General features: G+C 38.9%; 1 protein-coding gene and 1 long non-coding RNA gene across 4 annotated transcripts; one reads left to right on the top strand and one right to left on the bottom strand.

Annotated features, from left to right (window-relative positions):
* Window positions 1-80,482: 80,482 nt before the first annotated feature.
* Window positions 80,483-112,225, top strand: LOC149807389 (uncharacterized). Of its 2 annotated transcripts, none has more exons than XM_089938137.1 (3): window positions 80,483-80,712; window positions 85,148-85,346; window positions 111,149-112,225. In XM_089938137.1, the coding sequence occupies exons 2-3, from the start codon at window positions 85,328-85,330 to the stop codon at window positions 111,448-111,450; spliced, it is 321 nt and encodes a 106-aa protein (XP_089794263.1). In that variant the 5' UTR covers window positions 80,483-80,712; window positions 85,148-85,327; the 3' UTR covers window positions 111,451-112,225. The 2 variants fall into 2 exon arrangements, with proteins under 2 accessions (XP_089794263.1, XP_089794330.1); XM_089938204.1 differs by having other exon boundaries at window positions 80,483-80,716; window positions 85,169-85,346.
* A 7,121-nt stretch (window positions 112,226-119,346) lies between these two features.
* LOC149807388 (uncharacterized) lies at window positions 119,347-123,831 on the bottom strand. 2 transcript variants are annotated; one of them, XR_016415160.1, is made up of 4 exons: window positions 123,753-123,831; window positions 122,222-122,313; window positions 120,667-120,820; window positions 119,347-119,565 (listed from the first exon to the last, which is right to left on the bottom strand). It is a non-coding gene; the product is annotated as an uncharacterized LOC149807388 (long non-coding RNA). The 2 variants fall into 2 exon arrangements; XR_016415162.1 differs by lacking the exons at window positions 119,347-119,565; window positions 120,667-120,820 and adding an exon at window positions 121,034-121,381.
* Window positions 123,832-144,179: the final 20,348 nt, after the last annotated feature.

The raw sequence follows: 144,179 nt of genomic DNA, 5'->3' as shown, positions 1-144,179 counted from the left end.
GGAGATAACTGCGCAGCGGACGTTGTTTCGCAAGAGTGACGTGCGTCAATTGCATTTATATATCTTCAATTCGGTCAGCCATATCCGATCACGGATTTTGGATTGGTTTCTGGTCGCGGTTTAAAAACACGTTGGCTGGACTCGTCTCGATAGCTACGAGATCGAACGTGTGAGATATACTTCTGAATTTCTGCTTTCTCGGATTTCCCGAACGAAACGTATGCTAAGTGGTGCGTATCTGTCTTGTTGTCGTTGATGCGAATATTTAACTTCTTAACACCATTCGCCATGGTAACACGCACGAGAGACTGGAATTTTGAAATAGTGAGATTGCTATATACGGCCGGTCGGTGGGCGTTGTTCAGAGTTAGAAGAGACTTGAAATATGCATTGATACACTTCAGCTCACACTGAGTCAGTCGCTTTTTAGCATCTAACAGATGGATGGATGTGGAATACGTTGATCTCTCACCACGGAATGGGCAGTACGAGTAGTGAAGAGGGACGATATAGCGACAAGATGACTTCTATATTAGAAAAAGGCGAGTTGGAATATAGCGACAAGGAGAATTTAACATGGTGGGACTGTATTGCGACAAGGGGATTTTAACATGGTGTGTCTATCGAGGGACAAGGGGAAAAGAAACAGGGTGGGACTGTATAGGGACAAGGGAACTTGAACATGGGTGTGCCTGTCGAGGGGCAAGCGTGTATAGGTCAAAATATACAAATAAATAATCAAACAAAACAACCAACCAACAAACATATATACAATAGAAAGACAAGATTTTTGGCAATAGAGAAGAGATCTTTTCGAGGCAATGGAGTGGCCCTGAAAAAGGTCTGTTGAGAATTTGTTAACACAACTGAATTAACATAGGAACATTGCACATGTCTTCTTCTCTTACCCAAACTTCGTCTGACATCCGTTCCGTAGATGAGGATTCGATTCAGACTGCCTTAACTCTCCACTTAGGTCCTTCGTTTCCTAATAGCCGGATATGTGATCTTCGTGATAGCCCATACTGATTTCACATACATGGGATAGTCTGGGTTGAATGTCATCGAAGATATGAGGGTAGTCAACTCTACGTTAGCCCACATCTTGTCACGAGAACAGGTGAATGGATAGAGGCCAGTGGCGCAGTGGCGGATATTTATAGTTTAAGAGCGGATCGAAACGAATTGACGTCTTTTAGCAATTCCAACCCGCATTACAAAATTCAGGCAGAGCACGGAGTCTGTTTTCCAATCAGAAGAGAGCTACCTGTATCGTCACATTCCCTATATATGTGCGCTAGCGTCTGTGCGCAGTAAGTCGATGCGACAGAGTTGGAACATGACTGAAACTACGAAGATGACGTATTGGGGTGCTCCTGCTGTGGAGACACGTAGTGATGCAAGACAGCTACCAAAGCAAAATCAGTCACACCTCCAGAAGAGATTGATTTTAATTGGGATTTACTGGATTTTATTTCCTCTTCTCAAGAATTTGTAACGGTACTAGTACCTTCACCGCCTTCTCCACCTTTACCTAAAGTCGAGGATTATGGACAGAGGCAGAAAGAAGAATTGGAGAATATTTTACAACAGCAGAAAGAAGCAGAACAAACCTTTCTCATTTAACAGCGAGAAGAAGAGGCAAGAAGAAAACGAGAGGAAGATGAAGCAGAGAAGAAACAATGTCTATGTGAGAAGAAGGACTGTGAAAGTCAAACGGTTTCAGTACTACTAGACATTTTGGAAGAGTGAAGGAGTCTGAAACAAATGTATCAGACTTAATTAACCCGCCCCAAGAGAAAAATACCTTCTAGAGCCAAACATTCCAACCCAGTCAACACTCCCACTACTCCTGAGATACCAGCAGTAGTGTTCTCTACGATATCATCGACAGTATCAGCTGAAGAAGTGGGCCTTGGCCGTGGTGAAGGTATAAGTTAGTTCAAAGACATTATCTACCGTTCCTGAGTTTGTTACAAAAAACACACTCAACGGTCCTTTTCAGGGCCACCTCGCTCGAAAAGAGTGACTACTAAAAGTTAGCCAAATCAATTAAAACTTAAATCTCTTTTTCCCCCAGGATGTATGTGTGTGAGTGCCTGAGTATAGGTCCTTATTATTAAAAAGAATCAAAACCAACTGAAATTTACATTTTTCTTTCTAGACTATTCTCATAGAAGATACAATTAAATTTACACATCACTAAAAATGTTTATTGGCTTCTTTGCTTTAACTCTCTCTCTCTCTCTCTCTCTCCATTTTAATTTCTTCACTTTCACAGGTTTTTCCTCTTCCTCGCGTTTTTCTTGTCTTCTTTACTTCTCTCTTTGGACTGGTATGGGTTCTTTCCCCTTTTCGCAGGGTAGATCTTCATGTTCGGAACCCCTCTCCCCCTTATCCTCTTGTTTCTTTGTTCGGTTCTCTTTTTCTTAGAGCAGTCTGAAGTTCAATGTCCTTCCTTCTGGCAATGATAACAGGAATCTTGACCTTTGTCTCTCTTGACGCTTGTCTTACTTTGACGTTGTGGACATTCTGAAGACCAATATCGTTTCTTCTGACAGATATAGCAAGTGTCTCTACTTTTATCTCGAAAGAAGGAGTAGTACGTCGGCTTCTCTGAAGAAAACCTTTGTATGACGCCTTCCAAAGCTGTTATCAGAGCTTCGATTTGTGTTGCCTCTTCCATCTTCTAGAATGATTGAGAGTGAAATGAATACTCTGAGGGAAGACTATGATCAGATATATAAGGAAGACACTCACTATATATATATATATATATATATATATATATATATATATATATATATATATATATATATATATATATATATATATATATATATATATATATATATATATATATATATATATATATATATATATATATATATATATATATATATATTGCCTCGCACACGAGCTGCAGTCTTGGCACAAATTTTGAAGCCAACATGATCGAGCCTGAAAACACACTTTCTACATCTGCATCCAGATCTAGAGAGTCTACGCCAAACCAAAGTCCACCACCAATATTGCCCGAAACGTATTACCGTATTCGAAAGACGGAAAAGCGTTCCTCCAGAAAATTTAACACCATCACCTACACGTACATGGTGAAGTTTAAATATTTAATGTCTGACGTACCACTGGAGAACTGAGAAGGGTTCATCACCGATTTGCGGGATTCTTTGTTAACCATACTGAAACGACAATGTGAAGCCAAAGCAGACGATGTCTTGAGGCTCTCTATTTATCACCACAGTTTGAAGGCACCTGTTTGAATCGAGTTGAGCAGCCAAGCAGAACTGACACCTTCCAAAATCGTCAACAAGATTCAACACGTTTAACAGTCCAATGGAAAAGGACACTGTACATGACGCACGTTTTTCTTCCCAGAGGGACCGGAGAACGCAAAAAACGTGTTATTGGTGGACGAACTTCGTAGCATCAAGCTTAGTATCGTTCAAATTAACAACGCTTAAGACAAGATGTGTTTAGTTCGTGTGATCTTCGTGGCACGAGCGTATGCCGACAAGAACGACACAGAAGAATAGAAAAGAGCCTGGGAAATTATTCAAAGATCGGACCGAGCCAAACAATGAGTAGAAGCATAATTCCTGTTACATGAAGCCAGCCTGTCAAGAGGCACCACTTGTGACATTCCTGAAATGCAAAAATTGCAAGACGTCGTATTTCCACTCTAAAGGTTGAAAATGCACCCTCATGAAGTGCGTGGAGATCAGTTGTTTCGTTGCGACAATTTCAATGACGGACAAAATTCGCGTCTATCATCACGATGACCATTTCAATGCTATTACCAGTATCACCATATTCCTCGGATACGGTTAGTATTGTTAGAAATATGACTATCGATATAACAGTCGAGAGAAAAACAAGCATTGCGGATCGAAATGTCCAGGATGTTTGGCCTCTAAAGGACAAGAGGGATTGCATTACTCTGCTTGCCAGCTAACTTTTTTCAACCCAACCTGTTACCAACAACATCTCGTGATGCAAGGTTCACAACCAAAAAGTGGAAGCCAACTCCAGAGATTGTGCTCTACTTGTGGACAAGTTATATATAGCAATAATGCCAAGGCACACGTTCGTAAAGGAAAGAAACGATGTCACTTTTTTCACCAAATCGTGGACTTAGAACACAATTGCTACATCAAAAAATACCAGTCAAAACATGAGAAGGATGAAGATGACAAGAAAAAAGAGAATGTCATCTTTTTCGATTTCGAAAGCATGCAAGAGAACGTAATTAACATTTCTAATTTCTGCGTGGCTTATAGAGCGTGACAGAAATGCATCCAGGAACCTATCTTGAGCTATTGCCCCCACTGTAGCAAGATTCCTGTAGGACGTGAAAAAAATCTTTCGCGGACTTTACACTTTAGCCGATTTTGGCCATTTGATATTAAGCGCTATCGACACCACGAGGCGTCAAGAAGGCACAGAACGTTACGGAGATTGCCATTGCTATTCTACGGTGAAGGCTCAATTTCTGCTAAAATACTATACGGAACAAAGTGCCAAACACCCTAAAGTTACTTTGAACGGAGTCAAACTTATTTCCGGGCAAGTGGGACAAGTACAGTGTAATGATTCGATGCGTTAGTTAGCCATGCCGTTGAGCTTAATGCCTAAAACGTTTGGCATGACAGAAATGGCCAAATGATATTGTCCGCGGTTTTTCAATACCGAAGCAAATCAATACGCCGTTCTGTGACATGTGCGTGATGCTCACTACTACGAACTCGACGTCATGCGCACGGAACAACAAAAAGTTTTCTACGGTTGTTACATAACTCAATCCTCGAACTCCTTCGACTTTCAGGAAGAATTGTTTAAGTACTGTCGTTCTGACGTGGGCATTTTACGAGGTTGCTGTGGAAAATTTGGAGAATTGTTTATCGAGCACGGAAGGATCAACCCCTTGAAAGAAGCCTTCACCATGGCCAAAGCGTGCTTCTACTGAGTCTGTTATTTGTTTTAAAAATGGATACCTTATGAACATGTGCTCTTTCACTTCTTTGTATCCTCTGGGTTACGTTAAATATAGCGTTCATACAAAAAACCGGAAGAGATGGGGTTTTTATTATATCGCGTCCGTGTTTGAGACATCTAAATCGGGGCGGTCGCCAGTCTGGCCATCTTTTGTTGACTCGCCAACCAGTACAGATGACATCCAAATTAGCCACGCTGAACAATGCTCACGCACGTGAATATACGTGTCAGGTAAGAGCTGATGCGAAAGCCGTGTACACCAACGAGTTCTCCTTTGCCTTCCGAAGAAGCAGACCATGTTCCGTGGGAAAACCTGTAGCGAGACGGGGACGTAATCCTAGGCGTTAAAAGATTGCCAAAAGCCCTAAAACAGAACAGCCCTTTTCAGGACTACCCCCCCCCCATTGAAAAAAATATATTACTCTATAGTCATATTAGTGTATTTCTATGTTTGTATATTAGCGTGATTGTAGGTAAAGGGATAGAGGTGTGTCTATTAACATTTCGTAATCTTGCTTTTATGATAGTGTGTGTTTGATGTAGAATGGTATGTATTGGTAGTGATAGAGTGTGTTTGTAGTTTTTAAAAAGTTGCAGTGGGTGTTTTATTTTAGGTTCGCGCGGTCCATGCTTCGGATGTATTGTTACTTTTATGATAGGGCTGTTTTCCTTCACGTCAATGCTTCAGGAATATAAAGTGGTGCGTTCGTCAGTCTGGATACCCGTTGTTGACGCGTGAACAAGAAATGTGATAAGCGAAAGGAGAATCAAAATGCTAGAGATTCATGGGTGTCTAAACCGAGTTAGACAACTGATGGAAGAATTAGTCCTAATTACCTTGAAGGAAAAGGAAGAAAAGACTGAAGAGGAGAAGAAGAAGAAGAAGAAGAAGAAGAAGAAGAATGAAGAAAAGATACTTCCACACCTTATGATGCGTCATGATTGTGTTGTGGCTCCCATGGTCAGGACACAACAACAACTGCATTGGCCACCATTTACTATTCCCCAAACTGAGGACTGGGATCAGGAGTTAGAGAGACACTGCATAGAATGGGAGCCTGTACACAGTGACATCCACAATCACATCGTCTGCGTAAAAGGGAAATATACTTCAGAGTTCCTGAAATAGAGGTTTGTAACTCTGAAGACACCCAATCTCCCTCTGCACTGCCCGATTTTACTGTGAATTGGGTGAACGACTGAAGCTGACGATGTGTGTGTGATGCTCGGCCTGGGAGGTGTGAACATTAGTTGTGATGAAGATATAAAAACGGTCCTTACCAGGGCCAACCAGATTTCTAGAGAAAAGAGACACTACTCAATTGACAAATGTATTTTTGTTCTATTGTAGTGTATAGGTGTGTATGTCTTTTATCCCTACAAAAAATCCCCAAATCACCGTACCATAATGGATGTTTGTTTTCTGTGAGAGTTTCAAAATGTGACTATAAACGTTAACTCACTTTGCTTGTGTTATAGTGTGCGATTGGTCGGACTGGTGATTGTATGTGACGGTTTGAGCGGGGTTTTTTTTAAAAAAAAAGCTTTCCGTCGCCATTATGTGATGGTGGGGAGGATAGTGTCTTTTATTGGTATTAGTGTAGTAGTTTGTATAAATATGTAAAACAGTATTGTAGGTCTGCATTCTCATCATTTGTGAATCTTTAGTACGTGATATGTATAGTTTGTATAAGTGGATGTTTTTGTTCTCGTCAAGAGTAAGAGAATGAAAAGATGTAAAAAGAGGAGGAGAAGGATGAGAAACAGCAGACAATGAAGCAAATATTTCATGGAGAAGATAAGGAGTTGGTGTATAAGAAGAAGGGAGGAGAGAAATTGCCTCGAAAAGATCTCTAAACTATCGCCAAATATTTCTGTGTCTTTCCATTGAATATGTGTTTGTTTGTTGATTTGTTTGTTTGTAACTTTTGACCCATGCACACTTATCCATAGACTGTCCAATCAATGTTCAAGTCCTCTTGTCCCTAGACAGTCCCACTCTGTTCCATTTCCCCTTGTCCCTCGATAGATCCACCCTGTTAAAATCCCCTTGTCACTGGCCAGTCCCACAATGTCGTTATATTCCAACTCCCCTTTTTAACATAGAAGTCTTCTTGCCGCTATATCGTCCCCCTTTACTAATGACACGTGCATCGACCCTCCTTCTTCTGGGTTTTAGTGAGTTAGATTCGAGCAAAAGCGACTGCGGTCTGGATGGCATCTAACTTTTCTTTACTTCTATAGGTTTAACGTTTCCGTGCCCGGCGATATGTCCAAGAAATGTAACAAAAATCTCAGTTAATTCAATTGCACGTTGGACAAGTTGAACCAAAAAACTGATAAGGGAACATCATCTGGAGCAAATCTTGGAGCTCGCGCAGTACAGTATACTAAGTTCATCAATACAACCATGGTTTATGGAAGGTTTTATAGCAAATTTGACATGGAAGCGTACCCGATCCTCATTAATTTGATGATCATCTGGTAAGTACATTATGTGTAGATCGCTCTCATTGCGGAAGACTAATCATCGCCAACGTGGACCGAACATTGTACAATCTTCAATTTAAAGGCAAAAATGAGGAAGCACTCGCCAATCCACAATGTCTAAAATATATTTTGACAAGCACGCATCCGCATTAGCTGTCAGCAGTAAGGTCAACTCTATCAAGCCTCTAAACACGTTCCTGAACTTCTGCGAGCAGACTGACGAAATTACAACAGCTCTGTCTTTATTATGCTGCTTAATTGTTTCATCTGTATCAAACAAAATCAGCGTGCTTTTTTCTCGCAAAAGGTACACGTAGGAGGAGATAAGCATCTCTGATCAGATTTATCAGAAGTTTGATTTGCTTAAAGGTTGTACCAGACTGAGATTTGGAACTATTCGTATGAGACAGATTTTTTAATTTTAAAAAAAAAACAAAAAAAAACTATAAAACGTCTTAGAGCTAGACATATTTTAAAATGTTATCAATGTTCGCACATTTTCATACCAGAATTTCAAAATATAAATACCCAGTTATTATTCAGCAAACAGTGTGTAAATATATACGATCTCCCTCTAAAAAAATAACTAAAAGCTTATAGTGCTAGGGTTTTATTATTGTGGTAGAATTCTTCACTGTTTTGATTCCGAATATTCGTTTTTTTCCGTCAAAATTATCTTCTAGTTTACTTAATGATTCATAACATGTAATCGTTTTGAAGTCGGTACATTTCACATAGGAACTCATACTGTATCTTTTTAGGTTATACCAATTCTACTGGGTTATAATGACATGAAAGACTGCATTTGAGAATGGTCAAAGAGGCAACATGTTCCAACAATACATATCCAATTGTTCTAGGATATATATTTGGGCATAATGATGATATTGCACAGATGTATATTTGAAAGTAGATACAGTTGTACTGCTCATTTGAAAAGGACACATCACTGATTTCCTTGCATGGTAACTGAGCGAAGGGTCTTGAAGCCAAAATACACAGGAAACTAATGTCTATCGTGTTTTGGGACCTAAAGAAAATCCGTGTCGAGACATAAAATGGTATATATTTTGTTGACTGGAATTTTAGCTAAAATAAGCAGTCCGATTCTAGCTTTAAAATCTTCTAGAATTTGAAATTCCATTAAGTGAGAGGAGTATTTCCAGAAAATGGCATTTGCGACCTACGTGAAGCAGAGGGGTCTATACTCTTGTTTACCTACCGTATATACTCGCGTATAAACCGAAAAATTTAGGAAAAAAATAAGGCCTGGAAGAATGGGGGTCGGCTTATCTGCGGGTCAAGGTCCAAGTCTGAAATTTTTAACGCTTTTTTCCCTCAGTTTTTAGTATTTATTGTTTCTGTCGATCGCCGAAGATGAGATCACATGCCTAATGATGCCACATGGCTCATAAGATTTGTGCTGTCGTGAAGTGAAAAAAATATTTTATTTCTAACTTAAGTGGTAGGATAATGAATGAAACACATGTTTTAACGTATTGACGTCTATTTGACAGATGTCCATCCACCAGAAAATGCAGCCATACGTGTTATTTGAGCCACGATGGTGCGTGTATTTTCCAAAAGAACCGCCATATTAGTAATCTCCAGTCAAGTATTTAACCCTCAGCTAATCAGTAATCATTGAACTCTACGGTATCGTACAAATGCACGCTAGCTTATTTCAGTGTAAATATGAAAAGAATCTACGTAAAAAAATAAAAGAATTACGACACTGAAGGTATATACGACAAACATTTTGCTCGAGAGTAGAAATACATGTAAGATAGTCTTAAAGGAGAAATATTGAGAGGCTTCATGGGGGTTTGTTGGCGCACGCTTAGGAAGGGTAAATAACAAGGCAATATACGAGTCAGCGTGAATAATTGTAAAACAATATAATTTGTGGAATTTCTTTGACAGGTGTTTTAGAAGTAACCGGCAGCCACAGTTTATATACTACTGTTGTTTGGTTATTAGTAAAGCAAAGTGGTTTGTTAACGGTTGAGTGTTGTATAATAGCTACCATATGCTTAATCTGTGGTAAATTCCTTGGGGATAATATGCAGAGTTCTCGCTAGGATTTTAAAACTAGGAGTCCATGACTCCCATTTTGGTAAAAATAGGAATCCCACCATCAAAAGTTGCAGTCCCTTCTTTCCTACAGAATCAACATAAACGTACGTGCATCTATTTTTAGAAGGAGAGGTTTTCGTAATGTAATCACTCACTATAATATAGCTTCATTACAAATGGTCCATTGACATGATCGCAAGTTTTTTGGTTTATTTATTTGTCTACGTCTTTGTAGCAATTTTAGGCAATTATTAAATAGTATCTTATTTGCTGTTCCCTCCCCACCCCCCGTATTTTCGCAAATACGTGTCAGGTCGGAAAACAGATTAGACCTTAAAGCGCATCTCGCGAATTCCACAACATAGCATTGTCCCATACGTTTTCTGACCTACATAATTTTCAGTTTAAAGTTAAATCTTTAATAAAATAATACCTTGGCTTTGCTTTCAATGATCTGTATATTTTTCTGAAAATAGTTGCCCGATGGTTTAGAAAACAGACAATCTAATAAACTGATACATCCCAGACTTAGCGAAGTCGCCATTATTTCCCGTTAGGCCTAATGGTTCACTAAGAGTTTCAAACTAATTTTATACGAAATAGTGTACACGAGGCAGTTGATAATCACCGATTCTGATCTTAAAACACAAGTTTGTATGTTTTATCATTAAAGAGTATCATGCAGGAAATTGATAGTTGCTACTTTGCTCGGAAAAGGGTTAATGGTCAATCAGCTATCAAAACATATGCTTGTGAATGGGTAAGAATTTGTTTGTCAACGTAATTGATATCAAAACTAGGCCTAGCTACTGATGGTATTGATGAATACATTTTGCTACAACACTAGAACTAACCCGGCTAAGGCGAGCTGCATTTTTAAAAAAAAGTATGGTCAGTCAGTGTACCTCTTAAACAGCTCTTGTTCGTCCATCAGTTTTACTGAATTTTGTCAATCCAAGTCAGGACTTATTCCAAACACTAAGCTAGGTATCACACACTTTCTTACAACTGGCTACTGTCCTATCCGAACTATCAATGCTAGCAGCTTTAGCACTCTTCTGAATCTCGTTTCAATCTTCGTAAGTTTGCCGTTTAAGCCCAAAATACTTATCCAAATTACGAATGGCATTTTGTCAAGGTCTCAACATGTCTTGATTCTCGTGCACTACTTATTCCGATACATTCGGAAATGAACACAGTAACGAAAGCTAAAGTTGTTTATTTGAAGTACTTTTATAAATAACCACATGTACATCTCTGGGTCTTTCTGACTCTGAATTCAATGACTGTAAATATCAGTACATTTTCGCATCCGGCCGCCAGTCAAACAAAGCCTTTGATCTTGCCGCACAGCTATTGCATCATGTTCTTTTTGATGTACACTTATAATGGCAACATGTATGTACATCAAGGGGTTTTTCAGTCACTGAATTCTGTCATTGTAAATATCAGCATAGCTAATTAATCATCACATTTTCCCACAAAGCAGGTGGCTGAAGCAGGACTGGCAAGTCTTTGAAATTTGCCGCACACCTATAACATGTGTACGGAGGACTCCCGCCTCAGGAATTTTCTGCGTCCCAGATCAAAAATTGGCGTCCAAATACGCGTAATTAAGCGTTTCCGAGATCTCTGATACCTTTGTTTTGTTGCGCAATGCCAATGACTTTACTAATCAGATGTATTGTTTAATGAGATATGGTTGTGGACATGGTTTCTGCTCAAAGTTATAAACTGTCACAATGCTTGAATAATGTCCACGCTGAAACCAATCATATTTTGATCAATTGAATCACACTATCGGATGATCATGATGACAATGACGATGTATATGATGAAAGCACGCCCGTAACAGAAGCCGAGTTTCGTGAACTGTTTGGCGAGTCTGATACAGAACCAGATTTTGAAGGATTCTAAAAGTGATAGAACTTTTATAATTCATGATTTTAGAATGAGGATTAATTAAATTTCCATTAAGACTTAACACTTTAGAATTGTTTTTATTTCAACATATAAATTAGCTTTCTTACTTTCATTTTATTTAATAATGTGATTTGCTGAAATAAACGTATTCAGAACTCACTTTGTGCATCTTGTGATGTACCGGTAGTCTAGAAATTATGGGTCGGCTTATACGCGGGTCATGCACTTTATAACAGTTTTACCACTTGAGTTTGGGGGGTCAGCTTATACGCGAGTATATACGGTACTAATTATTCATTCTTGCCTTAACATCTAAGTGAGAATCATTGTTATTGTTGTGTTCAGGTTTTGATCTGGGTAGGTAATTCATTCAAGTTATTATTATTTCTAATTTCAAAGTGCTCAATAATAATATTTAAATATAACATACTTTGTCGCAAAGAACGTGGCCGACGTCACTGAAAATGGGGCAATATGAAACGCTGGTGTATCATGTGTGTTTGTTAGAAATTATGTTAATGTTACTGAGGCTGCGGTAAAACAAGATATGGATGCAACAATCGCAGAGTTGCTCGTAACACCACACGTAGTAACCTCATCGGTAAAAATTGCAGGGATATTCATCAAATCAGATTAGGAACATATGACGAGGAAGTCGGTAAACGGCCGACTTATTTTCCATTTTCTTGATGAAATTGGTTTTGACAGACCGAAGTCACATCTTAAGTGCCCGAGTCTGGATCAAACTTTTTATCAAGAAAAAAAGAAACATGGAGTTAAACAGCAATATTGATCAATAATAATCACTTTTGATTTTGCATCAGTTCTATCAGGTGCTGACAGCTGATCATTAATGTTGTAAATTATTACAGAGATCCACTGTCAGCATCATTGGAGATGAAATTCAGTTACATGGAGTCCACATCTATCCGGACGGGGACTTAACCAGCTTTAGTGTTTGTATTTAAGATTAGATTTTATCATTATACCGAGGTGATTGAGTTGCGGAATTTTATCGACATAGCGTTGGATCAGCTGGTAGCTGATGATAGCACTGATAACAATTTCGTGCCACTTGCCAATGAACATCTGCCTCAGGATGGTGTTACCAAACCCTCACATACACTAAAATATAATTTTGTTAAGGGTCAGGATGAAACTAGCCGTTGGAATAAACCTGATGTACCACTACGAACTCGAAGTCAGTTTGTAATCACCATACGTGCACGTGAAAACGCTCGAGCGTTGGCGGCACAACCAGGTACGAAAACACTCAGGGACAGTCTTTATAATGGCAAAGTGGTATTCACTAATGAATATTTGACTTAGCTGAGAGAAGAAATATCTCGACTGTTATTTAACAATAACGCACTTGTGCGGGTAATATTATTAGGCAATGACGATCATCAGATTTGAAAGGTGTTTGCGTAATGGTTGTGTTTTTAAATCAAAAGGGCGATAAAATATAGAATGCAAAATTGCCGAAATTTAAATAATCCCCAGTAAGAGATTTTCTATAATTGTATCAGCAAGAAAGGGTCATGGGTAGAATTGTGTCTGCGTACCACTCTTTGGCATGATATCTTCGGACTGGGTCTGCCTGTCGTGTAATTTTACTACGCGATTGTATTATTAATAGTAAAACTATTGTATACATTCAATGCTACCGACGTGAAAAATCGAAGCGGAACAACAGCTGCGAGATGAAATCACCAAGATACCTGCGTTGACAGTGAAAACAATAACAGAATAAAACAAACAAACAAACAAAAAAAAAAAAACAAGAAACACAGCAACAACAAAACCCAAACAAACAAAAAAGAAAAGGCGCTAGTTGTGGTCTTGCCGAGGCCACAAAGGTTGGTTTTGTCTGGCTGGAATCAAAACCACAGCAACCATTGTAATTGCACCAATTATAATTACTTTCCGGCCATAGTGATAGTGACCGGTGTCTCCAGTTGTGTTAGCAAATTAGTTTCGATTCAGTTATATTCATGAGCACGCATTTGTTTAGAACTGTTTGATTATGCGTGATTAGTAAACTGTATTCGGTGGCTACTGAGGATAAAATTATTAGCATAACCGAATTCTAAATTATGCTGGCGGGAATGTATAATCGCGGACAACTTATATCAGAGATAAGGAACTGTGCGGTTGTAGATTTACAGACAATAATATTCGAGTAAAACAATCTTACATTCGTGGATTAATCATCCATTGGTTGCACATTGTGTGTGGCTTGCTTGCCAAATCATGGGGGAGAGAGGCCGTTGATTCACATCAGGGCCGAAAGGTGGAAAGGGGCAAACTACCTATCTGACGTCGAATAAACCATCGCTTGACACACAGTATTGTCAGAGAATCCGTTTTTGTGGCTGATACCGGAATTACATTGCTCAGGAGTGCTGCATCTATGCCTTCATAGAAAAGATCAAATCTCTGTTGAGCTTTATATCAATTCGTCAAAGAGGCGAAAAATGCTGTAAAGAGTTTTAAATATATAATCAGAACCATTTGATAGATGAACAGACGGGTTACAGACTGCGCTGAGGTTAGAACGACGGAACCTCTGTGAATAATACAGCAAATTTCCTGAAAAATGCATTGTATGATGACGTGCAACAAAGCTTAAAGTCATATTAATTTTTTCACCTGTGAGAGTGAATGCCGTTCACGACCTCGAGGACACGGCACAGTCAGAAAAACCATTTAAATAAAGAACGAAATAGTTAAAACAGTAGAGGCGCGAAAGAGACAGAAAACATCAAAGATCTCTATTATATGGAAATACCAACGACACGTATGTGTAGGAACAATTACCTTTTGAACACCATGGAGTATACAAGGCAAATGTAATGTCAGGGTTTATGAAAAGAGATTAAAATGCAAGGACGCAAAAACCTTGGAGTCAATATACAAGCAGTGGAAGACTTTTGAAATCTTGAAAACGGATACCTTTCACGAGATGGTGTAATACTTTATACAGGCCAGCGTGCATTCATCTGACCAAATGTGCCCTTGAAGAAAAATATATTTGAACAGGAAAACTATTTTATAGTTATGCCGGTTTCTGCACCGTGGTGAAAAATATTATCCACTGCAGTATACTCTACAATCATATATCTCATCTCAATAGAATCCGCATATTTATACCAAGTTCGTTGATATTGGAAGGGAATCGATGCAAAAGCAGCCTGAACTTGGCGACAGAACAAGCCATTACGAATAATATAAATCTTTCTTGCCTCTACGTGTTGGTACCGGGTAATAAGCTATGTCGCATAATAAGTTATGTAGGCACTCCGGATACGTAGTCAAGTAATAGAGCGTGTGCCAGCGAAGATTTGCCAACGTGAATCAGTCGAACTAGCAATGTTCTCAAGGGAAAATCCAACGATGCTGCTAACGTCGACGCCGTGGAATGACACAAAAGTCAATGACAATATCCAGGATCGATGCGTTTGCGTTTAACGATCCTGATAAGGTGACAATAGATAGGGTCATTGCCAAATAAACAATTATTATTGAAAGCATTCATCTTGTGAATCAGCTTAATAAAATTTTCCATAGGTACAAGAAGATCAGATTTACTTGACTATCATGGACTTTCTCTGGAATAACCACTTCTGGCTGCGAGACAACTTACTCAGACTAGCTGCGATTGGTTGTGAAGCAAACTGAACTAGCTCATTCGGAAAGCCGATATACTTGCACTAACAGGACTTCTCTATGTTACGTTTTTAGGCTCCAATAAACAGTAACATAAATAACAGAAAAAGTGAACACAAGCTTAGAAAAATATATTCCAACGCCGGTGTGTATTCCGCGGAGAGCAGTAAAACACGTGAAATCTACGATAACTGATATTTCGAATGGGAGATCATCTCCTCATTCATCTTGTGCGCATGCTTCACAACCACAACGTGTGTTGCGTTTAGACGAGATGGGAAGTAAACTATCATGCAACAACTGGACAAAAAACATTTTGACATTTACCGCGGTACAACGGAAGATGATAGTTCTATGGATCATTTAAATCCCTGAACGTTCCTCTGAAAACCTCAATCTCCGCAATTTTGTCAAATTCGACAGAAGTTGATAATCAAGTCCTATGCATGTTTTGTTACAATATTATAAGATGAAACGGAGCAAAGGAACCGCCAATATTATATCGCGGCAATGACACTTTTGAAGTGTTCCTTAAATTGCTTGAATTTTAACCAAAACTGGTCCGACAACAGCTTGCCACCCCTGTAAAATGATCATAACCCACCATGATATTAGTTATTTTTCCTAGGCTATTTACTGTTGGTTATAGACTGGAGCTTTCAGCGAGACGGCTGACAGTTACTGGAAGTCCTGGCTCCAGAGTTTTGCAATCTCTGTCACATAACTGGTGCGTAGAGAAGATTCGCACACAGCATATGTAACCTGCAGTTTCGATTTTGCCACAACACAATAAGAACTTCATTTGTGCTGCATGATGGCCAATTAATCATACAAGGAGTATCAGCGGCATCCAATTCACTAACAAGTGTTTTTACCAATAGCAATGAATAACACAAGCGTTCAAGTTAGGTCCGTTGCAGTTTGTTGTGCAGTTTATCAATTCCAGCCTGGACAAATTGTCAACAACCTCGTGGTGAATATCGGACGATCGTTTTATAATCACTCGTCGCTACCGCTTTGATGCACCTGAAAAGTTCAGCTTGCTTACAAGCAAAGTAATCCACCATTCAAGGAGATGAGCAAATAGAAGAAGTTTTCTAAAATTCGGTTTCCACCGATTGAGGCTTTCTATCTACTGTTGCCCCACGTAGGCAATTTCACTGGCCATTACGTGCATGTGAACAATGTCTGGTCCTCGTTCGATTTTCGAAATCTTGGAAACTACCAGGATCTATGATTGGGCACGGACGTTCTGCTACTCATGGATGTCTTTGAGGCCTTTAGTAATACAAACATGTGCACACAACATCGACATCGCGCACTACTTTTGAGTGCCGGGCATGCACTGCTTCCGAGAACCCGCGTCAAACTGCGAACGGACATCGATCGACATTTGTTTGGCGAGCATAGTATCCTTGTTGGGGTTTTCGTGGTGAGTCATCGCTACCATCGCGTATGCTCCACGCGAGACGACGGATATGTCCCTGCGTTCCCGAACAGTTAAAAGATGTAACCTGAAACAAACAAGCTGTAAGAGTGGGCGATGAGGCAAACGATGACTCTATGTGAATTTCAGTGGATCGATCCTGTGGGTGTAAACATATACTTGCACATACACGGGTACGACAGTAACAGCAACGGCCAATTTTTTTCGAAGTAGATTTGGAATAACTGGAGTAGCTTCCCCAAGCACACTATGGTTATATATCGGCCTCGGACTGATGCGCTATCAGTGCCCTACGATTGGTTTTCCGCATAATAGTGTGGCATCGTTAAGGATTTGGTAGGCAGGTAGACCGATTGCACTAAACGGGTTTTGAATCTGCTTCCGAAGCTGATGCCTAAGTCTGGAACCTGCAATTTTATATACGGTTGGGGGATGCGTGTGTATGAAATCTATCGGTTACTACAGTTTTGCCAGTGCGCGTGGACGATTCCCTACATCCAGATGAATATGGATCTGCTAATTCATGAACAATATGTCATTTGGGAAAACTCTTGAGAATATGCGGAAAGCACAGCTAACCTGGAACCAGTTAAGTATTTCCAAACTAGGATCGCGTGCTGATCATTTGCCCGGTCGGATCTTGGAAAAAGGAGATTGACGTGGGATCAGTCGTACGTACGTAATTGCACCTTCTGCAAACGATCAACCGTGTTATAGTGTAATAAGGGATTCCGCTAACGCGTTCGTATGTTAGGTATCCGGTGATTCATCGCCTTTCATCCAGTTGTGTTCATGAAGCCTCGACCTTGAACTTGGCGAGAGTAATCTTATTATGCACGTCGATACGATGTTTGATCAGCATGAAAAGCCCCACAGAATATATTCTTGTGGCTGACACAGAAAGGTAGACGTGATTTATGTGACACAGCGATATGCTTCCTTGCCTAATGTGGTCCAGACAATCACAAAATGTTGATATTTCGTGGGGTTCATGCACATGTCCTTATTAAAATTCATTGGAGTTGATGCGCTGTCGAACATACGTAATACCACATTACAAGATCGCATCACGACAGTGATCAGATCGCACAGCAATGTTATTCTGCGAGTCATTGAGTTTAACATGTCCGCGAAGGTCATTTGTGTTAAAGCGGCCACGATTAATCCTCTCAAGATCAATAGGGGTGGTGGCTGAGGTGATGGCACACCTGAGCCTGGACCTAGTCCTGCACCCAAATAATGTACACCAGTCCTGGCAGCGTCAAAGCTACCCAAACAACGCGAGCAAAGCTGAAATAGTGTCGCAAAAATAAATTAACGCGCCTCAGAGATTGGCTGCCCCTAATTTCGTCAAGAGTCGTAGGTTCACTTGTATGAATATGCGGTAGAATAATTCGAAAGCTATTCAAATACGCCTACGCGGAAGTTGGATTCCTCGCCGAGAATACCGTTTTGGCATTAACGATACTGGTCGCCACGGCTGTTTTGTCTGGTAAGTCTACATTAGAGTTATACAAATCGCAATGAACTAAATGGAGACCAGTACATCCTCGTACATCAAACAAATATTGTACAAACATTGTCACAGAACAAGGCTCCGATCAGGCTGTGAACACCATAAATCTTGAGAAAGTGTATAGCCGCGTATGGATTCGTCCAGACATTTATAAAAGCTTAAATTTATCCCGATATCCTGGAAGAATCCAAACACGATCTATAAATTTCCAGGTTTTTAATTACGCATGCATGTGAACGAATTGCTAGTGCACTTACAAACCCACCCTGATGATAAGATATTTTATCATTGCAATGTCGGGATGATCATTTACAATGGGCACTTAAGCCTCATAGTCGTACACGCTTTTAAATTCACTCCATTGTGAACCCAGAAAACGATCAGGTAGAGTCACCTTCGCTTAGTTGAGAAAACTCATGACGGTGTAATACACGTGAGATTTCATCAGCGACGTGACCATGCGCGATGTTTTGCCGTATGGGCGTATAGATTAACTGGAAAGTACGTGCTGAGGTGAAAGTCTTCATCCCATGGTCGCGCACGAAAATGCAACGGTTATCTGTACTGAAAGAAGATCATCATGCGGTGATTTACCTTTGAATGCAACCAATCTTTATATGTCGCAATTAAGTGTGCGGATGTTTGTACGCGGGTGGTGTGTAAATATCATCACCGGCGACAAATATGAAACCATAATCCACTGATAAGCCCCACACGATTTTCAATGAAATCAAACAGTTATGTGGTCGTAAATGACCTGTAAGATGCATTATACACAGTCAAGATTGATAATACCACCGCCACGTTGTTGCAACGCTGGGAATCAGGCCCCGCTTAGCCATGGCGCGCGTGAAAGTATAACTTACCGTTTTCGCGAGACCTGGCGCAAAAATAGCTACTTGTGCACCTGCTCTAGGTTCATTAATGGGAGCATAATATTGACGCTGATCTGCTTCTGAAAGACTTGTCAACGTGGTAATAGATCTATATGTTAGAATCAAGTTCGGATCCGTCGTTGCATTGTTTATCGCGGTAACATTCATGAGTCTGTCTATGCTATCAAGTCCCATGGTGAACGAGTTCATTCTACTGACAAGCATGTTTAACGTAACACTGATCAACCTTACGAATCTGTTTAACTGTACTTACCATTCAATAACACACGCGCGTACCTGGAAATCGCACATGTCTAGGGCGTAAATGTCGTCGGATAGCATAATGTACCCACAAGCAAGTCCGTCAAGTTACAGACGGGATTGTCATAACGATAAATCTTGCCTGTTTTTTAAGATAGATACGCTTACGGCAGAGATAGGGTGTTCAGTTATGGGATTTTACGCAGCTTGTAACGATTATGCCTTTAGTGCGACTCTTACGATACACACTGCCCATACAATTATTTTAGAATTAATCGTCCGTCTGTATGGGCTTGTGGAGACGACGTTTACCGTGTGCGAGTGTACATCGACGCGTCCACTTGAGTTTACAAAGATTTCCGCGCTTCTACGTTTCCTTCGATCCGATAAACAACGTCAACAATGTCATCATTTGTTCTTCTGATAATTGCATACGCGTAATTGATGTCCTCGCGGGACTGTTTGGCGATGAACAATTATTTTTGCGAAAACAACTTCTATAATGTTGATTGAGAGCAGGATACATCACTGAGGTCACTGTGATGTTTAACGATGACGCGAGCAACGAAGTCACTGTGACTAAATCGAAACTTTATTGTGTCACGTGAGAGGTTATAGTCATGACATTGTAAGTACTCCACGGTTAATAAGTATCAGCTGAATAATAAATGAGTCTGCGACTGAACCTTGATACAAAGAGCCAAACACGCTGACTGCCCACCTTAACTTTCTTCACCTTGATGGGATGTCATGCAGTGCCACATTCACAATGGCTATGAAATTTATCACAAACATGGACATGCCCTTGAGTGTGCTATAAAATTGTTTGCTGATCAAAATAAAGCTGAACGTGTTCTCGTGACCGCAATCGACAGAATCACATCTGAGTTTCCCAATGCCAGACTAATACCTGTGGTTCAAAATTTATCGTCGCAGATTGTGATTCATAGAAAGTTGACCAGTGCCATCATGTGACTACGAACTCGTTCGTGAATGCGATCAAACAAACATCGATATGCACAATGTCATACCGCTCTAGTGGCCTAGTGGTTAGAGCGTCCGCCTCGGATGCGGGAGGTCGTGGGTTAGATCCCCGGCCGAGTCATACCAAAGACATACAAAAATGGTACTGACAGCTGCCTCGCTTGCCGCTCAGCATTAAGTGGTTAGTGTTAGGACTGGTCGGCCTGGTGTCAGGATAATGTGAATTGGTGGGACATCATGCTGCGTGTCTGCGGCATGGTGCCCCAGTGCTAGATATCACTTTAAACTGTCAAACTGCAGACATCGTAGCGATATGACTGAAACATTGTTGAAAGCTACGTTAAAATTCCAAATCACACACACACACATACATACACGCGCGCGCACACAATGTCACCATTGACCAATTTGCCTAATTATCGCCTTCTCGCCACTAATCCCAAAGTGACATTCAGTATAGCGGGTAATTACGCATGCAGTTGGTACAACAATACTATTAAAGGATTTCCCCGTCCAGCAGTTGGTAGTGCCACTACCAAGCGCAAGTACGTGGGCACGGAAGTGTTTACACTAAAATTATTATCAATCTTGTCCAAAAAGGGTTCGACATGTCTAAACAAAAGTGTGATCATCGCAAAGACTAATATAACCGTCGACACCTCTGTCGCACGGTAAGTGTGCATCAATCTCGCCCCACAGTTCAAAATATCCACAGGAACGATTCCTTCTGGTAATTCGAGCTTCGATACAACGTTGTTTACATTTTCTGTGGGTAAAACATTTTCGCGGAGAAATCTGATATCGGTTTGGCTCGAGCGTGCTTCCTGTCAATGGTTCACTGTTAAAAATCTACTACGTCACATCGACCCAGACACAGTTGGCAATATTTACGCGCACAAGTATCCCGTCGCTGTTGTTATTTACATTGGCGTTCCCCAGTCAGGATGGACATGCAATTTGTGTCGAGTATATTGAGTGACCTGAAACTATGCGCCATATTTACCTTTGATGTATGGGTAAGATGCATATGAAAATCGTCACAGTACAGTCGAGAACTGCATTCTATACACGCACGAGGCTAAAGAACGCTTGTCTATCGGCGACTCTGTTTGACCAGATTGGGTTGTGTAATAGTCCTGCAAGAGAGCTGAATCAGTCGCCGCCAGAAATCCCAGTGTTGCCACGTATGAACTTGATACGACCAACGATCGCACCGTAGAACCACGCGACTGACTGCGTCATGACACTTAAGCGCGGCACTTAAAGTGTTACAGACTGACCATAATGATCTCAAATTGTTCCCAGCTTATCAATCTAATGTCAAGGGCGTCATAGAAAAAACGAAATAAAAGAAATACAATCGGCGAAAGACAATCGTTGATGGAATTACTTATGTGATATCTGCATCTACAGTTAGTTTATATACGATATTTGCGTCACGTATATCATTAATCTCGTCGCTGGCAAGATCGTTAAAGTCATCGTGGTTGTACTAAGTTTGGTTGCGAAAAAAAAATATCATAATGTGAAGAGAAAGAGAGAGAGAGAGAGAGGGAGGGGGAGGGAGGGAGGGAGGGAAAGAGAAAGGGTGGGGCGAGAGACTTCGCTTCTTTAAAATATGTCTGAATCTCTCAAATGTTGTAATACCAATAAATACAAAATTCTATTGTCTGAGCTAAGGACTTCCAATAGGTAACGCGTGTTGTAAAACAAAGAGGTTTTATGCAAACCTTCTGATTGATTTAATTTGTATACAATCGTTCATCTTTGATCGCCTATTCAGTGGGGAAATGGTCGCACAGGAAGTCGGAGAGATAACAGGTGTATTGTGTGATGTTCGCGCCCTAAATATTGGATTTCGGAATGTCTTCATTACACTCACATTTTCAGTGAAGTACTACGCAGGACGCAACCTCCAGTTAATACAGACTGTCGTGCCTGATGCGACCCTACAGAATTGTCAAGACTGAGAATTTACCATGCAGCAAAAACGCCTCAATAAAGTAATACAAGAGTAGTCTAAGAAGCTTTTGCGTTTTTATTATAAACTTTTCCTCACTGTTATGTACGAGAAGCTTTCAAATTACACTCGGTGAAGAAAATTACATGTCAAAGCATAGCTGCAATATAACAGTAACCGCTGAGGTACGGGATTGTATCTCCTTCAAGAAATATTGCTTTTAATTAAACTATCTCAACTCCTTCCACGTTAGATTGCATATCAGCTCCTGGTGGCCCATATCTTTAAATCAAGCTAACTATCAACCTGACTAGTTACGTGTCGCTATATCTACGTCTCTGTCTGGTTACCGTCTTCTCAATGTCTTTCTCTCGATATTAAAAGGACTTCGATAGTTGTACATTATATGTCATTTATTTCTTTCTTCGAGTCAAATCATATGAGTTAGTAATATGTCTGTGTGTGTATGTATATGTAAACCATTTATTCATCAAAAACGTTTCATTTTAGCGATTTATACTATATCAAAATTTCCTTTTTCTGTCCTTTTACTAAAACAAATATTAGTTTAATGGTTTATGTATAAGCAGTTGTCGTAATAACAATCACACTGGAATGCAATTATACTAAAAGCTGCATATGTGAAATATGGTACACGGAACATGTATATGAGAGAGAGAGAGAGAGAGAGAGAGAGTCACAATGTTATAGGATAACAGTTGAACACAGTAAATTAAGCGTTAGCAGAATCCTCTGTTAAACGATAAATGTTATTGAAAAAATGTCAACCCCTTTTGTGTTTGCCTACATTTTTTTAATCCCGCATATCGTGATCGAACTACTTGCTGCAGTCTTTTGAGTGCCTCTTATCAACTTTTGATCAACTCTTACTGCAAGATTTGGTATTACTCGATACCAAGCAATGTCTGTTTTGTGAAGAAAATAGCATAGAGCAGTGGTCATTGCCAGTAAGATAATTCTCCTCGAAAGAATTTGGATTGTTCATATTTATCGACATCCTGGAGAAAATGAACGTAGTGTGATAAATCTCTTTATCTAAAAGAAGACATAAACATAAGAAAATAAATGAAACGTTTCCCAGAGATTATCGATTAACTTCAACATTTTGGTTCAGCGTTGTGATGAGTGGTCTTCATTACGACCATGGTGTTATGAAATATAAAACATGCAACGAATTATTGGTCAAAAGTACAAAACAGCGCATGATATAGAACATGAGTTGGATGATATTTTCCAAGCATTAGTGTTTAGTAAATATAATATATAATGCTAGATAAACAATAAAGAGAGAAAGAAAGAAAGACAGTTTAATAGTAGATAAGTAGATAGGTAAATTAATAGAGTGGACTAAGAATGACTCAACCCTTTTATTCGTTTAACATTTCACTAGCACACGGACAGCAAACCGTATTGATTAACGACTACGCAAGTTACTGCAGTCAACGTGACTTTGGCCAGTTAGAAGATCATTCATGTGGTCCATTTCATCGTTGGTGAGATGCCAGGGAACAGGAGCTACGTAATCACAGCTGGTGACCAAAAGGGAATTATCTGCGCGTGCCTTTCCTAAAATGCAATATAATATTATATTTATTGTTGTATTGATTGGTGTATCTTTTTATCCGCCTATCTGGCTATCTCTCATTCAAGTTTGCTTTTTAGCTGTATTATCACAGTTCTTTATGTCTTATGTGCATGATTTTCGATATTCCTTGTCAGTATAAATTGTTAGCATAATGTATGTGCAGTTCCTTCCTTCTGGCAAAAAAAAAGCAACTTTGATATTCAGAACATAGTATCCATGCTTCTACTGCGTTTTCGTACTCGAATTTGAAAATAAATAATTTTGGTACAAATTATTCAACATTGTATAAAGATATACCATCTCCATTTGAAAATAAATAAAAGTCATTTGTGTAAGGATATGAAATTGTTCATATTTCTCGACGATAAATAATGAATACTGTAAGAAATTTTTTCTGTTTTTGGATTCATAATATTCGTTTATTTTCTTACTTAGGCGTCTTCTAGCTTACTGAATGATTCATAATTGCTTAATCATGTTAAAGTCGGTAAATTTCACATAAGATTTCAGACGGTATCTATTTAGCTATAACAATCCTTCTGATTGTAATAAAACAAAAGACTGCATTTGAGAAATATAAAATGTGCCAACTTGTATTAACGACACAGAGCAAAAATTCACCATGTGTGTGCGTACTTATCTGTGTGCGCGTGTGTTATAGAATCTATATGTGCATCATGGTATCGTAATATTTAGTACGCTAGGAGCGCTGTTTAATTAATATTTCTTTCGATATTGTACTCGTTTCGAGGTTTTTGATGTCATGTGTAATATGTTGCTAATGCTTCACTTTTGAAGTTATACACTTCACCAGCAATATAATAATTGATGCCTATTTCGAAAGGAACACCACAATCCGATGTTTTCCGTGGTGTAACCAATTCGAAATAATGGCGGTCGTCGCTCATTTTGTTCGGTCCCTCCTGAAAAAGGAAAGGTTAACTGTCCTTTAAAAGAATCAGATAAATTGACTTTCCTGTAATTCTAACAAAATAAAAACTGCGAATCTCATTTCTAGAACATACATTTGTTAGTTAATATTTATTTCATGAGAGGATATAGAAGTATTGGTATCTTCTGACGAGGATTTTAAAAAATTTGTCCCATGAAACCGTGATGATGAATTGCATGTTAATCTATCTTTGAACACGTGGTGTTTGTTTTAACTAATGTTAGAAAGCTTAGTATAAAACCACAATAGTAGGCATCCAGTAACCATGCTGGTTTGCACGTACCATTGTTGGCCCGAGGCTATCAGTGTGATGTAGATGTAGATGTCGCATCATGGCAGTTGGTCAGCAATACGTGTCCTTCATGTTCCATAGTCCAGTGGATGTTTAAACGTTACGAAGCTATTGGTTATCAAATGCCTAAATGTTAGGCTGCTAAAGGTTAGCAATACGTGTCCTTCGTATTCCATTGTCAAGTGGATGCTTTAAAGTTAGGCCGCTAATTGTTATCAAATACGTGTCCTTCGTGTCCCTTAGTCCAATGGATGCTTTAGTGTTAAGCTTCCACACATTATATATATATATATATATATATATATATATATATATATATATATATATATATATATTTATAATGTGGTAGTGTGTGTTTGTGTGTGTGTGATCTATTGGTGATTCAATTTTGGTAGGATGTCAAAAGGAAAGAGAAAAGTCCTGTTTGGTTAGTATTTCGAAAGGAAAAAGATAAGACCTCTTTGGTTGATATAATTGTCTTCTATCAAAGTCACTTAAGAGACTGCATGAACTGAACAGTATCATCCTTTGTACAAATCATTAGGACGTCCAAATGCAAAAAAAGTCAAAAGATTTGAATAGATTGCAATCTTCAGCAAATATGACTGTTTTAAGTTTTGCGCTTGTCCGGTGATTTCAATGAAAATGTACAGGCATATGTACCATATGAGAAAAATAAGAACTGAAGATAACGGAAGATTGAGGAACACATTATTAAAACAAATTCATATTAAGACGCAAAACGATTAGGGTAACAAAAACAAATAACACAATAACATCAAGAACATAATACGATTGATTTTCTTTCTTTAATATGCAGTTCATAAATATCGAGGAAAGAATGTGACAAAATAAGAGATATGTGGAAGACAAAATCACCAAAACCCAGCAGAACGTTTTCAAGCTTTGCACACTATTAGATTCTTTGCTAATGGGACTTGTGGTACAAGCATGATACAGGAAACAAAACTGACATTATTAATAAGCAGTTGCATCACAGTTTTTTTTCCCTTTTTTGTTTGAAATGTTAGGTTGCTCAAAATCATTGGAAGTATTAGCAGATTGGTAAAATAACGAGTTGCCCCTCCATCATCCATACACTGTCCCTCATTACGAAAATTATTATATCGAGAAACACTGCCTAGTTGTTTGGATTCCTCAAAAACAATATCATATGTAGATTTATTTACTTACATGGTACATGGTATCATATACATCTTGTATACACTGTAGTAAGCTAATTTTTTCTCTTCAATCACATTTCCATTTATGTCTGCAAAGTAGTTCCTAGTTGGAGTTGCCATGACCACTTTTAGTACAGAAACATGTTTTTAATATAGTCGTGAACACCGTTGTGAGGATCATACAAACGTGCACGTTTGTACATGTGTCTATGTATGCAATCATGCATGACTGAATGCATGTTACATATCCAGCTGAATGCCTGTATCATTTTCATAGGATTGTTGTGCAAAGCATTACATTCAGTTTTACATTTTTATTGACCTTTACACTTGAGAAAGTAAACAAAGCGTCATATTAATGCCGACTTTATCAACTTTTGTTGTACAGGTTGTTTTATGCCGTTTTCAGAGATAAAGGAGTTTATTTTTGCAATTTTTTGTTTCACCGTAGTTTATTGACAAACATGTTTGTAAATGGGGTCGGGCTACAGTTTGCACAACTTGAAATAAGCCATTCTCCTGCAATCGATCTGAAAGTTGCATGGATAGGGACAGACAATTAATATTATTTCATAGAATTATAAGAAAATAAACACGATTCTGATATTTTAGAGAGAGAGAGAATGAATACAGGAAACTTATGATCAGTAGCAGCAGAGAGACTGAGCCCACCAACTATTTCGTCAAACAGAACCTTCTATCGAAAACACTCTTGATAGAAGTATTGTCTTCACAAAATAAACCCTTCTGGTCAGAAAACACTGATAAATAGGCTTTCTCCGCTGACCAGAAGGGTTATCTCATGAAAAATATCTACCTATATAACTACTTCTCGATACAAGGGTCTACTAGACGAAACATTCGGTGGCTCAGTCTCTCTGCTGCTCGAAATGCTTGCATTTCTAATTCTAGAATTTTTAATGCTTGCATTTTTGGAAAAATCCTTTAGGATTAGAAACGCTAGCGTTTCTAGTTAAAAATTGTATCTAACCCAACTCGATACCGTGTCCGAGGATCATGTAAATTTATTGTTACAAATCCGTGTGGTTTTGCCTGAGCACGACTAAAGAAATTTCTGAATTTATTTATGTCCATGTCACCGCTGCACCAGGTCTGATGACTATTTCGTAACGTGTGTGCGTCAACGCCGTTAAATACCGCGAGAACGTTACAGTTATCTCAGATCACTTTCGGAATTTGTGTATACCGTTGAGTTACATAAATCACATCGGTGTGTTTGTGTCTCCGCGTGAAAATATCCTGGCAGGGTTTGATTGTCGTCGCCATAAATTAAAATTTAAGTTAACAATAATGGCCAACATTGGAGAAGCACATTCTGCTAGACTTGCTCGAGAGCGACTAGAAGCAATCAAAAAATTTATTCCTGTACGAGATAGTGTAAGACAAAAATTACAAGCACGGCAGCAAGCACAAGTTGAATTTGCAACAGGTGCAGAAGAATTATTTAAACCCGTTACAACAGCTACTGAGAAAGCTGCGGTGGTCACTGAAAGAGCTTTACTGGGGGATCCAGGTGATATAACAAAGCCGGGTATTCTTCCAGTGCTAAAACAAACCGCTGAGCAAACTGAAAAGATTGCTAGGAGAACTAAACAAACAAAAAAGATTTTACGAGAGCTTCCAACTGATATAGCTGCGGCAATACCGCCCAAAGAAGAAGAGGAAGAAGATGCTTCAGAAGTAGTACCAGAAACAGCTTCAGCTAAGGCTAAGGTTGATTTGGTTGATAAATTTATAACGGGTGCCGTTGATGGTTTAAAAAAATGCCAGAAAATCTGTTAGGTCCAATGGCTTATGTGCTTTTTAAATAAATTTTTAAAACCCGAGCACGTGAAGAAAATGGGTCGTGAAGAATGGTATAAGGGTATATTTCGTGGGTATTATGATGTTCCTCAGGTTAGACAAGACAATCCTAAATGGGCTGATTTTATTGGCGGTATTAACGATTATCTTGCGAGACCTGTTCAACAGCAAGAAAAACAAGAGCAAGATATTCTCGTGGATCTTGGGCTTATTGATCCTCCTAAAAGTTTAACACCACCAAAAACACAATCGACTAGCATAAAAAAAACATCTGGTAAAGGTTTGGGGGGTGATTTTATTCCCTGTCCTGATAATATCATCAATGATGTATCACGGCTAGAAGTTCTCTTAGGAGGAAAGCGTGCCGGAAATAACTCACCAGAAATAATTAATGAAGCAGCTGATATCTGTCAGCGATTATTTCAAGGCGGCATCATGGATACTCATATCTATCGAGAACTTATTGATTGAAAGTCGCCGCGATTGAAAATCGCCACAACTAGTTAAATAAATAACTAATTAAATAAAATGATCGTACACAATTCTCATCGTAGACCAGTCATGGTCAGGGTGGTAAATTCACGAGTACCCGTATACAGGATGACTTATGGAAACGGATTAGGCGATGTTGTTCAGGGTTTATTTGCGAGAATGGCACCTAAAGCAATACCGATCGCAAAACAATTATCAATGAAAGCCATTGATGTTATTAAAGATAAAGCTACTGGCGCTGTTGGTAGCGCTGCCAGTAAAGCATTCCTGGCAATCAAGGACAGACTAGCACGACTGATACGTAGAAAACCTCCGCCGGTAAAATTACCAGCCACCGCGGACATGCCAGCAAATGTTAGTAAAGTAATAAATGAAGCCGCAAATCAAAAACTAACAGCCTTGATAAATCAAGGGATAAATCCTGAACAAATAAACACAAGTTTGGTGGCGGGAAGTGGTCTTCGTTTTAGACGATAACTTCTATAATAAAATGTTTAAACTGGAATCCGACCCAGCATTCGACATAGACGAACCGGTTCTTAAAAATGAATCAGTGCGTGATTATCAGTATTACTCTTATGACGCACGAGAACCAAATAAACAAGGACGAATTGAACTTCAGGTTCAAGATACAAGTAGATATTTCCTGCCCGCTGAAGCATTTATTGAGGTAGAAGGAGAAATTATAAAAACAGATAATACAGAATACGGACCTGAGGTTAAAATCGGTTTTGTCAATAACGGAATTATGGCCTTGTTTGATAGTGCTATCTACATGATTGATGGAAAAAATATTGAATCGATTCAGAAGGATGTCGATGTTGCTACAACAATAATTGGTCTAGCAAGATATTCTGATGATTATACAAGATCAGCTGGTCCATCAATGATGTTTGCCAAGGACACTTCTGATCATCCTAACAGTGATCAGTACAATATTAGACGACCAAGAAACTTTGGCAACACCGCTGACGCTGATGTGACGCCGGTGGTTCATGGTGCTAATACAGAATTTAATTTAGGTTTCGCTGCACGTAGACAAAAGCTAAAAGGTAATCGTAGAAATTGTTCATGTGCCATTCCGCTGTCGCACATCTTTGGATTTTACAGAGATGTCAGAAAGGTGATTTTTGGAGCAAAACATACGGTCGTGCTTGTTAGAAAAGCCAACGACGATGATGCGCTATGGCGACCTCTAGGTGACGCTGGTAATGTAAACATAACAAAACTATCACTGTGGATGCCGGTAATGACTCCTGCAATTACTGAAGAACAGCGACTGCTTTCTTTTATGGATCAAGGTGGTAAAATGTTGTTTTCGTGGCTTACAACAACCACAGATAGTGCTCAAAGTACCAATAACGGTTTATTCACATGGCATATAGCATCACAGCAGGGGGTTGCCGCGCCGCGACATATTTTCATTGCTCTTCAGGATGCTGCACGGGTGGGTAATGAAACACGTTCGCATATGATATTTGATCAACTTAGTATCACTGACGTTTCTCTGAGAATAAACGGACATCAAGAACCGTCTGAGAACATATTGTTAAATTATGGTAATAATCATGTTGCACGTGCATATCAACGATTGACAAAGTATCTAGCGCGTGATCTAAATATCGACACTGGTTTGCAAATATCACAATTGGATTTTATCTCTCATTATCCAATCTATTACTTCTCGTTAGAGCATCTTGATTTAACCAGACAGTCTGTCGTTGATATTCACTTTCGGGCTACCGTGAATAGAGACGTAGGAGCTATAGCTAATTACAGAGCAATCACGGTCATACTTTCCGATAAAGCAATGTTGCTTGAAGGTGCTGGCGGCCGAATGATTTTCGCTGATGCACCAGTACAAAATATGTAAACAATTAGATCAATCTCGTATTAAATAAAATGTCATACAGTCATGTTAATGTCACTCTGACTCCTGGTCAGGTGAAGAAATTACAATCGAAGAACGCGAGCACATGTGGGACAAAAATAACACTAAAACACTATCAGCTAATGGGCGGTCCAAACAAACTGTCATTAACTAAAACCCAACTAAAACATTTCAATAAAGCAAAGCAAGCAACGACTGGAACTCAACTTGATTTCTCTCCAGCCGCGGTCAAGGACATGATTAAAACCGGTGGTATATTTCCTCTTCTCGCGGCAATAGCAGCGTTGATAGCTGCTGCCGCTCCCGCAGTCGCAAAAGCAGCCGCGTTAGGGGCTGTTGGAACAGCTGCTGGAATGGCATTAAAGAAAGCCACAGGGAAAGGATACAAAAAAGGGGAGATCCGCTCGCGGATCAGGGCTAAGACTTCCAGGAACTCCACCCTCATGGTACCCAAAACGGTTCTGAAAACCGCTAGTTTTCTACCGATGTCAAATTTTGATTTGCTTGATGCTGTTAAACAATTAAATATAAAAAAATTCAGAGGCGTCTTTATGCGAGATCAATTACCAGCACGACCGAATAATCCAGAAACCGGAATTATTAATCTTGATAACAGTGATGGTCCAGGAACTCACTGGGTTGCTTACGCGATCGATCCACGTGGAATTATCTATTTTGATTCGTACGGGCTAGCACCGCCAATTGAGTTTCTGACAAAGTCAGGGTCAAAGACAGGTAAGGTTTGGTATTCAACGTTGCCAACACAAACACTGACCAATCCTCCGATATGTGGCCGTGAAGTATTAAATGTTCTTGATGCGATCTCGAAATCAAAGATTTCTCCTCACAAAATCGTGCACGAGTATACTATGGGTCGATTTAAACAGTTTCCTATCAAATAATGGTTGATATTTACGGAAGATCTCTTCTCGAAACAAAGACAAAAAAAAACGCGCCGATGTGGATTTATCAAAATATGCGACCAAGGATGAAATCGATAATCTTTTAAGTCTAACCGGGATAGACCCAGATGAGGTTGTTATTTTTCAGGACCGGCACGGAAATCTAAAAACCAGCGATATCAAATGGCATGAAATAATTCGTAGGGTTATTGGAGCCACTCCGGTTTAACATCCCTGTGTTCACCGACAGCGGAAAAATCAGAGATTCGCTGATATCAATCGCGGCGCTTCGAGATGACACACAGAAAGCTGCAGGGGAACGTGTAGCGAAGACCGGTGATACAATGACAGTTGAACTCAGCATGAACGGTAACAAAATAGTGGTTTTAAGAGATCCAACATCCCCGGAAGATGCCGCAAACAAACAATATGTAGACACGAGTGTCCACACAAGCACTGGCGCCGTTGACGATAAACTAACCACGTTGCGGGCTGAGTATGATGTTCACGTGGGTGCGTTTACAAATCTCCGTAAAAACTTCCAAAAAACTAATAAGGTCGTGGATAAGTTCTTTGGGACTCCTCCCGTCATCGACATAATACTTTCTGAAATCAAACAAAAACTTACTGGTAACGCCAGCGAAGTCAACGCGATTAATACCCGGTTAGGTGTAGTCAGAACAGATAGAAGTTTTTCAGATCAAATCGCGTTGTTACAAAATAGCATTGACACGATCAAACAAACACAGCAAGATATCGTATTGGGAATTCCTGAGATCGTTAACAAAACCAGTCTGATTAAAGTCCCCACTGAAGTTACCCCCGGGCATATCACCAACATCGTATACACAGTATCATCGGGATTCGCAACATGGTCCAAACAAAATAATACTATCAAATATACAGCAACAGCCACTGGAGTGTATAGACTGTCTGTATTCAGTGCCGCTAAGTTTGAGATCTTCACAACATATCCCTGGAGACATTCCACTGACAAATATTCCGGGGTTGTGACTATCATATTAAACAAGGAAACCGAAGAAACATTTATACTGGAAGCCGCAGACGAGAAATTAACCGCAACATCTTACTGGTGGTGTTTGGAATTTGTAGCTGAAACGCCTCAATTGGTTACCGCATAAAATAATAAAATGGCATCAACGACAACACTAATGACAGAGTCATTAAATGCGCAGCAATATAGATATGATCAAGTACGCGAATGGCAGCCAGAGTTAAAAAACACTACTGACAAATGCGCAACAAAGATAAAAAAATACAAACGGCGTGTAACTGTATTAGACACAATAGTGTATTCGGTATCCGCGGTAGTTGCATCTACTGGGGTACTATTATCAGCGCTGACACCAGTGACAACTGCAATCGCGGTCACAATTACAGTTTTAACATCAACGACAATTGCAGGAGTTGCTAATATTATTGCGAAAAAAATATCCTCGTGTGCGTTAACAAAATTGCACGAGTATGAAAAGTTAAACAGTGCGGCCACGAGCACCTACTCGAAATTGTCGTCGTTGATATCATCCAGCCTTGACAATACAACAATATCAGATTCCGAATTCGCGCAGATGGCAGCCGCGTATAACGATTACGAAAACACAAAGAACTTCGATTTGAAACGACAGCAAACGAATAATGACGGAATTACTTCAGCAGATAGTCGCAAATACAAGCCCGGTGCGAACATCTTTATTAACAGTAACCTCAACTAAGCCAGAATTCAGTATTAATTTTCCAACTGCGATTCCAGTAAGCGAGATCGCGTTAGCACAATTACGAGTATATCACAGTTGGCCCAACATCAGATCAAAATCGTTTGATGGATTGCCAGCAAATAATTCGTTTGTGTTTTCTTATAAAAATAACACCGATGGCACCCCAGACTGGAACGTCATTGGGTTACCAACCGGGTCTTATCAAGTCGAAGAAATCAATGAAGAATTACAACGTCGAATAAAAAGAATCACCGGGAAGGAATCAAAGATAAAAGTTGATGTTCATGAGCCAACGCTGTCTTCTGCGATCGAAATAAGCACCCCAGACTACGCCGTTGATATATATAATAGTTCAATCTGAACAGTATTAGGATGGCCCGAATCAAAACCACCTGAAATACCAGTACCACCTGAACCTAAAAAGTCTGATTATATCACTGACGGCCAGGAATATCATTTCCCAGAATTCATTATAGCAGGTGAAGAAAGATATATTTTCCCGATACTACCAACAGATAATGTTCGTGATCCAGTAGAATATCGTTTTAGTCCTAGTATAACAGGCAAATACTGGGGTGTAACTTACTACATCAACAATTATGAATATTCGCTAGAAGATCTCACTGACGTATTTAATTATTATCGTGAATTGCATAATCAACGACTAAAGAATTTACGTTCGCATTTTCAATCACATATCAGCGATATAACAGGTTCACGTGATAATATCATCAATGAGATCAAAGTATTAAATAAACTCGCAAATAACATGGATATTTTGAACAGCAGAGCAGTTGCTGTTGTAGTCAAAGAGATCGAGGAAGGAAAATCTCTAATAGAGAAATATTCAAAAGAAGAAGAAGACCTAAAGCTTGATTTTAAAGAACGCGATCGTATATCTCCTCTATTAGCAAATACTATTGAAAGAAAAAGATATGAAGAAGCTCGTCTGCATGCTATCCGAGAAGTATTAGATAAACTTAAAATCAAAGAAGATGAACTTGCAAATTATAAATTTCCAGGATACGTTTCTCCAGTCATCTTGAAAAAATCAGTCACTGATCTCATCGATGAATCCTTCGAAGATATACTTGCACGGTACAAGCAAACACTACCACCGCCAACTATCCTCAGACATAACAATAGTACTTCCGCCGATGGTCGACATGTATCTCCGGGCATTGTAAATATCACTGATGTCGTTGCGGTCAATCTTGTGTGTGATGTCATCGACGGCAGTTACAGCACAGACACGACAGTATCAAATCAAGCCCAGCAAGGATTTATTCTTTATTCATTTACTCCGAAAGAACCACCTGGATTTCTGATTGTGCAAGAGCCAATCAATTCGGTCTATCCACGGTGTCATAATCCATGGCTGACCAGAATAAATTTCACACTGACAGACCAGTCTGGGAATCCCCTTGATTTACGGAATGAAACACTACATATTAGCCTGCTAGTGAAATCCTAAAAATCTTCGATTTTCGGGACTTTCATCGTAAAACGATTTTTCAATTAATAATATTATATTATAATAACGTCCCAAAAATCAAAGACTTCCCAGAAATGCAAAACATTTCCGAAAAAATGTGATGATGATTTCATTGATGATAGCAGTGACATTACCGACGATGATAGTACTGATGTCACTGACGATGATAGCACTGATGTAACTGACGATGATAGCAGTGACATCACCGACGACGACGATAGCAGTAATGTCACCGTCAACATAAAAAATATTTCAATAAATTATAAAAAAACACTAGTAAAAATCGTTTACGATTTCACAATTAATCAAGCAAGTATCATATAATGTATCACCACGTGAAATGTTTCATATATGATAAAGTACTTCTTGATAACGCTGTCAGAACCGGAAAAGTTACCACGGTAAAAATAATTGTTGATATATACGGTCATGACGATTTTATACTGACTGATGCACAACTGCAAGTGTTGATAAAAGATCATGTTGTGATCGCGCATTGCGATACACATCAAATCATCGAGTATATACGCTTATTTAGATCGTTAGATTTATATAAATCTCAATGTACCACCACATAAATGTTTTTGTGTATGACAAACAAGCACTCGAGCAAGCAGTCAAGGCTGCATTTGCACAAGAAGAAATTAACGTCAAATTGCTCATTGATGAATACGGAGAAGAAGATTTCTTACTAACACAGCAACAGTTAGATAGTCTCAGACGCGAGCATATTACCGCAATAGTATGTGACAGAGATCAAAGTCTCAATTATGCACACTCCTGCATTGAACCCGACCGACTAATCACCCTGATTTCATCAGGGATTTCATCTCCTTGATTTCATCCTTGACTTTGTCACCTTGATTTCATCCTTGACTCTGTCAAGGGGGGGGGAGGTAAAGAAAAAGTAATATATTTTTTTTACTTTCGATTTCACTTCCAAGTACTTGACTTCGTCAAGGTGACAAAGTCAAGGAGAGGTATTTACTTCCTTGATTTCATCCTTGATGAAATCGTCCTTAATTTCGTCATTGACTTTGTCATCACTGACAAAGTCAGCGGACATACAATGTTTCAATTTTCTAACGCGATTATTTATTATCTTTTTTGTTTCATACTCGGCTGCCAATGCCAGCCTGATCTTTTCAATTGCACGAGACAATGGAACAAATTCATTTATTTGTGCTTCTTCTACGCTAGCCAGCGATTTATACAAATTATTTTGAATCATCTTTATGAATCGATATTGAGCAGGAAGAATATAACGCCCTGCTCATTTAGCTTCATATAACGATTCAAAATCAGACAGAATTGTTTCAGGATTTAGTGATATATTAAATCCTTGTTTTTCTAATTTTTTAATAGCAGCAATCACATTATTGATATTTTCGTAATTCATATTTATATAAATATTATATCTTTAAAATAAAAAAAACATCACATCTCCTTGAGCTTCTAGCTTATCATATGATAGGCTACCAAACTCAGGAGCGGAAACACGACCCCCAATGAGCCCCTAACCTGTCAAATAACAGTCTAGAGAGCCCAGATGGTGTGTTTGCGAACGACGAGACATTCCCCATTTGTGAACCCCTAGCTTACCATTTGATACGCTAGCAAGGTTCATATAGGGACAACACATAACATATAACTTATCCTAGGTACTTAATTCTAACTTATCCTAGGACGGTACAACATATAGTAGTAACTAAGGACAGCACAGACAGATGCGGGGTTATATTCTACGTCCAACAAAGTTGCACTCCCTCCCCGAAATCAATCCCGTTGGGTGGTAAAAGACCACACCTGACGGGGCGATAACGGAGAAAGTTTTGCAACTTCGTTGGGTTTCGAAACCCCGTATATTATTCGGACGATATTGTATATAAACCGACTGATACTTGGGAGTTCAAAAATAGCTCAGCGTGATTTGTTTAAAACGTTTTTTCTTAAATATGATCGTGTGAAAAATACAGATGAACCATAAAACCGAACAAGTGTAATAAAATAGTGATATTGTCTGTAAAAAAAAGATAAATACGCGTTTGTTCCTGATTTTGTTCCTGTCTTTGACAGGGGGATAAAATCAAGGGGAAATAAAGGGAAGTTATTTACTTCCTTGTGCACAAAACCGCTAAGCCGTGCTCGATAAATTTACCTATTGCACAAAGGGAGGGAACTAATTGCATGAGATATGCCTAACGGAGTTATCTCCGTTTGGAAAATCCTCGGATTATAGTAAAGTACCTAACAATAATGAAAAGCAATCTTTTGCTTATTTTTAGACAGAGCAGATTTGGTTATATTTTTCGCCACGGAGTGTATTGAGAATCTGTGAATATCAAAATACTTGCCAGCTGAGTTCATAGATGGAAATATTATTTCTTCATTTGTATCTAAATTTATGGATAAAATTGCTTTGGCTCTTTTATTGTTACAGCCAGTATTACCAGCCCTGCAATTTTGGCTCTGCGTCACAGCTCTCAGATTGGATAAACTGTTGTCGGTTTTGATGCCATTGATGTGATCGATCACAAGACCGTCTTTGATTATCCCAAAGAAACACTCGTACACGGCCCTGTGATTGTAATAATGTTTCTTTCCAGCAGTAAATTTAAGATAACCAGTATTACTAACAACACCAACTGGTTTTTTCGACCTCCAATGTCTCACTATTCCCTCGCGAGATGCTTCATAATTCTTAATGATAGGATGTGGGACAAATTCTTGGCTCATTTATACTTCATGTATTTGTCTAATTTATAATTTGTCTGAGAACTTAGTTATATAATCACTCTCGGATTTCAGCGCATCTCCATTATTTTTTTTATTGTAATATCGCTCGAGTTCACGGTATCGCTTTCCTCCGCACCCCGCACACAACTGTGTTTTACCCCTGACCCCAATGCCACATCGCAGGCATGGTATAGGTCCTGTGCTTCCTCGTTTGATGCTTTGTAGGTGTTCACCGCAGAATTCCTTCCTGCAGGGCTTGTTACAGACTATTACAGATCCAACTTTTAACCACTTGCAGTTATTCATTTGTATATATAATATTTCTTATTTAAATATTTGTCTTAAATATAATATGAAGGAGTTATTTGGCGCCGGGAGATTCGATCTTGACAGACTAAACAGAGACTCACGACGACGGAATCTAACTGATCTATTTAATATTATCAGGGATGCCAAAAAGGAATTCCGCGACGAAGGCGCATCTCATGTATGGTCGTCATTTAAAATTATCCGCGATATTGACGAAATCATCGATGACAGCATCGATGTTGACGAAGTCATCGATGCTACAATGGCTGATGCCCGAGCAAAAACAATTATTGATTATCTTCCCCTTGATAAACATCAACGCGGTAAGAAATATTTTTTCAGAATAAAATTTATTGTGCAAACAGATTCCGATACGTGGATTATCCGTGACAAACTCGACCCTGTTCTTGCTAACGGAAAGACCATTCTGTTAAGTAAAGATTCCAAACCAGGAATGCTGACCGGGATTGATAAACCATATTACGCTCGAGCGTATCCTGTAACCGCAGTCGTTTATGGAATCTATCTGGTAAAAAAAACCAAAAATTGATAAACTCACCCCGATGAAAATGACTTCGTCAACATTGACAAAGTCAATGTCGGGGCTGAATTGTGTAGCCGAGCGAGTAATGGAACATTTTAAAAACGCAAAACGAGGAAACGGTTTAACCGATCTGCGACGTGAAAAAATAACAGCATGGGCTGAGCAAGTCAAGGATACTGGGGCATCAATAAATGATGTTGCTGTGCTATCAAGTAAATTAAAATTTTCAATAACAGTAAAAACACTAACTGGGGAAATATTATATAATTCGAAGCATTATAAAAAGTCAGGATCACCGATTGAAATTATTGATCATAACTCTCATGCCTGGACTGATGCAGTTACAATATTTCCACGAGATCGTGTTGTAAAACTTTACTCGGAAAACATATTTGATGTTATTTACACACTGAGTAAAACCGACCCTGTGTCAGTGTGGTTATTTAAGAGTTCCGAAGATGGCGAATATGATCAATTTGTAAAACCCAACGGCGAATTATACCAGACGGAGTCGTTGCAACAACAAATGAAAAAAACTCGCAGAGAAATATGTGAAAATCAAAGAAAACATTGAGCAGTTATTGGTTAATTGTTTTACAGTTCCAAGTGTTGCCGCTCACGCCGCAAGAGAAAGAAATTTATGGAGACCAACCCGAAGTCAGTTTCTTTCGGATATACAATTAAGTTGTGTCGAGTATGGGCATGGCGGGTTGTGGAATACCCGGTATGAGTACCGGGATATGATTTCCGTGGATATGATTGCTTGCTACCCAGGAAGCTTTCTCGGGATGGGCGAGTGTCGCGAATACTTTAAGCGATTTGGACATCCCACGAACTCGATGACACGAGTTGCTATAAACGGTCCTTTACCCGATTTTGACCTGACAGGATTTGCTCGTGTGACTTCGTTTGAATTCGCCGCGAGACTTCATCCGTGCTGTTATGTTTGGTTTGGCAGACACTTCAGTGAAAAGCGCTGGGTACCAATAGTGTTATTGCGATATATGCTTGACAGCCGAATACTGGTATCGTTGACTGTCAGTGAAGCAATCATATCATATCGACCGCAGACCTCAGTTTGGTTGCCAACACCGGAGCGTGTCAGTGTAGATGAAGTTATTAGCGAGTATGCACGAGAGAGTCCAAATACCCCGATGGATGTCATTATTAAAGAAGCTCCTAAAGTTCTCAAGATCAAACATAGCAATAGTGAAAAAATAGCAAAAGATCTCGGACGAAGAATAATCGGTAAATTTACTCAAGGTGCTGCATATGATCACAAACTATATCACTCGCGACTGATTATCGATGATGCTGAATTGGATTTTATAATTGCTGACGCTGTTGCGAGAAATATATTTTGTAATCGGGAGGATGTGTTCTTGTCCGACGGGAAAAAGTTGGGCACACTTGTAAGTTATATCGACGGAGAATCGACTCAATACACACATCTAAGATCTTCAATGCTGGCTTATGTTTCTATAAATTTGCTATCAATGATAAATCGATTTCCTGACACCGCAGCTAGAGTTGCAACGGATTCATTTGATATCAATAAAAGATATTCAGAATCACTGGCTTTTACAAGCAACGATGAATGGAGTTCGTGGAGAATAAAAGCGGAGATGTTACATGAATATTGTGAATCCGCTGATGTTGCAATTAAGGATGATTATTGTAAATTATCAGAAATGTCGACGACAAAGTCAATGTTGCATGATCCAATCACTAGACACAAAACCGTTTATTTGAACGGGCCGGGTGGGTCTGGTAAGACAACTCGAGCGATTGAATTATTTGGAAAATCGGATATGATTGTGCTAACACCTACACACAGGATCGCCAGGGAGATGAAACAACGAGGAGTAAATTCTTGTACTTATCACAGCTTTTTCAAATACAGCGGCGGTGTGTGGACGTCAGATCGAATGGGAACAAAATATATTCCCGAGAAAATAATTTGGGATGAGATATGTACGGTGCCCTTGGAAACATTAAAAACATTTCTTGATTGGCTGCTAACGAAAAATACTGCAGTGATAATGTGCGGCGATCACGGTCAACCACCTCCGTTTGTCGGCGCATCTCCACATGATTGGTTAAAAGATTTTGTTGATTATTACGAAGAAGTGTCTGATGATCATAGAGCACTTGATGCAACGTTGAAAGAATTTAAAACATTAATCAGGTTACAACCGATTAAAATTCAATGTGAAATTATGCGCGAGATGATTCCTGAAACTTCGATGAGCGACTTTTGGGGTGTGTGGAAACCAGACGATTTGATAGTGGCAAGTAGAAAGAAAGTCAGAGACACACTTCAACAACAGCTATTTCAATTACAACAAGAAAAGTTTCCAATGTTGCCAGTGCCGATATGTTATAGACCAGCTGATACGCCGTTACAAAATATAGATGTTGATATACCAGGGCGCCTGACTGCGTCAGAGTCAAGGAAACAGAATTTAGTATTGAATGATATTGTGTTAGTTGATATTAATGCTGTCAAAGATGCACTAAAAATGAATAAATCCCCGTGGACGCTAGGGTACGCAATGACAATTCATTCATCTCAAGGACTAACTATCAGTGATACAACTGTCTGGATCGTTGATGATCGAATCGAATGGTCAAACTTAGTCTACCTAGCGGTGTCCAGAGTCCGAAGAATATCTCAACTGCGAAGAATTGTCTTGAAAAATCCTTCGGATTTTGAGTCAATAACTGATAAAATTAACAATGAAAACAACAGCATCACCGATGGTGATGTAATAAAAAGACAACTCGCCGGTTACAAACAGAGTGACAAAAAAAAAATAATCGCGACTTTGATCTTGATGTTGAATTTATTATTGAGTTAAAACAACAGCAGAATAATCACTGCGCGAGCTGTAATTGTATAATGCTATGGCAGTATTCGAATAAAAATTCAAGACAATTTACCGTAGACAGAAAAGATAACAATCGCGGTCATACACGTGATAATATCATGTTGACCTGTCTTGAGTGCAATCGACGTCGGGGGGGGGGGGGCTAGCGCTAGTTAAGTGATCGCGGTGGTAATTGTGTGTCCTCGGGAATTACTTGTAATTGCTCACGTGTGAATCCACGTTGAGGAGCAGTTGAATCCAACCTGTAGATTGCTGGTCTACCAGTAGATCTTGTTATGTTAGATATCTTGTGTGTGGTAACACTCCAAATGGGATCAGTTGCTCTTCGTTTACCACCTTCAAGTTCACCCGGTTCATATAAATATCTAACTGTAACATCACCCAGTATCGGCTGTGCTGAAAAATCCCGTCGTTGTGGTATATTTTTTTGAAAAACACCTTGTGTTTTCGTGATCGCGATGGCAGGTTTCATGTTGGTTGTTCGAGTAATCTCATTATTTAGCGCAGCTATCACGCTTGGTAATCTTGCAACCCATTCGCGCGATCTCGTATCCTGAATAAATTCCTTCGCGTATTGATATCCAAATAACCGCTCAGCAAGTGTTCGATTGAATCGCTCAACAACTGCCTGATAGCGATGAATTTCAGTATGTCCTCGTCTGATGGTGACGTTATGTTGTTTCATCAGTGATGATACTGCACCCTGAAATTCTTTGCCAGGATCAACTTGTAATAGATTTGGCCATCGCAGACCACGTTGATAAATTCCTTTAAACGCAGAAGCAACCTCAGATGCTGTTTTAGTCGTTAACGGTTTAGCATCTTTGTATCTACTTGCAACATCAACTACAGTTAACGCGTACTTGTATGTACGTCTTCGGATAGTATCGTGTGGCAGAAATAATATATCAGCCTGATGAACCTCATTTGGCACACTAACATCGAAATGCGCAAAGTGAATTTGTTTAGGGCGCGGTAGATAAATTTGCCATATTGCCTGTCGGGATAACCAATTTTTAGCAGTAACTTTTTTAACTTTTGCTGCTTCAGCGAGTTTACTAATTGCTGCGCTACCTCTCCAATATCCTCTTGGGGAATAATAAATCGACTCCATTATATACCAGTACCTAGCGCTAATTTACCTTTCATTGCGGATTTTATCAACCAGGATGCTAACTTTTCTTTGAAAGATTTATCAGTGATGGCATTTAACGCATGAATTAATTTCACGTCAACGAGATGGCGCTGTTGCAAATCCTTACTTCGGTAAGCTACATCATGCGCATGACACGCCTTATCAATAGCATTTATCGGATACTCACCTGGATTTGGCTGATCCAGAGCATCAAGTCTGATATCAAGTCGGGTTCCAGGACCACAGTAATTATATCCTGGAAGATGTTTTTCTCCTGGGTATTTAGCCCACGGTGTTCCTGGTAACTTGGCTAACTTGGCTGCGATATCACCTCCCTTTTTTTAAAATAAATTTAAACTTTTTTATGCCACATCGTTCACACTTGCCTGTAAGCGCTTGTCGATTATTTTTTGTTGTAATTGTTGTCATATCCGCAGTTGGGGTACGTGCTCGGCATTTCACACAATATAAATCCATATTATTTTTATGATATATCTAATGGGGATTACTGACTTTGCTGCGTCAAAGCGACGAGAGCCAATCAAACATAACTCAGTGCTACCAAATTCTGTTCGAATGATTATTATAGGCCCATCTGGGTCGGGTAAGACACAGTTGTTACTTAATTTAATAATGAAGTGGATGAAGTGGGATACATTATATTTGATAGCCCCATCTGTGGACGATCAGCGATGCTACAGCGTGTTAAAAGATTTTAACGAAAGTGCAAAATCGATAAGTGAAGAAGATATTGTTGATTTTATAACTGATATTGATGAAGCACCGAGTATCGATGATATTGATGGGAGTATTCATAATTTAGTCGTGTACGACGATGTGATGTTGGACAAACAATCAAATCCTGCCAGGATATTTTCACGTGGACGACACAAAAACACCGATGTGATTTATGTAACTCAACGGTATACACAAATACCAAAAGTGATCAGAGATAACTGTAACGTTCTCGCGGTATTTAACGGCGTTGACGCACACACGTTACGAAATAGTCATCAGACTTGGTGCAGCGGTGACATGGACATAAATAAATTCAGAAATTCCTTTAATCATGCTCAGGCAAAACCACACGGATTTGTAACGATAAATTTACATGATCCTCGGACACGGTATCGAGTTGGGTTAGATACAATTTTTAACTAGAAACGCTAGCGTTTCTAATCCTAAAGGATTTTCCAGAAATGCAAGCATTAAAAATTCTAGAATTAGAAATGCAAGCATTTCGAGCAGCAGAGAGACTGAGCCACCGAATGTTTCGTCTAGTAGACCCTTGTATCGAGAAGTAGTTATATAGGTAGATATTTTTCATGAGATAACCCTTCTGGTCAGCGGAGAAAGCCTATTTATCAGTGTTTTCTGACCAGAAGGGTTTATTTTGTGAAGACACTACTTCTATCAAGAGTGTTTTCGATAGAAGGTTCTGTTTGACGAAATAGTTGGTGGGCTCAGTCTCTCTGCTGCTTCAGTTAATGGACGTAGCAAACGGATGAACTAGGAAATTGGTACCTACACCAACAAATTCAGTAGCTAAAATTACGAAAATGTTGTCTTTCTTGAATTGAAATTAAAAATTAGATGTAGTTAATTAAGAAGAGAAATCAAGTTATGGATACTCCGTAATTATGCAAATCGCTTTGTGTCTTTAAAGCCCCAGTGCTGTCTAACTAAAGTTTAGAAGGAAAGAAACTATACATACTTTTAAAATGTCATAAATACACCTTTAAAATGCTACAAATAGCGTAATTTCAACTATTTAAAATAAGTTGTGTCTCAAAGAAAGCAAATCGACTAGAATTCAGAGTTAAACTTTCGAGTAAATTCTTACTGTAGTTCAGATTCAGTATTGTTACCTGGTTATGCTTCTTTTACGTGATGTCAAATCTATTAAAAGAATCTAGTTAAATAATGCTATCGAATAAATCCTTCTCGTTCAAATATCATTCTTTGTGCCTGTGTCTTGTGAAGAATATACTCCTTTGATAGAGATTATATAGACAACATGATTCGTAAACTGAAATATTTAGACATCACTTGCGAGTACGGTGAAATATGAGATAAACGAGTTACAATACTGTAATTAAGATCTCGGTCGTTAACTTCTACAGGTATGAATGTTTTTCACGTGAAACTTGATATAGAGTACAAGTGATTTGGAGCAAATGCTCGTTCAACTGAGCAATTCCTGACTATAGGAATAACATAACTTCTTAAGAATTGGTGGAATTATCAGATTTATTACATTTAAATTACAGAAGTATTATAATGCTAATTGATTCCAGTTGTGAATGACTGAGTATAGGCCACAAAACATTTGTAATGTAACAGTTTCCAGACTTTGACAAACCAATTATATTGTTAAAACGTCATAATGGAGATTATTTTTTTACAACTGTCTGTTAAACGTTGCTTGGTGAACATTATTAAATCACCTCTTAGATTAAACCTCCGGTAGTAGTTAAGTGGGGCACATTAGGGACAATGGGACTTAGCATTAAAAAGACCCCTGGGTCAGATTAGGGACAATGGAAATTTAACATGGAGAGAAATCGTGGGTCACTTTAGGGACAATGGGAATTTAACATAGAGTTTGGGTCTGTCTAGGGACAAGGGAAATTAACATGGGGAATAGAGTTTGGGCTTTTGGGATTTTTTTTTTTTTTTAAATTTTTTTAAATTTAAATTTAAATTTAAATTTAAATTTTAAAAAAAGGGGTAGGCAATGGAAAGGCTATCTCTTTTCGAGAAATATGGCTGGCCCTGAAAAGGGCCTTTGGGTTTTCTTCTTCTTCTTCTAGTTTCTTCTTTTTCTCCACCAAGTTCTTATTTTATCTCCAACACTCTTTCTCTTCTTTTCTTTCTTTTTTTTCTCCTGCTCTTCTTTCTTCTTCTCTTCCTCCTCTTCTTTCTTCCTCTTTTCATTTTCTTCTTCTTTTTCAATTTTTTCATTCCATGCTCTCATCCTTATCCTTTCCTCTTCATCCTCCTTCTCCTCCTTTATTTCTTTCAACAGATCACTGATGATTACCTTCATTTTTCGTAAATTGTTTATCTCCATCTTCACTCGATGGGGACTATAAGAATAGTGATCCTCGTTTAGGTTAACCAACATTTGCTCTATCATTCCTAAATTGTCGAGGACGTTTTGCAATTTTTCCATTTTGTCCATTTGGTTAGAAGCCATCTTCTTTTTTTATTCTTTGCAGAATGGTTTGAACGACGAATACTGTGGGTTCTTATACGAAAAGCGCGGACGTGAAGGAAAACATCCCCCTACTTTTTCATTTCATATAATAAAACCCAAACTATACTTTCTCATTTCATATAATAAAAACCCAAACTATACTCTCCACGTACGCTAAGAAACAATAAACAAAATCCATAATCTACTATCCACACAATCTTACGTGAGCGCTTACAAAACCCAAACTATACTCTTTACATACGCTAAGAACAATAAACAAATCCATAATCTACTATTCACACAATCGTACGTGAGCGGGTACAAACACAAACACAAACACACAAACACAAACACACAAACACATACGCTAAGAAACAATAAACGAATCCATAATCTACTATCCACACAATCGTACGTGAGCGGTTACAAAACCCAAACTATACTCTCCAAATACGCTAAGAACAATAAACTAATCCATAATCTACTATCCACACAATCGTACGTGAGCGCTTACAGAACCCTAACTATACTCTTCAACAATAAAGAAACCCATAATCTACTATTCCCACAAACATACCTTAGCTCTTACAAGCACCAACACACAAACACATACCCTCACACTATCTTAAAAAAGAGTTAGTGTTTATAATCACACTACTCTACCTACACACATTGGCAAATCGATCGTTATTTCTTTTCTAGAGTATTGGGTAGCCCTGAAAAGGGCTGTTTTTTTGTTTGGAACTTCATGGACACCTGGTTAATGGTGGCACCTTCCAGGCCTGGCGCCGCATACACATCTTGTCCCCCAGTTACTTTTTACCTTTTTGGGGGAGAGAGCAGAGGCAGGATATGTCGCTTCAGAATCCCAATTTTCGCTCTCTGGGATTCTGAAATTTCTTCTTCTTCTCTCCTTTTCCTCCTCCTCCTCTTCTTTGTATCTTCTCTCTTCCTCTTTGTATCTTCTTTCCTCTTCTTCTTTATATCTTCTCTCCTCCTCTTCTTTGTTTCTTCTTTCCTCCTCCTCTCTTATCCTTCCCTCCTCCACAATGGCTTCCGCGGCCAGTTCATTTAATATGCGCCTGGCATATTCCAGATGCACATGAAGTTCCAACAGTTTCTCCAGTCTCGTGTTCATTTTTGGTGTTGATCAATCAACAAGGGTAGCTGGACTGCCGAACGAGTTTCAATTTATAGTGAAAGAGCGGACGTGAAGGAAAACATCCCCAAAAAACATAAAATTGATCTTACCTACATCATGACCAAAAAACAACAACGCGTGGACCTAAAAGAAACACTCACTTTTTATGCTACCCATCACTATTTTAAAATTTTTTATAAATCACTTCAATAGACTATCCACATACGCAAAGCAATCCAATCTAACCCCAAATTTACACCTCAAACACCAAAAAAAAAAAAGACATCATTTTAATCTACTATCCATACCAACTTACTTAACCACTTACAAACACAAACACACAAACACATACCCTCACATTTTTTTTAAAAAAGAGTTAGTGTTTATTTTCACACTACTCTACCTACACACATTGGCAAATCTATTGTTATTTCTTTTCTAGAGTATTGGGTAGCCCTGAAAAGGGCTGTTTTTTTTTTTTTTGTTTGCTATGGCATTCTTTTTAGTTTCTAAGTATGCGATGTCCTCTGAGGATAGACTTTCTGGCGATAGGTCTGCTTCTTCGGAAAGAGAAGAAGAACTCTTTGGTGTCGATACGACAATCGACAAAGCCTCTGTCAGCTTCAGGTTGCTGCTGCTGCTCTTGTTGTTGTTGTTGCTGCTGTCTCTGAAGTCTGTACTTCTCTGTCCATTCTTCTTTTTCCCTGTTCATTTCTTCTCTGAAGAGCTCTTCTATCAGGTCTTCAGTGATTTTTAACATTCTCACATTCTCTATTTCTTCTGGCTTCGGTATCAGACTGTGTCTGACCCTATGCAAATTCACGTAGGCTTCGTTGAGTTTAGCTAGTTTGGAGCACATCTTCTTAGGAGGATGAGTCGACAATGGATGGTTAGACTGGAAACAACCCGGTTCTTAAAGTCAAAGCGCGGACGTGAAGGAAAACATCCCCCACACGGTTTTTGAGTCGCAACGTTTAGTGAGTGTCATGAGAGGGATAGTAAGAAATGAAAGAGCATCAATCCAACATTCTTATAGCTAAACAAAAGACAAAGGCATTTTTTTCAAAACACAACATTTTTTATTCAAAAATCACTTAACACTAAACAACAACTCTAACATTTTTAACAATAATCCAACAATATATCATCAAACAATTTTTTCAAAACACAACATTTTTTATTCAAAAATCACTTAACACTAAACAACAACAACTCTAACATTTTTTAACAACAATGCAACACTAAAAGTTTCTCCACTAGGTAAAGAGGGATAACAGTCTTCCATGGTTTCTAGTAATCTAGGATGACTTCTCTCAAACTGTTGATTTCTATGGTATTATCGAATTCTGCATACAGGATGACGTTCACCGTTTCATCAGGGTCTCGGTCTTTAAACTGAATTTCCACACGAATCTGGCCGGATTTTATAGGGTGGAAATGTCCCTCGTCGCTGCCTTGGTCTGGAGTGAAATCGAAAGCCCACAAAGCGTAGCCTCCTGCATAATCCTCGTACGTAATACCGTGACTGGTATTGGTTCCTAACTGTCCGGTGGCTTCGTACAAGGACAAGTACGATCTCAAGTAATTCTTCTTTTTAAAGTCAGGTTCGAAAGGTCGGGTACACAAGGTCTTGCCATCGCGACTGACTTCGATTTTGGACACGCCAAAGTGTTGAAAGTAGAAAGGATTTTTTCGGCAGCTCCGTTGAAGGCTGTATTCTCGACGATACCAACGATCAAACGTTTGGGTAACTGTCCTTGGAACAGATGATCTTCGATCATGGATCGCTGTCCCTTGGGAATGGTGAAGGTTTTCACTTCCACGCGTCGTATGGGATACTTGGCGGTCGTTCTGCTCAACGTCTGACTGATGTCGTTTCCCACTTTAGGTAACACTTCCACACGGCGTACGTAGAGTCTGGCTTCTAGGATTTTGGTTTTGTAACCGTCACTATCAGCCATCAAATGGAAAGCGGCACTGCTACGATTCAGTCTCAGGCGGACATTCACTCCGTTCAGCAAATACTTTTCTTGCAACCACATGTCCAAATGCAAACGATCCATCAGTTCTAAACTTGTGTCGGCTCCCGTGATTCTCTTTCTTCGTTCTACAAATCCATCATTGTTGTCTTTCTTTTCATCAGTTTCCAATATTTCAAACTTGGTATGTTCGTCAGCTTCCCATACCACACAGGCATTGAGATGAGTGTTCTTGGCATCTATTCCGTACGTCAAGAGATTTTCCAGGTAGGCACGATAAGGGTAAGTATCCATGCTGCTACTGACCAGTTTGTTATTCAAATACAAGTCCACTCCACTGAACAAGGAATGCATGAAATTGTTGACGGGAGCTACTGCTTCATCGTCTATAGCACCTCCAGTCTTATCTAGAATTTTGACTTTCAGGTACAAGTAACTGCTATTCAGATCGATGTAATCTTCGGGCTGTCCTTTGATTTCAAACTCGATGGGAGCGGAATCGGTCAGTGAAGAGACGGGGTGAAATTCCACCCACTGGGATTCTTGCATCGTCATCATCGTGGGGGGCATGGCAAACAGATCCAGTTCCGTCTTGGAACAAGCGCAAGATTCTCGGTGCATCATTTTTTTGTCTCTTTTCTCAATAATCGAAAACGTCTAAGTCTCGAACGGTTCTTCTTTTCTTGGCTTTTCTCGCTTGAAGTCTGGTGAAAGGGTGTTTTCTTCGTCGTCTCTTTCTGCCTTGTCCTTGCTGAATGCCTGACTCGGTAGCGTGCAGGGCATTTATAGGTGTTTCTCGTTGGCCTAAAATGTCTTTGCCCGTTTGCAGCAAGACATTTTTGCCTGCCCTCATGAAGGCTTCTTTAGGGTTTTGTTTGTCGATGATGACATTTTGGAGAAATTCTTTGCCTTGCGTCAGTGCCGCATCTTTCAAGGCGTGCAATCCGCGTGTCACCATCGGTTTCAACACCGGGGCCACCGAACGAAAGGCCGATTTTAACATATCTCCTAAGCCGTGTCCTCGCTGTCGAGCAACCCCTCGGTACACTGGATACATGACTTAAGAGTCGTGAGAGAACCGTTTTCGAAAATGGAGTTTCACCGTGACTTTTCCTTTGGTGAATGGAATATTTTGTCCCAGATCTCCTTTTATAGCAATGTTGACCGTGTCCAAATACGACTTACTGACAGGCAAATAGTGAGGATGGACAAATTCGCGGTGGACGTGGTAAGTGTTTCCACCTTCCTCGTCAGTGTTCGTGGCAGAATCCACTTTGAAAGGAATGACACGCAGTAACGGTACGGAGGTGTGTCCCACCACGTTGTACTCCACCACATCGGAATACACGAACATCAAATTCAGTCCTTGGTTCAGTTCTACCGGGGCACGAAATAACTTGCTAAAAGACTCGTCGTAAACGATGGGTAATTCGTTTTTCTTGATCATGGTCTTTCTCATGTCCATGTCTCCGCCCAACATGTCAAACAATTCAGGACAAAATAAAATGGACAGGATTTTACTCCGTTCAAATTTCATCAAGAAGCGACGAGCTGCTTTGTGGTACTCCATGGTGACATTTTTGTTGACATGCTCCAAAGCTTTCAGAAACACGACATTAAACCTGGAGGTTATGGTGCTGACCAAATGTTGACCACTAAAATAATAGCCTGGGGGAATGAACAAGTGATAGGTGGTGTACTTTTGTGTACGGGTTTTCTTGTCATATTTGACATTGCTATCCATCCACTGTTGCATTTGCTCGTCATGAACTTCCACATCAAAAAAATTTTGATTGGGAAGGACATTGAGGACTTGGGTCGGGTGAATCATTTCTACTAAAGCCACTTCCCAATGGGCTTCGTGATCTAACTGGATAGCTTGAGGTAATTTGGCCGTGTAACAGCACAACGTGTTCTTGGGAAACACCTCCATGGAACTGTCACTGGGTAAGGTTAAGTAAAATTGGTTTTGGTGACTCATAATTCCAGAGTTCTGTGGCTGTCCGAGGGGTTACTGGACGTCAGAGGCGTGTCTCCGTCTAAAATGGAGTTCTGGTTGTGATTGAAGTGGTGACTGGCACTGGCACTGGACACAAGGTTCCCGGGGTTCCCGTTCGAGGTGAATTTCAGGGAGGGATTAGGAAGCAGGTAACCGATGCAACTGCTCAATAAAATGGTCCACAATTGTTTGTCTCCTTGTTGCAAACTCAAATTGGCGATGGCTGCCCCGATGACACAATACACCACGAAGATTTGGCAGAAAAAGACGATTTGCGTTTTAGGCACACGTTCTCCACACCACACCCACAAGGGTTGTTTTTGTAAATCTTGCACAGAAGAACTAGGTGAAGGAGGAGTGGTCGACGTAGCTGCGTCTGCTGTGTGAAAGGGCATGATGGTCACTTCTTTTTATAGTCGATGACTTGCGAAGCGTCGATCCAAGAATCAAAACTGGGTGGATATCCTTTCCAACGTACTTTTACTTCTTTGATACGTCGTTTGCCCACTTTACGGGTTCTGCGTTCGAGAATGCTTTCGATGTCGTACACGTCGTCTTCTTGTTTGGTGACACGTTGTAACTCGGGCAAATAAAACGTTCCTTTGAGCACATCTCCGTTCATGTCTTCCAATTTATAGACGGCAGGATGACGGCCATGCACTCGTCCAGTGACGCGAAACAATTCGGTCGTCCAGTTAGGTAAGTAACCTTTGTCGAAAGTGCGTTTGGTTTTGCCAATGCGCACCCAATCTCCTATGGCCAACACTCCACTTTTCTTGGGGACAGCCCTCGTCGGGGACGTACCAAACAGGCGCTCAAACACCAGCACTTCGTTGTCGGGAGTCACGTCTTGCGGGGCACGTCCGATGCTTCGATGGTAAGATTGGTTGTACGCTTGCACCAGGTGCGGTAAGATGTCGATGTACTTCAGAGTGTGGTGATGCGTAAAATATTTCCACATGCGTTCTTTCAAAGTGCGTTGAAAACGTTCCACGATGCTGGCTTTGGTTTCGGGATTCTCGGTGGTAAAAAAATGAATGTCACGTTTCTTTAATTCTTTTTGGAAAGCTTGGTTCAGAAATTCGGTGCCTTTGTCCGTTTGCCATCGAAGAGGGTGACGACCGCTTTGTTTCAACACCCGTTGCAGGGCTCGCACTAACTCGCTGCTCGATTTGGAAGTCAAGGGTACGACCCAAGCAAATTTGGAAAAGACGTCGATGACACAAAACAAATATTTGTAGCCACGATTGTAGCTGACCAAATGAGAGACATCGGCTAAATCGGCTTGCCATTGATGATCGATGCCTTCCACTCGGGTGCGACTTCTGGCAAACTTGCGTCGAATGGGTTTGTGTAAAGTGTAGGTAGCTTGTTCTTGTAACCATCGTTGCACTTGAGGTAAACGGAGACTTTTTAGTCGAGTTTTGGCAGCACGATACAATTTTTGAACTCCTGCGTAACCTGCAGGATGGGAGGGATCGTAGTAAATGCTGGCTAAGACTTTTTCCATTTTTTTTGTGTTGGTTGGTGTGTTAATAAGACACCCACTCTTGGAGGATGCTACTCTTTTTCTCTTGGAGTACTTTTTTGGATTGCAATGCTTTGCGTGTGCGGCCAGCAATAGGTGTCGAAGAGGAGAAGGATGTCTGAGCGGGGGATATCGGTTCTTGTTTCACTTCTGTCTTCACTTCTGTCTTCACTTTCTTTTTCTCTTGTGAGGAAGAAGGGGTGGCCATCATCTTTTTAATCCATCCAATTCTGGAGGTAGGTGGTGTTGTTAACTTGCGTACTTTTTCTGGTGGAGTTTGAAACCCTTCCTCTTCTTCTCCTTTTTCTGTCTTGGTCACGGGTACTGGTGGTACTGGTACTGGTACTGGTGCTGGACTTTTCATCAAGGTCTTAAAATCTTTCAGAGTGGGTAGAGCTGTTTCGTCTAAAGCTTTCTGGTGAAAGAGTTGCAGTCGTTGCAAGAGTTGACCGTACTTTTGTGATTTTTCTGTTTCGGACAAATCTTGGCGATCCATCAAGGACTGCAATTCGTGTTGTAACTGGGACATCTCGCTCAAATGGGGATTGGGAGGTAAATGTGGGATGTGTTGTTCTTGCCACCGATGGTATTCCATCCATCGTTTGTAAGGCACTAAAGCTAGTTTTCGTCCTTCCATGGGGTTGTCAGGGGTCGTTTCTGAGATCTTGGAACTTCCGAGGCCTTTTTATCTTGCTCCCAGCAGTCCTCCCAACATGGTTCCCAAGACTCCTTTCAGTATGGGGCCTAACAAGAGAGGTAAAATACCTCCACGTTGCACTAACATCTTCTTTTTTTGACGAATGGGAATTTTCTTTTGAACCATTTGGCGAAGAACGTGACGATGTTTGCCTAAGCATTGTTTCTGGTGTTTGGACAAAGGGATCGTGCCTTTCAAAACGTTCAAACAACATTCGCACACGGTATCGATGACCTCTTTGGAGGCTGTTTGAATGAGTTTTTTTCGTAGGGGTGGAGAAGCTTTGGACAGGACAGATAACATGTCCCCATGTTTGGCTAAACGTGGTGGCAGTCCTTTCCTTTTCTTTCCTTGGGGTTTTCTGGAGGGTGACATCTTTGAGTCTTCAGGAGCACCAAAAAACACTGATACCCGACTTGGTCACAGGCCTTTTTTATACTGGAACTCGTCGCCACTGATTGTCTTGACGTCGTATTAGTTTGAGGACAGGCATGACACGTCGTGCAGGGGTACGTAACGGACTAAATGGAGCCAGTTCTTGCTTGGACAAATCCAGTAAACTTTGTAACATGCCCGATCTTTCTTGAACTTTGATTTTGGGAGAAGGTACTTTGTGAGCAGCAGCCACTGCCACTAAATTGGAAGGTCCTGCCACTGGGGAAGTTCTTTTGGGGGTCATCAACGGAGAAGTTCTTGGTGTGATCAACGTCTCCAAGTACTCTTCAGTTCTGGGTGTCATTAACGGAGAAGTGGACAAACGTGAAGCTGCCGGAGACGCAGTCACTGCCGTGGCAGGTCGTGGTTTGCGAGTGTAAGGTTGCGTCCTGGCCGAAGTGCCTCTCTTGCGGCTAGTTTTCTGTGGACTTTTCTTTTTCTGGGGGCTTCTTTTCTTTTTCCGGGGTGGTGGTGGTGTCTGGTCAGAGGAGGGTCCTGCCACTGGAGAAGTTCTCCTTGGGGACCTGGTCTTTTTCTTCTTGGGGATTCGTTGGACTTTTGTCTTGGGTATAACTTTGGGGGCATTAGGATCCCATCTTAAGAGTGAGCGAATGATGACCCCTCCTAGAGTACCGCTCCCTCCAGGTTTCAAAATGATTTGTTTTTTGGTTTGAGTGTCGATGCGGGGATCGGCCAGTTGGACCAAAGCGACTTTGTTTCGATCGAAAAAGCGTTTGGTTTGATGAGGAATCTGAATGATTCCTTGGAGTAATTGACGTGCCGTCACCGTGAACCATCGTAAGACTTCTTTGAGACTAGCTTCTAAGACACGAGCTCGTGTTTGTGGATCTTTTTCTCGACTGATGCCATACAAGGCACGAATCAATTTGACGGGAAGATGCGACTGAAGGGACGTCATGTTCGCACTGAGAGTGAGACAGACGAAAAAGGGTCTGAAGTTTTTATAGATTTTTTTATGGGGAGTGAAATGAAGTCGAGGACGGAGACGTGTACAGGACAGGCCCTCCGTCCTGGCACCAGTGGTGAAACAAGTGGGTACGAAATCGCAAATCCTCGGGGGTCGTAGGTTTCAAATCGACGAGTAAATAGGCGTGTGGCGTTTGAGTGGCATCGTCGTACGCCTGAGTCAGCCAAGGCGTTCCTAACTGTTTGGCTAAGACTTGCACTTGCGATTTATCTCGAGGGCTTTTAAACAAGACCACGTAATGCGCATTGAGACTGATGGTGCGATGGGCTTTACTTTGTTGAAACAAATTTTGGGTGATGTAAACGACACTGGCATTACGGTGATGCCCTTTGCGCGTGAACCACAATTTAATTTCTTCTTCGTCTTCTCCTAACATGTCGTCGAAAATGACCAAATGGGTTAGACGGGAGTCAGAGACGATGCCGTCGTCTTCTTTAGGAATGCCTTCCACAAACACGATGGAATCGCCTTGACTTTCTCGCAAGAGGCTGTACGCCGATTGCCACTCTTTGTAACACCACACGATTCGTTGAGGGGGTCGATCGATCAAATGATGTTTATGTTCGATCAAACGTTTGACGAAATCGGTTTTGCCTGAACCGCTAGGTCCAGCAATGAGCATGTTAAAGGGATGGCGAAGATACAAAGCCTCCCAACTGGCACGATCTAAGTGTTCGTCGATGACTTTGACAGTAGAGGAAGAGGGAGCAGAGACAGCAGAGGTAGCCATGGTGTGAGAAATGTCACTTGTGACACGAAAAACAAACAAGACAAGAGTTTATATACTTTTTCAGAACACGTTTATTGAATGTTTCAAACATGAATACGAAAGACAAAAATGCATAAAAGCCAAAGGCTTAAGTACAAGAATAAAAGGCACATGATAACCATGAACGTGGAATAAACACAAGTGTCTGTACAACATGTTTTGGGTAAAGTTCTAACCAGTTCTATAGTAGGGGTAAGGTCACACAAGTGTCCTCCCGAAAGGGTCTTTCAGGTCTGTCCACGACAGTCCTGTCCTGGGTGACGGGTTCTTCTGGCACCGTCACTAACACAGGTTGAAAAGTAACTTTTTTCCTTGAATAACTCTCGTGCATACTGGGCCACCTCTTGTGTCCAAGCCTCAAAACCCTGGTCTCGGTGATGTCCAACATTTGACTCCTAACCAGTCTGGTTTCTTCTTCGTCAACGACATGGTAAGTTACTTCAATGAACAATGAACTATCGATCTTGCCTAGGGTTCCTTTTCATATACAGACCAATACCGACGTGACCGTACGGTAAGGTGAAGTGATTGGGAAGTCGCACTCGCTTCTGGTATACAATTTGATAGACTTTTTCCAAGGGTCGACTGACGATGTGGTGAGTGGGTAAACGTACAATCTTGTTCGGTTGATAGGTGGTCACTTTAAAGTTTCCATCCTCTCCCGATTGCAAGGCTTCTTTCAATACCCCAAAGTTGACCACTCGACTGGTACGATGATTCAGAGTCAGTCCTTTCACTTTGCACGTCGTGTGCACTTCTCCTTGTTTGTCCCGGTATTCGTAGCCGTAATTTTTGGGACCACCACTGACGAAACTTAGAATCTTGTCGTCGGGATGCTCGTCTGTCCAGGCTCCTAAACGGTCTCCTTCGATGTCAGGGTGCTGTTGAATCGGGTGATGGATGTAAATGCAACTGTCCGTGTCAAAGTACAGGACGCGTTCTTCTAACAGTTCTAAAGCTTCGTACAATTTTAAGCGAGCATGAGCTGTCACGTAAGCCGCAATGATGACATTTCCAAAAGGGTCGTCTTGTACAAAGTCCAGATCTTCTTCGTAATTGACCAAGATCAAATCCTCTCGAACGACGTCCACGTGTTTCATGTATTTGGTTTTGTCGTGAATCATCTGGAAGTAGCGTTAAGGTTCTGTCAAATATTCCGTCTTGGGTAAACACGGTCGTTGTGCCATTTTACCCCACAAGCAATTTAACATCACTTTGGCAAACGATCGCCTGCCTTCGTTTTTTTCGATGTGGTCTAAAGAGATGCCTTCTTGTTCGTAGTATTTCTCTTTGAATTGTATTTGGTCTTCGGGAGTGTGACACCAGGAAGGATAGCCGCTGGCTTCTTGTTTCAGTTTCAAAAAGGCATCCACGTAGTCGGCGAAAATGCCTTTCTGAGTAGGGTCACCCTTGTGGTACTGTTGTGTCTTGGGAAAGTGGCAAATTTCGTACACTTTTAACAGTTGGTATCCCATGTCCAGAGCTTTGAACAATTCCACGCTGACCCAGGTTCCCGTCAAGGCACGTTCTTCCTGGCTGTGATGGCAAGGTTGGTCCTGGTTGCACGTTTCGGCACAAGTACGGCACAAGGGAAACATCAGTTTGCCTTGACAATGGTGAGGTAAGACGGGATGGTATAGGTTCGTGGGAGGCAAAACTTTACACTTGATCAAGCCTTCGTATTGTCGAATGTTTTTCAGGTCGATGTGTTCCGTGAACAATTGCGGGTGCCCTACAGGAAAGCGACAATATTTGCACACGTAGGGATACAGCGAACACACGTCCAAGTATTTGATTTCTTCTCCTTTCTCTTCGTCGGCTTGGTACAGCAAACAGGTGGCATTGGTCCTTCCTCCGTACAAACTATCCCTCGGGTTCAGCGGGTCCATCAACTGGTAACTTTCCACGAGGCGTTTAAACTCGGGATCGGTTTTCAAACGGTGATCGTACTCGTGTTCCCACATTTCCACCACTTGGTATCCTTGCTGTTCTAACTTTAGGCGTCGCTGACAAGTGTCCTGGTACAAGTCTTCCATGGTTCGTTGCAAAAACTGATTTTTAGTGTCACGGTCAGGGTAACAGACGGGACATCCGTGAAATAAGCAACCGTTAAACTCGTACACGATCTTGGGGTTTTCTAAGTCCCAGCCATCTACCGAATACGTTCCGATGGTCTTTTCGCCTCCTCCGTTGCGGGCATGCTGAATCCATTTGTCTTCCTTGTCGCACAAGTAATGTAACCAACGTAGGGCTTTGACCGAGTATTGACGCTTGACATAGTGGGTCGTTTGAGGACTGATGACAACCACGGTGTTTTCAGGCATGAATCGTTGGCGGTACACTAAGGAACACGCTTTGGCAATGGTGCAAGCTTCTTTCAAAGGATCGACCCCTCCGTGTTCCATGAACAGTTCTCGAAATTTTCCACAGCAACGTCGTAAAATGTCCACGTCGGAACGACAATACTTTAACATTTCTTCCTGAAAGTCGAAGGGGTCAGAGGCATGAGCCTGGTACCAAGCGTAGAAAGCTTCTCGTTGTTCGGTACGCATGTTGTCGGGGTCGTAATAGTGAGCCTCAGGCAAATGGGGTAGAACGGCGTGTTGATTGGCTTCCGTATTGAAAAAGTGTGGAAAGTACCCTTTAGCCATTTCTGTCATTCCAAATGTTTTAGGCATTCGACTCAAAGGCATGGCCAAGTAACTCATTGAATCTTTAAACTGCACTTGTCCCACTTGCATGAAAATGATTTTGGCTCCGTTCAAAATCACTTTAGGACGTTCGGTGCCATGTTCCGTATAGTACCTCAAAAGAAACTGTCCATCGTATCCGGAGAAATTGTGAGCCATCACCGTGGCATGACGATGACAATCTCCGTAACGTTCGATGTCCTCTTGGCTCCACGTCTTGTCGATGGGGTTTAAGACCCATTGGGCAAAATCGGCTAACGTGGTCGGTCCCCGAAAGATTTTTACACGCCCTCCAGGAATCTTGCTGCAGTGAGGGCAATGACTGAAGATAGGTTCTTGAATGCACTTCTCGCACGCTCGATGAGCCACGCAGAAATTAGGAATGTGAATGCCAGTCTCTTGCATGCATTCGAAATCGAAAAAGATGAAATTGCCTTTCTTCTTGTGACCGTCCTCTTTCTCTGGTGGGGGTTGGTATTTTTGCACGTAACATTCGTGTTCCAAGTCCACGATGTGGTGACAAATGTGACATTTTTTCTTTCCTCGACATACGTGTGCCTTGGCATTGTTGGTAAGTATGCCTTGTCCACACGTAGGGCACAATCTCAGGAGTTGACAAGCACATTTCTTCTGTGAACCTTGTGTTTTCAAATGTTGCTGGTAACAGGCAGGGCTGACAAACGTGCGCAGACAAGTCGAACAAGGCACTGGTTCTTCGCTCAGACAGGGTGGAGAGGCCAAACATCCTGGGCATTTCAATCCACAATTCTTGTGTTGCTCTCGATTGTTATAACCATAATCACATTTCTCACAATAATAACTGTATCCCAGGAATCCGGTGATACTGGTAATGGTATCGAAATGGTCATCGTGATAATAAAGGTGAATGTATTTTCCGTCCTTAAAATCCTGGCCTCGAAACAACAGTGACCCGCGCATTTCTTGAGGGTGCACTTTCAAGGTGTAGCGTGGAGCTAGGGCATCTTGCAATTTTTGCATCTCAGGAATGCCACAGGGTGTGTCTTTGGACAGGCCAGCTTGTTGCAACAGGAGTTCTGCTTCGTTTCGTTGTTTGGTTCGGTTCGATTTTCGAATGTTCTCCCAGGTTCTTTTCCATTCTACCGTGTCGTTCTTGTTGGCATAGGTTCGTCCCACCACGATGGCACGGGCTAAGCACATCTGGTCTTGAGGGTTGTTAATTCGGACGAGACTCTTTTTGGTGTTGCGAAGGTCGTTCACCAGTAGGACCTTTTTGCGTCCTGTCCCTTGAGGAAGAGAGACGTGAGCCATTTTCAGTGTGGCTTTACCATCGGTGATGTCAAACTGGTCATTAGATTGTTGTACGTGTTGAATCTTGTCCATGACTTTGGAAGGGGTTAGTTCTGCGGGTCTGCTAAACTCGATCCAAACAGGGGATTTCAAACCGTCGTGATCTATGGATAGTGTCAAGCGATCGTCTTCTTTGGGTTGACAATGTCGCTTGAGTGCGGTGAGCAAAGAATCCCACATCTCGGTGATAAACCCTTCTGCTTTCTCCAAGGGTACGTCGGCCTTGAAATCTTTAAACTTCACCGTGTTGGTGTAAGCCGTGGTTCTAAATTTTCTAGAGGAGCGCTTTTCCGTCTCTCGAATGGAATAGTACTTTTCAGGGTTGACTAAGGGTGGTGAACTTGGTTTAGAGGGTTCGGATTCTGGTTCACTCATGTCCTCTTCAAAATCACTGGCATGAATTTGTGCCAAGATTTCGGCCCTGGTACGAGGCGATAGATCACGTTTCTGCCTCTTACTTTCTTCTTCTTCTTTCTTCTCGAATGAATGGGATCGTTTCATCTTGAGTGCAAAACGTCAAATGACTCAAGTTCAAACACCATAGACTAATTTATAGTCATGGCAAACCAGCGTATATAAAAAGTTTGTGTCTTGTCCTTTCACTATTCATTTCACTCTCAAACCGAGGAGAACGATGGAAGAGACTACCCAGATGGAACGTTTCGTCAGAGCTTTCCGAGGGGTCATTAGAAAATTCTCTTCAGACCAGCCGACGGACTACTCTCCTTCCTTTCGTGATAAGAGTCAGGATACTTGCTATATCTGTCAGAAGAAAGGGCATTGGTCTTCAGAGTGTCCAGACCGTCAAAAAAGAACAAAAACAGGGGCTAAAAAAGACAAAAGTCAAGATACCTGTTATTATTGTAAAGAAAAAGGACATTGGTCTCCAGACTGCCCAAAAAAGAAACAAGAGGAGTCAGAAGAAAAGAAGGATTCTTCAGAAGAAGAGAGGGATTCTTCGGAAGAAGAGAGGGATTCTTCGAAAGAAGAGAGGGATTCTTCAGAGGAAGAATAGGAAGAAAGAAGACAATTCTATTTAAAAGAAGCAAAGAAACAGGAGAAGAAAAGAAGAAGGGAAGAAAATGAGGAAAAAACGGTGAAGAAATTCAAAAAACAGAGAGACTAAACAAGGAGAAAGAAGAAGTCAATGAACTTTTAATTATAGTGTTCTGTGGTGAATTGTGAATTGGATTGTAAAAAATGGATAAAAGAATACATGAATGATATAAGGTAAGTGTCTTTGAGTTTTGATTTTAAAATAAGAAGCTACACTCACGCACTCATACACAGACACGTACTATAAGGGTAAAATGGGTGGGGTTTATTTTTGAGTTATTGGCAAATTGAAATTGTATTTCTTTTCGAGAAATGTGGGTGGCCCTGAAAAGGGCCTTTTTATTTTGGTGTAGGGGTGAGTTTAACCAATCAACTTTAACTGCCTTAAGCCTTTGCCACGGCCAAGGCCTATTTCTGATGATTGGGTTGAAATCACTAAGGGTGGTACGACAGGCTTAGTCACAGGGTTGGCGTGTTTAGCTCGGGAAGGTCGTATTCTCTTCGGTCGTGATAAAGAAGTCTGATACATTTGTTTCAGACTTCTTAACTCCGCTAAAATGTCCAACAGTACCGTAGCCGTTTGATTTTCACCCTCTTGTTTCTTTGCTGCTACTTCTTCTTGCTGTTGTTGCTGTTGTTTTTTTCTTACCTCTTCTTGTTGCTGTTGCTGTTGCTGTAGGAGAAAAGCTTGTTCCGCTTCCTTTTGTCGTTGCATAAATTTCTCCAATTCTTCTTTCTGTCTCTGTCTAAAATTCTCCACTTGCGGTAATGAAGAAGGTAACGAAGGTTCCGGAACAAATTCTTGCGAGGTAAGAAAATCCACAAAATCCCAATGTACCTCTTCTGAAAGTAAGTCCGGGTTCCCTTGGGCAGTCTCCTTTGCTGGTGCACCCCAATGGATCGTTTTCTGAGTTTCCACCATGTTGAATCACTGTCGCATAGATTGACTGCACACAAGCGCTAGCGAATCTATATAGACCAACTGACGTCACAGACTACTCTCTTCGGATTGGATGCGGGCTGACTGAATTTTGTAACGCGTGTTTGGATTGGTGAATGAACTCAATCCGTTTCAATCCTGCCTCTACCTATAAATAAGCGCAGTTCAGTGCATTGATTCACTTGTTCTCGTTGCTTCAAGATGTGGACCGATGTGCAATCTTCTACGCTTGTGTCTTCCATGATGTTCCGGACGGACATACCCATGTATGTCCGATCCAAGTGGACCGTTGTCCACAGGACAAACACCAGCCTGTGGATACGTAGGATCTACGTAGAAAGACAAGGATGCCTGAAAAGAGTGCTGATTTACGGACCAACAGTGAGACGTAGCCTAAGGACAAGAAGAAGACCAATGCGGTGCCATTTATGTTAATGAATACATTAACATAAACCCAAAGGCCCTTTTCAGGGCCAGCCATATTTCGCGAAAAGAGATAGCCTTTCCATTGCCTACCCCTTTTTTTAAAATTTAAATTTAAATTTAAATTTAAATTTAAAAAAATTTAAAAAAAAAAAAATCCCAAAAGCCCAAACTCTATTCCCCATGTTAATTTCCCTTGTCCCTAGACAGACCCAAACTCTATGTTAAATTCCCATTGTCCCTAAAGTGACCCACGATTTCTCTCCATGTTAAATTTCCATTGTCCCTAATCTGACCCAGGGGTCTTTTTAATGCTAAGTCCCATTGTCCCTAATGTGCCCCACTTAACTACTTCCAGTTGTCAAAACAAAAAATTTCATTTTGTGCAAATTGCTTTTCCTTTGCTACAGAAATAGAAAATTGGTGTGTGCATTTTACCTCCATATATGAAATGATGACAATATAAAAAATGTAATTACCACATAATTTTCGGGAAATGTTTTAATTGAGAACCTAGTAATGGCAAGGTTATTGCTCAGAATAACTATTATTTCCAGCTCATATTTTGCAAATAGTTCTTTGCTTACGTCTGTCTTTTACTTTGAGCTGTATCTTTAGACCACTAAAAGATATTGCACAATAAATATTTTATCCTTCAACTATATCACTGAACAATTTATCCGCCGGTCTTGCTAAAGTAGGAACAACTCCTTAATTATGTTGGACTCATTCCTTAGTTAGAGCGATTTTACCAGTTGGTTAAAGGATATTTTCTTCTGAATACTACAAGGTTTTAATGTGGACCATTCGAGACAATGTTAATACTGTGTAAGAGTTTTGTTTGTACAGGTGTCACGCAAAATGCCCAAGGGGAATAAATCAAAATTCTCATATCTGAAGTAAACCTATTAAGCAGTTCTAAAAATACGGGAAAGAGGAAACATTAAAGGAAGAGCTCTTATGATTTTATGTCCGCAATCAATGTATAATGGAATAAGTGAATCGTACTTTGATCGAGTTACCGCAATGGCCGAGGAAAAATCTATTTTAATCAGGACGGATTTTCTTCAAATGTCATTGCGACTCTTCTTAAAATTGACTGAGTTGGTGCAGCTTTAATGAAGATCATATTTATATGGTTATTAAGAAGTTTCACACACGCTTGAATCATTCTCCTTTCGCCTCAGTGACTAGGGTTGATACTTTTTTGTTGTTGTTTGCTCTCCGTTTGCACATTATCACTTTTTTTTAACGTAGCACTTAACAGTTATTGGAAAATGAAATTTCCGAGGGATGAACATTATGTCGAGATGCATATAACTCATACATGTGTATTCGTTTTATCTCCTAGATATTGGAGGTGGATTATGAGGAAAATATAAGCAAAGACCAATTCTAAACTTAATAAAATATTGAAGAAGTATTCAGTCAATAGATAATCAATTATCAAGCAATCGATTATTCAAGTCGCTATGATAGAAAATAATGTAAGAATTCTTAATAAAAATATATAAGACAATGAAATACATAATAATAATTGCAGTTTTGTGACTTATAATCTAATTCTGAATGCTACAAGGTTTTAATTCGGACTATGCATAAGTACATAGATACGTGCACACACACACACACACACACACACACACACACACACACACACACACACATATATATATATATATATATATATATATATATATATATATATATATATATATATATATATATATATATATATATATATAACCATGCAAACATAATGAAGTTCTTACATACATACATACATACATACATACATACATACATACATACATACATACATACATACATACATACGTGCTTACGTGCGTGAGTGCAGATATATATACATACATACATACATACAATTACGAATGTATGGTCTTAAAATAAGTAATAGAAAAATGTGAAAAATAACAAAAAAAGGACAAAAATGTATAAAGAACATATGGTATTGCGAATCAAATCCGAAACAATAATAGAATTACAGACACAAATGTTAATGAATAATTTTTTTACAGTATCTACCCATACCCAAATATCGCACCAGTTGCTTTTTATTGATGCTCACATGGAATTCAGAGATAGCCTTAACTTTAGCAATAATAGGTTTAATTTGTCCCACGATATGCGCTTGAAATGTTACACAAGCACCATATAATTCACTTTTGGATAACTTAATTGTTAAACTTGCATCACTGCGTCCGTCAAAGAATTTCTCTAAGCGACATTTAAAGGTGTCGTTGTAGATGATGACATCATCGACGTAAGCATCACACTTACTAATATATAAACCAACTGTAATAAAGTTCATTAAACGTTGAAAGTACAAGGCGATCCTTTCATCCCAAAAGGCATGACTTTATATAAGAACGTCCATCTGGAGTCACAAATGCCGAAAGTTCCTTTCCCCTTAGATCAGTGGAATTTAAATTTACCAGAATTCTTTCAAAAAGTTTAATTTGAAGACATAGTTTGCAAGTTCTTATTTTGTCAATGCAGTAATTATAGGTTACTGCATTTGTATTGGAAAATATGAACGAGTTTTGGGATGGAATACCTTGGGTGTGCAGTATATCCTTCCGTCAAAACGAGTTCATATTTTCCCATACAAATGCAGTAACCTTTTTATTATATGTTCATTTTTTTTATTCTACATAAGGTTTAATTATATAAACAAAATGCACTACAAGAAACAACGTAAATGAATGTATGCCGCATTCCAAACTAAATACACAAGCGCATATTCATCATTACACAAATCAACATTATTACTGCGCACATAACTCCGCCCAGATAAATTTGAACTCAGTCGCGCGCTCGACATAACTTTCGAAAGAAAATGGCGTGTCTAGTTAAAATTGAAATTTGGAGTCATATTGTGAATGAATGTGCATCGCAACAACTTTTCCATTTGATCTGGAATGAATAGATTTTGGTATTTTTCTTGATTCTAGGAAATTTCGTAATTATAGACTGGATTTGTATGACGATTCCACATGAAATACATGAGATTTAAGAAGCTAGGGAGAAGAGTGTTGACATCTGCAAATGTGTTTCTCTTTCTGTCATTGAATGTTTGAATCATAATGTGGGAAAAATATTAAGTCTTTCAATTGCATTTATCAAATACACGCTATAGAATTTAATGCTTATTTCATTTTGAGTTCAGTAAGGAGGATGCAGTTGCACTTATCATAGAAATTACAGCACAATTTCGAAATGTGTAATCCAGACTGAAAACCTATGACATGGCTCATGTAATTCGGATTTGCAGAATTAAGAAAATACATTTTGAGGAAATTCAGGATGTACACTGTAAGTATATTTTATTTTGCCATTCTTATCACCAGCTAAAGAAGAGAGTATATGACTTGTCACTTGTATGTTATTTGTAAGGACCTTATCTTGCGTCTGTTATATACTGTAGCTAGCCTAAATCTGTAACATTGTATCAACGCGGAATGTACCAAAGCAGCTAGTATGTGGCAGTCCACGAAACATCTGTTTTAGTTCATTCAGAAACAAATTTAAACAACCACAACGTAAAGAGCCTCTTACACGAGTGTACATGATTTGTGTACAAATCAAAAGTGCTGGCGTCTGTGTCCATTGTTTGTTTACAATAGAAAGTAGTTCCTTTATGCAAGTGAATGCTATATGTGTATTGTCGCGCGAGTTCAGTATCGGGTAATACTGCACGATTCTGACAATGTAAAGTTAACGGGGAAAAAATTAGCATACAATAATCTATTCTTTTCAATGGAAATGAATCTGTTTTGGTCACACTGTTCACCTTTTTTTAGTGTGTGCACATGCAGTAAGTTTTATATGGTTTGGCACAAGAATACATGCTGAACTCCAATAACTTTACTAGGTTCCATGAAATCAGTATCCAACAAATACTGTATTTATTTCTTCAAATATTCCTATTTGACAGCATTCATCCGTCGGGTGGCCTTTCACAGCTGTGGAATCTACAATTTTAACGTCATGATAGATTTCGTTTGTTCATGTAGGAGTATCTAGAAACAAGTAATATAAATTTTTAGATCTTTCCTTTCTTGTTGCTGCAGATATGATAGTTCCTGGTCCAGATTATTCATAATTTCTGAATCCCCAAGACTGGTTACACTAAAGTCAGTACAGTCCGATTGTATTACATCACTTAAATCTTTACTGTGTGGGACAAGAACAATTAAATTGATTGCACGCTTAACCTAGCAATCTCTACCAATATACCGGTACCCCTATAATACATTTACAGGAGTACTAACACTGTAATGTAACTCACTCATTTTCTTTCTAACTTTGTAAGGACCATAATACCTAACTTGAAGAAAATTTTGAAGAATGAGCAAGAGAGACAAACCTTTATCACCAGACAGAAAAGTTCTCTCCATTGTAGTTGTTTCGTACCTTAATTTCATTTTTGACCTGGTCATTGTTAAATAACCGACAAAGTCTACCATTATTCTGCTTAGTACCTCTATTTCATTTTTGACCGGGTGGAGCCCAGATTAGTTTCCGCAACTTTCATTTACCTTTGATAAGTTATATTTAAAATTAGAAATGTAGTCGAGAAGATTAATGTATATATCTTCTTTTGAAAGAAGCTTCTTTTTTAACAACTGCAATGGTATACGGACAGCATATCCAAAACCTAGTTCAAAAGACTAAATCCTAAAGATTCTTGAACTGATTCCTAAAAGACAACAACAGTAAATGAACACCTTCGTCCCAATCTTTCCCAATATCAAACAATTATGACTGACAAGCTCCCAATTTTCCATTAAGACTCTTTGATGTTAAACTAAGTCATAGAAAAGAGTGACAATCAAAAAGATTTGTAAAATTCAACAGATAATTTATTTCCCTAGAATACAAATTGAACATGAAAAAAAGCCTTATGCTATTGCGAGTTACTTTCAAAGTAATCATATAAAGTTACAAACACAAGTCCTTATCATTAAAGTTCCGAATAAAGTTTAGTGGAAATCCAAATTAAATCCAACGCTGAAAGTGTTTACATGCCTGTGGCGCCCATGTTAGTTTTGATGAGCATGCAGTCTTCTGTTGCACCATAATAATAAAATCCAAGAATATATCCATGTTTAAAATAAGCGTAGGAATCCAAGTCTCTGTTTCCAAGAATGAATCAAGTTTCCCAATACCAGACTACTCTCTGAAGTTTAAAATTTATCTTCGCAGATGGTCAGTAATAGAATGCTGATCAGTGCCACGACGTAACCACGAACTCGTACGTGAATGTGATTAAAGAAGCAACCATTTGCACAGTGTTACCAAAGGTGGATTTGCCAAATAACGCGTTCTCACCACTGATCCCAAAGTGTCATTCAGTATAGCGGGTAAATGCGCATGCAGGTGGTACAACAATACTATTAAAGGATTGCCCAGTCCAGCAGTAGATATTGCCATTACCAAGTGCAAGTACGTGGATACGGAATAGTTTACGCTAAAATTATTGTCAATCTTGTCCAAGACTGGGTTCGACATTGCTTAACAACAGTGCGATCATCGTGAAGACTAACATAACCATCGACACGTCTATCAATCTCGCCCCACAGTTCAAAATGTCAGCAGGAACGATTCCTTCTGGTAATTTGAGCTTTGATACAGCGTTGTTCACATTTCCCGTTGGTAAAAAAATTCTCGGAGACAAATGGTTCACGGTTTGTCAAGTATTATGTCACGTCGACCTAGACACATTTGGTAATATTTACGCGCACCTGTAACCCGTCGCCGTTGTTATAGAGATTGGCGTTCCACCGTCAGGATGGACACACAATTTTTGTCGAGTAACCGTACACTGTGCGCCATAGCGCGAGATCGTGTAGTGAATGTATGGTGGCGACCCGTGGGCCACTTGAATGTCACAAAAACAATGACTACGCGGACGATGTATGTGTGTGAAGAAATCGACCGCCAAAGAATTGAATTTATGGTTAGGCAGGTACCCTGTTAAACCTATGTTGAATAGGTGGTACACCCTCTGGTATTATAGTATTTTTTTCTTTATTAAAGTATCTTATATAAATGCTTTAAGTCTGACAAGATGGTCTCTGGCGTCTGAATCCATATTGAACGTCAAATACTATCTTATTGGATTCGAGATACCAGAGTAGTTTGGAATTGTCGGTTTTGTCCTTTCCAAGTTCTGCTATTGGTATCATCGTTGCTTTTCGAGAGGACTTCGGGAAGTTGACAGTTTCCCAAATTTTAGTGAAAAAACTAAGCAGTGTATGTAGAGTTGTTTTAGATAAATGTTTCAAAAGTCGATAGTTGATATCATCTGGTTCTGCTGAAGTGTCATGAACTCAGCCAAGAGAAGCCTGTAACTTTCTTAGAGTGAAAGGATAATTGTAATCTTCAGCATTAACAGATTTTGAAATTTAGAGAAAGCTTTGCTCTCAAGGGTGTTTGAAAAAGTAACGAAATATGGAACTCTGATGATTTGGATTCGTTTAATGCACAACACTATATATGTAGGCTATTTAGTGCCGAGGAATAATGTGGCTTGCCCATGAAGACAATACTATGATTAGTTTACATACATTAAAAGGACAAACATACGTCGATCTCTGGCAAGGATCTGATATTAAATTTTAAAAAAAGTTGAAGAAACCGACCTAAGAAAGGTAGTAGGAGCCAGTTTTGAAAAAAAATAAGGCCAGGCAATGAAGCGAATGGACATCTACCAAGTCTTTACCATACACGTGCAGTAGTTTCATTATGCCGCTTATGTATTTTCCACAGGTGTATACATGACCATCATTCGACCACTGGCACCCTCCAGCAATCGAGTCTTGAAAGAACGTATCACAGCATAACATCTGTAATTATCACCGACAGCGGGAGTTAACACGTGCATTAAATAAAATACATATCAAAGATAAATGTCTGGACAACTCCATGTGTTCCAATGAAAAATAATAGATCGGATACAACGTATGCAGACCCGAGTCGATGTTTTGATGTCGGTCCATATACGACCATAGATTGTGATATGCACGTTGAATATGAGGAGTGGCTTATGCATAGTCAAGCCTGATTACTTCACAAGGTTCCTGATTACCATTTAATCGCAGAGAAACTTCAATCAATACCATGGTCTCAAATTGAATCTTTCTATGGATTTGATTATTATCTCGATTTACATTTTGAAATGCAATGAACACATGTTTCGGTGCGGTAAGGCCATGCTGGGTACGTTCGTGTCAAGTAAATTGTCCCACAATACCAGTTGGTGGGTGCCCGTCTGTGGTATGTGCTAGAAATGATAGTATTAACGCGATTCCAGATTGCATAAACGATAACAAATGTGATTCGGTAGTCAGTGAAAGTGTTATTACGGGCATCCACAAAGTCAATGTTAACAACTCAGCTTTGACATCAACACCTCATGTGCGCCAAATTGAACCGTTGGTGTTGTTTTAACGACGTACGGTGATTGTATGAATCGTTCCAAAAATAACCTTGCGAATTGCACACGAAAACCTCTGTGAACCACAAATGAGTTGTGATTGACGCCGTGCAAATACAAAACTGAAATTTGGGTTGGGACTAGACATTGGGACACATCCAGCGCCCGGTCAAGCACGCATACCAGCAGGTTGGACTTCCAAACCTCCCAAACAAAAATAAAAAACAAACCAACAAACAAAAAACAACAAAATCCATTGGTGCAAGTTATGCGGTCATTGATCTGCCTAATCAGTTGCATCTTTAACAAACATCATTGTTGGACCAGTTGTTCTCGTATAATCAACGCTGCATCTGGGGAGTCTACGTTGCCAAGAATTGATCGGATTTCCTTTCCATCGATAGAATAACGTGCACTGTTAAATATAGCCATGACACCATTGTTAACAACGGGCATTGGCACCGCAATTGGTATCATCGGCCTGTGAAAGTTTTTCTTTCATTTCTAAGAATGCTCAACATTGAAGTAGGAACCTAGATGTGTCCTGCAGTAGCAATTCTATTTTTATTTGAGTGCGGTCCGTGGCCGGGTATGACTAATACTGAAGATCTCGTTTACTTCGATCCGCCAACGTAGGCTTGCCCATGTCAAATGCAGGATCAGGTATATCTTTGAAATGAGCTATGGTGAAACTATGCACTGTTGATTTTATTTAATGCCTTTTGCAAGACAATTTTAATCCACTCTCCATATATTTGCAGTCACTGAATCTGACTGTCGTTGCTGTGCGGCTTCATTCATGATTTTAGTAGGTGCATCCGGCACTGTTTCTATTGATGGTAGTGTAACCACCTGTTGTTTTCGAGACACTAATCGCCGTAGTCGATCTCGAAGCGATTGAGCAACTTGCGATCCCAGTTGTTTCATCAGATCCAGAGCAGCATATGTGATGCTATCAAAGACTCGCACTGCAACGTGTTTAGCAATTGGTGCACTCACGAGGTCAGACCCCTGAACCCTTTTGGTTCGCCTGTGAATAATACTCGTGCAACGTTACCGACATCAGTTCCATTACATATCGGAGAAACGGGTTTCCTGGCGTTAACAACTTGCACGGAGTTCAAATGTTCAATTACGACTGTAATTATTATATTGAAATGTCAGGACGATATATAATGTATAGCTGTACCTTCGATGTCCCCCGCGCAGATCTACAACGTGTCCGTCTTGATTCACAACGCTAAAAGGAATATGTGTCAACCGATTATTGTGACTTGGAAGATACACATGTGTAATCGGTATCAAATTACCTGGTTCTACGGTTGGAGAAAAACCCATATAGTGTATAACCCTAAATTGCCACGCCTGTCGTTTCAGACTTGCTTTCGTAAATACCACCGGTAGCGTCACGAGTTAAATGGATCTGCACTGTTGAAATAATGTTCACAATCTTAGGCGCGATATGATATCCCGTACATGAAAATTGTTTATCATCTAAAACTTCTTCAGGCCAACTTACGAATGACCTTAATGGTGATCGTTTAATATCAGCTACATAGTTTATTATTCTATTGCGATGCCAGAACTGGGCGTTTTCTCACTGGATATTAATTTGATTATTCATCGAATTTCTTCATTGATAGATACCATGTTGTTCGCGCGCGAGAGAAGTTTTCAATATTATTATTTAAGTTCTTCTTTGACTCTTTTCGTAAGTGGTACATTTGCTGAATATTTTTGTTGTTGCAACCGTATCTGTTGTTTTTATGTGCAAGGTCTTCTCCTTGCATCCGTTGCAGATCTTCCTCTGTGTCATATATATGGTTGGTGTCTGAGTCTCTAGGAAGTTGTCGTTGTTCAAACTGCATCAGTTTTTGATGCATGTACCTTACCATCAATTCGACCCATAACATTTCACCTTTCTCAATATCTCCACAAATAAATACAGTAAACGTTTCTATGAACAGAGCCAACTTATCACCGGTATCTTGTTTCTCTCCAGTAAGGTGATATCTTGTTTCTCTCCAGTAAACTACCTCAATACAATTTTAGGCCATTGCTTTATTTGTTTTCATGTGTCTTTGATATTATTTCCATGTACTCTTTCCAGTTGGAAGGTCTGTACAGATTTTTTCGCAGCCAGGTGCAACTATAACATATCTTTGACACTTTTTCGACATGAAATAACAATACGAATAAGTTATTGATGTTCATGAGCATCGCTACCCATACACTTCTATGACATCACTGTCAAACATTTTATATGATTATTATGACTGGTAAATTGAGCATCCATACCCTCGCGATATTTTATTTACCCCTGCAAGTTCAAATCAAATAAATGTCGAATAAACACAACGGGTCCTTTGTGTCAAACATGTCACGAAATTCATCAGATGAATGGTCCGCTGTACACCAGGTCCAATGAATAATTCCAAGACCATATGTGTCGATGCCACGAAATGTCATTAACATGTTACATTTGTCACTAATCACTTAGGCACGCGTGCGAGTGGTTGAGTCAAATAGATTACATCGGGGTTTTTTGACGACCTAGTGAAACTATTTGCATGGGATCGACTTATTCTCAACATCATATCATTGTACACTACAAGACCGTTTTCGTCTGCATCCAACTCGTCAAAGCTAGTTTTTTTCAGCGATGATGGAAAATAAATCAAATCGTGAACGACGAAGTCGTCTTGGCATTGTCAAACCACGCTTTTTAAAACTCCTTTTACAACATATAACACCGTTGATCATCAGCCGATACCGCTTTCACGTACAAAAGATCACAATTCAGCTATCGGAAAATCATATTCAGCAGTAGTTTAGTTTTCTTCTGATTCAAGAAGACCAGTGATTAGCGCACGAACTGAATTTGGAGATACATCACCATGCTGTGAGGGTTTGGGTTTTGCTTGTGCAGAGTCAATGACAGCAAAATCTGAAGGTCATTTTCTTTTCCGTGATGTCATGTAATACAACAGTATATAATACAATGATGTCTTCATATTGTTTACGATGTAACGAAAAGACACGTACTGCGAACCCTACTCAAGGTCAAACAGATATTGGGGGAGCAGCGATTGTTGAAATTTGTGTCCGATGTGGAGTAAAAACGTTCATGTTAATAGGCGGAGTGCACGGCCACCTCAGATCCAGTTCCATACTAACACGAAAATGCGTCTTACACGCATGGTCCCGCTTCAAACAAGTCTACATTAACGAAGTTTCCGGGAACACCATGGAGTAAATACCTTAGTGGAAAATACATCCCTGGATACAATTTATGTGTGCCTGGTACAAGACTTGATATGCGACTGGATTCTAAGAACCAACCAAAACATGGTGAAGCACCAGTGAATCGTGTTGATGCTGCATGTTAACGACATGATCTTCCTTGAAAGGCATCAAACGATCGATCTGCTACCGAAGTGCGTGAGCATCAACGCGTAAGACATGGATTTGATCCATAACTTGAATATGATTGTGGGACCAGGTACTGTAGAACGAATCGAAATATGAATAATCAAAGGAAGTGTGAAGGTCAATATTGCACTCAGTGGACCATTTCCACTCATTGGAAGCTCTGCCTCTCGTGAACAAAATTTCCACATATCAACAGTAAAATATTTTGATAGAAACAATGATCCAAAGAGCCGAACGTTATCAAAAATATACTATATTGTCCGCGTGGGTATTTGAAAGTCGAAGCCGACGTGGAAACTAAAGCAAGCGCGGAAAAGATCGCTTGTAAGGTTGACTGTGTATGGTTGACGAAACAATCACAGTGGGAAATTTACCTACCAGTGCCAATAAATATTTGATGGGGATGGTTTGATGTTGAAAAGCCTATTGAGGTGATCTAGTTGATCTCTTATTTCTTCCACTTGATAGTGTACGAGATCGTGCACCTATACAAATATGCGTTAACCATTGCCGATGTTGCAAGCCAATGCAAAGAAGCTGAGCCGTTGCCGTCAAACAACTGTACAAGTATCGCACATGCACTAGAACGTATTTATAGACGTTTGCCACTACAATTGCCACAGTTATGTACCCATGGACCCAGATAAAGAATATCTTGGATTTGTTTCTTCGCTGTTGTCCAAACACCGCCTGCGAGTTCGTCTTGGACATGTTAATATATATATTGTGACCAATCTATTCTGGAACGATTAAATTGTACACTTGCAGAACGATTATTCGGTTATCACTACGTGCGAAAATTATTGATGGGATCACGGATGCAGGGAATTATTTCCTGAAGCGACCGATCTCACAAATAGGTAGCGTGGCTTCCATTATTAGCAGTAAAAAAAATGAAATTACTCTCAGAACTGGATTAAAACCAGCTAAAGCGATTCGACAAAAGACTGTAACATTTACTCAGACAAAAAAATGTCACAGCCTGCACCGTTGCAGCCACTCGGAGATAAATTTGTTCGGTATATGTATGCACTTTGGGAGTTAGAAGGTGTGCAACGCAGTGCCGCTGACCCAGTATGGTCCGTCGATATATTTTTTTTCGGAACGGATTGACACTCCAAGAAAACCGAGCAGACCAAATCCGAGTGGACATCGTCCTCTGAGCAGGGCATTTGTGCGAGAGGAATTGCAAGTCGTTCCAGCCAATACGGAACGACCAACAATATGTGTTTTAATGCGCTAGTTGATGTTCTCAGTGTGCAAACGCACCAAAACCAATCATGTTAATGTCTGTTAGCTTTAAGCTGATTCACAATCGCACGATGAACAAACGGTAGGTGATAATACCATCGGGAAGTATTCAACGCTTGGTGTCATTCTGTGAGAAACTGACGTTAGTTCATCGATCAACATCCATGCGATGTTTCTGGCACCGTATCATATTTGCCATACGTGCGTATTTACGTCGGTCTCGAAGACATTCCACGTATATGTCGTGTTTGAGATCTTTTGCATAATAACCCATGGAACACCTTTGACCTTTTTAATATTCTTGCTAGTTTCACCGATGGAACTCGAAGTGAGACCGTCTTGCGGTCGAATCACATTTGAGTACACTTTAGGTCGAAGTCCCACATCCTCATCAATTGGTTTACCCTAACATTAGTAATTGGAGTTGCCAGCACATTTTTCTTGGTGTTACTAAGCAACGAGTGTTCTTTTGGATAATCTCTGGTTTCAAATTCATTGACCAAACTTTGTTCGGCCATGTCCGTGTAAACATAATTGTATGTGATATGAATCATCAGCGACTGATTGTAGGTGTACAAAATCTTAACCCGATATGGACAAAACAGTTTGATCTTGCTATCGTAAAACTCGTATATTAGATGCTTCTACAAGCGTAACAAGGACGAACCAGCATAAGTTTTTTTAAGTTCGATTATTTTACTGTGTTCGGCGACAAGTCCACCATCAAAAATCTTCTGAGAGGTTATGAAGCACTACATAGAATTTTGCACTGTTTCAGTAAATTCTCGACTGCATATCGCATGCGTTGTGTGCGACTCCTCTATATGCGCTAGTGATGTGACAGTGGTCACTGACTTTGGAACCGGTCTCAGATTGCTAAAAACTCACGAATGTTATCACGGGTCAAAATCATGCCTCTTGGTCAATAGAGATGCTGTCGAAACAGTTACGCTTTAACTTAAATTGATTTAATAAACACCTCAACTGAAGTCCGGCCACGATACAATATTAGTGACTGATGTGACTCATCACACCTAATTACCATAAAGCAAAACCCCAGTGGGACTTGTTCAGCGACTTGTGACGTTTGGTCGTTGTTGGATGCAATCGCATCTCTCATTGGAACTTTGAGGTATGCAAAGTCCGTGTAGATGATGTCAGAGATTTGATGATCGCTGGACTGCAGTGTACTTGAGGATGTTTTTACTTGGTTTTGGCATTACTGTCCGCTGTGGTTTTGCACTGAACACACCAAAGTAAAAGTCATGGTTCGTGCGAATTTGTTGCGTGTTAATTACATGCATACAACATTTGCATGAATATTAATTACTCTTGTTCTTACTGTGTCGTTAAATAAACCAAGAGGCTTTATCCATTTGTACCCGTGTTACATCTACGTAGTGGGATTCGGCGGTGGTGTGTGTGTGGGCACGATATTGAGCAACATTTGCCCTCTTCTCGCTAAATAACTGCCAGGCTTACGTTGTTTCGTAAGAATAACGTGTGTCAATGGCAGTTATATGGGGGGAAGACCTAACATCTTCATGCCGGTAAGCCATATTCGTTGAGTGATTGTGTATTGGTTTCCAGCCGCGATTTAAAAACACGTTGACTGGACTCGTCTCGATAGCTACGAGAGCGAACGTGGGAGATATACTCGGATTTCCAGACGGAGCCGTATGCTAAGTGGTCCGTAGCTGTCTTTTTGTCGGTGACGCAAATATTTAACTTCTTAACACCATACGCCATGATAATAAGCACGGGAGACTAATTCTGAAATGGTGAGATTACTATATCGGGCCGGTCGGTGGGCGTTCTTCTGTGTAAGAAGCGAGTTGAAACATGCATCGATACTCTTCAACTCACACTGAGTCAAGCGCTTTCCAGCAACAGATGGATGGATGTGGAACGCATTACATCTACACACCACCGAATATCGTCGACGGTATACGTTGATCTCACACCACGGAATGGGCGGCACGAGTAGTGAAGGCGGACGATATAGCGACAAGAGAACTTCTATGTTAGAAAAGGGGAGTTGGAATATAGCGATAAGGGGAATTTACATGGTGGGGCTGTATGGCGACAAGGGGATTTTAACATGGTGGGTCTACCGAGGCACAAGGGGAAATGAAAGAGGGTGGAACTGTCTAGGGACAAGGGGAATTGAACATGGGTGGTACTGTCTAGGGAGAAGCGTGTATAGGTCAAAATATACAAACAAACAAATAGAAAGACAATACTTTTGGCAATAAAGCAGAGATCTTTTCGAGGCAATGGATTGGCCCTGAAAAAGGTCGTTGGGATTTTGTTAACACCACTTAGTTAACATAGGTAACATTGCGCATGTCTTCTTCTCTTTCTCAAACTTCGTCTGACATCCGGACCTTAGATGAAGACTCGCTTCAAACAGCCTTGCCTCTCCACATAGATCCTTCGTTTCCAAACAGCCGTATATGTGATCTTTGTGATAGCCCATAATGATTTCACATCTATGAGATAGTCCGGGTTGAACGTCATAGAATATATGAGCGTAGATGACTCTACGTTAGCCCGCATCTTTTCACGAGAACAGGTTAAAGGAATGATGCCAGTGACGGGTATTTATCGTTTAAAAGCGGATCGAAACGGATTGACTTCTTTTCGCAATCGAAACGCGCGTTACAAAATTCAGCCAGAACTCGGAGTCTCTTTTCGAATTAGACGTCACATTTCATATATATGTGCTCTAGCGTATGTGCGCAGCAAATCGATGCCACATAATTTGAATATGACTTAATCTACGAAGATGATGTATAAGAGTGCTCCTGTCGTGGAGACACGTAGTGATGGCATGAAAGCTACCAAAGCAAAAATAGTCATACCTCCAGAAGAGAATGATTTTAATTGGGATTTAGTGGATATTCTTTCCTCTTTTCAAGAATTTGCACGGTACCAGCACCTTTGTTGACTTCTCCTTCCTTACTTCAACTCGTGTATTTTAGAAAGCAGAAAAAAGTAGAACAAGCCTTTCTCATTTAACAGCGAGAAGAAGAGACATGAGAAAAATAAGAGGAAGAAGAAGCAGAGAAGAAACAAGGTCTTGGAAAGAAGAAGGACTGTGAAAGTCCAACTGTTACGGTACTTTTAGATATTTTGGCAGAGTAAGGAGACTGAAACAAATATATCGGACTTCTGTAACTCGACCCAAGAGAAAAAGACCTTCCAGAGACAAACATTCCAACCCAGTCAACACTCCCACTACTCCTGAGATACCAACAGTAGTAATCTCTACCAAATGATGGACAGTAGCAGGTGAAGACGTGGGCATTGGCCGTTGCGAAGGTATAAGGTAGTTAAAGTGCATTACCTCCCGTTCATGAGTTTGTTTAAAAAAACACACTCAACGGTCCTTTTCAGGGCCACCTCTATCGAAAATAGTTACTACTCAAAGTTTGCCAAATCAAGTAAAACTTAAATCCCTTTTTCCCCATGATGTACGTGTGCGAGTGCCTGAGTGTAGATCCATATTATTAAAAACCTAAAAATAAATAGACTTACATTTTTCTTTCTGGTCTATCCTCGTTGAAATTACAATTAAATTTCACAAAACATCACTAAAAGGTTCAAGGGCTTCTTGTTTTAACTCTCTTTTTTCCATTTGAATTTCTTCACATTCACAGGTTTTTCCTCTTCCTCACTTTATTCTCGTCTTCTTGTCTTCTCTTTCTGGACTGGTATGGGTTCTTCCACCTTTTTGCAGGGTACATCTTCATGTTCGGAAGCCCGCTCCTCCTTCTCCTCTTATTTCTTTGTTCGGTTCTCTTTTTTTCCTTCGGGCAGTCTGAAGATCAATGTCCTTTCTCCTGACAATGACAAAAAGTATCTTGACCTTTGTCTCTCTTGACGCCTTTCTTACTTTGACGTTGTGGACATTCTGAAGACCAATATCCTTTCTTATGACAGATATAGCAAGTGTCTCTACTTTTACTCGTAAGAAGGGGGAATAGTCCGTCGGCGTCTCTGAAGAAAACCTTCGTATGACGCCTCGCAAAGATTTGATCAGACTATCGATTTGTGACGGCTCTTCCTTCTTCTTGAATGATTGAGAGGGAAATGAATACTCTAATGGAAGACACTCACCATATATATAAGGAAGACACTTATATATATATACCCGATCGACTATCCATCGCGTCGAATGTGATATGCTGTTTTTGAGTAACATGGAAGACATGTATACGGCTCTGATGTCAAAGTGGTGCAATATCATTATGTGTGGATAAAGAACTTCCCACGGATATTGCACCGATATAACAAGCAAAAGTGTAACGAGTTTCCATGACGATCATGTATGCATTTTGCACCCTACATATGCTTGATGGTCATAAATTTTACTGTTATAGAATAAGTCAGAAACCACAGCTCACATGTCATAGATTGGCAAGAACATTTTGAAATTTAGCTGAGTTCCCTTGAGTGCAAACAAATAAGAAATCCCGCAGCGAAATCAAATTCTTCCTTGAATAAAAAAAAATACCGGATTGGAATTGTTTTGTACATACTAGCAATGATACCACTCCAGATCGTGTACCACATTAACACCACTTCAGGGTCTTGTACCACATTAACACCATTTCAAGGTCTTGTACCACATTAACACTATTTCAAGGTCTTGTACCATATTAACACCATCTCCAGCTCTTTTGCCATATTAACATCATCTTTATTATGCTCTTTTACTCGTGAGTATTGGCATTACAAAACTTAGTATAGTTTCTGATTTAAAATTGCTCTACTTGCTACACACGTCTTGCATGTTTATTCAAAGTGGTATATACCTTTAGTAAAGTACCATCCACTAATAACAAAAAAGTTATATTCAGACGACTCAATAAATTTATCATCAGATTGGAAATTAATGAACTCATATAGTTCTGCGTCCTAATATCATGATGAGCACAAATATTACAGTCAATGATCATTGTCAACATGTTTAAATGAGCCTTTTATTTCAAACTGTATCTTTTAGAGATACAAACTTTTATATAGAAATATTCTTCTTTTATTATGAAATATCTTTTACTTTTTATCTCTCCTTTTACAATTTTACTATAACCTTAACACTGATATTACATCACAACCATTTCCCATTTCAGGTTGCAGAAAAGTCGTGAAGGATGACAAATGTCCTACGTGTCGCCCTAAACCAAACTCTTCAACGAATATTAGAGTGGAACTTGCAACTACAAACGTGAACAATGTACTTAGTCATAGATCAGAGCTACAACTGCTACTGAGTACCTTCCCTGCAGTGACATTCAGAGAAAAAAGTATGTTCTTTACATTGTAAAGAGATTGCAATTCAAAATCAAGGCTTGCTTTCATAAGAACGGAAGACTGTCAAAACTAGCTATAATGGGAAAAGACTGTTAGACCCTCATAAACACTTAATTCATATGGCATTACAGACACATTGCAATGAGATTTTTATGTCCAACCTTCATGTTGGAAGCAATTCTGCAGACAGTTCTTAACATAAGTATTTTCTGAATATGTCATGGATTTCCTTGACTTCATGCTTATCATTCATGTTGGATTGGATAGTTTTATAGTTTGACACCAATTATATTTTTTGTTTCTCAGCTCATTCAGTCTAATTTGGTCAATGATAACCTTAGTTCATTATTTTGCACGTGAATAGTTATTTGTACCAAACCCAGGTAGCCAATAGCTTCTCATATGACACAATACACTTCGAACATCTGAAACAAAAAGACGATTTGATATTTATGAAAATATTTTCCACAGCACATCCAATGTTGTTGTTTATGTCATTGTTTCACGCATCTAATTAGTCATTCGAAACAATCCGTGCGTCCAATTCGGTAAATATATTTTGTCAACAGTGAGTTTTGTTATCTTACAGAGAGGAAGTTTGATGTTAGACATAACTCATTATTTGAATTTCCTTTTATTTTCCACAATAAGCAACCATCTGAGTAATGAAATCGAGGGTAACAAAGAAGTGTGTAATTATTACAACATTCTGGCGATCAAAAGGACCTACATAATTTAATTAAAGTTCGCTCAAAAATCTGTTGTTCACTTTAGCATCTCACGCAAGCCTAGAAGCACATTAGACACATAGCAGTTATAAGTTATGTACTAATAATCATTTTTCGTTTACGAAATATTTTTTTTTAAGTTTATATACATCGGCTGATTCATATTTTAACGACTGCATCCGGTGACCCAAGTTGTTAAAACGTCCGCCTGGCGTGCGGAAGGTCGCGGGTTCGAACACAGGTCGAGTCATGCCAACGACTTCTAAGCATAGTACTAACAGCTTCCTCGCTTGGCGCTCAGCATTAAGAGGTTAGTGGTACGAATGGTAGTCCTGGTGTCAGAAAAATGTTCCTGGGTTAGACAACTCTGCGGCATGATGCTATACCTCACTGCCACACTGCAGAAAGCTACGTTAAAAATCACACACACACACACACACACACCGTTTATATTTGATATAGCTATACCTCACGTCTTTCTTTTCGTCTGGACTGTTGTTTCTATAGTGTTCGAAATATATACTTGTCGTGTTATTTACTCCTTCATCTAAATTAAAAACAAAATAAGGAAACAATGCAATTATTATGCATTCACAGCCATAATATATGATATCACATAAACCTCGATGCATTGTGTGGAATGTATCTGTGGTTTAATATTATCGTTGTATCGAATCCACGACAGCTAAAAAAAGCGAAACTAGATAATAAAATAAAAGCAAATATTAGAGCATTTAGAGAGATCTTCTCCTTCTAGGAAATACTTCAAGTGCCTGTTATAATCACTACATTCTATATTGTCAACCAGAGATCTACAGTATGCACTGCAAAGAAGTATGACGTCATATTTTTTCGCAGAAACCGACGAAACGAACCTCCGCATTTCTACATGTAAGAACCTAACCACTGATGACTAGTCGCTGTTGAATATCAATGCCATGAGAAAAAGAAACGAGGCCTTGAAACACGTATCCTTCACCAGTGTTTAAAACGAGAAAGGTACCAAAATGCATACCTTTAGAAGATCTGATGAACGGATGGAAAAGAAAAAGGGCGGACCTTAGGATGCACAAGGATAACACTAGATACCTAAACAGTGTCATTATTTGGCGTAAGTCAACATACAGACGATGTTACTGATACAGTAGGTAAGATTACTTCCTCCTACGAAGAAATCTCTTTATATATTAATAACAAACTAAGATCTTACAGCGGCGTTAATTGGTTGTAACACACACACACACACACACACACACACACACACACACATATATATATATATATATATATATATATATATATATATATATATATATATATATATATATATATATGTGTGTGTGTGTGTGTGTGTGTGTCTGTGTGTCTGTGTGTCTGTGTGTTATGATAGAAGTTGTATCATAACCTTCTTCTCATCTCTTGCTATGAGAAGGGATTACTGATAAGTTAATAAATGATCTTGCCCGTGGTTAGAGAGAGAGAGAGAGAGAGAGAGAAGTAGTTCAGGCTCTCTAACAAGGGTTGTCACCAATAACTGTGTAGATACGGCTACATCTTGGGGAATGAGATACGGAATTGCTATAAGAAAAATACAGAACTGTTCGGACTCGAGGAACGAACTTTTTAAAAATAATTCATATATATATATATATATATATATATATATATATATATATATATATATATATATATATATATATATATATATATATATAATACATTCTAGAGATACATCTATAAAGCCTTTACATTTAAAATACACGAATTACATATAAGATTCCACTTTTCCTTCGATCTTACCAACTTCATACATTTGTATAATTTCTGACTTTTAGGATGTGATACAGATAATTAAATCTCGATTAACTTCATGGTAACCAATGAATCTAAAATTCAATAGTTTCAATTAATGCAACAAACATTTTAAACAAATGTATTTTTCTAAATTTAAAATAGAACACCAATTTGGAATAGGTTACTAAGCATTACTCGTTATTACTTAAAGAATCTTTTATTTGCAAATTAAATCTAAACATGAAGTTGGAAGCTAATTCATCTTTTACAATAATACATACCATAACTACAATTAAGCATTCCATTATATTATAATATAAAATATAATGATCTCACAAAAATGTTGGAAAAATTATAATTTTACCATTAAAATCATAAATAGTAAAAAGTGGTCATTTTTTAAAGAAGTTTGTGAACACAGACGAATCTTACCTGTAAGGAAAAGACAGAGCTGTTCTGACTTCTCTAGTTATACAGTTTTTGCTTTCGCTCAGTCTAGTCAGAACAAAGCTCTCGACCTTTCTCAGGAAAATCGTGTGAATCATCTGCGTAACTCATCCATTATTGATTTAATAATGTGCCTGTTCAGCAGCTTCCCAACAAATCTAAATTGCTGACCTTTATATACAAACGAAATGTATTGTATGGATTTCTGCACCTGCTCGTAAAGCGCAATCTTTATCAAATAGCATATAGTTGTATTACACAAAAAGATAAACCTGGGTTTGAATGTACACCAACATCTTGAGGACTGGACTACATTGTGAGGACTTACACACCAGTCCTCGAAATGTTTCGTCAGCAAACGGTTGAGAATGATCATAAGAGATGAATTACGCGTTATTGTGAAAGTCCTCACAAAGTCGGTAATGTCTGACAGACAATTACACTCAGTGTGTATTGTTCACACAATTTGCAACTCTCCTTGGGCTGTAGTGATTTTTAAAAAGAAATAATTTTGTAAAATGGTAAACTGGTGATATATGGATTTTACTGCTTCGAGACTTAATGCACCTAACTTTTGGAACATGGTAAGACGTACTTGATCAAACCGGTAAGAAACAGATTCTTTATAAAATTGTTTATTATATTCGTCCAAAAGAGCTGTTCGTTCATTCATTAGTTATCATCTGTGACAACCTTCTTGTATCCGGTTCCACCCACAGGGGCTCGTATCGTTGCTTAAAATTGAACTGTCATACATGAACTACATACAGGTACTATATAATACATGTACTACATAATAACTAAGGTCTTGATTATTATATTCCCATGTCAAAACAGTTCGCATTGATGTCATAAGAGTTGGTAAACGAAGAACCTGTTCTCTCTCTCTCTCTCTCTCTCTCTCTCTCTCTCTCCATTTCCTTTTCAGCTTGATTGTCGATGGAGAATATGAACTTTATAGTACAAGAAGAATATTGTGCTCTTTCTTGTTTTTTATTGCACAAAAGACCGAAAAAGAGAAAGGTCCCTTTCAAACTAGTATAGTTCTCACTCTTGATGATGCAATATATCCCCCAACAGAAAATAAGGCTCTGTAGATGACAGACTCGTTGATAAACAAACTTGGTTACTATAGTCTGAATCCTGACTTGGTATCTCACAAGCAGGAGTGTTCCAAAATCACGTTCTAATGAACTTGTCAGCTACAAGTAAGACCTAGTGATTCTCAGGACTATGCCGGTTGGAGGTCCTTATCTCATCGCTGCTTTTGTAGCCGGATTGGTCTGAATATTAAGGGACGAAAACATACACTGACACTCTTTTACTTATTTCTGCTCTTCCTATCATTACTCTTCTGACTGTCCTATCACTTCCTTCTTTACTTTATCTTTGACCACACACCATCGGTTCCTTAATAGCCAAGTGTGACTCTGTCAGCATATTTACAGATAAATAGGTCTCCCCGTTTGTTTGTACCCCGTCAATAGAAAATCTTCAATGTGATAAAAAGTGCACAGAACTTAGTCATTTCATTCATTGAATTTCTAACCTAACTGTGACACGAGTGACAATAACACTAGCATCCTCCGCACCTTTCAATCTTAACGGTCTTTTCATACTATCACGGCAGCATATTGCCTACACTATGGGTGAGTCTCTTTTTCTCAGACAGCATGGTGATATAGTTCATCCTTCGTCCTATTCGGTAACTGCCGGATAATGCCGTAAATTACCATAATGTTGAGAGTTTAGTTTTGTATCTCTTTCCACTCATGAATATGAAAACTACACCGCTTGTTAAATCCACGGGAAAGGCAAATTTGTATGTCATTTGTGTGTGTGTGTGGGGGGGGTGTGCTTGATTTGACATTGTAAATATTCCTTCTATGTACATACATGTGTAGTCCTGCGTATACCACTTCACTGAAAATGGACTTGTCCAGGAACGAGAAATGACTGACAAGCATGGTCGTCTGTGAAACTGACAACTTCGTTTGAAATGAAATGCTCAGATGATAACTGTGTTAGGGCCACCCTTGGCATAATCAGTTTGAAATTATAAATCAATAAATGAACTGATTAAGTTCTGAGCATCTCTTATCTCATTTGTGCCTTTTGCTTTTTAAATTGGAGGGGGGTTACAAACAAATGGGGAAGTATGTTTAGACTATAGCTTAAGCTCGATTTAGTGGAACTTGCTGTTGTTATTGAATGGGATGGCCATGTCAGCATGTGATATGTGAGAGTACTTTCACATCAACACGTATATTCCTGCAGAAAATTAATTCTCAAATTTGGAAAACTCTGCTTATGCTATTTATACTTCTACACTTTCACACTAAGCCCTAACGAGCTTTATTCGACTTAGGACTATCCCATACATATATAGAGTAGTCAGCTGCATCGCCGTTGCTTACCTCAACGTACAGTGTTGACAACAGCTTTATTGGGCAAATAAGTCTGTTGCAATATTTGTTTCACTGATGTTCTGTTACAGTGATACAGAGTTATGGACTATTGCATGTGGTATCTCCCTGCTATTATTAACACATGCTTAACAGTTGGTCTAGATTGCACATTAGAAGACGTCACTGTCCTGTGCCATAAACATATACACGTATTATCCATACACAGAGATAGGTGATATTTGACTATAAATATATAGTTCCCACATACAAATCTTGGTAACGTCATCCATAAATATATGGCTCCCAAACTACCAGAGTTAAGATTTTTCAAACGTCGCACCTTCACACAAGTCTACTACTCCCCGTGCCAATGTTGTAATATATTCTCCAGTAGAAAACATTGTTTCAAAGTAGCAACAGTAGTACATAACAAAACTCAAATTTACCAGAAAAATGAGACAAAAAACTCACTTTAACATTCCTAAAGGTTTTCTTATATTTATGATAGTTTTGATTGGGGAGAGATTTTGTTTCGAAAGCAAAAATAATAAAATTTGGGGGAAATCATGATGGTATTATAATAAAATTACTTACTTGTTAGTGTAAAAAAATAGATTTAGCTTGTGACCCGTTTTAAAAAAAAATAAATGGGCAATGTTTATATGCATCCATCATAACTCATTCCTCGAGAAGTGCAAATAATCATGGACAAAAGACAAAGTTACAGGAGAAGATTTTGATTTCAGTTTATTATCATTCTTACCATTATCATGATAATCGTCAAAGGAACTAAAGTATATAGGTCAGATTGAGTTAAATATCAAGATTCTTTTAAAGGATTGTTGGAAATTGACTTTTAAAGTAAAATTGCTTTAATCATCAGATTTAAGATCATAGTACTTTCATACATAACAAATGTTGTTTTTGAAGGATTTAATGCCATTTTTTCAGCACAAGACAGGCTATACATGGCGGCCAGTATAACTGGTGGAGGAAGTACCCTGGAAAACCTTAGGAAGAACCATCGACCCACGAGAAGCTGCTGGCAAGCTAGCTCAAGTATCCACGTTGCCCGAGCCTGAGACTCAAACCCACGCAGACAGAGGTGAGATGGCAGTGATCAGGAATGGTGAGTGCTTTAGACACTGGCCACTCGGGGCCCCTAAAACAAACATAAAGGACACTGATAGAGCTATGAAATGTATTATAAAGGTATTTACAGTAACAAAGAACTACCTAAGAAAATCGGTTACAACAGCTCCTCATGGAACTTGAGGTTTCATTACAGTATTCTGAACAGTGTTACTGATGTAGGTGTCCACTGTCTGTCACATTGCCAACACATGTTTAGTAGGTGACTGTTTTAGGCAGATTTTGGTTTGCCTCATCGAAATAGTTTCTAAGGTCATTGACGAGAACTTTACTAATTCAAAACAGGATAATTGCTGTAATAGATTTTTTAAGGCAAGTAACTTTTTGTCATTGAGAAATTCATTCTCATGAGAACTGGGAATTGTGTGTGATTTTGATTTTTAACGTAGCTTTAACAATTTGTCAGTCATATTGCTAGAACTGGGAGTTTATGACTTTGACTCAAAACAGTGCATCATCAAAATGGGGTAGGATGAAACTGTTATTGTATCTGCTGTTTTAGACCATGATTTCTTGTGTATAAAGCACATTTATATAGCTGCAATATCGAAACCTATACAGCATAGTGTTAGGAATGCTTTAAATTACAACCTTTGAGAACACATATAGTAAAATGCCCTTGTCATTCTGTAATTAATTGTCAAATGACTCTTTAGTTTGTAAATCTGTTGAGAACCCTGCCTCTGTGTGTAAGGAGGGCATACCTTGTCAAAACAGTCTCATGATTGTTTCTATCTTGAGATTCCTTATCAATGCTTTCTACAGAATCAAAGGAATAGTGCATAGTTTTTATTACATATGCAGTATTTAATGTGTTTTTATGATTAGCTTTATTTGAATCTTAAATGGTGTTTATGAATGAAGTAGTTGTCCCATTGAAGGTCCCGTTAAGAGGTCAGTAAAGAATTGAATTTTAAAAGCACTGGCTGCATTACTGTTTCCAAAATTAGAAATTAATGTTTGAATGATTGACTACTATAGCATTAAGGTTGCTAACTGAGCAACATAACACTGTTACCCTAGTCTTACTGTATAAGCTTTCGCCCCTGATAAGTATAGTGGGATTAGGGCTGGTAACTGTCTTACTTCCTGAACAAACCGTGCCGGCGGCCTAGTAGTTAGAGTGTCTGCCTCAGATGAGGGAGACTGTGGGTTCGCACCACAGCCGGGTCATACGAAAGACTTAGGTCTCACTGGATAGTTTCGTATTTTGACACCCCCTAATTTTTAAGGAAGAAGGCATGAACCTAATTATCACAAGCCTAGCATTTATAAATTCACACATAAGCTAAATCTATAATGTGGTTCAGATTTACTTTGAGTTAGGCTTGGAAATAGGTTGGCTTGTTGGTGACTGCCTGTCACAGATTTGCATTGGAGATCAAATGCGTAACTTGGGCTGCAAATGAGCTGTCGACTTGGCTTACGTATTTATGTGTGTCTGCTACAGAGGTAAATATCTAAAAATCTAGATGGTTTAGGGGTGATGAAAAGTATGCTAATTTGTTATAGTACCAGTGAACTTTATTCATGCATAAGGCACATACTGATTCTTTTAGCTGCCTTGTCACAGAAAAATATTCAAAATAGCTATTTCTTGTCAAAAATGAATGTAAAATTTAGGGGTTGGTGGCAGTGTTGGTTCAGTATAAAAACCACCAGTTGCATCAGGAATTAAACTGATTACTGCAGTCAAAATCTCACATGTATGCTTTCTACAAAAATCATTAGTTTGTTTTTATTTGTATCTTCAGTGTAAAATTATTCTCATTTTTCTGTAATTGGTCATCGTCGGATGAAAATTCACCAGATAAACTGTCCAGTGAGACCTTATAGAAATGGTACTAGCAGCTGCCTCGCTTAGCACTCAGCATTTAGAGGTTAGTGCTAGAACTGGTAAGCCTTGTGTCCGGATAATGTGACTGCAGGGTCGGTCTTAATCTGATGGGAACGATTTAAAGTTGAATATAATAAAAAATTTAAGTTCAACATCATATAAAACTTGTTTTAAAGATTATTTTTAAATACCTTGTTCACAAGGGGTCGCGTGCATAAATCCAGAAGGCCCTAGCCAAAATGCTACGAATCGGGCCCCACATTTGCTAAGGCCAGTTTTGTGTGACTGTGACAAGATGCTACATGTCTGTAGCATAATGCCTAATGCTAGACATCACTATAAACTTTCTCACTGCAGACATCATTGCGATATGACTGAAAATATTTTAAAACTACATTAAAAATTCAAATCACACACACCTTTCCAAAATAATATCTGGGTTTTTTTAATTTTCGGACCACCAAGAGTTATTAACCACTTTGTTAAAAGAAAATTTACACTTAGTTTACACATATTAAGCATATGTTTGCTTCCATAACTCTTCAATCTACTGAAATGATAGTAGTGAAGGGGGATACCCTAGCGACAATGGGAAATAGCATTACAGACCCCCTTGGGACAATCTGGCGACAATGCAAAATTAACATGGAGAAAAATCGTGGGACAATCTGGCGACAAGGGAAATTAACATGGAGAAAATCTGTGGGACTGTTGAGCGACAAGGGAAATGAACATGGAGAAAAATAGTGGGACTGTTTAGCGACAAGGGAAATTAACATGGGATTTTTTTTTTTTTTTTTAAATTTTTAAAAAAGGGGTAGGCAATGGAAAGGCTATCTCTTTTCGAGATATATGGCTGGCCCTGAAAAGGGCCTTTGGGTTTTTTCTTCTTCTTCTTTTAACTTCTTAACTTCTTCCACCATCCTCTTATTTTGTCCATCATTCCTTTCTTCTTTTTCTTTTCTGTTTCCGGCAACCAGTCCGGGTGGCCCATGGCCCGGAACTTCTCTTGGATTTTCATCCAGTTTGTGTTCAGTTTTTCGAATTCATCCCTTTTTTTTCTATTTTCTTCTTCTTTTCTTTCCTTTGACCACTTTTCTTTGATCTTCTTGACCTCTTCGGTCAGCACATTCCTCATTAGTTCTTCAGCTTTCTTAAGTTTTTCTAACCCCCACTTCGCCAAACACCAATCTGTCCATTCTACAATGTCTTCTAGAAAGCACCTTGCACTCGTCACATGATCTATCGCTTCTTTTAACTTACCCACTTTGACATACGGTGGGTTAATTAAACCTCTGATTCTCTTCTCCTCATCCTCTATCATTTCTTTTACAATATTTACGGATAAGTGGAGGCTGGTTACTTGTCTTGAGACGAAGTCTTTTGTCACTGCATACCTCCATTCCTGTTCAACCCTTTCTACTACACTCAATCCATCTACCATCCAATACCAACTTCCCATAAGATCGTTGTATAAAGCTGAAGCTGCTGGCATCTTCTTGTTTGCTTATTCCGTAGAATGGGTTCCAATGGCCAACACTGTTAGTTTTATACTCAAAGCGCGAACGTGAAGGAAAACATCCCCTAAAAACATAAAATGGATCTTACCTAGATCATGACCCAACAACGCGCGGACGTGAAGGAAAACATCCCCTACTTTCTATTTTCATATAATATAACCCAAACTATACTCTCCACATTTGCTAAGAAACAATAAAGAAACCCATAATCTACTATTCACACAAACATACCTGAGCTCTTACAAACACAAACACATACCCTCACATTTTTTAATAAAGAGTTAGTGTTTATATACACACTACTCTACCTACACACATTGGCAAATTGATCGTTATTTCTTTTCTAGAGTATTAGGTAGCCCTGAAAAGGGCTGTTTTTTGAACTCCTGATGCACCTATCTAATGGTTGCACCGTCCTGGCCTGGCGCCACACACGCATCTTCTTCCCCAGTCTTCTTTCACCTTTCTTCTGGGGAGCGCAGAGGGAGGATGATTCGCTTCAACACCCCAATCCTCTGTCTCGGGAATATTGAACGACATCCTCTCTTCTCTTTTCTTTTCCTCTTCTTCCCTCTCTCTTCTCTCCTCCTCTTCCTTCTTTACTCTTGCTTCTTCTACTATAGCCTCCGCTGATAGTTCGTTTACTATGCGCCTGGCATATTCCAGGTGCATCTGGAGTTCTAACAGTTTCACTATTCTGCTATTCATTCTTGTGTTGATCAATCAACAAGGGTAGCTTGACTGCCCAGCGAGTTTCAATTTATACTGAAAGCGCGGACGTGATGGAAAACATCCCCTAATAACATAAAATTGATCTTACCTAGATCATGACCAAAAAAACAACAACGCGCGGACCTAAAAGAAACACTCACTCACTTTTTATTGCTACCCATCACTATTGTAAAATTTTTTATAAATCACTTCAATAGACTATCCACATACGCAAAGCAATCCAATCTAACCCCAAATATACACCTCAAACAGCCCAAAAAAACCCAAACATCATTTTAATCTACTATCCACACCAACCTACTTGATCACTTACAAACACAAACACACAAACACACGAACACACAAACACATACCCTCACATTTTTTTTTTAAGAAAGAGTTAGTGTTTATTTTCACACTACTCTACCTACACACATTGGCAAATCGATGGTTATTTCTTTTCTAGAGTATTGGGTAGCCCTGAAAAGGGCTGTTTTTTTGTTTTGTTATGGCATTCTTTTTTTAGTTTCTAAGAATGCGATGTCCTCTGAGGATAGACTTTCTGGCGATAGGTCTGCTTCTTCGAAAAGAGAAGAAGAACTCTTTGGTGTCGATACGACAATCGACAAAGCCTCTGTCAGGTTCAGGTTGTTGCTGCTGCTGTTGCTGCTGTTGCTGCTGTCTCTGAAGTCTGTACTTCTCTGTCCATTCTTCTTTTTCCCTGTTCATTTATTCTCTGAAGAGCTCTTCTATCAGGTCTTCAGTGATTTTTAACATTTTCACATTCTCTATTTCTTCTGGCTTCGGTATCAGACTGTGTCTGACCCTATGCAAATTCACGTAGGCTTCGTTGAGCTTAGCTAGTTTGGAGCACATCTTCGTAGGAGGATGAGTCGACAATGGATGGTTAGACTGGAAACAACCCCGGTTCTTAAAGTCAAAGCGCGGACGTGAAGGAAAACATCCCCCACACGGTTTTCGAGCCGCAACGTTTAGTGAGTGTCATGAGAGGGATAGTAAGAAATCGAAGAGCATCAATCCAACATTCTTCTAGCTAAACAAAAGACAAAGACATTTTTTCAAAACACAACATTTTTTATTCAAAAATCACTTAACACTAAACAACAACTCTAACATTTTTTAACAATAATCCAACACTATAACATCAAACAATTTTTTTCAAAACACAACATTTTTTCTCAATCCACAATCTACTTTAAACAGGGCTGACAACGTTGTGAATGAAATTGTGATTTCCACTGTTGGAAATCATTAGGCCATTGATGGACACTACGTTTCCTAGCTTGAGACAAAAGATAAGCATAATGGTCACAAAACCATCGATCTACTTTCACATCGTTTCTAGCAGAAGAACGAGGATCAAAATGAGTCACTACATGTTCTAAGGAATAGCCTAGGCTGCGATGATGCAGAAAATACACACAGTACTGTCCACACACCAAGGAATCTGTGCCTTGTAATTTCACATTATTGAATCGGGTGGTTTGAGCATTTCTTCTCATAAAGTCGATGATATCGTCTTCCAAAGAGGGCAATCCGTACGAATCGAAATATTCCACACATCCTTCTTGAGGAAAGTAGACGGCTACCCAGTGGGTTCCTGGGAGATGACTGTCGTCCGTGTTGATTACGTAAGCTTGATGGTCTTTAGGTTTGCGATGAGGGAGTTCATCTTTAGCACAGACGACAGGATTCCAAGAAGACGTATACGAACTGTGGTTCAAAAGGTAATAAAGTTCCCAGGTATCCATTGATTTGTTTTCTTCTTCTTCACAGGTAATAATAAGTTGTCAATTCGATCCTGACTTTTTGCTTGAAAATGTCTGACGAATAAACGGTTATTCGTTCTGTTTCCTCACTCTGATTCAGGAGAGCTTCGATACGATGGATCTCTTGAGTGGTTAATGGTGGACAAGAATGTTCACGCATGTCTTTATACCACTGGTGCAACACGTCTTTGTTCGAGATGAGGCTCCAAGCTTCGTCCAGAAACTCGTCCAATTTTTCTTCTTGACTTAACATCAGGCATTTATCGTGTTGAATTTGACTGGGATGATCGTTTTGACATCCATAGCAATTTTTCTTGATCAATTCTGTTATTTTGTCGACCAAGTGTTTGGCAAAACAGGAGACTAAATGGGCTTCTTGTTCTGGCCATCTCGACTTCATCATGATCACTTCTTCTTTTTCCACGGTCTCCTCACATTTCATGTCCAAAGTTTCTCCACTAGGTAAAGAGGGATAACAGTCTTCCATAGCTTCTAATAATCTAGAATGACTTCTCTCAAACTGTTGATTTCTATGGTATTATCGAATTCTGCATACAGGATGACGTTCACTGTCTTGTCCAGTTTATCTGCAAACTGAAGTTCCACACGAATCTGGCCGGATTTTATAGGGTGGAAATGTCCCTCGTCGCTGCCTTGGTCTGGAGTGAAATCGAAAGCCCACAAAGCATAGCCTCCTGCGTAATCCTCGTACGTAATGCCGTGACTGGTATTGGTTCCTAACTGTCCGGTGGCTTCGTACAGGGACAAGTACGATCTCAAGTAATTCTTCTTCTCAAAGTCAGGTTCAAAAGGTCGGGTACACAAGGTCTTGCCATCGCGACAGACTTCGATTTTCTTCACCTTGAAGTGTTGAAAGTTGAAAGGATTTTGAGCGATAGCTCCGTTGAAGGCTGCATTCTCGACGATACCAAAGATTAAACGTTTCGGTAACTGTCCTTGAAACAGATGATCTTCGATCATGGAATGATGTCCAACGGGAATGGTGAACGTTTTCACTTCCACACGTCGTATGGGATACTTGGCGGTCGTTCTACTCAACGTTTGACTGATGTCGTTTCCCACTTTAGGTAACACTTCCACACGGCGTACGTAGAGTTTGGCTTCTTGGATTTTGGTTTTGTAATCGTCATCATTAGCCAATAAATGGAAAGCGGTACTGCTACGATTCAGTCTCAGGCGAACATTCACTCCGTTCAGCAAATATTTCTCTTGCAACCACATGTCCAAATGCAAACGATCCATTAGTTCTAAACTATGTCCGTTTTTGATTTTGTCTCTTCGTTCTATAAATCCGTCATTGTTTGGTGTTTTGGTTGCATCAGTTTGGAATTCTTCAAACTGGCCTGCTTCGTCAGCTTCCCATACCACACAGGCATTGAGATGAGTGTTCTTGGCGTCTATTCCGTATGTCAAGAGATTTTCCAGGTAGGCACGGTAAGGGTAAGTATCCATGCTGCTGCTGACCAGTTTGTTATTCAAGTACAAGTCCACTCCACTGAACAAGGAATGCATGAAATTGTTGACGGGAGCTACCGCTTCAGTGTCTATATCACCTCCTGTCTTATCTACAACTTTGACTTTCAGGTACAAGTAACTGCTATTCAGATCGATGTAATCTTCGGGCTGTCCTTTGATTTCAAACTCGATGGGAGCGGAATCGGTCAGTGAGGAGACGGGATGAAATTCCACCCATTGGGATTCTTGCATCGTCATCATCGTGGGGGGCATGGCAAACAGATCCAGTTCCGTCTTGGAACAAGCGCAAGACTCTCGGTGCATCATTTTTTTGTTGCTGTGTCTCAATAATCGAAAACGTCTAAGTCTCGAACGGTTCTTCTTTTCTTGGCCTTTCTCGCTTGAAGTCTGGTGAAAGGGTGTTTTCTTCTTCGTCGTCTCTTTCTGCCTTGTCCTTGCTGAATGCCTGACTCGGTAGCGTGCAGGGCATTTATAGGTGTGTCTCGTCGGCCCAAAAGGTCTTTGCCCGTTTGCAGCAAGACATTTTTGCCAGCCCTCATGAAGGCTTCTTTAGGGTTTTGTTTGTCGATGATGACATTTTGGAGAAATTCTTTGCCTTGCGTCAGTGCCGCATCTTTCAAGGCGTGCAATCCGCGTGTCACCGTCGGTTTCAACACCGGGGCCACCGAACGAAAGGCCGATTTTAACATGTCTCCTAAACCGTGTCCTCGCTGTCGAGCAACCCCTCGGTACACTGGATACATGACTTGCTTACGAATCGTGAGAGAACCGTTTTCGAAAATGGAGTTTCACCGTGACTTTTCCTTTGGTGAATGGAATATTTTGTCCCAAATCTCCTTTTATAGTAATGTTGACCGTGTCCAAATACGACTTGCTGACAGGCAAATAGTGAGGATGGACAAATTCGCGGTGGACGTGGTAAGTGTTTCCACCTTCCTCGTCAGCGTTCGTGGCAGAATCCACTTTGAAAGGAATGACACGCAGTAACGGCACGGAGGTGTGTCCCACCACGTTGTATTCCACCACATCGGAATACACAAACATCAAATTCAGTCCTTGGTTCAGTTCTACCGGGGTACGAAAATACTGGCCAAAAGATTCGTTGTTGTAAATGACGGTTTTTTGGGGTGGTGTTTGTTGTTCTACTTTCTTCCTCATCTTTATGTCACCACCCAACATGTCAAACAATTCATCATAAAAATAGAAACCCATGATTTTATCCCCCTCAGGAAATTTCATCAGGAAGCGACGAGCTGTTTTGTGGTATTCCAGGGTGACAGTTTTGTTCTTGACATTCTTAAAAGCTTCCCCAAACACGCCATTAAACTTGGTGGCTATGGTGTTGACCAAATGTTGACCACTAAAATAATAGCCTGGGGGAATGGACAACTGATAGGTGGTCCACTTTGGATTTTCTTTGTTAGGGTTTTTCTGGGGATATTTGCTATGGGTATCCATCCACTGTTGTATTTGTTCGTCATAAACTTCCACATCAAATTTATTTTGATTGGGAAGGACATTGAGGACTTGGGTCGGGTGAATCATTTCTACTAAAGCCACTTCCCAATGGGCTTCGTGATCTAAGGGGATGGCTTGAGGTAATTTGGCCGTGTAACAGCACAACGTGTTATTGGGAAACACCTCCATGGAACTGTCACTGGGTAAGGTTAAGTAAAATTGGTTTTGGTGACTCATAATTCCAGAGTTCTGTGGCTGTCCGAGGGGTTAGTGGATGTCAGAGGTGTGTCTCCGCCCAAAATGGGGTTCTGGTTGTGGTTGGACTGGTGACTGACACTGGCACTGGACACAACGTTCCCGTTCGAGGAGAATTTCAGGGAGGGATTGGGAAGCAGGTAACCGATGCAACTGCTCAATAAAATGGTCCACAATTGTTTGTCTCCTTGTTGCAAACTCAAATTGGCGATGGCTGCCCCGATGACACAATACACCACGAAGATTTGGCAGAAAAAGACGATTTGCGTTTTAGGCACACGTTCTCCACACCACACCCACAAGGGTTGTTTTTGTAAATCTTGCACAGAAGAACTAGGGGAAGAAGGAGTGGTCGACGTAGCTGCGTCTGCTGTGTGAAAGGGCATGATGGTCACTTCTTCTTTTTATAGTCGATGACTTGCGAAGCGTCGATCCAAGAATCGAAACTGGGTGGATATCCTTTCCAACGTACTTTGACTTCTTTGACACGTCGTTTGCCCACTTTACGGGTTCTGCGTTCGAGAATGCTTTCGATGTCGTACACGTCGTCTTCTTTTTTGGTGACACGTTGTAACTCGGGCAAATAAAACGTTCCTTTGAGCACTTCTCCGTTCATGTCTTCCAATTTATAGACGGCAGGATGACGGCCATGCACTCGTCCAGTGACGCGAAACAATTCGGTCGTCCAGTTAGGTAAGTAACCTTTGTCGAAAGTGCGTTTGGTTTTGCCAATGCGCACCCAATCTCCTACGGTCAACTCTCCACTTTTCTTAGGGACAGCCCTCGTCGGGGACGTACCGAACAGGCGCTCAAACACCAGCACTTCGTTGTCGGGAGTCACGTCTTGCGGGGCACGTCCGATGCTTCGATGGTAAGATTGGTTGTACGCTTGCACCAGGTGCGGTAAGATATCGATGTACTTCAGAGTGTGGTGATGCGTAAAATATTTCCACATGCGTTCTTTCAAAGTGCGTTGAAAACGTTCCACGATGCTGGCTTTGGTTTCGGGATTCTCGGTGGTAAAAAAATGAATGTCACGTTTCTTTAATTCTTTTTGGAAAGCTTGGTTCAGAAATTCGGTGCCTTTGTCCGTTTGCCATCGAAGAGGGTGACGACCGCTTTGTTTCAACACCCGTTGCAGGGCTCGCACTAACTCGCTGCTCGATTTGGAAGTCAAGGGCACGACCCAAGCAAATTTGGAAAAGACGTCGATGACACAGAACAAATATTTGTAGCCACGATTGTAGCTGACCAAATGAGAGACATCGGCTAAATCGGCTTGCCATTGATGATCGATGCCTTCCACTCGGGTGCGACTTCTGGCAAACTTGCGTCGAATTGGTTTGTGCAAAGTGTAGGTAGCTTGTTCTTGTAACCATCGTTGCACTTGAGGTAAACGGAGACTTTTCAGTCGCGTTTTGGCAGCACGATACAATTTTTGAACTCCTGCGTAACCTGCAGGATGGGAGGGATCGTAGTAAATGCTAGCTAAGACTTTTTCCATTTTTTTGTGTTGATTGGTGTCTTAATAAGGCACCCACTCTTGGAAGAGGCTACTCTTTTTCTCTTGGGGTATTTTCTTGGATTGCAATGCTTTGCGTGTGCGGCCAGCAATAGGTGTCGAAGAGGAGGAGGAGGATGTCTGAGCAGGGGATATCGGTTCTTGTTTCACTTCTGTCTTCACTTCTGTCTTCACTTTCTTTTTCTCTTGTGAGGAAGAAGGGGTGGCCATCATCTTTTTAATCCATCCAATTCTGGAGGTAGGTGGTGTTGTTAACTTGCGTACTTTTTCTGGTGGAGTTTGAAACCCTTCCTCTTCTTCTTCTTTTTCTGTCTTGGTCACGGGTACTGGTGGTACTGGTACTGGTACTGGTACTGGTACTGGTGATGGTGCTGGACTTTTCATCAAGGTCTTAAAATCTTTCAAAGTGGGTAGAGCTGTTTCGTCTAAAGCTTTCTGGTGAAAGAGTTGTAGTCGTTGCAAGAGTTGACCGTACTTTTGCGATTTTTCTGTTTCGGACAAATCTTGGCGATCCATCAAGGACTGCAATTCGTGTTGTAACTGGGACATCTGGCTCAAATTGGGATTGGGAGGTAAATGCGGGGTGCGTTGTTCTTGCCACCGATGGTATTCCATCCATCGTTTGTAAGGCACTAAAGCTAGTTTTCGTCCTTCCATGGGGTTGTCAGCGGTCGATTCTGAGATCTTGGGACTTCCGAAGGCCTTTTTATCTTGCTCCCACTAGCCCCCCCCAACATGGTTCCCAAGACTCCTTTCAGTATGGGGCCTAACAAGAGAGGTAAAATACCTCCACGTTGCACTAACATCTTCTTTTTTTGACGAATGGGAATTTTCTTTTGAACCATTTGGCGAAGAATGTGACGATGTTTGCTTAAGCATTGTTTCTGGTGTTTGGACAAAGGGATCGTGCCTTTCAAAACGTTCAAACAACATTCGCACACGGTATCGATGACCTCTTTGGAGGCCGTTTGAATGAGTTTTTTTCGTAGGGGTGGAGAAGCTTTGGACAGGACAGATAACAGGTCCCCATGTTTGGCTAAACGTGGTGGCAGTCCTTTCCTTTTCTTTCCTTGGGGTTTTCTGGAGGGTGACATCTTTGAGTCTTTAGGAGCACCTAAAAACACTGATACCCTACTCGGTCACAGGCCTTTTTTATACTGGAACGCGTCGCCACTGATTGTCTTTACGTCGTATCAGTTTGAGGACAGGCATGACACGTCGTGCAGAGGTACGTAACGGACTAAATGGAGCCAGTTCTTGCTTGGACAAATCCAGTAAACTTTGTAACATGCCCGATCTTTCATGGACTTTGATTTTGGGAGAAGGTACTTTGTGAGCAGCAGCCACTGCCGCTAAATTGGAAGGTCCTGCCACTGGGGAAGTTCTTTTGGGGGTCATCAACGGAGAAGTTCTTGGTGTGATCAACGTCTCCAAGTACTCTTCAGTTCCTGGTGACATCAACGGAGAAGTGGACAAACGTGAGGCTGCCGGAGACGCAGTCACTGCCGTGGCAGGTCGTGGTTTGCGAGTGTAAGGTTGCGTCCTGGCCGAAGTGCCTCTCTTGCGACTAGTTTTCTTCTTCTGTGGACTTTTCTTTTTCTGGGGACTTTTTCTCTGTTTCTTTTTCTGGGGGCTTCTTTTCTTTTTCCGGGGTGGTGGTGGTGTCTGGTCAGAGGAGGGTCCTGCCACTGGAGAAGTTATTCTTCTTGGGGACCTGGTCTTTTTCTTTTTCTTCTTGGGGCTTCGTTGGACTTTTGTCTTGGGGATAACTTTGGGGGCATTAGGATCCCATCTTAAGAGTGAGCGAATGATGACCCCTCCTAAAGTACCGCTCCCTCCAGGTTTCAAAATGATTTGTTTTTTGGTTTGAGTGTCGATGCGGGGATCGGCCAGTTGGACCAATGCGACTTTGTTTCGATCGAAAACGCGTTGGGTTTGATGAGGAATCTGAATGATTCCTTGGAGTAATTGACGTGCCGTCACCGTGAACCATCGTAAGACTTCTTTGAGACTAGCTTCTAAGACACGAGCTCGTGTTTGTGGGTCTTTTTCTCGACTGATGCCATACAAGGCACGAATCAATTTGACGGGAAGATGCGACTGAAGGGACGTCATGTTCACACTGTGAGTGAGACAGACGAAAAAGGGTCTGAGGTTTTTATAGATTTTTTTTTCATGGGGAGTGAAATGAAGTCGAGGACGGAGACGTGTACAGGACAGGCCCTCCGTCTTGGCACCAGTGGTGAAACAAGTGGGTACGAAATCGCAAATCCTCGGGGGTCGTAGGTTTCAAATCGACAAGTAAATAGGCGTGTGGCGTTTGAGTGGCATCGTCGTACGCCTGAGTCAGCCAAGGCGTTCCTAACTGTTTGGCTAAGACTTGCACTTGCGATTTATCTCGAGGGCTTTTAAACAAGACCACGTAATGCGCATTGAGACTGATGGTGCGATGGGCTTTACTTTGTTGAAACAAATTTTGGGTGATGTAAACGACACTGGCATTACGGTGATGCCCTTTGCGCGTGAACCACAATTTAATTTCTTCTTCGTCTTCTCCTAACATGTCGTCGAAAATGACCAAATGGGTTTGACGGGAGTCAGAGACGATGCCGTCGTCTTCTTTAGGAATGCCTTCCACAAACACGATGGAATCTCCTTGACTTTCTCGCAAGAGACTGTACGCCGATTGCCACTCTTTGTAACACCACACGATCCGTTGAGGGGGCCGATCGATCAAATGATGTTTATGTTCGATCGAACGTTTGACGAATTCGGTTTTGCCAGAACCGCTAGGTCCAGCAATGAGCATGTTAAAGGGATGGCGAAGATACAAAGCCTCCCAACTGGCACGATCTAAGTGTTCGTCGATGACTTTGACAGTAGAGGAAGAGGGAGCAGAGACAGTAGAGGTAGCCATGGTGTGAGAAATGTCACTTGTGACACGAAAACAAACAAGACAAGAGTTTATATACTTTTTTCAGAACACGTTTATTGAATGTTTTTTTTTTCAAACATGAATACGAAAGACAAAAATACATAAAAGCCAAAGGCTTAAGTACAAGGATAAAAGGCACATGATAACTATGAATGTGGAATAAACACAAGTGTCTGTACAACAATCACATGTTTTGGGTAATGTTCTAACCAGTTCTATAGTAGGGGGGTAAGGTCACACAAGTGTCCTCCCGAAAGGGTCTTTCAGGTCTGTCCACGACAGTCCTGTCCTGGGTGACGGTTTCTTCTGGCACCGTCACTAACACGGGTTGAAAAGTAACTTTTTTCCTTGAACAACTCTCGTGCATACTGGGCCACTTCTTGGGTCCAAGCCTCAAAACCCCATTCTTTCCAGGCACGGACATCTGTCCAATGGGGATGTAAGTCACAAGCTACACACACATCGTCATACACGTCTTGGGTAGCTAAAAGTTGACGAATCTTTTTTTCCTGTTGAGGTCGAGAAGTATCCAGATGAAAACGCAAGGCTTTGAGCAAAAGGAGTTTTTCGTGACCATTTAAGGCCATGGAGGTGGTAAGTACTGATCGTAAAGAGTCCACAAAGAATCGGCTGGTAAACGAAATCCCAAAAAACAAGTCACTAAGACACACACCACTTGTCGTCCCAAATTGAATGGATACAGTTCTTGTAATAATTGATGGTAATGATCCACGGTTTGAATATGGTCATTGAGTTCCTTCCACGGAATCTGTTGGATGACATGTGACATAAACCGTGGCATGGCAGCCTGTTTTTATATTCTCTTTTTTTCGGATGCAATAGACGTACTTTCTAGCCAGAGATCTTCGTTCTCCAGTAGGGAATCTAAATCTTGCATACTGTAACCGAAACGTCAGAGTTCGTTTAGAAGTTTCCTCTTCCGCTAAGTAGATTCCACGTAACAAATGTTGGTAATCCTTTAACTTGTCTTCCTCAATGCGTTGCACTAGGTGAATCTCGAAGTAACCATAATCATGAACATGTCGATCATTAGCGACCTCAAAGTTTTGAACAATGTCTGACCATTGAAAGAATTTCTGACGAATCAGTTCTCTTATACCATTCAGGTACCAGTGGTTAAAGATCTGGTGACGTAACGGATACAATTGTTCTTTACGTTTCACTTGTATTTTGACCAGCTCTCGGTAAATGCGTTCTCTCAACTCCACAGGCAAAGCACGAATGTTCTCTTGTAAAGTATCCATGAATAGATCATACTAAATCCTCTTTGGTCTGACACAAGAAATGTACTGTTTGCACAAACATGGTTTTAATTCATTGTCGAATCTAAATCGTTTCACCACTAATCTACACATTACAATTCGTTCAGAAGTTTCCTCTTTCACCAAGTTGACATTGCGTGAAAGATGTTGGTAATTCGTTAACTCTTCTTCTGGAATTCGATGCAGTACGTTTACAATGTAGTAGATAGAATCGTCAATACCAAACCATTCCTTTTTATAACCAGGAGGTCGTTGATCAATGTCTGTCCAATGGAACACTTTCAACTCAATCAGTCCTTGTATAGCCTGAAGGTACCAGTGGTTCAAACACCGGTGACGTAACGGATGCAATTGTTCTTTATGTTTCACTTGTATTTTGACCAGCTCTCGGTAAATGCGTTCTCTCAACTCCACAGGCAAAGCACGAATGTTCTCTTGTAAAGTATCCATGAACAGATTATTATGGTAAGAAGTTACTTCAATGTCTCGGTCCCACTAAGGGTAAGTAATGACAATTCGGTGACCATCGAGCATGTTCTACGTAGGCCGAATCTTGCGGTTCCCAGTGGTGAAGTGACACACCGCAACTGAAGCACTTGACTTTATCTCCTTCGCCCAAGTAGAAAAATCCGGCTCTGGCTAATTCTTCAGGGGTCGGTCCTCCCAGATACTTAGGCCATTTTCCTTTGAACGATTGAAGACGATTTTCAAAGTCGCAGTATTCCGACAAACGCACAGGAAACGAATATTCGTTTTTCACAGGTTCGTTTCGATGAGGGTTGAGTGACATGGGCAGGAGTTTGCTCAGGGCTGGATGACATCCGTAGGGAGGTAAACGTGAAGGTCGACATTCCCCTTTAAAACGAAACCCAGTAAAATGTCCAAGAGGACGAGCAGCATCGCTTTCGCATCCCACAGGTTTGACACGCACAGCATCCCTTTCCATGATAGGGGTAGGGGCACTAAAGTTCCCATGATGCTTTACGGCATCGCTCAGGTCACAAGGTACAGCATCGTATCCATCGCAAGGCTCACAATCGCACTCGTCTGCAAACTCCGTTACGCAATTACAATGGTAACCACATGGACAATCGCAGTTTCCTTCCGGACATTTTCCGTCGCAATGCATGGGTCTTATCCATCCAATATTAGTCACACTAGAGGAAGATACAACTTTTTTACAATCCCCAAACTGGAACGATGTCTCTTTCAAAGTATTCATCTTGTTCGCTCGGTCTTGGTAGTCACAATGAACTATCGATCTTGACCATAGCCCCCTTTTTATACTAGTCGCAATGCAGTCTCCAGCTTGTACATCTTTCCTTTTTTACGTTTTTTATGTCTTGTTTCGGAAGGTACCGTCTCTAAGGTACCGTCAACATTGTACCGTAGTGTGATGGCTGAAAAGGCCATAGAAAGGTAAGGGCAGTGCGGAGACCATCGAGTATGTTCCAGAATAGCTGAATCTTTATAGATACATAGATCCATTCATAACTTCAGTCCGCAGGCGAAACACTGTACCTCGTATCCCAATCCTGACTCAGGTCCCAAGTAGACAAATCCTGTTCTAGCTAAAACATGCGAAGAAGGTAATCCTTCCCTATCCGTAGGCCATTTCTGAAACGTGTCCAATCGACGGGCACAATCACAATAGTCAGGTAAGAAGACTGGAAAATGGTAGGGTTTGAACTTGGAGTTCTCATCGGGTTTCTCACTCGATTCTTGCTGTGGCGAAGTCATCTTTCTGGTGGGTGGCTATCCTCTTACAACCAATGTTTTATACCAACGTGTCCATACGGTAAGGTGAAATGATTGGGAAGTCGAACTCGCTTCTGGTACACGATTTGATAAACTTTTTCCAAAGGTCGACTGACGATGTGGTGAGTGGGTAAACGTACAATCTTGTTCGGTTGGTAGGTGGTTACTTTAAAGTTTCCATCCTGTCCCGATTGCAAGGCTTCTTTCAATACCCCAAAGTTGACCACTCGACTGGTACGATAATTCAGAGTCAGTCCTTTCACTTTGCACGTCGTGTGCACTTCTCCTTGTTTGTCACGGTATTCGTAGCCGTAATTTTTGGGACCGCCACTCGCGAAACTTAGAATCTTGTCGTCGGGATGCTCGTCTGTCCAGGCTCCTAAACGGTCTCCTTCGATGTTAGGGTGATGTTGAATCGGGTGATGGATGTAAATGCAACTGTCCGTGTCAAAGTACAGGACGCGTTCTTCTAACAGTTCTAAAGCTTCGTACAATTTTAAGCGAGCATGAGCTGTCACGTAAGCCGCAATGATGACATTTCCAAAAGGGTCGTCTTGTACAAAGTCCAGATCTTCTTCGTAATTGACCAAGATTAAATTCTCTCGAACGACGTCCACGTGTTTCATGTATTTGGTTTTGTCGTGAATCATCTGGAAGTAGCGGGAAGGTTCTGTCAAATATTCCGTCTTGGGTAAACACGGTCGTTGTGCCATTTTACCCCACAAGCAATTTAACATCACTTTGGCAAACGATCGCCTGCCTTCGTTTTTCTCGATGTGGTCTAAAGTGATGCCTTCTTGTTCCCGGTATTTCTCTTTGAATTGTATTTGGTCTTCGGGAGTGTGACACCAGGAAGGATAGCCGCGTGCTTCTTGCTTCAGTTTCAAAAAGGCATCCACGTAGTCTGCGAAAATGCCTTTCTGACTGGGATCACCCTTGCGGTACTGTTGTGTCTTGGGAAAGTGGCAAATTTCGTACACTTCTAACAGTTGGTATCCCATGTCCAGAGCTTTGAACAATTCTACGCTGACCCAGGTTCCCGTCAAGGCCCGTTCTTCCTGGCTGTGCTGACAAGGTTGGTCTTGGTTGCACGTTTCGGCACAAGTACGGCACAAGGGAAACATCAGTTTGCCTTGACAATGGTGAGGTTAGACGGGATGGTATAGGTTCGTGGGAGGCAAAACTTTACACTTGATCAAGCCTTCATATTGTCGAATGTTTTTCAGGTCGATGTGTTCCGTGAACAATTGCGGGTGCCCTACAGGAAAGCGACAATATTTGCACACGTAGGGATACAGCGAACACACGTCCAAGTATTTGATTTCTTCTCCTTTCTCTTCGTCGGCTTGGTACAGCAAACAGGTGGCATTGGTCCTTCCTCCGTACAAACTATCCCTCGGGTTCAGCGGGTCCATCAACTGGTAACTTTCCACGAGGCGTTTAAACCCGGGATCGGTTTTCATACGGTGATCGTACTCGTGTTCCCACATTTCCACCACTTGGTATCCTTGCTGTTCTAACTTTAGGCGCCGCTGACAAGTGTCCTGGTACAAGTCTTCCATGGTTCGTTGCAAAAACTGATTTTTAGTGCCACGGTCAGGGTAACAGACGGGACATCCGTGAAATAAGCAACCGTTAAACTCGTACACGATCTTGGGGTTTTCTAAGTCCCAGCCATCGACCGAATACGTTCCGATGGTCTTTTCGCCCCCTCCGTTGCGAGCATGCTGAATCCACTTGTCTTCCTTGTCCCACAAGTAATGTAACCAGCGTAGGGCTTTGACCGAGTATTGACGCTTGACAAAGTGGGTCGTTTGAGGACTGATGACAGCCACGGTGTTTTCAGGCATGAATCGTTGCCGATACACTAAGGAACACGCTTTGGCAATGGTGCAAGCTTCTTTCAAAGGATCGACCCCTCCGTGTTCCATGAACAGTTCTCGAAATTTTCCACAGCAACGCCGTAAAATGTCCACGTCGGAACGACAATACTTTAACATTTCTTCCTGAAAGTCGAAAGGGTCCGAGGCGTGAGCCTGGTACCAAGCGTAGAAAGCTTCTCGTTGTTCGGTACGCATGTTGTCGGGGTCGTAATAGTGAGCCTCGGGCAAATGGGGTAGAACGGCGTGTTGATTGGCTTCCGTATTGAAAAAGTGTGGAAAGTACCCTTTAGCCATTTCTGTCATTCCAAACGTTTTAGGCATTCGACTCAAAGGCATGGCCAAATAGCTCATCGAATCTTTAAACTGTACTTGTCCCACTTGCATGAAAATGATTTTGGCTCCGTTCAAAGTCACTTTAGGACGTTCGGTGCCTTGTTCCGTATAGTATCTGAGAAGAAACTGTCCATCGTATCCGGAAAAATTGTGAGCCATCACCGTGGCATGACGATGACAATCTCCGTAACGTTCGATGTCCTCTTGGCTCCACGTCTTGTCGACGGGGTCTAAGACCCATTGGGCAAAATCGGCTAACGTGTTTGGTCCCCGAAAGATTTTTTCACGCCCTCCGGGAATCTTGCTGCAGTGAGGGCAATGACTGAAGATAGGTTCTTGAATGCACTTCTCGCACGCTCGATGAGCCACGCAGAAATTAGGAATGTGAATGCCAGTCTCTTGCATGCATTCGAAATCGAAAAAGATGAAATTGCCTTTCTTCTTGTGACCGTCCTCTTTCTCTGTTGGGGGTTGGTATTTTTGCACGTAACATTCGTGTTCCAAGTCCACGATGTGGTGACAAATGTGACATTTTTTCTTTCCTGAACATACGTGTGCCTTGGTATTATTGGTACGTATGACTTGTTCACACGTAGAGCACAATCTCAGGAGTTGACAAGCGCATTTTTTCTGTGAACCTTGCGTCTTCAAATGTTGTTGGTAACAGGCAGGGCTGACAAACGTGCGCAGACAAGTTGAACAAGGCACTGGTTCTTCGCTCAGACAGGGTGAAGAGGCCAAACATCCTGTGCATTTCGATCCACAATGCTTGTGTTGCTCTCGATTGTTATAACCATGGTCACATTTCTCACAGTAATAACCGTATCCCAGGAATCCGGTGATACTGGTAATGGTATCGAAATGTTCATCGTGGTAATAGACATGAATGTATTTTCCGTCCTTAAAGTCTTGGCCTCGAAACAATAGAGGCCCGCGCATTTCTTGAGGGTACACTTTCAAGGTGTATCGTGGAGCTAGGACATCTTGCAATTTTTGCATCTCAGGAATGCCACAGGGTGTGTCTTTGGGCAGTCCGGCTTGTTGTAACAGGAGTTCTGCTTCGTTTCGTTGTTTGGCTCGGTCGGAACGTTGAATAGTTTTCCAGGTTCTTTTCCATTCTACCGTGTCGTTCTTGTTGGCATAGGTTCGTCCCATCACGATGGCACGGGCTAAACACATCTGGTCATGAGGGTTGTTAATTCGGATGAGACTCGTTTTGGTGTTGCGAAGGTCGTCCACCAATAACATCTTTTTGCGTCCTGTCCCTTGAGGAGGAGAGACGTGGGTCATGTCCAGTGTGGCTTTACCATCGGTGATGTCAAACTGATCATTAGATTGTTGTACGTGTTGAATCTTGTCCATGACTTTGGAAGCAGTCAATTCTGCAGGGGTGCTAAACTCGATCCAAACAGGGGATTTCAAACCGTCGTGTTGTATGGAAAGTCTCAAGCGATCGTCTTCTTTGGGTTGACATTGTCGCTTGAGTGCAGTGAGCAAAGAATCCCACACCTCAGTGATGAACACTTCTGCTTTCTCTAACGGCACTTCAGCCTTGAAATCTTTAAACTTCACTGTGTATTTGTAAGCCGTGGTTCTAAATTTTCTAGAGGAGCGCTTTTCCGTCTCTCGAATGGAATAGTACTTTTCAGGGTTGACTAAGGGTGGTGAACTTGGTTTAGAGGGTTCGGATTCTGGTTCACTCATGTCCTCTTCAAAATCACTGGCATGAATTTGTGCCAAGATTTCAGCCCTGGTACGAGACGATAGATCACGTTTCTGCCTCTTACTTTCTTCTTCTTTCTTCTCGAATGAATGGGATCGTTTCATCTTGAAAGCAAAAAGTCAAATGACTCAAGTTCAAACACCATGAGCTACTTTATAATCATAGCAGACCAGCGTATATAAAAGGGTGTGTGTCTTGTCCTTTCACTATTCATTTCATTTCACTCTCAAGCCGAGCACAACGATGGAAGAGACTAACCAGATGGAACGTTTCGTCAGAGCTTTGCGAGGGGTCATTAGAAAATTCTCTTCAGACCAGTCTACGGACTACTCTCCTTCCTTTAGAGATAAAAGTCAAGATACTTGCTATATCTGTCAGAAGAAAGGGCATTGGTCTTCAGAGTGTCCAGACCGTCAAAAAAGAACAAAAACAGGGGCTAAAAAAGACAAAAGTCAAGATACCTGTTATTATTGTAAAGAAAAAGGACATTGGTCTCCAGATTGCCCAAAAAAGAAACAAGAGGAGTCAGAAGAAAAGAGGGATTCTTCAGAAGAAGAGAGTGATTCTTCGGAAGAAGACAGGGATTCTTCAGAGGAAGAAGAGGAAGAAAAAAGACAATTCTATTTCCAAGAGGCAAAGAAACAGGAGAAGAAGAAAAGAAGAAGGGAAGAAAATGAGGAAAAGACGGTGAAGAAATTCAAAAAACAGAGAGACTAAACAAGGAGAAAGAAGAAGTCAATGAACTTTTTATTAAAGTGTTGAGTTGTGAATTGTGAATTGGATTGTAAAAAATGGATAAAAGAATAAATGAATGATATAAGGTAAGTGTCTTTGAGTTATGATTTTAAAATAAGAACGTACACTCACGCACTCATACACAGACACGTACTATAAGGGTAAAATGGGTGGGTTTTTTATTGAGTTATTGGCAAATTGAAATTGCATTTCTTTTCGAGAAATGTGGGTGGCCCTGAAAAGGGCCTTTTTTTTTTTTTGATTTATGGTGTAGGGGTGAGTTTAAGCAATCAACTTTAACTGCCTTATGCCTTTGCCACGGCCAAGGCCTACTTCTGAACTGCGTAATGTTGATGATGATTGGGTTGAAATCACTAAGGGTGGTACGGTAGGCTTAGTCACAGGGTTGACGTGTTTAGCTCGGGAAGGTCGTATTCTCTTCGGTCGTGATAAAGAAGTCTGATACATTTGTTTCAGACTTCTTAACTCCGCTAAAATGTCCAACAGTACCGTGACCGTTTGATTTTCACCCTCTTGTTTCTTTGCTGTTACTTCTTCTTGCTGTTGCTGCTGTTGTTTTTTTCTTACCTCTTCTTCTTGCTGCTGTTGCTGTAGGAGAAAAACTTGTTCGGCTTCCTTTTGTCGTTGTATAAATTTCTCCAATTCTTCTTTCTGTCTCTGTCTAAAATTCTCCACTTGCGGTAATGAAGAAGGTAACGAAGGTTCCGGAACAAATTCTTGCGAGGAGAGAAAATCCACAAAATCCCAATTCACCTCTTCTGAAAGTAAGTCCGGGTTCCCTTGGGCAGTCTCCCCTGTTGGTGCAGCCCAATGGATCGTTTTCTGAGTTTCCGTCATGTTGAATCACTGTCGCATAGATTGACTGCACACAAGCGCTAGCGAATCTATATAGACTACGTGACGTCACAGACTGCTCTCTTCGGATTGGATGCAAGCTGACTGAATTCTGTAACGCGTGTTCGGATTGGTGAATGAACTCAATCCGTTTCAATCCTTTCTGTCCCTATAAATAAGCGCAGTTCACTGCATTGATTCACCTATTCTCGGAGCCTCAACATGTGGACAGACGTTGAATCTTCAACCCTTGTGTCAACAATGATGTTCAGGACGGACATGCTCATGTATGTCCGATCCAAGTGGACCGTTGTCCACAGGACCAACAGCAGCCTGTGGATAAGAAGAGTCTATATAGAGAGACAAGGTTGCCTCAAGAGGACTCTGATGTATGGCCCTGCTGTAAGACGAAGTTTGAGGAAAAGAAGATGTCGCAAATGCCCTTTATGTTAAGGGCATATTAACATAAACCAAAGGCCCTTTTCAGGGCCAGCCATATATCTCGAAAAGAGATAGCCTTTCCATTGCCTACCCCTTTTTTAAAAATTTAAAAAAAAAAAAAAATCCCATGTTAATTTCCCTTGTCGCTAAACAGTCCCACTATTTTTCTCCATGTTCATTTCCCTTGTCGCTCAACAGTCCCACAAATTTTCTCCATGTTAATTTCCCTTGTCGCCAGATTGTCCCACGATTTTTCTCCATGTTAATTTTGCATTGTCGCCAGATTGTCCCAAGGGGGTCTGTAATGCTATTTCCCATTGTCGCTAGGGTATCCCCCTTCACTACTAATGATGGTCAACACATTTTGAAGAAAAAAAAATACCTGATTTTATCTGTATATACTTTGTAAGGAGAAAGGCGTCAGAGTAAATGTTGTATGATTAACACAGTTAGAAGCAAATCTGAGCACTTTTATCAATATGGGCTGAATGAGAGAGATTCTTGAAAACTTGTCCTTGTTGTTGACTGCTGATAGGTTATGCTATAGGTCAGTGATTATTCAGGCAGTACATCGACCCTCCTCCAGTATGTATCAGGGGTAATGCCCTACATGGTATGGCTGACTGGTACCCTAGTAACAGCTTCATATAATGCTTCTAACGTCTGTTGCATAGTAAAAACGTGAATATGTTATTGATGCAACCAAATACTGATTATCCTGACTCCTTGGAAGATATCAACACTGGGCTTGATAAATGGTCCTATAAATAATGAAATGATGTAAAGCACAAAGTTTAGGTATAAATGACATTCAGCTTGAACAAATGTCATTCCAGTTAATTGGTTTAAATATAATCACTTTGTTTTTAATGACCTCATTTTACATACTGATATTTTTTTACTTCCCATTGCAATCCAATATTTCTCACTATTGTTAAAAATAGCTGGAAGGATGATGTTGTCACTGTGCTTTCCAAAGTCTGTCTGATTAGTCTGCAATTGTGTTTTATACATTCATATGTCCTTTTGCTGACATTTAACACAGATATGTATTATAAATAGACAGAGTGGCATGCACAGCAAAACATCCTCTGTCTGATGTGTTTTACGTATCCGATATGTAGTATTTTTAGCTTCTTGAAATATGATGATGAAACTACATGCAAATATACATTATAGCTCACCATTTTCGCATATTTGATAGGTCCCAATTTTAAAGGTCAGATCTAAGCAAGATATAAGATATTTGCTCTTAAGATAAGTAACAGAAAAGATTGAAAAGCAATAAGCTTTGTAAAATTCAACAAATAATTTATTTCCCTAGAATGCAAAGTGACAATGTAATTAAAAGGAACTTATGGTATTATGAATGTAATCCCAAATAATCCTAAGTTATAGACACAAGTCCTAATCATTTAAAAACCTGAATATGTTAAATCCAAAACTGAGGATGTTGCTGTGTCTGTAGAAGCTTATAGAGTTAGAACAGTCTTTTGTTGAATCACAGTAGTATAATTCCAGGTTTGAATTCACTATGTATTCCAGTGACTGTCTCTATCCAAGATTTGGATTTGCACGTTTGTATTTCCAGAGAAAATAATCACTTGAATTCAGTAATATGAAGACAAAGATTCCAGCTCGGAATAAAATACTGAACACTACTTATAATTCAACTTGAAAGTGCTAGATCTTAAAGCATGACTGAAAAATCATCTCAATTACAAGATTATTTAGTACTCTACTTGACCTCAGGTCACTATTAGCATTTTCTGAAACAAAACCTAATACCTAATTGACAGTAACCTTCTAGAATGATCCTCATGCTTACAAAATAAAAATTTAGTTATTATTAGAATGCAGAACCTGGACTATGTGAATTGAACTAATGGAATTTCATAACCTAGACCCAGACCCAAAAAAACATATTTACTTTTTCTGTTAGTAATGATCCTGATATTAAGCCTATACACAAAGAGTATATTTTAGCTATGTATTATTTGTTTACAAAATAAAATTTTGAAAATATCAGTTCAGGTCAAGCAGAAGATGAACTCAATTTTGGACAAGGTCAAGTCCAACACACAATTTACATTACAATAGCATGTAACGAAATACAAAATTAAAAAAAAACTAACAAGCATTGCAAATTAAATTTACATAACAGCAGAATTTTGTGAAGATAATATATTAAACTTCTTGCCCCTGGAGTTTGGCACTTGAAATAAATTAATGTGCAATGCTTTAAAAAAAGAATCTAGATGTGATCAGAAAAACCATTAAGGCCGTGAATTCCTTTCTGGATGGTTACCTCAAACAACTAATTGCAAGCACCCGTGATAATCTGTATTGGCCGACGAGCTCATGTATTAAGGATATCCACTTAGTAACATCTGTAAGTTGAAATAACATGATTATAACATGTTATTTAAATGTATCATACTAGATTGTTTGAACCTTTTGTTGTATCAAAATAATTATATTTCAGAACATTATAGCACCATCAGAAATATATTTATTACATACTACAAGCTTTCACATGAAAATAACGAAATCACTGTTAATGCTAACATCTGTACTTTCAAGATTGTTTAACAAAAATTGGTGATGACTATATCTCACAATATTAAACTGAGTTCATCTTATGTCAAAACTAATTGTTCCAATATATCTAAATTATATTTAGTTAATAGTGCATTATTCCATTTTTGATTTGATATGTTGCTAGAGATGTTAACAATTAAACTTGTTTACTTTTTTTACTAGCTACAACTCATTAACTTTATGGCTGTGATACTGAGATTAAAACTTTTACATTTACTGTACTTGTAGATGATATTTACTGGTAGCTGTTGCTGTTAAAACAAATTAATAGTATGCTACAATAATATATTTGCCAGTGTGCGCTCAAGACCCTAATGTTGATGTTGCCTAGTGTCAGTATTGGTTTCTTTACATTGCTTAGAGTTGTTCCATTTAAACATACGTGGTACCCAGGGAAGGCAGTGTTATAAAACTATATGCCACGGTACTTTCATTTCACAGAGTTCATATTAAAATGACAAGAAATTTCTAAATTGTATATTTTGGGTGAGTAACCACTTTAAAAGATCCTTCCTGGGGTTCCATGCATTGTTTTAATGAAACAGCTCTTACATGGTAAACAGTTGAACAATTCCTATTTCAAATGGTATCAATGTTTGAGGAATGTAAGATCTGAAAGTAAAAGGAAATATTTTGTTTTAGGTAAAAACTGCAAGTCAAGTGTGAAAGCAAAAAGGAAGAAAATGACTAGAATACCATGGTCTATGGAGGAGAAGGCAGCTGTAGAAAGACAACTGGGACAATTTATAAGAACTGATTCACTACCAGGAAAAGCAGCATGTGAAGAGGCAAAGAAGAAGGAACATATTATGGCAAAGTGTCCATGGAGCCAGATTAATGGGACATTGCATACCTTAAATGCATGTCTAGTACAACTGTATTGCTCCAAACTAAGTTTGCCTGAATATTCTGAAGGCAAAACTTATCAAACATCTTTCAGATGAATCTGTTTATGCAGCTGTTCTGTTTGTCAGATGTTTAAAATGTTAATCGATGAGATTGTGTCACATCCATGTTCTTGACTTATATTATGCACATGTTTTAAGTGTGTTCAAAGGTCTGCTGCCCACGTCTCATTTTTATCATTCTTTTGGACTTAGGTAAAAAATCTAATTGGAATTATAGTGCAGATAACTTAAACTTTATTTGCTTCTTTCTCTGAATATGTAAAGATGAATTTATTTGAATTACTCAAATACATTTACACTTTACAAAGGAAATTGTCTTGCTTCTTGATGTTCCTACCAAAATTACAATTGACAGTGTGACGTTTCATCAAGTTTGGAAGAAGTTTGGAAAGAACTACCTTATCTGATTATAACAGAGATTGTCCATGCATACAGTAATGATAAATAAGATGTTTTCATGTAACAATGCAGGAGTATTGCATATGTCTTCATGTGATGCCATTTTTAGATGGAAGTTGATGTCCTTTCATTCATCTGCCAACACCCTTTGATTACCCTCAATGTTACAGTTTTTTACTTTCTTTCACTTTAATACCATTGTAACCAACATTTTGAATGCTGTTCATGAGTGGGCTCAATATGCAGGATGTGGCCAGCTTATTGTATTTATTCAATAATGACATGCATATTGACTGAAATGACTTTACTTGGGTAGCATCTTTTATATTAAACTTTTTTGTGGAGATGAACATTTACTTTATGCAGTGAAATATGTGTCATATTTATACATGCTTATTTGGCTCAAATTAAATTATAATGCAATTTAACCATTTAATTTTTTCTTTTTCTTGTCAATTTCCTACAGTTATTTATTTTTAATTCTTTGGTTTCAAACACTATTGGGTAGGTGGCCATAAAAACTCAGTAGGTAGATCACTGCGTTTCGTAATCCAATGGTCATGAGTTCACTACACTGGAGAGGAAAAACAAAGCCTGACTTTACATCCTGAATAAAAACAATCTGACCAGATTGTTTCTCAGATACGGGCAATGTACCTGATAATAATAGACTCTGAGAAGCTCCTGTGTCCCTCAGGATTGGTTTGGTAGAATTACCCACAGGCGATATAGAACCTTTCAACATAAATGGCTTATAATTCTCAATAATAAAATCAGACTGATTTGTTTGATCCAACAAATTTATTGCTTTCAGTACAGGACTGTGACCATGGCCTCTTAAAATGGGAGGCTTTGGAGAGTCTGTCTTTATTATGTTGCTTATTTTTCACTCTTTAGCAATCAGAAATATCATGCACTTTCTTGTTGCAATATAGGTCTATCCAGTTTCCATTATGAAATTCCTAACCTGTGTTGATATATGTCAGGTACCACTCATCACCCCTCAAGATACATTCCTTAACCACATCATAATTAATACTTTGTTGCAATGACAATGAAGTGTAGATTTTATTAGCTTTGCCAATAAGTACACTTTGTACAAATATATTTCAATGCTCTCTTGGCCATATTGATCTACTTCCTCTTCTCTAACAATTGATACTAACCTAGTATTTATGATAGAATCAAAACTCAAATGTGCATGTAAAGGGAAGGTCACTTTTCACTTTTCAGTTCAAATTTTCTAATCTAAATTGCATTTCCCCTTTTTCCTTTTCTCTCTGTACTTTCATCTCTTCTTTTTTATTTCCATTTGCCTATAGACCACTGGCCGAGTCATACCAAAGACATTATATGCATTCTAACCCTTCCTTTCCTTCTCGCGTACATATCTTCATTTATTATTTACTCACATCTTTTTGACAACTTTAATTATGGGCATATGATTTTAAGGCATAAACAAAATAAAAATTAACTGTAAAACGAATGGAACGCAATTTCTCTAACTTCCCGTTTTATTCTGCCTAATATTTAAACTTTAGTTGTGATATATTGTCATATAATGAGTCAAGCGCAGATTTCCCAAAGGCAACTTCATTTCCAGTGAATTTGCAATAGGCAAACGGACTTAGGACATTTGTGTTGCTTTGGTGTCAACCTACATTTTCTGAAATCACATTCTTTATTTTAATAGATGAATTGAAAATTTAGATATGTTTTATATTCTTAAGTTTTTATTTTGCACTATCTAGACTTGATACATATTTTTGCCATAATGCTATTTCACATTTACCAACTGGATGGTAATTTTTTATTGAGTCAATAAAAGAGGTTACAAGTTGCAAAAACAGTGCCTGAGGTTTTGTTTATGGTAAAATAACTTAAACTTATATTTTAATAAGATTTGAACATTTAAGCTCGTGTATCTGTCTGTATATAGTTTTAATTGCAGATAAATTAGTTCTAAGCTTTTAAATGAATATCTTCTCGTGTTTTTGCAGGACAGGTGCAAAATAAAATATATTCAGGTTCTCAGGTTGATGGTAGTCTTTGATTGTGTGTAATAAGTCCTCACAATGACGTCCTCACAATGATGGTAAAGTAAGAGTAGTCCTCATAATCTTTAAAGAAGTATACGGCAAAAATAAAGTGATACAGATATTACCTGGCTTACAGTTACTCTTACTTTCAAATTTCTAACATATACTTTTATTCCTTCTTATGGTCCTCGAAATGTAGTCATATGTCAAGGTCCTCACAAGTATATGAATACACGTGTGTGTGTGTGTGTGTGTGTGTGTGTGTGTGTGTGCCATTATTCTTCAAAACAATTCGCACCCAACGATGGATTTCATACAAACAACTTGATAAGTGATTTCAAAAATGTCTTCTCTGTCTTGTCATTAAACAAATATTAGTTTCCTGATTTACTTAATTGCCGATAAGCAAACTCACTGGAATGCAATAATACTCAACAATGCCTATGCGAAAAATTAGAAAAGCGAACATTTGTCAAAGACAGATAGTCACAACATTAGAAGATCGTCAGAGGAGCACAATGATGTCTACCTTTGTAGAATCCTCTATTAAACGATGACTGTTAATTGTTTTCTACCGTATGTCAGGATAGAACTACTTGCTATAGTTTTTTTTACTGTCCCTTTTCAGCAATTGTCACCTTACGTTTACTTCAAGGCTTGAAACTACCATGAGATAACAAGCAAATATGGCGAATTGTTTGTTTTGTGAAGACAATAGCGATGCTTCTTGCCGTAAATATTAGATTTTATATTAATTTATCAATTATCAAAAGTAATTTAGAGATAATCTTACACATGTGTTGAAATAACATTTTATTTTCACTTGGGCTTAAAGTGTAATCAGATTGTGTTCATTCTGGAAAAAAGACATCTAATTAATCTCAGAATGAGACAGGTGACTTCGTATTTTGCATGCTGGATTTCCTTACAATTATAAAACCCCACTGAAACGATAGCTATTGTTCAGTTCATAAAGTATGAACAGCTGTTTTCTGGTGCCATTCACGGTTACTTGTGGATGTATCGTAAGTTGTGACGAGGAGGTAAGGGACAAAACAGAAAAAAAGTTCTACTTTTGATGAGAGTATTACATCTAGAAAATGTTTACCTCCGCCAATAACATCTACTTCGCAGGCGTATGTATCTATCAAAAGGTCCTAATTACATCTGGCATATGGACTCCTATGAAATGTTGCGCCCCTATGGTATCTGCATCAGTGGTTGTATTGATGGGTTTTCATGGAAAATGGTATGGTTAAATGCATATTGCGAATGTAGTAATCTTCGAATTATCGAGGGTTCCTAGCTCGAAGCTATGTAGCCTTCGGAAGTTGCCCCCGACATGGGCACAGAAAATGGATGTGTGTGAATTGCAACATCTCTTTCACCGACATGAAAATGATTCCCTCTTCAACAAGCGCAGTTTCATGTTTTCGTTGTATCATCCAGGTACAACATAATTCTCTCTCTCTCTCTCTCTCTCTCACACACACACACACACACACACACACACACACTATATATATATATATATATATATATATATATATATATATATATATATATATATATATATATATATATATATATATATACACACAAATCATCCTAAGGAAATATGACATTGCTCAAACAGCACATAGTGTACAATAGGATTGTCACATAAAGGACACTAGATTATTTTAATGTTTAATGTCGATCAGGAAAATTTTGTTTTAAAGTCATAAAGGTATATAGATTCAAAATCATTTTTATTTTCCATATATGAGCTGATGTAACTGATTATATTTATTCCTACATGTTTGATCTGCGATTGCTACATTTCCTGTACATTTAACCAAGTTGTCCATCTTCCAAAATTCTAATTTATTGTGTTTCTTTAGCCCATTCAAATCATATGTTATAGTTCACATGAAAACATTCTTTTCTTTTTCCACCTCTCATTCTTTTCATACCTATTATTAAGTATTTGATATGTGAATAATTGTTATTGTGTTTTTATATGATGAAGTGCACTCAACATCAGAAGTGTGGGACTCCCATATGTGTTTCGACTATCCAAAACCTCATTGTTCCAAGTGGTGTTCCAAACATCATGTTTTCAATTCCAGAGTTGTATGAGATGTAGAACTACTTGTGTCAGATAGATGAGGAAGAATTCCAGTTATGTTAGAATAATGTAAGGTACCATGATGGAATGGCTTCTGACGAGGATGTGTACAATATATGTGTACATATCATGGCTGAGCACAGTTTGCACATGACAAAGATGCTATGGAGCTGCATTTGGAGCTGCGGCAATACATTGATAGCATACTGTCAAGGCCATCTTCCTAATAATATAATTGCAGTCATTTTATGTATTTGGATGCTGGTCATTTTTCTGTTCCAGATGAGCTGAGCTGAGCATCCAGTTAGACCAAAATATAGAAATAAGTAAAAGGACATTGCATGGAATTGTATTTTGTATTTAATGTTTATATTTGTTTAGGCAAGTATGTGCAAAAACTTTCCTCGACCATCCACGTTTATTTACATAACTTAAGACTATTCTGAATGGTATAATGCGTGTATATGTCTGTGAGTTCATAAAGTTTACGACATAATTTATTTCTGACTATTATTGTTAGTGTTATTTTAAATGTAGTTAAACACGTGTAAAACAAACATACTTTGCTATTCACATTCATTCTGCGTCCATTCTTTATCTTCAGTCATACATAGTTTTGTAAAATTATTTTTGTGTTCAATTTGAATGTATTCATTACATTTCATAATAATCATGGAAGCAGTGTTCTATTTGTAGTTATGCCCATCGCATTTGAATCGCCCCTGCATCACCAGCACCCAAAAAGATTTGATTTTTATTTTAAACAACTTTTATTGGGATCATTTTGTACAAAACTAGAGTCATTAATATTCTGAGTTTTTTCTTCATCGAGGTTTTCTTAGAACTGAGAAAGGTGTATTTAGCTCTGTTACTGATACCTGGTGAACCACGGTTATTGTATTTTTCACGATTAACAATAATGCCAAATAAGGAGGGAAATACATGTAATAGAGTTAGTGAACAGCAATGCACTACTTATGGCAATACAAAATTAGAGTTCAAGAAACGATAAAACATTGTCTGACAAGAAAATAGAAAACTTGTTATTTGTCATATTGAATGATTCTACTAATTACGACTGTTGCTGAAATAGTAGTATCTACCTCCATAGGCCTATCTACATGAGCGAAGTAGAGTAATATCTGGCAATTAAATCCCTCAGAAACAATCACAAGACACATTTCGTGTATGTATATTATATATATTTGAGACAATTTCCGAATTCATATAACAATAAGTGTATATCAGAATTTACAGCAGGCAGTGGTGAAACGAGGGTTAACGGCGCCCGTGGGCAATATTCTTTGACGGCGCTCCGAAGAAAATTTCAGCTGTAAAAAGCTCCCGACGGCACCATGCTTCGACTGGTGCCAAGCTATAATTGCCCTCCCCCCTCCCCGAGGCATCCTGATCCGAGCAGCCACTGACAGCAGGAATGTTTGGAATGACTAGATTATCCATGCACTGTACTAAACACCGCAAACAAACATTTGATCTCGAATGTTATTTACCGTATGCATATAATGCACGTGAATCTACTTGTACTTTTAAATAAGGCTCACTGTAAAAAAAAAAAAAAAGGTTTGGATATTACTGTTTTCAAACAATTTTTCGAAATTTCAGGCTCTATTTCATATACATAATACTAAAATAATATGTTGTCAACCTAAAGACGACATTAGAGTATAAGAACAAACTAGTTGGCGTCTGGTATTGTGAATATATATATATATATATATATATATATATATATATATATATATATATATATATATATATATATATATATATATATATATATATATACATATATATATATATATATATATATATATATATATATATATATATATATATATATATGTGTGTGTGTGTGTGTGTGTGTGTGTGTGTGTACAGACACACGAACAATATATATATATGTGTGTGTGTGTGTGTGTGTGTGTGTGTGTGTGCAGACACACGAACAATATATATGTGTGTGTGTGTGTGTGTGTGTGTGTACAGACACACGAACATATATGCAGTCAGTAAATTTGTCGTTTAGTATCTGCTTTTCTTTGGCATGCATTGCATCAGTTATTGGCGGCAGCCGGAATGACGATATTATCAGCCATGTTTTGGTAGTATCATTTAATGTGCTTAAAATTAATGTAGCAAACAACGTATTATTGTTCTAAGGCGAGACATAACGATCCCTAGAAACCCCTCTATCAAAGTTTTTCGTCTATTCTTTATTTTAATCTTTTGTTTTCTTTTTTTCTTCAACTGATAAGATTTGTTTTCATTCAGACATGGACATCTACATGCTTTGTTCATCTCTTAAATGAGCTGTTTGAAACAAATATCCAAAAGTTCTTAATTTTAAAGAAAGAAATAACTTATACTGGGTGTAATGTAATGGAAATGATTTTGGCTGCAAAAATCCCGTTAAAAAACCCCGAAGAAATGGCACTCTAGACCAATTGTTTTTAGCTCAGTTAGTAAATATCTTTCAGTTGATGCCACTAAAACACTTGTGTGTTCATTAGTACTTTCAAGACTGGACTATTGTAACTCCATTCTGTTTGGTTCATCTCAATATCTACTCCAGAAACTTCAAAAAGTTCAAAACACAGCTGCTCGGATCATACTTAGAGTACCACGATCAGAGCACACCTCCCCACTGCTCTGTACCCTACACTGGCTATCCATTCGATCCAGAATCAAACACAAAATTTGTTCTCTGTGCTTTGTTTCACTGTCGGACTCTAGTCCAACATATCTATCTGACCTCACCCATGTGTACACACCAGCAAGATACTTACACTTCTCTTCTGACAATCGTATACTCATTATTCCCACTATGGAAACAAATTCATATGGACAGCGTTCTTTTGCATACCATGGCCCAGCAACGTAGAATGAAATGCCCACTGAACTTTGACACAAAGACACAGTGATCACATTCAAGAGGGCTCTCAAAACTCACTTATTTCGACTGCAAGAACAAACTTAAAGACCTAATAATGTTTCCTACCTGAAATATTCTCAGCATGTTTTTCATTTTTTAATGTTTTTCTAATTTCATGGTGTTTGTTTTTGTAATAATATTATTATATGTTTTTTATCTTATAGGTGTTGTTTAATGCTGTAAAGCGCTTAGATCTTCTAAAGATTAGGCGATATACAAAGTCCTCATTATTATTATTATTATGTACACGAACATACCCCCCTCCACCCCCACCCACCCACCACACCACCCCCACCCCCACCCCCCGATTGCCAACCGTGGTGACTGAATTCCTGCGGATAGGTCATGTAATCCATGTCACGTAAGGGGCACCGTAGGAAAGACCGTGATATATCCCGAAGTCAAGCAGAGGAAGACAGTCAGTCAAGGAGACTGATTCGTTTAATCCCGAATTCATTTTAAAAATACCAAAAAGATGATATTAATCAAAGGAATAGTTACAAGTAGATAACATTTGTATTCCTCAAATGAACGAGATATTTGAGCAAATTGGATGGTTGGCTTCATTCTGAATCCAAGAAGTGGTTCTCTGGATGCCCCTGTTGCGAATTTGAGAATTCTCTCTATTGTGACCTGCCTTCGTCTTCCAGCTGAAAAGACAGAAACAGGAACGTAAGTAAAGATGTTCGCACATGACGTAATATTTGCGCGCTTTTACTATGACACAATATTTCAAATCTCATTATTAATGTCAAGACATATTTACCAATACGCCTATCGTTCGTTGTAAATGTAAAACGAACATAACAATGTTTGAAATTATTGGCATAAACGTTTTGAGCATTTGTAATTTCAATGTTCTTAACAGATTTATTCATGGTGCGTAACTATAATCAGAGTCATATACTTCTGCTAATACAGTCTAATACGTATAATGATCTTGTTTTGACTTTAAATATCTGACTCTGTCGAGGTGCTATTAAAATTATATACAATACATATTCTAATCAACTTGTGAGATTTATTATATACATCTCATTCATATAATTATTACTGCCATTAGCTTTTTGTTCAGGATTTTTCTTTCAAATGAAGAACATTATAACTATAAAAAAGAATAAAGAAGGAATGTTAATTATAACAAAGAATATTTATTACTAATTGTGTATATTATTAGATGTTGAAATTCAAGTGAGACACAGGGATAATCTAATTCGTGCATTGGGCTGCATGATAGGTTCGGTATTTGTCAGTCTGATATTAGCATAGTTCGATAAATCAGTTGGTTTCCATTAAGATACATGCTGCTTATTTTACTTCCAGTTTATTATGTGACGAGTCCGTGTTTAACAAAATATAGCCAAAATGATTCAATGGAACGAATAAATTCCTCACAGGAATTCTTCATTTTTCTTTCTAATTCCTAATTTCAAAAGGAGTATTAAATGGTTTCACTTATGACGTTTCATGAGTATGTAGTCAATAATGGGCGACAGTCGGTCGGCAATTAAGAGTAAAATACAAATGTACAAGGACGCACTGGAAACTAATATATACAGTTTTTTTTTAAAAAGTTTCTCAATATGTTGTCCTGACGTATGAACATTTAAGGAAAATGTGCATATGTACATTTTAGACAAGTACAGTTTATGACTAGCATTCTAATGGTTCAGATAAATATGTATATGTGATCTTTTCGTGTTGTAACCTGTCGGTAGCTATCTGCTAGCGTAAAACTGCATATTACTGACCAGTGCTGTTGTGGATGGATTCAACATCTTTATCTTCTCTAGTGCTTTTCACAATGGATGTACTATGAGATGAATTTGTCTCTTGTCTTGATCTTGTACTGATTTGTCTGACTGTAATAGGACTTAAAAATTCCCATTCTGGAATTCCCAAATGCTAAAATAGAAATGTCTTGCATTAAAGACTATACCATAAACTTTTCGAGGTGTGTGTATATGTGTGTGTACCTGCGTGCGTGTGTGTGCGCGCGCGCGCGCGCGCGTGTTTGTGTGCGAGGGAGGGTTATTTATGAAACCCCGTAAATGTCCAACAAACACACTTAGAGATTCAGTTCGAAAATAGACTTCAACACAAGATAAGCGTGCAATATTTATTTTACAATGTTTTACTTCAGCTTGACCCTCCAATTTTCTACTCCTTTTCAAGGAACGAGTTACACTAATGTGCATTATATACTATAAAACAAGAAAGGTGAAATATGTATTGTTGAAATATGTATGAAAATGACCATATTTTGAACATTATTATTCACGTTTGTAAACCAAATCATGAAACGAACTTCACCAGTGGAGCCACAGACGGCGAGAAAAACTCGGCCTGCTTTGCTCCATCGAACTTCAGGTTCGAGAAATGCATTGTTTCGACACAGAATGTGACGTTATTTGTCTCCATCAGAATCTTTATACCGCAGGGAGGTAATACAAGGAAATGCGCTTCCTGCAATACAAATAATGGTAAGGTACAGAACAGCACAGCACAGCACAGAACAATAAAAATACCATACGACCGTATCATATAGTAATATACAATGCAATGTGATAAAACATAATAAAATGCAATATAATTGCAATGTGAAAAATATATATAAAAACATCTTAAATTAAATGACAGATGATAACACATGTAAAACAGTATCTAGATCTAGGTAGCGCTTCAAAAGAGTAGATAAAAACAACAGATAGGAACAGAGAGGAAAGTAAGTGGGCGAAGTGCGCCTGATCTCTTTGACCTATCCTGAGGCAGTCTTTAAGCCTCTATTATATGGTATTATATGGTAAAATTGACCTAAACGGACGAGACATTCCATTTATGTATCCCGAATGTTTTAAAGAGCTGACAACATGATGCAGCATATGGTCATGTATTTATTGATGGGGTGGCTCTCGAGAAGATATTATCTTAAACATATGTAGCTGGTTCGAATGTTACCTAAATATGGCGGTCATGCATGATCATCACACGACTTCTATACAATTAAAGGACATTTATAGACTGATGAACCATGCAAAATGGCTGAAATCGCTAAAATGGGTAAAATAGATCATAAAAGTTCTAGAACACAAATCAGAAATACAATGTACAGATGACTACTGACGAAGCACAAAGGATGCAAGACTGGCAATTTACTTGGCCATCTCATATAGAAGTCATGTGAAATGTTAAGAATAGAATATATATATATATATATATATATATATATATATATATATATATATATATATATATATATATATATGTTAGAGCTATGTATACATCAACAGAAAAAAGATTGCTTACGTAAATCATCCAATAAAAGTTCTCCATCAGGGATGGGAAAGTATATTACTGTGTCATCTATTTCTTCTGAATTTTGTATTGGTATGTGCGGCCTAAAATAATAATAATAATAATAATAATAATAACAACAACAACAACAATAATAATAATAATAATATGAAGCTATCAACAGTGCATGACTTAAAAATAAAAAAGAGGTACATGATTATAAGCCAAGAAGTCTCCATATAAATCAAAAACGTTTGGCATATGGTTCAGTTCAAGATGATAAACATTTTATTTTATTTTAATTTATTTTATGCAAGAAGAATAAAAACTTAAGCTTAAACATATTCACAAAACTTAATATCAGTTATTTTTATCTCAAAGCTGACATTGTAAAGACAGAAGTCATTGATGCAAAGGTATTAATTTTATCATGATTGTAAGTACAAAAGCTGTATGCAAGTTCATAAAATTACAAGCATTGTTGAACAGATAATTTTCCATTGCTCATGGTAATGATAATTATTGTATTACATGCTGTATGTAGATCCAATATTGGGGCAGATTTTACAAAGCACCAGTACAGTATATATTTCCGAATCATCAAAAAATAAATAAAACTATTCTATTTTATTCCATTCAGAATCGAGTACGTCACGTACTGTGGTCACTACTAATGACAGTAAAATGAGGTTACCATGGTCATGACGTCATTCTGCAGCATCACAATGGCACACATAGGATGTAAAAACAAAAAGAGACAAACAAACAAAACAATAAAATTACAGTAAAATAAAATTAAATAATACACTGTATGTATGTATGTATGTATGTATGTATGTATGTATGTATGTATTACAGTCACAGAGAGAGAGAGGTGTACTCACATGATTACTCATAACTGAGAACAACTTTTTTATAACTGTGATGTAGACTTTCTCCCGCTTTGTTGCTAAGAGAGACCAGTGTAATTGGGTTCAGACGAACAAATAAATAAGCCGAGAGGTTATCAGAAAGGTGAATGGTTCTTTCTAATTTATTACTGCGCAAGGAATGTTAATTGGTTTTACTTGTGAAGTAATAGAGAGTTGTACATGCACACATCTGAGTAAAATGTGTGCATGTACAAATCTCTATTACTTTAATATGTTGATCCGTCAGGTACACTTTTGAGCAATATGTGTACATGTACAAATCTCTCTTACTTTAATATGTAGATCCGTCACGTATAAAATGTGTACATGTACAAATTCATGTTAATTTGATGTTGTATTCTGGCGGCCGCTATCGGCCATCGTAAAATACGGTTGCTAATGGACACTCAGTCACCAATGAAAACGATTAACGCATCCCGCCTCGTGACGTAATTTCAATACCTCCACACTGGAGAGTGTGGTACTGACATGACATTGCGAGTCGGAATGCAGCTGAGTTTACAAGAATTAAGAATGTTAATGAGATACATTAATATTTAATAGAGTATGCATCAAGGTAACTAAATATAGTAATATCAAGATATGGCATGTTTAACGTATTTGAAACGCACCTCAAGCGTGGCAAGCTTCCATAGCGTGACAATCTTTGGTTAAGTGCGGAAATCTTCGTTCTTCTCACCATCACGACATCTCGTGAGGAAAGGATGTATTTGCTTGACTTTATTAGGAAATGGGGACATATGACTAAAAGTTCGTTACACATTTAAAGAGCAGAGCTCGTGACTATCGAAGCTCTGTCTCTTACTTCCCAGAACACGCTCTAAAATGGACGAAAATCTTCGGTCTAAAAAAATGAAATTACGTTAAATAGGTCCCTAATGACTTGATAATATCTATGAAGATAAATATGTAATGATATATAAAGTTCAAAACAAAGATACACTGCACTGATAGAACCAAACATAGAACGGGTTAATTATATTAATTTAGCTTTGGTGTATCCGATATCATAATTATATCTCAAAAATAATTAGTTACGATTATTACAAATTTGAATCCATTTTTCCATCATTTTTATTGACCTTACACTTTAAGTGGCACGATTCTGCATCATAGTATCATTCTCATGGTAATAACTTTCCATGCTCAACAACATTTTGTCAGGTTAGTTACAGCTGTTTCCATGATCAACACCATTTTGTATAGTTAAGTAAAGCTGTTCATATTTAGTAACAGATAGATAAACACTTTGTATATACTCATTCATTCTGTATTAGGTATAGCTCTTTAAAAGTTTAACTATTAAACTAGATACTTATGTAACAGAGTTATTATATTGATAGGGATATTATTAACCAGGATTTCTGGTTATCTGAATGTTTTTTTACATTCAGTATTTAGATACTCGTTTTTTGTGCAAGTAAGAACAAACCCCACTTTAAAATAATTGGTTTCCAGCGTATTTACATATATGCTAAGTGAATAATACCATTTGTATTCGTGTTTACAGTGTTCCGATTAGTATCCAAATCGTACCTAATCATTCGGACTAAAAGAGACTCAGAATTCGATGGTGAACTCTATGCATCGTCTAAGTCAAATATATGTAAGTGTACATATTTGGATTCATATTGCATCCCTTGCAAATGAACAAGTATTTATGTATACAAAATGCAGATTTTAAACATGAAATAAGTGGTTTAGAGCTGTTTTTATAGGATCTGACACTAGTGTTTCCATTAGAACCCTTCAGTACTTTGTCGAGATATGCCAATCGTTAGAGAGCTGTATGCACAAGATAAATTAGTAAATTTTAGAAAGATTGTGTACATTTGTAAACAAGTTTCAATCCTAGTTCACAATGGTGATTTGAATCTCATCAAAGTAGTTGGTGCATTCATGAATACCTGTACTTTATTCAACTATACACGAAGTAAAGGTTTTGTTCGTTTCTCTGCCTTTTCTGTTCCTTTATATAGAAACCTTATATAGAGTTGTGGCTAAAATTTTACGCATTTTACAAATCTATCTGGTAAAGCTGACACCACTTGTGTCGTTTGAGTATGTGAACCAAAAACATCATCGATGTATCTATATTTCTTTGGCACAGTAACTGCATCGCATCATCAAACAGACTCCGACAACTGTCAACTATTTAAAGCTTGATAGAAAATCTAGGACCCTTAAATCAGAAATGGTAGAGCAAGAGACCATCAGCGACATTTTAGTATTGAAAATCAAAGAGACTCAATACATACACATATATGGTAAATGCAAATATTTCAATGTTGATAATGTTTGCAATCATCAGTGAATTTTCCAAAACCACCTGTTCTTCTTTCGTGGGAATTGAAAATGTTACTTGAAAGCAAGTATTTTGTTATATTAAGTGGAGAAGCATGTGATGGCCTTATATATTAATACTTTTAGAGAGAGAGGGGGGCAGGGAGAGGGTTTGAGGGAGAAGAACATCAGATTTTTAAAGTAAATTATACTGAGGCCTCCATTCCGAGAAATTATTAAAACAAATCATATACAGGTTTGTTAATAACGTGCTGATACATCCGATGCTGTTTTATAATCGTTTCCAGTTCCAATATTTATTGGAGAGAGAGAGAGAGAGAGAGAGAGACAGAACATGAAATTGTTGAAGGTGAATTCTTGAGGAGCCTCTATTCTAAGAAGTCATAAGAACTTGACATATACAAATGTATTAGTAACGTGTTAACGCCTCCTATGTTTATTTATAATTGTTTCCAAAATTCATTCAGATAGAATATCTACAATGTTAAGTATTAATGAGTTGTGATATAAAGATTATCAGAAACTGGTAAAATATACATCATTTACAGACAGTTTATAAACTAGAGTTATTATTAATATCTGATTTTTTTGAGTAATCAATAAAACACACACATTATACTTACCCAAACCTTCCCATTATATTATTTAGCCATGCCACCAGCAGGCATATAAGCTATTCCACAGATCTATGTACAATCCCAAATAAATCCAAAGGTTTGAAAAGTCTACCTAAGTAATCTTCCTGTCGTTACTGTTATCATCCACGCACTATCCTTTAAATGCTGCATTGTTTTTGTCAAAATCTCTTGGTGAAAAATAAAGAGACAAATTTGTCAAAGGTAGGGAAATTTTTTAGATTTGAATATTGTTCTGTTATATAAATGTATAAGGTACGAAAAATAATTTAATTTGCAGTTCAATGTTGAAAGATACCTTCTTCGATTTAAACACACTCCATCTCCCACTTTTTCTCTCTCCATTTTCTGCACATTTTACATTTCTTAGCAACATGATATTCAACGGGCCTCAGAAAAGAAAGAATTACACTCACTCTTGTTCGATTTCATATTTCGTTAGATATATATAATGAAAATAAGAAATGAATACGTCCTATTATAACTATGTGGCAGTATTGACACAGATTATCAGTAAAAGAACTCAATGTGAAAAAGAATATTGTACATTTCTATGTTAATTTCTCATCATTTTAGTCCTTGAAATAAAACTCGTGTAATGTCCTGTCATGCATTTGTATAGAGTATTCGGACATTCATGAAATGAAATGAAATTGAATAATCTTAATGTTTCTTTCTTTCTTGCTTCCAGTTTCCGTTCTCTCTAATAAATATCCTTAACTGAAGTTTATTTTGTTATGGACACTGGTTTTATGCCACGATTCTTCAGAAAAATTACTTGGGCAGCCATCAAGTCTTTTTAGCAATATTTTTAACGCTATTACCTTCACAAACCGTCATATTTTGATAACAAGGATTATAACAATTAAAGAGCTAGTACCAAATGCTACAAGCAATTTGAAAGCTTCTGAACGCTTCAGTTTTCAAGGCTCGATAAGCGGATGGAGCCTAGATTTTATCCAAATTATTCATTAATTTTGCACTGATTTAAGCGACATAATTCTCTAATGAGAAGCTAAAAATGTTCATGCTTTCGTACTCATGTATTTTTACAGGGACAGAGACAAACCTCACAAGTTGTGTTTTTTCAAAACCGATCACATATTTATGCACTATGGGATAGCGAACAAAAAGATTTACTTACCTCAGAAATTGAAGAGCTTTACAACGTGCAAAACTGAGCACGACAGAAAATTAATATTTGACAACGAAAGTGCTCAAATAAGCAACGGAGATTTCACGCTTTGCCTAAACACTGACAGGATTGACCTGAATGGATGCTTGGATTAAATGACAACACAACACAATGTGATGAAAGATGGAAGTTTATGAAATGAATTAATAAAAATATGTATGTCCTCTACAAATACATTGATTATTTCATGTTCTAAACATACGACTCATTTAATTACTTTACACAAACATTCACAAATGGGAAAACAAAAGTGTGATTCATATATTCAAAAATGAAGGCGAGATTCATACAATCTCATGTAATGAAAGTAAGATTCATACAATCTCATGTAATGAAAGTAAGATTCAAATAATCTCATGTAAAGAAAGTGACTCAGTTGTATTCAATAGAAACAGCATCATCAATCGAAACAAATATGTTCAATTGTAATCAAATTAACAATTGTAATTTAAAAGAAGTGACTCAGCCGTTTGTACAGCCCGTATGATTCACAACCACGTATGAGTCAAAATACTTGTAAAAACTTGCAATGAAACATTTTGACCTGTTTCACGTATCCATTGTCAAACCAAACAGTTCTCCGGAATTCTTGGGTTGGCCCACACTTGTATTCGCAGCACACACCCTTCGTGGATCCACTATGCGCAAAAGTTTACAAATCTTCAGATCCGTCCTTGTACGGCCTTGATGGTCACACCTGAACCATCCCCATACAGTCATACAGACAGCCAGAGCTTCAGTCTGATATACCCGCACACACATACGCACAGACAGCTACAATAAAACCAAACTGGTCATAATAACAGGTACGGAATTAAAATCTATAGATACATACTACTAAATTAAACTCTTAATAGCAACTTGTAACAATTCAAAAGTTCACAACGTTTCAAATCCGCATAGTGGTAAAGGCAACATTTCACGCTACAACATTAAAAACTGAATATGTTTTACATATCAAATTTAAACGAATGTAATACTTACCCCTATGGCTTCAGAACAAAAATGGTGAACGTACACTCCTTGACAGGATCCAAAAGACCAGTGTGTCAATTAGAGTAGCAACTTGCCTTAACTCAACAGGAGAATGAGTATTAGTAAGGGTAAAATACCCATGCATGACGTGCTTTTTGTGTCTCTCTCCACGTGCGATCTACGACGAGATACATGCTAGTTCAGCGGCTTAACTAGAAAAACAAGTATCCACCCTAGGTAACGTTGTACGCATGTACGACGAAAATAATCAAATCGTTCTAAGGTGAAACCAGGTTATTTCTTGCCTAATTATGTGACAAACACATACTAACATACTTTTTTTAAAGGACTGTACTTAGTTGAAAATTACTTCTAAGTGATACATTAAATTGTCTTCAGTAAGTCAAGAAAATAAACAAAGTAATGGGACTACGTGTTTGGAACTAATTTGTTGCTCTTAACATACAGACGTAACCTGAGCGTTGATCGGCGTAGGGATAATATCCAAAACTGGATAGTAAATCGCCAAGCGACAGAGTCACTTATTTAAGGGCTATTGCGCAGAGTGAGGCCGAGAACTTAGGAATATCTAAGCCTTTACGCGCTATATATGATCACGCCGATTGTATTATAAGATTGAAGCCTTCAAAGCCCTGTAATCTGAAGGCACAAAATGAAATTTTGAAAAAGAACGCACTTGGTGCATATTATTCCATATTAATCCCTGTGTATCACAGAAGATATATGTACTCTCTCTCTCTCTCTCTCTCTCTCTCTCGTGCAAGTCATCGTTCAAAGGACAGTGAAGACTACCGATCAATGAACTTAGGATTGCTAGAATGGGTTGTGTGGCTTGAACAGGATATGGTGTCCGCCCTTTCCAAATGAAATCAAGTCCATAGGTAAATGAATAATATCTGGATTTGAGGGAGACCACAAGGGTTCATTCAAGAACGAAATTAAGACTATCGTTACTTGTGTGTGTGTGTGTGTGTGTGTGTGTGTGTGTGTGTGTGTGTGTGTGTGTGTCTTTCGACCGGAAGATAAGGAACAGTATATATCTACAACGCAATAATATTCTGCACAGGACGATTAAGTAAGTGTTAATGGTCATCCACAACCTCCACCTGCACGGGCTCGTTGCAAAAGAAATTAAAAGTATCGTACAGTGTAGGACTGCAGGGCAACCTGTATCAGTATAAGACGAGAGAAATTTAGACGGTTAAAACGACAGCTTTTGAAAACAAATAGATCTTTCCATTATATTTACATACAAAAACCAAAACATTTTTGAACAGCATGCATACTACAGATAATATAGCTCCCATTATAATGGATATGCCCTTCAGCCATATGAATGTATGTACGTATGCCTTGTAGACCCCTCACATACTTTATCGGAATTCCCTCAACTTATCATTAATATTTACACCAATGTTTACCACGAAAAGTGTCTATAAGATAAGATTTATTTAAAGTCATTATGAATGAATCAACAATTAATCATAACCTTTACTAAACATTTTCTGTATTGTCAATTGTATATCTTTTCTTCAGTTCTTTTGAAACATCATTAAAAACTTATTTTATAGGATATATTTTTTCATCTGATTTTTCACTTCATCAAAACTAGTTCAATAAGATATTCCAATACTTTTTGCTGATCTATTGACCCAAGTTTAAGTGAAACGATATCATCTGAAAAAGAAATTAATGTTAGTTAATGTTAAGCGTATGGAAACCTTATAAAATTACCACATGGCCTCAAACTGAAAGCTAAAGCTGAGGCTATAATTTTTATGACAGACGCACACACACACACACACACACACACACACACACACACAAGTAACGATAGTCTTAATTTCGTTCTTGAATGAAATTAAAATGTATGTATGTATGTATGTCACATTTTTTAAACTTGTGCGCATAGTGGATCCAATGGCCTCTGACTAGAAATGTAATGTTAAAAACGACCATAAATTGAACTTTATGGGTTTGTAAGACGACCAGGGAAAACGTAATACAATTTTCTCCCTTTTCTCCATAAAAGCTTTCGGATGAGACAGTTTAGCAACACAGGAAAACGTAAGGTTAAGAAACTCCATATGCTAAATATATACTCTCACTGACCAACATCCAGTCATGTAATATCCATTATCCCACAGACAGTTACTATCCAGCACGCCCCTTGGAGTGACTTGTATTCAGTTATGCTTTTTGAAAATAATGTCAAGCTTTTAACAATATATTATAGTTGATTCCAACATCTGTAAAGCAAAGTGTTGTACATCATGCAAAGATATTTCTTTTTATTGACCATGTTTCAGACTATATTTTCGCAATATTTTAAATCAATAAAAGTCTGTATATGGAATCTTCAATGCAGAAGCGGGTGGCTGTTCTTATCCACAACAGGAACAAGATAACCGACAAGACAGAGCCTTCGGTCATCATGAATAAGGTCTAATAGGCAGAAATGTATACAGTTAGTATTTGATTTCGAAAATTTGAACCCTTTTACTGTGTTCATTTCTCCACATAGTTTATGCTCATTTGTAGTTGACGTTCAGTAGTATGCATATTCTTGATCAAAGTTTGTAAAATTATAATGAGTAGTCACTTCTTGGATTAATGCTCTTAATTTTTATGTTGAACAAACTTATGACAATATGCTACCCTGTGGTGCACCCGTCTCCCGAGAACAGGTTTCTGAAAGACGCTATTTACCGTAACTTTAAAATTTCTATCTTGTGAAAAAAAATGGAGACATGGTTAGGCAGGTGCCCCCTTAAACCTATGTTGAATAGGTGCTTCATCATGTGGTATCATTGCTTTCTTCAAGTCAAAAAAATACGGCGAAGTACGTTATATTCTTCATTAAAGCATTTCAGATAAATGCTTCACGTCTGACAAGATGGTCGATTGTGCTTCTCTGGCGTCTGCATCCACATCGAATGTCAAATAGTGGTTTCTTGGATCTGAGTTATCAGCGAAGTCTTTTGTTTACCATCCGTTCCAAGGTTTTGCAAGTATAACTTGTTAATGCTATGAGACGATAGTTGGAAGGGTTGGCTTGATCCTTTCCAAGTTTTCCAATTGGTATCACTATTGCGTCTCGCGATGACTGCAGAAAGTTGACAGTTTCCCAAATTGTAGTGAAAATATTAAGCAGTGTATGTAGAGCTGTTTCACGTAAATGTTTCAAATGTTGATAACTGATATCATCTGGTTCTGCAGAAGTGTCATTGGCTCTATCAAAAGAGTCCTCTTACTTTGAGAGTGAAAGGCTTATTGTAATCTTCAGTACTAGCAGATTTTTAATTTAGAGAAACCTTTCCTTTCAAAGGTGAGTGAAAAAAAGTATCTAAATATGGAACCCTAGTTTTGTTTTGGTTCCTTTTTGACGTGTATCGGCACAACACTCTATGTCTAGGCTATTCAGTGCCGAGGGATAAAGTGGATTGCCCATGGATACAACAGTACTATCTTTTGCATGCATGAGAAGATCTAACATATGTCGATCTCTGGCAAGGGTCGGATATTAATCTTTTAAAAAAAAAGGATATGGAAACCTGCCTGAGGAAGGTGTAGAAGCCACTTTGGAAGAAAAGAAGTTTTAGGCCAACCACTGAGACAGTTTCGGGATCCTTGGCACGATTACTTTTGAGATGAAGAAGACCAAAGATATGCCATCTTTATTAACAACTTTAGTTAACACACTGCTGAAACCAGTGGTCTATGTTAAGGTCACTCTGTAACTATAAATAGAATGTTATTGTCAAATATTATGTTTTGTGTGTCTGTATCTTTTGTTTGTGTGCATTCACAACAATACTTAAATATCGTTCTCACTTCACATGTAATATGCGATTGTATTTATTATACTTGCATATGTATATGTGCATGCTCTGTTTCATGTTTAAAAGCGGATTGATAATTGTTTATATCAGAAGATATAAAAATTTCTTCCCTAATATCTACTCTGGTAAAACTATGACTATTGGTCTCCTCTGCTAGAGTACTATACCATAAAGTCGGCATATTTCATAAAAGAAAGTATATGGCTATAACAGTCCTACTGGATTGAAATGAATCAAAAGACCGCATTTGAAGAAAACAAAAGGTCAAATATGTACCAACCATACGTAGAAAATTGTTCGGGGATCAATAATTGTGGACAATAATTCACCAGAAAGATGGTATTGCACAGATATATTTAAAAGTAGGTGACAGTAGCATTGTTTATCTGAACAGGACATAGTTTACCGTGTTTGAATAATAAACTAAGGGCTATAAAGCCCAAATCCAAAGGAAACAGCCAAAAGTTTGAAAAGTAAGTGTACATTCCAAGATAAGTGGAACAGATCCGACAATGTTCAATGTGGCTGACCCGTCTATGTATGACATATAACAGTCCGTTACACATCGCCGCGATTTTAGGAATTCAAGATATAGGGTAATTCATGATTCACACGTATATGCACCAAACAGACCGAAAAGTATTATTTCTGAATTTTACAGGAAAATGTAGGATAGCATCAACACTTATTTTAAATACGAATGAATGATACTATCATACTGGTTAGAGAAGTGTAATTCGTACAGTATAGATTCGAACCCAAGAAACGACACCATCACATTATCTTTACTATCTCAGACATGCAGATATCACCAAACAATGATGCTACAACTCCTCCTAAAAATGGAACGGTGAATTCTCTTTTAAAAGTGTCAGATAACTTTGCCCTTTTCTGAATCTAAGAAAATAACGATTGCTAATTTCAGTCGTATGATATCCATTATACTTATCAACTCCTTAATAAAGAGGCAAAGATCTAGCAATATTTTCTGAGTCGGGTTCAAAATAATTCAGTTGTAATAGTAGTTTATTATCCCCTGATAAATATGGATTAAATTATTTTATGTTAAACTATCTTTAAACACGTGGTCTATGTTTTGTCACATCTTAAGAACCATAATTGTAGTCATCCAGTAATCACACTCTTTTGTTTCATATTCCGGTGTTGGCCTGATGTTGTTAATGTGTAGTGTCTGTGTTGGTTAAGGGCATACGGTTATCGAATACGTGTCCTTCGTGTCCCGTTGTTCAATGGATGCCTTAATGTTATGTAGCAATTGGTTAGCAATACGCGTCCTTCTTGTTTCATATTCCAGTGGATGTTTAAAAGCTACGAAGCTATTGATTAGCAATACGTGTCTTTCGTGTCCCATAGTTCAGTGGATGTTTAAAATATACGCAGCTTTTGGTTATCAATACGTATCTTTCGTGTCTCTAAATCCAAAAAATGCCTTAACTTTAGGCAGCCATGGGTTATAAATACGTGTATTTCATGTCCTATAGTCCAATGGATGCCACAATGTTAGGCTGCTATTGATTATCAATGCATGTCTTTCGTGTCCCTTAGTCTAATGGATGCCTTAACGTTAGGTAGCAACATATTGAAATAGACCTGGGGGCACTAAATCTGTAATATAATGGATGGGGTTGATGGTTGTTTCTATGTCATAAATTCAATATGTTGTTCACGTCAATGAATATATATATATATATATATATATATATATATATATATATATATATATATATATATATATATATATATATATATATATATATATATATATATATATATATATATATATATAAACTGCTGAAAGAATGAATTCGAGCATTGTAATGCATTAGAAATCTATAGATCGCAACTTACACTAATATCTGTATTATGCCGTTCATGTATGTCAAGTATGATTGCGGTCATGTGGTAACAAATGTCATCGAGTTCAACCTCGCAGAAAATCTTCTGGAATCTTATTTTATATGAATTTATCACACCCTAAAATATGTTTATCACACAAACATTCCCATTCAAATCATCATTTGAATAGCATTGAGCTCGATGGCTACAGCAGCCGACATCACGAAAATACGTCTGCAGGCAAGATGACCGACACTAGATCACATGACCTGTTCCACACAGTAAATTTGTCAAGTTCACATTTTTGATTAAATTTCACTTGTTCATTGTAAATGATGGCCTTCTTTTATACAAATATAAGTATGTTTTGAATATTTAATAGTGTATCCTTCATTTTTATGCTGGTCAATATATTTTCAATTTTATCAGCGTTCATCGTTAGTTGTGTACTCTTCACCCATGCGTAACTGTCTTGGTTATGACTTCAAGTACGTTGACGTTTGACAGACACAACATAATACGTAATGTTTATATATTTGCTAATGACAGAGTGTAAACGGACAAGTGATGATAGTTAAATTGTATATTAACCCTCAGTTTGTGTCGCTGTTTGTAGTGTATCTGTTCGGCACCATCAGAATTGTTCGGCGTCCAGGACAAGCAATAATTGCTTAAATATACGTCACATGGCTATCTTTCGAAAAGAATTTATATAGGAGCGAAATTCGAAATTCAGCAGATATCTGTCAACATTAGCGGCTCTATCAACATCTCTCCACCAAATAAATAGAACACTGTATTGAGGTAATTATAATTGCAAAAAAGCTCATAGATACTTATAAAAAAGACAAGTCTACAAATTTTAATTTCTTTATTCTCAAAAGTACGTATATATAGTACAACAATAGGAATCAATTCAATTGAAACAAATTCAATTCACTGCTACTGATTCAAGCTTAATATAAAGGTGATATTGTGCCACACAAACAAGCAGCTATCTCCCGCCACACTAAGAATGTATGGTTAACTTTCAAACTATTTACTCCCTTTTTCGTCCATTTCTTGCTGAATGATTACGTTACGGTTATGAAGGGAAGCATATTATAGCATTTGTGTAGTGCATACCTTACAAGTAATCAAACACATACATTCATGTTTAGGTCGTATGTCTTGTATTAAGCATCTTATCATAATTTCATAGTCAAAATAAAAAGGTCCTGACTTTGAGCCTTCTTTAGATTTATTATTACATTTGCACAAGTTTGCCCCCCCCCCCCATCTGTTACAATAGTATACACATGGAATCAGCTGGTGATTTCTTTGTGGTAGAACGTTGCACATAAAGAGAAATTACATGATTGATTAGGCCGTCGAAAGGAAGGAGAAAATGCATATTAGGTTGCAATAACTGTCTCGAATGTCCAAATGTTCATAACGAGAAGAATAGCTCCATAAGCAATACAATAATCTTAAGAACTATTTTGTTTTGCTTGAATTATTTTTCCTGCAGAATGAAATAAATTCACAATATTGGCTACTTCATTGAGCGAAATACCCTGTTTTTGTAAAGTAAATCAATATTTAATCGGTGCAAAGTACTGAGTATGTCAATCCGTTTGGTAAATTTGATAAATCGAAGTAACTTAAAATAAAATTAGAAACAAAAAAAATGAAATATTAGTTACACAATCATCAAAAATAAATTCGGTTTTTAGTCATTTCATAACAAAATGCAAGTGAAGATAAAGGAAGCATTTACATTTTTAAATAACTTGCGTCTTTACTTTCCTCCGCCATCATTAAATTGAAGTACCCGTAACTTATGATTTTGAATATCGAGCTTCCTTCCATAAGTATACTGAGTACTGGCACTGGTACTAATGATGAATTACTTACGACAATCAGTATGATATAAGATGGCCAAGAAATTTTGCCGGAAACGCTGACGCCGATGTGGCGCGGGTGGTTCATGGTTCTAATAAAAATTTCAACTTAGGATTTTTAACACTTTAGGATTTTGTTTGAGGGAGATCGTAGAAATGTTTCATGCGCGATTCCATTATCTCTTATATTTGGATTTTGCAGAAATGTTAGAAAAGTTATCTTTGGAGCTAAACACACAGTTGCCCTTGTGAGAAAGGCTATCGACGTCGACGCTATCTGGAGACCTGCTGGTGATGCTGCTAAAGTAATACTAACAAAACTTTCGTTGTGGATGCCGGTAATGACTCCAACGATCGCAGAAGAACACCGACTTTTATATTTTATGGATACAAGTGGTAAGTCTCTGTTGTCATGGTTGACAACAACTACAGATAGTAAACAATCTAACATTAACGGTCAATTTACATGGCATCTAGCATCGCAGCTAAGTGTTTCTGCACCACGACATATATTGGTTGCTTTTCAGAATTATGAACGAGTAAACTCACAAACTCGCTCCCATATGATATTTGACAAACTGGGTGTTACCGAGGTTTCTTTACAAATAAACGGACAACAAGAACCAATAGAAAACATACTACTAAATTTTGAAAACAATCATATAGCACGTGTATACCATCGGTTAATGACGTTTACGGAGCGTGGTTTACAAATATCACAGTTAGATTTTAGAAATCTGTATCCGATTTATTACTTTTCGCTGGAGCATCTTGATTTATTCAAACAATCTGTCGTTGATATACACTTCAGAGCCAGTGTGAATACAGATGGTGGTGTTAATTACAGAGCAATCGCGGTTATACTTAGCGACAAAGCAGTGTTACTTGAAGGTGGAAGTGGTCGAATGAGAATCGTTGATGCGCCAGTTGAAAATCTGTAATCCACGTTATTTAGAAACACGATTATTTTATAAAAATGTCTTACCATCATGTTAGTGTCAGTCTAGCTCCTGGTCAGATCAAGAAGCTACAATCCGCATCAGCAAAAAAATGAGGGACCACAGTAACGCTATAGCACAATCAGATTACAGGCGTTGAAAATAAACTATCATTGTCAGAACGTCAGATTAAACATTTCAATAAAGCCAAACAATCCAAAACCGGAATACGACTTAAACTTCAAGCCGGAGCCATCAGCGACACCGTTAAGACAGGCGGGATATTCCCATTTCTCGCAGAAATCCAGTGCTGATAGCCGCAGCCTCACCAGCCGTTGCAAAAGTAGCTGCGTTAGGTGCTGTTGAAACCGCCGTTGGAATGGCATTAATAAAAAGCAATGGGAAAGGGTTTAAGACTTCCAGGAACTTATCGAGGAAAAGATCTGAGACTTCCATGAACACTTCGTTGAAAAACCAATGGGGATTTACGCCTATGTCAAATTTTGATTTACTTGATGCTGCTAAACAACTAAAAATTAAAAACTTCAGAGCTGTTTTTATGCGAGATCAATTACCACATCGACCAAACAGCGCTGAAACCGGTAGTATTAATCTCGATAGCAGCACTGGACCTGGAACTCATTGGGTATCATACGCAATTGACCCCCGTGGAATTATTTATTTTGACTCATACGGTTTAGCTCCACCGCAGGAATTTATCAAGTATGTTACGCCATTACAAGTAGCGGTTTGGAACTTAACGCTACCAACACAAAAATTAACCGATAGACCAATATGCGGCCTTGAAGCAATTGCTGTACTCGGGTCTGTATCAAAATCATCATTACCACCTCACAAAGTTGTGCACGATTATACAAGTCAGCATTGGAAATCTGCGATTTCTAACCATTGATTTCGATCAGAAATAAAAGAATAATGGTAGATACTTATGGAAGATCCCGCGATGGATTTACTGCGAGTAAAAAAAAAAGTTCGACGGCGTAGACTTGTCAAATTACGCAGCTAAAGACGATCTTAATGATCTCATGCACCTCTCTGGGGTTGACCGAGATGAAGTTGCTGTTTTTCAGGATAAATAAAGAGTTTTGAAAACGAGCAATATCAAATGGAATGACATAGTTCGTAGAGTTATCGGTGCTACCGCGGATAACATCCCTGTCTTTATGACGGCGGTAGAATCAGAGACTCAAGTATATCGTTTACAACCATCAGAGATGAAATTGCAAGAAGTGTTGCTAATCGTTTGAAGAATACCGGTTTCACAATGACAGGTGAACTCAGCATGAACTGAAATAAAATATTAGTGCTCAGAGATCCAACATCCGAAGAAGACGCGGCAACAAAAAAATATGTAGATGTTAACTACAGCACTGTTGATGGTAAATTATCCACGTTACGGGCCGAGTATGACGTTCATGTAAATATGTTTGTAGAAATTTTAGAAAAATTAATGAAACCGCAGAGGAATTCTTTGATACTCCGTTGAACGCTGATGTGAAACTCTCTGATATCAAGACGAGCATTGAAAAATTCCCCATAAACATATCATCAAAAACGTATACATAGTGTCATCCGGGTTCGATGGTCGCAGCAAAGTAATACTATCAAACATACCGCATAAGTCACTGGTGTGTACAGGTTGTCTGTGTTCAGCGCTGAAATATTTAGTATATACAGCACATATCCCTGGCGGCATTCAACCGATAAGTTTTCCGGGGTTGTGTCTGTTGTCTTAAATAGCGGAAACAAAGTGACATTTATACTGGAAGCAGCTGATAAGAAATTAACCGCAACATCTTATTGGTGGTGTCTGGAATTTGTTGCTGAAACGACTCCATTGGTCACTGTGTTAGGTATAATGGAAGTTCAAAAATTTAGATATGATCAAGTACGTGAATGGCAAACAGCGCTAAAAACCATCATTGACAAGTATACCGCTAAAGTAAAAAAAAAATACCAAAGACGTGTAGTTGCCATCGATGTTGTAGTATACTCAGTATCTACACTCGTTGCGTCCGCCGGTGTGGTGTTATCAGCGCTGACCCCGCTAACGGTAGCAATAGCAACAATATGTGTTTCATCAGCAGCAGCAATTGCTGATGTTTTTAATATTATCGCGAGAAAGATATCCATTTGCGCGAGTACAAAGTTGCACGATTATATTACGCGGTTACACGTGACAACAAACGCGTACTCGAAAGTATCGTCCCTGATATCATCCAGCCTTGATGATACACCGATATCAAATTCCGAATTTGCCATCATGGTTAAGATATACAATGAAGTAATTGATTTAGAAAACCACCATTTGAAAAATGACGGTTTAAATAATGGCCGAACTACTTCAGCAGATAGCCGCAAATACAAGTCCGCGGATAACCACAATGATAACAGTAAACTCCACTAACCCTGAATTCAGTATTAACTTCCATCTGCGATTCCGGTAAAGGAAATCGCCCTTGCGCAGTTCCGAGTAAACCACAGTTGGGCCAAATATCCGGTCAAAATCATTCGGTGGATTACAATCAAATAATTCGTTTACTTGATATAAAAATGCAATGTTGACTGGTAATCTTAGCTTCATTATTAAAGACGATGTAACTTGGCATATTGTTCAGGAATATCTCGGTTTTGGAGTATTTAAATATGTGAATATTCACCTAGATGAAATTATTAAATACTTTAAAATTATTAATCAAAAACATAAGCGACAAGGAGAAAAACTACGGAAAAGTTTTCAAGAACATCTTTTTGATATAACAAGTTCACGCGAGGAAATCATTAAACAAATTGAACTATTAAATCAGCTTGTACCTGATCTGAAAAATATTAACTATCGCGTAATTCAGGTAACAATTAATACTCAAGCGATAGACCGCAAGAAACAATTTTTAATGCATACTCGATAACAGAGACAGATCTACCGAATTTTAACTTTCCCGGGTATAACCCAGACGAACTGCAAAAATCCGTTGACGAAATCTTCAGTGAGTTTTTCCCTAAAATACTCGCTGAATGGAGAAAGATAACACCCACCCTCAGGATAACATTCTCAGGCACAACAATGATCCCAACGGGGCGGGCCGCCACGTTTCTCCGGGAATCGTAAATATAGCCTCGACGATCGCGGTCAACCTCGTCTGTGATGTAACTGATGGCAGCTATCAGACAAACACAGAAATATCCACACAGGCACAGCAAGGATATATTCTGTATAATTTTACCCCGCAAGTCCCACCTGGATCTCTCATTGTGCAAGAGCCAATCAATCCCGTCTATCTACGATGTCATAATCCGCTATCATCAATAATAAATTTCAGACTAACTGACCGGACTCCGGCAACTCGATTGACCTAAGAAATGAAACGCTGAGTCTGAATTTGTATCTGAAATCGTTAAAAAAGTCTACGATTTTCAAAGATTTCCTCGCAGAGTGTTATCTCTCCCTTGATTTTATCAATGCAATGGAACAGTACATACTTTAAAAATGTCACTGGCGAGGTCTTTCTCCAACTGTCATTCAGATTCATAAAAATATTATAAAAAATTATTTTCTGCTGGAAATCTGACCAATTTTGTAATTTTGATAAGTAGTTGGTAGTCAAAATCGAGCAAATCGACTGATTTTGTAATTTTGACAAGTAGTTGGGTAGTCAAAATCATGCAAATCGACCTATTTTGTAATTTCGACAAGTAGTTGGTAGTCAAAATCGAGTGAATCGACTGATTTTGTAATTTTGACAAGTAGTTGGCAGTCAAAATCGTGCAAATCAACCGATTTTGTAATTTCGACAAGTAGTTGGGTAGTGAAAATCGTGCAAGTCTGACAGATTTCACGAAAAATCAGAAAAAATATAATAATATATATTTTTACTGAAAATTGGTCAGTGGTGAAAGATGACACCCTTGATTGTAGACAAGGGAACAGCACATACTTTAAAAATTTCACTGACGTGTGATACACATTAAAAACAGCAACAACAAAAAATCTCCGTCCTTGACAGTCAAGGTGGATAAAAATGTTTGACTGAAAATGGACTAAAATCTGACATACTTTCATTTTCATTTTCACGAATGAGTGTAACTTTCATTTTCATTACCACTAATAGTTTCTGACATAATTTTTCATTCTTGTCTCACACGAGTATTAATTGTCTTTTTTGCTTCGTATTCACGAGATAATTCTGATCTAATTTTTTTGATTGCACGTCATTTTCTGAATTATAATTTATCTTCAAATCTGGCTAATAGTATTGAGGGGTTCTTATAACCTTATCAATGACGGGGTTGTTATATTTTTTTATCATAATAACGTTTTAGTTCTCTATATCTTTTACCACCACAACGCGCACACAACTGCTTTTTTCCTCTACTGCAACACCACACTGTAAACACGGTTGTGGATCAAGACTCCCTCGTCTTACACTTTGCAAATGTTGACCGCAGAATTCATTTACGCAGGATTTGTTACAAGGAGTTCAAGACCCCACCATCCACTACTTGCACTGATTTCTTATTTGAGTCATTATATATATATAATATTTTTTATTTAAATACTTGTCTGAAATATAATATGGAAGAGTTTGAGAGATTATCTACAATCCAGCTCACTTTGCAAGAGAGAAAATTTCGTAGAAGCAACACGATTTGAATTTCTCGAAGACGTGCAGCTTAGTTGCTGTGAATACGGACACGGTGGATTGTGGAATACCAAGTATGACCACAATGACGTCATCTCGGTTGATATGGTAGCGTGTTATCCGGGAAGTTTTCTTGGGTTGGGAGAGTGTTCTGGATATTTTAAAAGATTTGGACACCCCACAAACGAGATGACAAGACTTTCGATAAATGGACCACTATCTGATTTTGATCTAACTGGATTCGCTGTAATGTATCATTCGAGTTTGCTAAGGGTCTTCATCCGATCTGTTATGTTTGGTTTGGTTGACACTTTTCAGAAAAACGCTGGGCACCAATAATATTATTACGATATATGATTCATTGTAAAATATTAATATCGTTGATTGTAAGTGAGGCAATTATATCATATCGGAAGCAGACCGAAGTTTGGTTCCCACCACCTGATGATGATAAAACCGCAAAAGATCTCGGTAGAAGAATAATCGGTAAATTTACTCAAGGTGGAGCATATGATCATAAACGACATTATCCACGATTAATTCTAGATGATGCTGAATATGATTTTATAATCGCTGATGCAACAGCGGGAAATATACTTGTAAGTCGAGAAAACGCTAACTTATCTGACGCGACACGGTTAGGTACAATTGTTGGTTATATTGATGGCGAGTCACCTCAGTTTCTCATTTAAGATCTTCAATGTTCGCTTATGTTCCTATAAATGTATTATCGATGCTAAATAGATTCCCTGACACTACATTCAGAGTTGCAACGGATTCGTTTTATATCGATAAAAAGAAGAAAGAATTACAGGCTCGTTTTACAAGTACTGATGCATCATAGGGTAAATGGAGAATAAAAGAAGAAATGTTATATAATTATTCTAAATCCGCAGATGTTGCGATTAAAGATATTTATTACAGCAATCAGATATCAGAATTATCGTCTGCGGCATCTGTCTATGATCCACTATCCAGACACAAGACGGTCTATCTAAACGGACCGGGTCTTCTGGTAAAACGACTCGAGTTATTAAATTATTTCGACAGAATTCGGAGGATATGGTTATTTCAACACCTACACACAGACAAGTGAAATGAAACAACGAGGAGTGCAATCATATACTTATCACAGCTTTTTTCGATAAAAGGGTGACACATGGACTCCTGACCGAACGGGAGAGAAATATATTCCAAAAATTATTATTTGGGATGAAGTATGCACAGTATCTAAAGATATATTAAAAATGTTTCTCGATTGGCTGTTATTGAAAAATACAGCTGTGGTCATGTGCGGCGATCATGGTCAACCACCACCGTTTGTTGGGTTATCTCCACATGATTGGCTAAAGAATTTTGTAGATCATTACGAGGAGATAACTGAGGATCATAGATCTCTTGATGTATAATTAAGGGAATTAAAAAAATGAATCAGACTACAACCGAATAAAATTCAATGTGACATAATGCGTAAAATAATTTCAGAACCTTCAATGAACGACTTTCTGCAAACGTGGAGACCAAATGATTTTAAAGTGGCAAGTAGAAAGATAGTTCGTGATACACTTCAACAGCATTTATTTTAAAAGCATAAAGAAAAATTTTCAGATATACGTGTACCATTATGTTATATACCAGCTGATACACGACGACAGAATATCGACATTGAAATACCAGGACAGACTGAGAAACAGAATCTCGTATTAAATGGTGTTGTCGCAGTTGATATTAGTGTTGTTGAGGATGCGCTGAGTACGGATAAATCCCCGTGGACGTTAGAATACGCAATGACAATTCACTCATCTCAGGGGTAAACTCTGGTGCGCGAGTTTGGATTGTCGATGATCGTGTCGAATGGTCAAACTTAGTTTATCTCGCAGTGTCTCGAGTCAGAAGAATATCTTAGCTGCGGAGAATTGTCATAGACGTTACAGAAATTATTGATGATGTTCTCGACAAATGTCGAGGCGATAGTGATATAGTAAGAAAAAATTAGCCGGTTATAAACAAAGTGACAAAAAAACCGAGACTTTGATCTCGATGTTGAATTTATCATAGCGCTAAAACAACAGCATAATAATCACTGTGCGAGTTGTAATTGTGTAATGTTATGGCCGTACTGGAGTAATAATCCAAGACAATTTACCGTAGATAGAAAAGATAGTAGTCTGGGTCATACACGAGAAAATGTGATGCTGACCTGTCTCGAGTATAATCGACGTAGGGGTGCTAGTTAAGTGATAGCGGTGATAATTGTGTGTCTTCGAGAATTACTTGTAATTGTTCACGTATAAATCCACGTTGAGGAGCAGTTGAATCTAATCTGTAGATTGCGGGTCTACCCGTGGATCTTATTAATTTTATGTATTGTAATGCTCCAGACAGGATCATTTGCTCTTTTTTTTACCACCTTCAGGTTCACCGGGTTCATATAAATATCTTACAGTCACATTACCCAGCACTGGCTGCGCTCAAAAATCACGTCGTTGTACGGGTATTTGTATTTTTGTGATCGCGCTAATAGGTTTCATAGGAGTTGTTCGAGTGATTTCATTATTTAACGCGTCGTTAACACTTAGTAATCTTGCAACCCATTCGCGAGATCCTTTATCTTGAATTATTTCCTTTGCGTATTGATATCCAAATAAAAGCAATTAAATCGTTCAACAATTGCCTAATCACGATGAATTGCAGCATGTCCTAGTCTAATTTTGACATTATGTTTTT

Source organism: Sinohyriopsis cumingii, chromosome 1 (genome assembly GCF_028554795.1).
Source record: "Sinohyriopsis cumingii isolate HCF-2022 chromosome 1, ASM2855479v2, whole genome shotgun sequence".
Taxonomy (NCBI): Eukaryota; Metazoa; Mollusca; class Bivalvia; order Unionida; family Unionidae; genus Sinohyriopsis; species Sinohyriopsis cumingii.
The sequence above is the reverse complement of the archived record's forward strand: the minus strand, read 5'-3'. Positions and strand labels throughout refer to the sequence as shown.